This window comes from Nelumbo nucifera, chromosome 5 (assembly GCF_055504915.1).
Source record: "Nelumbo nucifera cultivar China Antique chromosome 5, China Antique-T2T, whole genome shotgun sequence".
In the NCBI taxonomy this organism is placed as follows: domain Eukaryota; kingdom Viridiplantae; phylum Streptophyta; class Magnoliopsida; order Proteales; family Nelumbonaceae; genus Nelumbo; species Nelumbo nucifera.
In genome coordinates this window covers 12,414,666-12,558,844 of record NC_142653.1, presented here as the reverse complement: position 1 = coordinate 12,558,844, position 144,179 = coordinate 12,414,666, and the positions used below count along the sequence as shown (strand labels likewise).

General features: G+C 37.6%; 4 protein-coding genes across 16 annotated transcripts in view; 1 reads left to right on the top strand and 3 right to left on the bottom strand.

Moving 5' to 3' along the window:
• Positions 1-5,054: 5,054 nt before the first annotated feature.
• AR781 (DUF1645-domain containing protein) lies at positions 5,055-6,436 on the bottom strand. The gene has a single exon (XM_010270427.3). It carries the CDS (start codon positions 6,357-6,359, stop codon positions 5,274-5,276), a length of 1,086 nt encoding a protein of 361 aa, XP_010268729.1. The 5' UTR covers positions 6,360-6,436; the 3' UTR covers positions 5,055-5,273.
• Positions 6,437-30,021: 23,585 nt separating this feature from the next.
• On the top strand, positions 30,022-109,976 carry LOC104605601 (uncharacterized). 2 transcript variants are annotated; one of them, XM_010270438.3, is made up of 24 exons: positions 30,022-30,411; positions 31,916-32,025; positions 36,987-37,152; positions 37,249-37,349; positions 37,461-37,533; positions 41,465-41,600; positions 50,372-50,532; positions 80,353-80,477; positions 80,563-80,662; positions 92,672-92,768; positions 96,805-96,856; positions 98,843-98,944; positions 99,035-99,181; positions 99,343-99,505; positions 99,615-99,845; positions 99,931-100,085; positions 101,287-101,415; positions 101,533-101,650; positions 101,850-102,045; positions 102,274-102,385; positions 102,475-102,629; positions 105,421-106,882; positions 108,291-108,485; positions 109,045-109,976. In XM_010270438.3, the coding sequence occupies exons 1-24, from the start codon at positions 30,279-30,281 to the stop codon at positions 109,513-109,515; spliced, it is 4,890 nt and encodes a 1,629-aa protein (XP_010268740.1). In that variant the 5' UTR covers positions 30,022-30,278; the 3' UTR covers positions 109,516-109,976. The 2 variants fall into 2 exon arrangements, with proteins under 2 accessions (XP_010268740.1, XP_010268736.1); XM_010270434.3 differs by having other exon boundaries at positions 101,287-101,429; positions 101,538-101,650.
• Positions 109,977-115,671: 5,695 nt separating this feature from the next.
• On the bottom strand, positions 115,672-121,647 carry LOC104605611 (uncharacterized). 11 transcript variants are annotated; one of them, XM_088887964.1, is made up of 12 exons: positions 121,246-121,644; positions 121,010-121,096; positions 120,344-120,448; positions 120,111-120,227; positions 119,306-119,845; positions 118,846-119,216; positions 118,650-118,749; positions 118,420-118,479; positions 117,240-117,323; positions 116,948-117,064; positions 116,537-116,820; positions 115,672-116,191 (listed from the first exon to the last, which is right to left on the bottom strand). In XM_088887964.1, exons 2-12 carry the CDS (start codon positions 121,067-121,069, stop codon positions 116,131-116,133), a joined length of 1,899 nt encoding a protein of 632 aa, XP_088744090.1. In that variant the 5' UTR covers positions 121,070-121,096; positions 121,246-121,644; the 3' UTR covers positions 115,672-116,130. The 11 variants fall into 11 exon arrangements, with proteins under 11 accessions (XP_088744090.1, XP_088744088.1, XP_010268776.1 ...); XM_088887962.1 differs by having other exon boundaries at positions 115,950-116,184; positions 120,344-120,427; XM_010270474.3 differs by having other exon boundaries at positions 115,951-116,184.
• Positions 121,648-141,220: 19,573 nt separating this feature from the next.
• The window catches only part of LOC104605638 (uncharacterized), a 12,251-nt gene continuing 9,292 nt past the window's right edge, over positions 141,221-144,179 (bottom strand). For both annotated transcript variants that reach the window (XM_010270491.3, XM_010270485.3), the window contains exon 3: positions 141,221-143,419. In XM_010270491.3, coding sequence (XP_010268793.1) covers positions 141,272-143,419 — 2,148 coding nt within the window. In that variant the 3' untranslated portion in view covers positions 141,221-141,271. The remainder of the gene's footprint in view (positions 143,420-144,179) is intronic.

Genomic DNA, 144,179 nt, shown 5'->3' with positions numbered 1-144,179 from the left:
ATTTCAGAGTGGCCTTTTATGTTATTTAATTATATATAAAAAAAAAAACTTTCTTAAAGTGCCTTGAAAAAGGCATACCATTTACAAGAACATATGATATGATAAGCTCAAAATGGTGCATATCATATTGAAATTTTAAACCTTGCTCCACACTAGTTATAAAAAGCATGGGACTTGATTCAACCTCTCTATGCGCTACATCCTACATAACTAATGTATTCAGCTAATCTGATTTTTCCTGCTAGGTCCAAGTCTAGCTAAGTTTGCCCTGGCTTAGGTTTTGTGCATCATTTAATTTAAAGTTTTTAAATAATTAAATTTTTACTATTAGTTGTCATATCCCTAAGTTTGGCTTGGCCTGTCTCAGGCCTGGGTCTGGGCTTGATTTGTAAGCCTTATTATTATCTGCTGAGCCTGGCCTAGGCCCAGGCCCAGACCATGATCATCCCTACTCATTAGGGCTGCATTGCAATACTAGCAATGTTTTAAAAACCAACCCAGAACTAGAACCGCTTTGGCCACCGATGTTTGGGTCAACAGTTTGACGTCTGATTGAAACAAACAGCCCGTTCCAAAATTAAAAAAAAAAATAATTAAAAAATAATTAAAATAAAAATGCTTAAAAACTGCTGTCTGAGTTGATGGTTTAACTGCCCGGGTCATTGAGTTGCTGACCAAGTCAATGGTTTTTAAGCTAAGAAACAGGTTAAGGGTGAAATGGAACCAGTTGCCTGGATGGTTCTTGAGCCAAATGGTCCAACCGCCTAGGTCAACAGAAACACTCGTTGCAAGTTAATAACATTTATGGGCTCCAACAGTATAAATTTTTCATCTGGAAAAAACGAATAGAAAGTGTATTCTACCTTTCTCTTGCCTTCATTCTCTTTCCATGTAAGCTGAGAATCACATCATTTTCCTCTAGAACAGACAATAGTAAAAGATAAAACCTGAAACAAAAGTGAACTAGAATTTGCATTTCAGCCCATTTTGAACTCTTGCATTTGCCTATTCACACTGGAAATAGGAGTCAGAAGAATCTTGATTTGTTCCTCATAGAGCATGTCTCGCACCAACTTCATAGCACATCACAGTCCTGCATTGGAACAGAGCGTGCCCCACACAAACCTTTTAGATGTGATGTGAGGTTGGTGTGAAGTGCGCTGTGAGGAGCAAATCTGATTTTCAGTCAGAAGTTGTAAGCGAGATGATGTCACCTTTTGACTTATTAACTTGTATGACCACATGGCAAAACACAGCTATTGTCGTTCAAGCATCATTTTTTAAATACGTTTACCTGTAAAATTTGGGTGCAATTAGAAACTCCAATGGATAGAAATTTGAATGACATGTAACAGGAAGGATACATTCTGGTAAAAATAGAGGGCACCGATATCTGGGGATCGTCATTGAGGAATAAAAGTTGTGATTTGCCACGTGGCTACTATTTTAGCCACGATAGACCACGCATGATTAATTAGATGGCATTATTTTTCTTGTTAATAACCTAACCGCAAACACGTTGTTTCCACGTCCCAAGACTCGGCTGAGTCGTTTTGACTCGACTCGATGAACAAAATGAACTTAGCACGTGCTGTTTTATATACAATATAAAATATCAGCCATCCATTAAGTTGTTTGACTAGTCAGAGAAACCGGCAAGACCATGAAGAAGTCAAAAGAATAGCATGTGGCTGTTAGCTTGTCTTCTCCTTCTTCTTCAGACTTTTTATTTTATTTATTAGAATTAGAATTTTGGATAGAAGACACAGGTGGAGGAGACACTGGTGGGGCATCCCACCTTTTTCATCATTTGCTTTCTTGCATGCCGTCAACCCTATGTGCGTGCATTCACACACACACATAGACACTACTGACCGGTGACCACACCAACACCAATCAGTACATGCTTTGCTAAACACTGAACAGCTGGAATAGATGAGAACCATCGCAACTGCCGGTACCGATGGGATATATTCATAAATAAAAGTAAAAAAGTAAAAACTATTCCGATCTGAATCACATCTAGTTTCAAGCCTTAACTTTGAAGTAATCAAGAAATAAATTAGACGTGCAGAGCAGACTACACCATTGCCTCTCCTGGCTCTGTTTGTTTGTAGTGTAAATTTCGTTTGCATTCGTTCAAGTGTATAGAAATGCAAATAAGGTGAGTGTATATTATGGTTTACTTTTTTGCTTCAGATTTGATTTTCTCTTGTTTAATTGAAACTTGAAAGAATTGAGGTTGGAATTTAAATGATGTGATATCCACCCACCTTATATGAATGAGAATGAAGGTAGAGTGAAGTAGGAAATAAGATGATTTCCCCGTTTTAAATTTTCTATCAATTTTTGGGATGCATGGTAGTGCAAATGACCCAAAAAAAAAACAAGTTTTGTATTAACAGATCATAGTTATAAACAAATGGATGCAAAACTGGATCAGGCAAAAAAAAATTTATCTGATTCAGATTTGAACTGCAAACAAATAGCCTTGATTTTGTTTAATTCCTCAAATAGGGGAGCAAAAAAACTTTTCATGATATGTGGAGTTGAAATCCCTCTTCCCTCGTGAATAAAGACGATCTGGATCTGTTACAGGGTTGTTAGACAAACAATCAGCATGATCTGGTCATCTGGATTTTCACAATTCACGACCACATACATATAAATGTAATATAATATGCAAAGCATGCAACAACAATAACGTAGAGTCTTAAAATAATCACAAATCATCAAGTCGTAAGATGAGAAAATGCCCATGCATTCAACCGTGGAACGGGTGGCATGGAGTTATCCACCATTGAAAGGAGCATTCTCTCCTTTTTTAAATGGAGCTAGCAAAAGTGAGCATGAAAATAATCTAGTGGTGCTGCCTTTTTTTCTTTTTCCTGAAGAGGTTGGGTTAAAAAAGGCAATCTTTGATTGAGAGGGTGAGACTCGTTCAATGTTGGTTTGCAATTCAAGCAACTAATGCATTTGTCTGTATGGCCGCCTGGACTAATTGTGTACACGTCTAACCAGATAAATTAAAAACAATACCTTGAACAATTGTTTATGCATTCCGCTAGTTGAGAAAAACATTTGTACAAATATTTTTACATGGTAGGGTTTGGAAGATGAAGCTAAAGCAAGTATCGACATCATTATATATTTACAATGAGCTGTTTTGTATCTATTCAACAACCCATGTATGCCCCGCCAACATTGTGCAGCCTTGTATTGTCATGAGTTACATCTGATGACATCGACAATACGCTTCTTTTTAATGTTAATTGACCCTATTACCGTTCTTCTTTTTCTTTTTACTGTTTTCCATTTTTCCTTGTTTTATTACTTTTCTTTTATCCACATTCACATCAATCCAGCAACTTATTCATTGGCTCTTTTGTGTTAGAGAGAGAGAGAGAGTTTTCCTATGTGGAACTCTCCAACAAAATATTCAAAAGGCTACATACATACACTGATACACATCATATTTGCTCAGAATTAGCAAGTCTCCAAAACAAATGTATAACTGAAATAACCCTTTCTCCATTTATGTTTCTTATTTCTTAAACCCTTTCTAGCTAGCTGCATGTGTTTGTTCCAATTTCCAAAGAATCACTTTTGAAAAATAAATCTTGAGCTAAATATTATACAATCAATTAATCCCCAAATAATTTTTGAGCTAGTCCCACCAAAAGAATTATCATTAGCTCAGATGATTTTCATACATCACAATTAAAAATTGACTTTTAGAATTATAAAATTCATCATAGTTAATTCTCACAACAAACATGGACTTAAGATCAAACCCACCTTGTATTGGCCCAAACCCCTCATTTCTACTACCGACTACCATTGGTCGATGACACCCATCATCCTTATCTATTCATTTGCTTGCTTCCTGCAGTTTATTTGTTTATTTATACAGATGTTAGAAAATCGATTCTAAGTCTATATATTGACATGCAACCACTTTATTTAGTAGAGATTTATTGTTGGGTAACTAATCAACTTGCAAGTCTACTCGTCAATTTGACAATTATTTGATTGATTACAAGCCTACAACTCGTTGATATTCTTGAATCAACTCAGGAAGATTAAAGAGACGTGATCAGGTCCGTCATCGGCCAAGTCAAGCATGGAGGTGTACCCTTTTTTAACGTCAAACAGATTTAGACAGAAGAACTGGTGTGGTGCTGGATTGACACTCCTATATTAACGAGAAATGAATAATCTCCGACTGCAAATTAAAACATGGATGCATGAAAGATTATTGTACTCTTGCCAGAACCAGTTCTTTTCTTTTGAGCCAATTTAAACCAGTTCATAGACTATGCGCGTAACACCAAAAGCCTGAATTTTTTTTTTTTCCTTACATTCCCTGTAACGCTATATATTTTGTATTAATCAAACATGGAGAAATTAAATGAACAGTGAAAAGAAAAAGGAAACTCTCTCTAGACATCAACCATGCAATGTAATACGTAGGTATGAAAAGTATGACCGAGAGATGTATATATATGATCACTACCATCACCATCAGCCCATCACCCATGTATGTATGCACTATGCAAATGCAACAAACTCCCTTTTTAGAGTGAAGGGGGAAACAAAAAGAAAAAGGAAAAGATTGTTCAATTCAGTTCAATGATGATGATGTTGCACCACACCCCTCCCTCAAAAAGAAGAAAATAATGGATGATTACAGGATCTCATGTGGGTCTCCTCTGAGTTCGACATTACTTGTCTTTCCAAAAAGTTATTCCTACAACCACTCTCTATTACTATTATCCCCTCTTCTCCTTTTTGGCTCTTTTACAGTCCACAACAATAAAGGCAACACCTTTAATTATATTATGATTTATCATGAAGGTCGACATCCATCTTCATTGATCAGTTTGCCTGCTTTGAGTTTGAATCCATGCAACTCGAATACAATAATAAATGTTAGAGCGTTGAGAGTTATTGAGACCCACCAACGTAACCCATGGATTCTAATCTCACGCTTTCAAATTAAAACCAGCCAGCCTTATTGACCACTTTGGAACGTTTGATTCAACGTTTCAAAGTTAATAAAGATTAAAGAAATTAATAGTGTATCACTTGAGTCTTCTGTGTCTGCCTTTTACAATTCAATTCAAAGCAATAGAACCTTTACACCAAAACAAACAGATGTAATAAAGGGAAATTTTTTACTAGAAGAGTTAATCCCCTGCAGATTTTACTTAATCATGCATGCATAGAAATGAAAGAACCAAAGGGTTTTTGGTCGATTCATGATCAACCCATCAACGTGTAAGGGAACCAAAGCCCCTGGCAAGCCCATGGACGGTCGGATTGAAGCCCAAGCAACCCAAAAGACCCTGTTTATACGGCAAGAAGGTCTTCTTCTTCAACTCCTCAGATACCGCCCTGTTCACCGTGTAATGAAACTCGTGAGCTGAAACTCGTCCTCTTCTCCTCGAACCGGAGCTGTCGGTTGACCGGAAGCTCGAGTTCTTTACGTCGTCCTGCTTCTTGGATAAAACCGCGAATTTTCTGAAAGGATCCTTGTCCGTCGCTCGACCTTCTGAAGCGCTTCGAAACAACAGAAAATCTTTCAGCCTCCATTTCTTGCTCCCCTTCAAAGACGACGACGATGTAGAAGAGGATTTTGAATTTGATGAAGCGGGTTTGGTACTTTGCTGTTGTTCTTTTTCTTCCCATGGGAACGCAGAAACTCTGAAAGGCGACAGCGATCGGGTACCTCTGCGGCCGGAATTCGAACCAGAGAATCTTTCTCTCCCTCGATCGCGTTCCGATCCTTTACGCGCTTGCTCAATTGCAGCTGCGAACGGGTCGAAGTCTTTCTTGTGGCGCGGGGACAACGCTTCACGGATTATCCTTTTCCCCTTCGAGACAGGTGATCTTGGGGACCTCGGCGACGAAACAGCGCTCTTCCGAGTAGAAAATTCGTCAACTCCGCTAGGAACCTGCTGTAGCCGAGGAGGAAGTTTTAAAGGTTTAATGACGCCTCCGTCGAAGAGTTCATCGGCGGTGAGCGAAGCTGTCTCTAACTGACCACTGAAATCAAAGGCGAAGTCGTCATCGTCGTTCTGGGTGTCGCTAGATTTCGATTTTTCAGGTTTCTGTTCCCAGTCAAATGGGATGATCGAAGAAGAGCCACCCCTGCCGCCGGTGCCGCTGGTGCCGCTGGTGATGGAAAAATCGTTGAAGCCACGATAGATTGCAGCGGCCCTAGTAGGACTAGTGGGAGCGCTGAAAAACTCACCAAAACGTTTGGGGCTGGAAGGAGCACTGACGTAGGGGGAAGAGCAGGCGCTGTCGAAGTTGAAATCCATGCCGCTGGGTGGTGCCGGTATCACCACCTCCATTATCGAGTATGGGAGTTTGGGATTCTGTCCTTATGGCTCGCTCAATTGAGAAGCTGAACTTCGGAGTTTTTATAAGAGAGAGGGAAAGGGAGAGGAAAGAGGGGAGAAGGAGAGATGATTGACCAACAAACGAAAGAAGCCGCCTTTTTTATTTCGTTATTATGACGTCCAGAGCGTCAGCGTCGTCGCCTCTCTCTCTTCGTTTTGGTTTTTTAAAAGTTAAAACTAAAAATCTATATATAAAAGTTTCTTATTTTTCTGAAATTAAATGTTTTGATCGCGACATTTAAAAGTGGGTAAGTGAAGCGGCAAATATACCCTCCCGGGTTAAATGCTCGCTAGATTTGGGATCTGACAACCTTCTTTTTTTTTTTTTTTTTTTAACCCCAGAATACTCTTCTCACTCTTATTGCTTCTATGAATAGGCCGGACAGGAAAGGGGTAATTTTGTCTTTCACTAATAAAGTGCCGGCCAACATTTAAAAGCTTCAAGGATACGAATGTTTATTACTTTTGAAACAATTACAAATGCATGTTTCACCATGCATGCATCTGGAACAGTTAAGATATTTTTTTTTGGGTAAGGCAGTCAAAGATCGCTCCCTAGGAAAACATTCCAAATTGAAGGTCTAAGATGCATCTGTATTCCTAACACGTTACAGAAAAGAAAAATGCAAATTGCCACGAAGCCCATATTTATAAAGCCCGTGCCCGTGTTTTAGAATGAAGCCCACCATGAGGTCATTAGCTTACAAAATTGTGATTTTGCTGTATTTATTTGAATGGATAAGGTATGATACCGGAAGAGATTTGGACTCAGGACTCCCTACTCCCTACTCAAAAGTTAAAACTCTAGGGAAACCTCAGATACAAAAATTCAAATCCACGTGTTCTATTTAAGAAGATTTTAGCCACATTCTCCACGCGTCAGCAAAGGGATAGGTAATAAAAAATAACCCTACTTGGTGAGACCAAGAAATTTATGTAAAAAAACCACCCAATATTAATCGAATTACCAGGCTTATCATTTGCAGGAGTCCGGATCTCCTGCCCACATTTATTGCAGTCATACATGAAGAACATCTCATTCTCTACATAGTATTATGCAGGGGGAGATATTCCCAATTCACGGTGAGAAGTATTTGTGTACATTATGCTACATTAGAGAAGATTTTGAATATATATTATTTGTATTTGTAATCTTTCGATATAGAACTTTAGGCCTAGTCTGAAATGAGTATCTAGAGTAAAAAAACTTGAACTTTATATTATTTTTAGGGTCATTTATTAGAACACTCCCTATAATTTTACAATTTATTTAAATTTATCTTATAATTTGTATTTTACTAAAACACCTCTTATAATTTGCAACTTATTTGCTTAATCAATCTTTCATTAAGAGCTATTTATTTTGCCATGTGAAAATAGTAACACGGTCACCTAAACTAAGTGGAAAATGTTTGAATGGCATGGACCCATGGTTGTTTATTCCAAAAGTATCCCTAACACTTCTTTTGTATATAAAACAAAATTGACCAAATAGAGAAAAATATAGTGGTCGTCTATGTTTTATTAGGGGCAAAAATGGCATTTTTTTTTAGCTTGTTTTGATTAAATTTATTTGAGTGGATGTTAGTGTTAACACTGTCATTTTCAACTTTCATCTAATGGAAAGTCGATTAAGTAAATTGATTACAAATTATAGGGATGTTTTAGAAAAACACAAATTATAAGGTAGGGTTTAGTAAATTCATGAAACTTTAGGGGGTGTTTTAGTAAATGACCCTATTTTTTATGCATTTATGCTATATATATTTGTATTTGTACTCTTCTCATATTGAGCCTCATATAAATCAAATTTTATATTAAATAACAATCTACATTATATTCATAAGACAGAATTGACATTACCTTCCTTATAAAACACTCTTATATGAGCATGCCACTTAGGCTGGAAGGATTGTTTCATAAAATGGTTGTAAAGCCAACAATGTTGTAAGGAATAAGGTATACTATTATAAAAAGTACGAATGAGGGTGTGGAACTTCCACATTTGTCATTTAGTCCATCTCTAATTATGAAGGTTGAAAACATAATTTCAATTAATGCTTTTCAACTCATTTAATCATCTCTCGTTTACTATTGCATTTAAGGTATTAACTCCCATGCTCTCTTATTAAATCCCATATTTAAGTTAGTTTTCACTAATAAATGCTACTAATTAGATTTATGTCCAATACTTTTAACAATATAAACCTATATATTTTAAAACTTAATAAAAAAATAAAATCATTTTTTATCCAAGTGATGACTAAGAAATTCAACTATTTGAATCAAATTAGCCAATCCATGAAGTCATAGTTAAATAATAAAATGTTTAAATATAAAATAAATATAGAAAATTACAAAAATATAAAAAAATAGACACATTTATGATATTTTTTATTAATCAAATTAAAAAAAGAAGTGTAATAAACAATAATTATTTTTAGTGATGATGAAAATGAAATACAATCTAAAATTAATCAAGAATTAAATTATTTTCCTATTTAGTGGAGATCAATATTTAAACTTTTGGGTCAAATATGTCAACCTTTAATGTCATAATTAAATAATAAAAATTAATAAAATATAAAAAACACAAAAATAAAAAATAAAAAATACATAAATTTTAAAATAAAAAAATTTGGGCACATGTATAATATCATATATTTATCTTATTAAATGAAAAAATAAGTGTACATAACAATATTACTTTTACATACATAGAAATAAAAAATATATATATAGAAAAAATGAATACATCTATAACTCCATATTTACACTATTATTAAAAATATGAATAAGATTGTGGAACTTTCTTTTGACCAAAATACCCATTTTTTGAATTTAATCCTATCTAATTATGAGATTTAAAATGTAGCTTAAACTATAACTTTCACATCATTCAATTCCTTCTCTTTAAATATACATTATTTTGATAAGTGAACAAATATATATATATATATATATATATATATATATATATATATATATATATATATATATATATATATATATATATATATTATAAGAAGATCAAACATTACAAAAAAAAAGAGTTTAGCCAAGTAGGTAGACCTATCAATGATACCCAAAACTTTGAAGCCTAATATGAGGTGCTTACGTAATCAGATTCAAATTCTGCAATCTACATCCAATTAATAGTGAAAAACAAATATATAAAAAATAAAAAAAATACATGAATTTTGGCTCAAGTCGGGCTTTCACTCTGCATTAACAAATTTTTTTAAGGCCTGAGCCCGAGCCCGAGCTCAAAGTATATAACTCATGCCACTGCTAAAGCGGCTGAATAGAGAGAGAGAGAGAGAGAGAGAGAGAGAGATTATAAAGAAAAAAATTAAAAAATATGTATATATTAAATTATTAATATATATATATATATTATAATAAATATTATATATTTTATATTATATAAATGAATTGGGGCAGGCCAGGCTTTTTTAAAAAATCCCAAGCCAACCCGAGACATAATCGGGCGTGGTGTTTTGGGCCCAAAGTCAGGCCTGCGGGCCTAATTACATGTCCAAGCCCTCAAGCTACCCGGCCCATTGATAAGTCGTGTGTGTATTTTAAAAACTAAAATGGATAGGAACATTAATGAACTTACCCAAAATAACTTAAGAATGACTTTTATCTCATTGGGGAAAGCAGAGTAAATGGTTTTATCACAACGTAAGAAGAGAAATCATCTGTTACGGTCAAAAGGTCTAAAGAGCTAAATGCAAACCCAAAAGATCGTTAACATGCTTTTACCAAAAGATAATGAGAAATGACTTAAGGGCCCAAAACCCAACAATGGATTTGGCCCTTGACAAAGCATAATTAATGATGGACAGGTCTAATGTAGATTTTTGAATTTCACTGTAATTTATAAATATTCAAAATGTAAAACCCCCTACTTTATATGCTAATGCCCATCCATAAATTGGTATCAATTCTGAGTTGGCATCCATCTCATTGTATTTTATGCCTAAAAAGTTCTGACCCTTGATTAAACCATCATTCTCCCATAGGATGTATTTTGATGTAAATGTCGTGGAAAGTAAAATTTCCATTATAAAGGGTCAAAAAATATACTCAATATCTCAGCCTAAAAATTTTCCTTCTGTCTTTTTTTTTTTTTCTACTTCTTATTACATAACGAAACAAAAGAGATTTTATCTTAGTATGTTTTGCAATCATAAGATTTTCACAAGCACACCGCCCCTTCCTCACACAATTAATGAACTTTTTGAAGGGGACACGCCTTCACCACGGATGTTTATTGTCTGAAAGAAAAAAAAAAATAAAGAAAGAAAGAAAAAAAAACAGTGATGGTTGATATCACCTGAATTCCTTGTCTAAGAAACAGCCATTAAATAGTAGTACATATAATAGCCACACATGCATTATTGATAACTCTTTATTCAGTACTTGGGCGGTGCTATAGTGAAATCTTGAAGCTGTCAAGCGTGAGAAGTAGGTCGTCCGGATCCAATATAGATACCACTTCATCTTTCTAATTATATAAAACTCATACTTGCCTTGGCCTCACGTCCAAACCACCATCATTTTTCTATTTATTTTTCATTCCACTATATCTTTCACTTCTTTTGCACATGCTCTCCACAGACTCCACTATATCCTTACTTTTCTTAGACGTGTAAATACAGGCATCACTCAAATTCTTAAATTAAAGAAAATGCCAAAGGAATGGTGCGTACCTAAGGTATTTAATTAGTGGGGTTAATTGATGTCACTTTAGGCTTTGTTGGTTTACATTGTAATTTTCTTTGTAGTAGTACAAAGAAAAGAAAATTGTAAATTTTGATGGACTTTTGTGTTAAATTTTACTTTGTTTTATTTTGCCTCCACTACAAATAAACAAAATAAAATAAAGCAAAACCTACACCAAAATTATACTAAAACTTGGATTCAACTCATTTGCATTTCTATATTTTTGCTTCAGTGTGAACAAAAGTTCACTGTAAAACAAATGAGGCCTTAATTAATAATAATCATATATTTCATCATTATAAAAAAAAAAATGGATTGGAATATTCGTTTTGAAGTATACACGTAGGAGATAATAGATCGAGTTTATAGAAGCAGATTCCATATTGCAAACGTGATTGGGGGCCCATAGAGTTCTATTTCCTTAGAAAATTAAATCCTTTTTAACATGGAGGTCACTTGGCCTTGCTTGCCACTTGAGAAGTGAGCAAGAGATGAATGAGTGCTTTGATAAGTATGGTTTTCAATGGCCCATGGTTAATCCAACGGACCAAACTGATCCTACCTTATTAAATAGGGTCACGAGGTCTATATTTTTCGAGTCCCCATCATGACGAAATTATTGTGGAATTAAAATTGTCTCTTTTGAAAATTTGAGGTCTATATTTTGGAGCACAGAAAAGTTGGAGGCTCTTTTGAAATTTTGTCTCTTTTATTCAATTAAAATTTCTAATAAAACAACCTAATTAAATGCATTTACTTAGAAATGTGTCTGTGTCATCCAGATTAATAACTTACCATCAAAAGAATGATGACATAAAAGGCCTTTCAATTGTAAGGTGCCATTTTATTAATAATAAGGTGGCCATTTTAGAGTTCAGTCTATCTCAGGATTCATTTATTAATTCCCCAAATATATTTATCTCCACCCGTTATTAATATCATCTCCTCGAATTGAAAAATCTCCCCAACTGCGTGATTGCATTATCAATTCTAGGCTAAAATTATCCTTAATTGATCCATATCAGGTGTGCCTGCACGCATGAATAGTTCTAACTACAGTTGAGATCGATTAAATCATTAAAAAATGGGATTTCTTCAATTTGATGTAAAACTGGAAAGACGGAAATATGAGATCATCATGCAGTGTTGGCTCCAGGTATCTTGGGGTCTTTGGAGGGACGATGGACTGGACGTGAAGCCAACATTGGGCATCTTTTCAGAGACCCCCTTTTGATTTGATATGAGCTCCAGCTTTGTAAGCATCAAACGAACTTTTTGTTATGGGTAGATACATTGAATGAAAGTAATTCGGCATGGAGACAAAGCCAGGACCTATCAAAGAAGGCTTCATTATGAACGCACTTTTGATATGTAGCTTTTTCCACTGCATACCCAAACACCAACACTGTATTAAATGATTTTAACATTTAAACAAAGAAAATTCTTATAATACCTTTCTCTAATACATCTCTATCTATTTATCTATTTACTTATATATATATATATATATATATAACAAGATACTCCACGTCATCTTTATTTTCTTTTTTCCATTATTCCAACCCTACATTCTTCTTCACTCTTTTTCTCCACCACTTTCAATTTTCCATTTCAGTACCCTTTTTCTTCATTCCTCTCCCTCTCTCTCTCTCTTTATTTTCCCTCTTTCTTTTTCTTCTCGCCATCCCTTATTTCCTCCAACGATGTTACCACTGCTACAACTCCAACGACATATCCCATTGTCCACAGTCATGCCCTCCACTATTGACCATAGGATTAGATCGGCCCCTGTTCTTCATACCGATTCTTCTTTTCCTATAAATTGAGCTCTTATAATAATAATTATTTTTTTCTTTTGCTTTTGAATGATTCCAGAACCGAGGTACCCTACCTCCTTCCTCTTTGAAACAACCGAAGCTTCAAATCAGAAGGAACCTCTACTCTGAAACGACCAAAGCTTCAAATCAGCACCATTAGTCTCCTAATCAAGTTGAGAAAAGCAGATACTGAATGAGAGCAGACTGTCTGATTTTCTGTTCTCGCTGGCCACTGGACACAAAAGTTTACCAAATGAATGTTGTTGCCGCTAGCCGCCTGTTATCCGGTCTTGTTAGAGGATTTTCGTGGGTTTCTTTTTTTTTTTTTTCTTTGTTGTCTTTTAGTGCCTAGTTTAACCAATGGAACGACCATTAATAGGGGATAACTCAATTTCCTGTTAGTTTGCCTGTTAAGACATTACTAGTGTCGTGCTCAACATGTATTGATGGGTTCCTGTAAATCCATGGGATTGAGATCGACTTCTATGAGGGCAAATTTATGCCCACACCATTCTAACAGTCTTTTACAACCTTATATTGGGAATATCTCCCCATAAAATAAAGTACATAAGTACAGTCATATTCTCAATGCAAGGCAATAAAAGCTACCCAAATGAGCTTTTCCCTAACTAAAGCAGAACTACATGGGATCGGTGTTTCCTATATATTCATGGCATCTTCCATTATTGTTAAATAATCCCTTAGTTATAAAAATTATTAAAATTTTTTGGAAAATATTCTACCAAAAATTATGAAATTATTATTTCATAAAGAATCCATTATTTAATAAATATTAAATAATTTAATAATCCACCAAAATTATTAAACAATCCATTATTAAATAATTTTTGGTTATTAATAAATGTTTAAAAATTCAACGTTTAGCATAATTTACATTAATCATTATTGATGAGGGCGGATTTGGCCCTCCAGTGACATTATGACACCTAACACCTCAGAACAACTAGGTGACACCCGGGACCACTTTGGCAACAACTTGCCTTTGCTAAGTTGATGGTGTCCCACCAGGCGTAACCTGGCCCAGCACGAGCTGACAACCTGGCGGCCTGGCCCAGACACCGACCTAGTGGCCTGACACAGGCGCCAACCTGACAACCCCGAGGAGCTCACCACCGTACCCCGCATTTTACGGGATTGTGACTTGTAACGGCTATATTAGCTCACCCACTCCTCGAGTCAGGCGGAAATGGGCAACCTTACCGGTTGGTGGCTTTATCCCCACCTAACACGAAAGTAGGTCCCATCACAGTGGGAATCCAAGAACTGCTCCACCCGAACCACGAGGACTCCAATATATAAAGACCTCACCCCCTAGGGGCGAAAAAAGGATGGGTAACCTCTGCTCTCTAGCTCTCTCATTCTCTAATATCATTCTCAATTCTCCACTAAGTGCTAACTTAGGCATCAAAGTGACATCGTCGGGTTAGCCACCAAAGGTCCTCTGACATTTGGTTCCTTGCAGGCCTCTAAAAGAGCACAAAGCTCATCAAGGTAGCTCACCACCAGGCAGTTCGCCACCAAGTAGCTCACCACCAAGCAATTCGCCACCAGGGAGCTCCACTTCAGCCTCTGAGTCACAGGCCACTTGGGAGCAAACGAGATGACGAGGTACTCAGCCAAAAAATTGACACATCACGAAAAAATGATACGTGACCAGAAACCATTACATCAATTATAATTTAATAAATTTTTACAATAATAATTTATTGATAAAAAGATCTTACTAATTATATCAAATCAATAATTTTTGTTAACAATTATCAAATAATTTAGGGAAACTCTTTAATTAATAATCCATAATTATCAATAGCAATTTCAATGATTTTTTGGAAATTATCATAAAATATTGTAAAATATTGTTAGTTAATTAGTTATTGAAAATCGTTAGAATTATAGAGATGGAAATTTACCCTGTAAAATTGGGGCCCTACCTTGCCCCACCCCCGAACAGGGCAAGTTTTCTCAAATCTTAAACGGGGACGGGGCAGAGATAGGGTGGGGACAGGGAAAATATTTTTGCCCTAAATTAAGGATGGGGTTTGCATATAATTCCACAAACTCAATGGTAAATTAGTAAAATATCCATAAATTTAATATTGATTTGTAAAATATCTCTAATTTTTCCTCATATTCTTATAATTCTAAGATCTCATAGTTTCATTTATAAAATACCCCCAAATTGTTATAATCCAATTCCAAAAATACCCCCAAATTCCCAAAATATTTTAGATTTTTTTAGGTGATTGTCTTAGTGTGGGGAAAATTTGGGGATTCCCATTCCTTTACGGGGAATGGGTGCCTCACCCTGAACTCGCCCTGCCACTTAGATTAGGGTAGGAATGGAATAAAGTGTCTTGACTTACGGAGGCGAGGGACAAAAAGGGGTGCCCCATCCTGTGCATCATATGGGCCCCTGCTAATTAATATATACATTTCTACATTTTTCTAATATGAATGACCAATTCATGATTTGATTATGTTTATGATAAGCAATCACTCCTATCCTACATTTAACAAAATAGGGCAGAACCGTAGGAATATCCATGGATTCACGCAACTAGTGCAATGGATTGGACTTAGGGTTTTAAAGAAATACTAGCGGGGACCTGTGTGTTATGGTCCCGCGCGTAGGATCTCGTCACGGTCGGTCCACGGTGAGAAAGCCCTGCCTTCCCTTGCGCACTCCGTAGCGTGCAGACCCTATTGCGGAACTGAATGGGTGATTTGTCCAAGAGACCACCCGAACTCTCCTAATGGGTGATTTGTCCAAGAGACCACCCAAACTCTCCTCACTCTTTTCTTGACTGGAAAACTGAATGCTTTATTTCAATTCGTGGTTCCTTAAATAGGAGATTACAAAAGGAAATTCCTTATTGGATTCAGCCAGACTAGGGTAATCCAACTTAAACTAAAACTCCTAATTATCTACTTCTAATGGTAACACAACTCTTACTTAAGAAGATAAAATAAGACAAGGATAAGATAGGGATAAGGTAAGCTGGCGGTGAGTTGGCTTGATGTGTCCAGATAAGGGTGGGCCCACCCCTATGAGCTGTCGTGTGGGCCCCGCTCTGCTGCTGCTGCCGGGTGCGTGCGCGCGTCTCATGGTTCCGCCACCGCGCGGTGCGTGCACGCGGCTCATGGTGTCACTGTCGTGCGGTGCCGGGCATGTGCGCGGTACATGCTGCCGTGCTGTGCACTGCCGGGCGGTGCATGTTGCGTGCTGCTAGGCGGTGCCTACTACACGTTGTCGAGCGGTGTATGCTGCTATGCGCGCTGTCGGGCGGTGCCTGCTGCTGTGCGGCCAGCTATGCGTGCTACTGCCTATGACTGCGCCGCAGTGCTCTGCCGGTTGGTGTGACCATAACACTGTGTGGTGCACGGGATTTGTTAAGTGAAACTAAACAATAGAAACACATAATATTATACAATTATCTTATATTTTTCAAATTTTTATTTATATTTTGGGTTCAACTATGATATGGGAATTATATGATATCTGAATTTTTTTTACGAATCAATTGGTATCATAAATGTTGTAGCCAATCATGTGTTATTTATCAAAATTCATGGGTGGATTTTGATTGGTCAAAACTCTTCCGATACCATATCTTTCTCGCATCATAGATTTTCTCTTATATTTTATATACTACTTTTAATAATTTTTTACAATACAAAAACAACAATAATTAATTTCAGCTAGGGTTGTTCATCAAAATAATGAAACCCACCAACCCAACCAACTCGGGTCGGTTCTAATATTTTTTATCGGCTTTGCTTAAACAATTTCCAAACCCGACTAGGTTGGATAAGTTTCACTTTGACTATTTGTATATCAACCAAAATCAAATAGCCCGACCATAGATATATTAATATTTTTTTTAATGCAGGAAAGTGGAAAAGTTCCCATATTTCTTAGTCTAAAATGTTTTATATCATAAATTTAATTTTTAAATTTATCAGATTAGATAATAGGATCTGATAAAAAATTGGATCAAATTCAGATCACCCAGCCCCTATATGATTCGATAAGATTTGATATGATATATATGTTATTTATTTATATAAATATATATAACACATACACATGTTACTTTTTTATTCATTTATAAATATATTAATTATATTGCATTTTTGTAAATTTGTTATATTATTTATTTTTTTATAAAACATGTATATATATGATGAAAATAGTTGAAAAGATAACTTGTAATTTTTTTCTTTACTTAAATTTTTATATTTTATTTTCATTTTAATAATTTATTGTTTTTTTAAATCAAATCAGATCAGATCCAAAAATCTAACTTCCTCATCATATTCAAATTTAGGATCCATGTGTATCATATCCAGGATCTGCAATTAACAATATTGGATCGAATTCGGATATATACCCTGATTCAATTCTGATCTGATCTATTTGCATCCCTAGTTTTAGGTGACTAACTCCCCAACCTAACCAAATCAATTTGGTTGGTCAAATAGCCTAAACTGAACCACACCAACCCGTGAACACTCCTAATTTTAGCTAAATTATAGTCTAATATCTAATAAATAAAAATAGTTTAATATCCAATAATTATTAAAAATTTACAGCAAAAATACACAATTATTGAAAATATATTGGTAATAAAATACAAGAATACAATAAATACTAAAAAAAATATTAATTTAGTTAATAAATAATGTAATCTCAAACAATAGCTTAATCTCTTAAAAATGTTAATCAATAAGTTATAACAAAAATACAATAAATAAAGTAACTCATTAAGTACAATAAATTAAACTTAAAAAGTTAAATAATAGTAGTTTAATCTCTACTAATTATTGAAAATTTTCTGTTAAATAACATAACAAAAATATATTTATACATAACTATTGAAAATATATATTTATGTCAAAAATATATATAATTACTTGAAATACAACAAATATTGATTTTAGTATATATAAATATATAATGAATATAGATTAAGATTTTAAAATTACTATTAACAAACTTTAATTTTTAGAAAGTTATTTTCTAGAATTATTAATTGATATAAGTGAAATTGGTTATTTACAATATTATTTAGTTAATTAAATAATATCATTATTTAAATTTTAAATATTAACTATTTAATGAATTTAATAATCCACAACCAAACCAAACCAACTCATGAATCCACATAATTTCAACTAAATTAATAGTCCCATCTCTGATAAATAACAATAGTTTAATATCCAATAATTATTGAAAATTGATAGAAAAAATAAAAAATTATTGAAAATATATTGGTAATGAAAAAATACCATAATTACAATAATAAAAAAATACAATAAGTACTAAAAATATATTAAATTAGTCAATAAATAGTATAATCTCAAATACTATTTTAATCTCTAATAAATGTTAATTAATGAGTTATAACAAAAATACAATAAATTAAATTTAAAAATTTCAATAATAGTAGTTTAATCTCCAATAATTATTGAAAGTTTTATGTTAAATAAAAAAACAAAATAAATATATACATAATCTATGAAAATACATTTATCACAAAAAACAATAAATAATTTTTGAAATACAATAAATATTAATTTTAGTATATATAATTATATAATAAACACAGATTAATAGTTTAAAATTATTATTAATAAATATTAGTTTTTTTAAAGTTATTTTCTTGAATTATTACTTGTTATAAGTGAAATTAGTTACTGACAATATTATGTAAAAATATTAAATTATTTTTAATTTCAATATTATGTTATAATTATTTTTTTTACTTTTTAGAATTTTTTTAATTTTTTACATAATTTATTTATTTTAAGTTTTTAACTAATTAAAATCTAGTTATGTTAAATATTCTGTTATTTAAATACTTAAGTAATATGTAAAATATTTAAATTTTAAAATATTAATTATTTATGGAATTTAACTACCCATAACGAAATTATTAATTTCAATATTATGTTATAATTATTTTTCTACTTTGAAGAAAGTTTTTTTTTTTAATTTATTACATAATTTCGTTATTTCAACTATTTAAAATCTAGTTATGATAAATATTTAGTTATTTAAATATTTAAATAATCTATAAAATTTTTAAAATTTTTTGTTATTTGAATTTTATTTATTTAAAGCTATTACATATTGTTAAATATTTGAAAAACATTTAAATTGAATTTTCGGAAAAAATAATTTAAATTGTTAGTACATAATTTCGTGATATATTTTGTAAAAATATAAAATTATTTTTTGTGTTTTTAATAAATATTTTAAAGTTATTATATAATTTTGTTAGGATGCAAGTTGGGTTAACCCAATCCAAGCCCAGCCCTACTCAATCAAAACTTTTGCATAAATTTGGCTCATGTTTTTGAACTTCATGCTAGGCTGGGCCAAAAAGCTTAGGCCTAACTAAACTCAAAGTAGGCTTAGGTTGAGGCTTTGGTACCGATCTGATGCAATCTAAGCCTACCCAACATTTTATGTTATACATATCTATATATTATCAATCTATTTTACATGGAAGTTGAGCTATAAAGATCAATATGCTCAAGCCCAAGCCTAGCCCAAGTAGGGATGGCAATGGAGTGGGTTCAAGAAGGGTTTTGTAAATTCTAGACTCTACCTACCTCCCTAAAGCTCCCAAAACCATACCCACCCCAAAACCCATATTGGGTTGGATTTTGAGAATCTAAATCCTCCTCAACCCCACATTCAAGGGTAGGGGTGAATTGGGTTTAGAACCCCCATTTAGTATACAAATAAACAACAAAGTTTCCAAATATTTGATTAAGACATAAAAAACAAATAAACTACCAATTATCCTTCACATCAAAATCAAAATATTATTAAATTCAACACCTAGTATACAAAAGTTTATATGCTTTCCAACAATATGTGGGTTGGGGATAGGAGGGTCGGGTTTAGCCTAGTACCATACCCTACTCGTAACGTACGGGTTGTAGAATCCCAAACCCCGTCTTGCCTCAAAACCTATCCTTCAAGCAAAAACCCTCCCCGTTGGGGTGGGTACCCGTCAGGTAGGGTAGAAATTGCTATCCATAAGCTTGAGATGTTGAGCTAAGTTTGAGTTGGGGCTAGGTTGGTAAGCTTGAGCTTAACCTTGAGTTAGGCCAAGCCTAAGCTCGAGGTTTGAGACTTAGGATTGGGTTGACCCTCAATCCGACCCAACCCACCCAACTTGCCCCCCAAAAAGGAGGAAAGTGACAATCCTAATTGTATTAGTTTATATTTTTTATTACATTGTTTTGACTTTTACAAAATTTTTATTTAGTATTAGTTTTTTTTTTTTTAAATGAATTAAAGGATTTTAAATTAATAATAGTTGTATGTAAAACTAATAATTTTATTACTTTTTACTAAAACTTTCTTACTTTTTGTTTTATTAATAATACTGTATTAATTAGTTTTAACTAATTAACTTAATTCAATTAAGCTAATGAAGTAAATTAGTTAAGGTTCTCTTTGATCCTAGCATGACCTACCTAAAAAAACAGTAGATCATGAACACACACACAAACAAAAAAAAAAAAAACTGACCTTCTAATGGCACCAAGAAAAATTAACCCCAGGAACTCCTAAATCTTATGTAAAAAACCTTTTAAAAGAATAAAATGAAACATGTCCTAACTTGTGCTCCAAAGAACATAAGAATAAGATGACAGAATGCAAGAACAAAATGCATATGTAGCATCAGCTATGGCATGTCTTCCCTCCATTGGATTCTGTTAATCAACTGGTGAAAGAGAGCAGGAAAGAGAAAGAGAATGAAAGAGTACAGCAGAGTGAAAAGATGTAATGGGAACCGGAGTATGGAATTGGAGATTAGATAGAGCTGTAAGTCAATTGTAGAAAGCTTTCCTACTGCATTGAATAGAAGATAAATAGAGAGAATAGACTATAGAGTTTCAAATGTGGAAAGATTTCCTAATATTGGGATAGAGAGGAGAGTGTCTCAAAGGTGGGAAGACTTCCTACTATATAGGGATTGGTTTCCTATTATATTGGGTTTGATTCCTAAAATCATGATATATATTATACGTCTAATTACTTGGGGCCAAAGAGAAGATTGTTAATTAATTAAATAAATTAAATAAATAACACTAATTAATTAATTACTATTAATTAAATAAATACTGTAATGAATAAATATGGTATTTATTTTAAATTTCCAGTAATTATTCTATAATGGTTTCAAATTAAATATTTTAAATTTTAATAATTTTTTTTATTATTTATTTAAAAATAAAATTTAAGTAATTATTTTAAATTTTAGAAATTTTTAGTGATTTTCAGATTTTTTTTGTAAATTTTTAGCAATTTTCAGAAAATATATTCAACATTCTCTATTAATAAATATGGTATTTATTTTAAAATTTATTAAAAGTTTAAAACTACTGAAAATATTAGTGAATGGAAAACATAATTACTTTCAACATAGTAAAAATTTTAATTAAATAAATTTAATTTTTAATTAAATAGTTTATTGTAATTATGGTAAACAAACCTAGCTTAAGAAGTTTGTTTGGGACTAAAGTAATTAAACAAAATGGGTCGGATTTGAGACGGATAGAGAAAAGATCCGACCCATTTGAATAATATCTATTTCTCACTTTGCATCTACAGGCTACAGTGTTCGCTCAAATGGGCAATCACAGATTCACAGTAGATGCGTCCCAACTAACACAGGTATGCTAAATGTAATAGCATACCTATATAGTAGCAAAATGCCAAAACTGGTGCAACGAGCACAACTCTTCTTCCACTGCTATTGTGATTACCCAACCAAATCAACTAAAGGTAACAATAACGGTGGAGGTATGTTGGAGAAGAACTAAATGATTTACAATAGCGGTGAAATGTAACAATAACTGAATGATTAACAAACTGATTCACTTATGGGGGAGGTTTTAACTGGTAGAGGTATGTTGGCAGTGATTTCCAACTAAACTTCATGAGAATCAAAGGGCGATTAAACTTCAAGAGGAGAAGACGGTGGTTTAGAAACACGATGGGGTGGAGCCCCTGTTTCGCTGCCTAGAAGAGAAAAGACGATTCCCCTGTTTTGGCAATAAGGTTTGCTTATCTGTAGAGCACAATGGGATGGACTTTATAGTGCCACTGGTATAGGTTTTAATCCAATTATGGTTGAACTGCAATAGGAGAAGACTATAGGTTAGAAACACAATGGGATGGAGCCCATGTTTCCTGGCTTAGAAGGAGAAAAACGAAGAAACAACTCTTGCCTTACCTGCAGGATGGGTTCTCTTGATTGAATAGTTGGCTGAACTGGAGAAAAGAGAAGATGTCGGTGTTTCACTTGGAAGAGAAAGATTGTGAGATGCATTAGGAGTTCCATTTTGGGTTGAATGAAAATCACAATTTAGAATCGTGATTGATTCTAACTCTATTAACTCAGGAAGCCTTAATTAATATTTTCTATTATTGATTTGCCACATGGCCTAGTGAAGATTTGTGAGTGGATTAGAAAACTAAGAGGCGTATTGGCCCTGTTTTCCTACCCTATTATGTCTCCTCTCACGATTTGGAGTTAGGAAATGTGAAGTTGTGGGTCAAGCATGATGATGTGGCTTGGTGAGAGAGGGAAAAGAAACTGATGACATGGCTTCATGAGAAAACTCAACCCATGACATGGCTTCATTCTACTTCATAAACTAAATTCCATCGGATTAGTTATTTTTAATTCTCATGCGGATACTTTAACCAAACCATCTATCCAACGCCACCATTGACCAGTGCATCTAGTAGAAAGAATAATGAACCCAAACTTCAAATCTAACACGATTAAATACATTAAAATATAAGCGAAAAAAATTTCAGCTTGTGGTTGTGTATAAAAATAAATTAGGAATTGATCTTCTCTTCTAGATACACGATCCCGTGCCAGAGCCGCAAAGCGTAGTTATTGCCCAACGACCTGCGCTCCTTCATTTGAAGAACAAAAACTCGGGTCCACGGGCCACGGCCCAGCATTCAAGGACCGAAATTAGACCCAGTCAGACTCAGGTGTCACCCTTGAAGACTCAACGGCTTAAGTTCTCAAATATTTGGATTTTGGATGATACTAACGCAAAAGTCTAGAGTTCTAGGTGGGACTCAATACTTGCCACCTGTCCTTTCTTAGACATCAAATCATGGTGATCTTGTGATCCCCTGCCATCAGTCAGAGATGGATTTGCTCCTCAGAGAGCGCATTTCACACTAAAAATACGATACTTAAGACTTGAGAGGGAAACCTCATAATCAGAAAGACGATGTCACAAGGCAACTATTGAATGCTAATTTGAACTTTGAACCAGAAAGGGCGGGGCTGAGGTGGGCTAACACTTAACAGGATTAACAACAGTAACTGTCAAGGTATTTATTTCAATCTAGTCCGTCTTTGTAGTCTCTATCCCAATTCCCCCCTTGGTCGACTGGTAGTGGTCAATCAAAAAGCAAAACTGGTTTGCTCAATTGCTCTGCCCGAACCTGACCACCATTCTAGATTTTAATGCGACCCGCTTCCCCCATACCCCAGGCCCCAGCTACGTCCCTGGTCACACTCAATTGCTTCTTATCTCCTCCTATGAATAAATATGTTATTATTGTTGGTTTTCTATATATTATTAGGGAATTTTCATATTGGCAAGTTCTAAATCTGGTTGACTTTGTATATTATAATTATACAGGTTGAAGTAAATATATCTGAGATTTCTAAAAGCCATCGGGCTGGACATTTTAAGTCTTGTCTAGACTTTTATGACAAATATACACTTTTTTAATGAAAAACAAAAGCTCTATTTTTTTTTTATGCATACCAGGATGCTGCCGTGGCAAAATGAAATTAATGCAAAAATTTGTTTAGTCACTTTCTAAGGTGGAGACGTGGAGTAAGTCCAAAAGCTATTAGTGCTCGACCCAAGAGTTAAAAATATGAAAGCGATACATCCACTAAAAGGGCATATTGTATCATTTAATTGGCAGTCGATACATGGTATATCAGTTTGTATGGTTTGATGCATAATCTTAAATTATCCTATTTAAAGTTAGAGAGACAACTCCTAAAAAAAGAAGCCTATTTGAAATTTTGAACTCCCAACTCCCTCTATTTTTTGTGTAGGGAGAGGGAGGGTGTGGGTGCACCGTACACATGAGGTACATTGGTCTTATCACGGAATGCCTATAGTTTGGTGGATTTGATCTCATGATCCATATATTTGCTTTTGCTTCTTCAAATATTTGAATGTAATGCTGTTATTTGATATCTGAACGGTGTAACGTCTTAACAGTGCCAATTTTACAGTTTTACCTATTTGAACAGTTAAAGACATTTTTAATATATTGTTTTTATAAATAATGAAAATTTTATATAGATTAATTTGAATTAAATCTGGATATTAAATGCCATCAATAAATTCAACTAAATATTATCAAGACATATGCATTATTAATAAAATCAACTATAAATGACTTTGATATTGTGTTCCATGAATATAATGAATTGAAAATTAACTTTTATTACAGCCAATGATCTTTATGTTGTTTTTGGCTGAAATGCAAATAATTTTGCACTGATGCAAAACTATGGCAGTGCAAATGGTTGATTGTAAATTCTAATCTATTTTTGTTTTGAATTTTAGTTTATTTTGTTCGATTGTAGTAAAAATCAAGTAAACTAAGACATAGAATAGAATAAAGTAAAATCCAAAACAAAATTAAACAGAAATTTGCATTTTCTTCATTTGCATTCTCATGCATTTGTACTAGTGCAAATAAATTCACACTGTAATCAAACACAGCCTTAATAAAATACAACATTTTAAACCAACTTTACTAAGGCATACAAATGAATTTATGCACATATAAGCATTTAAGTTTAAATATAATCGGAATATCAGATTGGGTTTTATTAGATCGGATGGAGTGGATCCATATTCCATCCAACAATAAATGGGTTGAATTTCTGCTAACCCTTAACCACACCAAGTTCGAATTTGGATAAAACGGGTATTGTTTGCTTTAAGATGATATTAGTTTTAACCTTTATTAGGCCACCTTTTATAAGCTTTCTCTTATTAGTACTATATCAACCATAAAATTAAAAAGAAAAAGTAACTAATTGAGCATTAAAATTACATTTTAAATATTCATGATATTTATAAAAATTAAAGAGAATATAACTAATTAACCATTAAATTAGTATTTTAAGTAGTAATTATATCTTGGTTTCCTTTAAGTATACAATCATATTTCAAATATTCTATCATTCTCTAATGTTCTCAATCCACGTATCACATACTATTTATGCATTGTTTGTTATGTATTAATACCTTGGTTATAGAAATCTGAGTTAGGCCATATTTGGGAGTGCTTAAAAATAAGTGCTTATTTGGGTCATTAAGTATTTATTAGTATTTGGAAAATAAATCCGAAATAAAATAAGCACTTAAAAAGGTTGGGTGCCAAATATAAATAAGTATTTATTCGAATAACACTTATTTTTAACATAAACACTCCTAAACATGGCTTTATACATGTATGTCCTCATCTATAATATTATAAAGTGGGTACTTGACTTTGTTTTGGTGTAGGTAATATAAAGTTAAATTCAATTATATAATATTAATTTATATCTTTACCCTTACTTACACAAATACATAACACATGCCCTTATACTAGTCATTTTAACATGTTTATCTGTGTATTTAAGACATATTATATGCTCTTTTGGAGGTATTTGGTTTTCTAATCAATTTTATTTTCTAGGGGATTTTTTAGGACATTTTCGGAGCCTGGGTGCCCATAAAGGTCTTGAATTTTCTGTTCAAAACAACTGACATGGAATTCTCATTTGTTTGGAGTCTTTGGACTCTACGATTCTGAATGCTTTGCAATCAAATGCTCCCCTGTCTTGGCAATGCCTTCATCTTCTTTTTGCAACCCGAAATCTTCTTCAACGAGATCAGCCCAAAGTTAATACCTTAATTCACCGGTCAGCTCAAGCAACTAAAACTTTTGAACAGAATCTGGTCTGGTTTGTTGGAATGCAAACTTGCTTACCAGATATAATAGACTATGCATATGCTGATTTCTACTAATTTGACACAAATGCATTGTGACTACTCCAGGAGAGCCCATAGTCCCAACCCAACATTTTAAGGGGACTTCACATATAAAGTCATTCCTATGCCTCAATGAAACTCAAGACTTGCTGAATAGTGATGTGGGTGCAACAACCATATGGGTAGAGGTGGATATTGGCATTCAAGAAAATTAGCAAAGGTTCTCCATGGTGAGAGAGTGTGACAAACATGTGGATATGGGGCCTAATATGGATAGACTAATAGAAACCTTTGCACTATATACTTGAATTTTCTAGACTTTCACTTTGGGATGGGCCTGGAACTATTTCAGGTTGTGCTTTGGATGAAGTCTTGGCTGTCTGGAGTAACAGTATGGGCTGTTTTTATTTCTGGGAGCTTGTATTATCAATCTTCAAAAGAGGCCCAGGCCTGCAATCCTTATCAATGATGTCAGTGAGGCCGGTGACATTACAAGGGGGCAAAGGAACAAAGCAGTCTGCAACCGAACTAGCTTTGGCAATACTGTTGGCTGCTGAGTTGACTACACGGCCACAAAGTAGAAGGTTGCTTCTGAAAAGGTCTGAGACAAAGAAATGATGCCCTGAATAATGGGAAAGTGGTGGGCAAGGTCCTTTGAAAGCCCAAGGTCCTTTGGCACAGCCAGGCCCAATCTGATCGCTTCAAAAGATGAGGACAGACACAGCGTAGACGGAGGGAGCTGTATTGATGATGATAGCCAGGCCGAATTTGCATGGGCGCTCCACACAGAACGTGCCCCACAGCCCATCTCAGACGTGTACTGGAAACATCTCCCCATGACGAATATAAGAGATGTTCTCGACGCACACTGATATGTGCATGTAGAGTACCTGTAGGGTGCGCTCTGTGGGGCACCAATCTGAACTCAGTAAAGCCAGTTATTTTGGAAGAGGGGTCAAACACTCCAATTAGCTATTGACGTTTAAATTAAAGGATTAGTGATTGTAATTACTCTACCCCACACCCACGCCAACACCCATGCTAACGTGTCATGTACAAGAAGCTTTAAAACAGCACAATAAAAATGAGTCTGGATTTTCTGCCCGCAAGAACTCTGCCCATATCTACCCATATAATCATCCTCCTACATAGTATTATGCATGGAAAGATGTTCCCAATGTACAGCGATAATTTGTTGTGGGTAGACATGGGCAGAGTTCTAATGGATAGGAGATCTGGAATCAATAAAAACAGCCAACCCTTTCTTGATTTATCAAGTATTGTAATTTTTAGATAAATTACATATTATCATCATATATTTTGAGGTTAGTGGTACTTAGCCTTCAAAACTTTCATTAGCAACAAAGACACCTCTGGCATGAATATGAAAGTTAAGGGGGTTTTTGTTGCAGATGAAAATTGGGGGGTCAACCTGACCCAACACAAAGGGATATCCATATATATAAAGGGATTGTACTAGAATATCTGCTATGCTTATATAGGAGTCGTTTTTCGTTACTGATAAGAAAGAAATAATTGTTTTAGACAAGAAACCAAGTTCGATTCGACCTGTTTGCAGTCCTACAGGTTTCATAAAGGTAAGTTGCGTAAAAATAAAACAAGTGTATATATATATATCCTATATACATAAATGAAGTAATTTAACTTCGCCGGTTGTTTATATATATATATATATATATATATATATATATATATATATAAATAATTAAATGCTGTTATTAGCAAAACGCTCTAACCAGCTGAACTAATGAGCCAACCAAATGGTTAAATGCTGAACACTTAGAACGTGGGATTCATATACGAGACCAGATCTGCTCCTCAGAGAGGGCGCCTCACATGCATATACTACCATGCATCAGGAACATCTCCTGTATTTTTAAATTATTATTCACTGGAAATATTCCCAATGCACGGTGGATGTGCATGTGAGGCACCCAGTCTCCTCATATAGTGGTGGCATTAAGTCTTGCGCTTAGGACCCATTTAGAAGGGCTACAGTTTTGATTTAGCTGCTTCCATTAAATCATTTGAATAATTAGCTTTACAGAAATTCAATTTCTTGTATGCCACCAGGGGTGATCATGGGTCAGGCCTCAACTTAGGTCAATTGTCGATCCACCCTTATTCTATCAAATAAAACTATTATTTGGTTAAATTTAATTATATTTGCATATATAAAAATTTTAGGTTTTTTTACTGTTCAGTCCACCCCAGAAATCCTAGTTCCATCGTACAGTTGGGATAGGTGTCAGCTCGGAATTTATGCTAATTCACGGGCGGATATGGGTGTTATAGGTGGAGCTGTTTATAATTTTGAATTGTTGTAGGTCTGCAGTTCAAATCAAAATTCTGAAGTGGAGTACATCTAAAAATCCCCAAATTTCATTGTATCTATTGTAAACATCACTGTTGTCGTCATCAAATGCCTTGTCCCAATTACATGGAGTCGGTTATATGAATTTTATTTCGCCACTCTATTCCATTAAAACCATATCAACTATTAAATTTTAGAGCTTAAAATCATTTCTTACTACTTCTACCCATGTCCTTTTGGGTCTATTTCTTCTATATCATTCCTTATAACAAATAGCTTCTTATAATTAGAGTTATTGGTAGTATTTTACACATATGAACAAATCATTATAGCCTTTTCTTCCCCTCATTTTATCTCTTGATCTCCAATCCTAAGGCTTAGTTGGGAAGGAGTATGAATACAAATTTGTAGAGTGCAAATCCTTATATTTTATATTATTTTGTATGTATCTGTATTGTACATATTTGTATTTGTACTATTTCCAAATTAAGCATAAGTGTATATTGATTTATACTCATTTTTGTTACTAGATTTACATGTCATATACTCTATTTTGGTCTTATTTATTTTAAAACCTCTTGTTTGTAGAGCATTTGTTGATAAGCTTATATTTGTGTTTAGGCCCAATTTTGCTTTTTAGTAAGTCATTTGCTTGGGTAAATGCAATTGTCCTTGTAAGTCTAAAATGGACCATTAATTATTTGTTAGTTTCATTAATTAAAATAAGGGAAATTCCTTATTAACACCCTGTACTTTGGGTCTAATGCCGCTTTGGTTCCCGAACTTTAAAATGCGACAATTCATTACCTGAACTTTCAAAACGTGACAATCCAGTACCTGTTGTTAATTAGCTGTTAATCAGCCATTAAAGTGACATTTTAAAAATACACAAAATGCCCTTTGAGTGTCATTTAGTTTTTTTTATCAACCATCTAAATATTGACAAAAACATAAAAATCCCAAATCCTTACTTCTTTCATTCAAGAAAGTTGGGGTTACATTTGAGTGGGCATTATGGTAACCCTGACTTTATTGAATAGAATAAGCAAGGATTTGAGACTATTAATTTGTATGGTCAATATTCGCATAGTTGATAACAAAAATTAGATGACACTTGAAGGGCATTTGTATCTCTTTAAAATGTCATTTAACGACTAATTAACAACTAGTTAATGACAGATAATAAATTGTCACATTTTAAAAATTCGTATACTGAATTATTACATTTTAAAGTTCGAAAACCAAAGTAACATTAGATCCAAATTATATGATACTAATGGGGAGTTTTCCCTTAAAACAATATCATCCTTAACAAAATGCAACATAAAACTTTTTTCCGAATATGTTTAATTAATTTTATTACTAATATGTAATAAATAGTATTTTGATCCTTTTGAGTTTAATTTATTAACGCTATTTGATACTTGATTGCAATCCGATAATCCGATATAAATGTGACGAATATGTTCCGATTCCAATTTGGATATAAAAATAGTTGGATTTGCCTAATATCTGATTCAATTCGATCCGTCTGGGCCCGGGTCATGTGTGGACACAGAACCAGAACATAGGCTCCAGGCCGGATATTTGCGGGCCGGGTTAGAAATGATCACCCCTTTGATCTTTCTACTTCCTTACCGCCCAGGCCCAGCGTCTCTCTCTTTAGGGATCTGGTCGGACACGCTTTGTTCTGAGGTCACCCGTATTTCACTCAGATCTGATGTTCTACTTGAGCTAAAGCCTCAAACAGTTCAGCCCCTGCGCTGGACGCAAGAAACGCGAGAATTTTCTGCAAATGATGACAATTACGTCGGATCTCGTCTGTTTCGATCCGTATTAAGTTGAGGTTTAGCGGAAAGATCTCTTCGGTTGAGATAAACTGAGGAGAAAACGATGGAGTGGACAACGGTCCAACATTTGGATCTTCGCCACGTTGATCGAGGCGTCAAACCCTTGCAGCCTCATGCAGCAGCATTTCATCCAAATCAGGCGCTTGTAGCTGTCGCCATCGGAAACTATATAATTGGTAAACCGCTCTTTCTGTTTCCCCTGCATTTTCTCTTATTTTGTTTTGAATGACGGTTCCAGAATTGGATCCTTGATTTAGTTATCTGTTTGATTTGTATCTTAAAACCGTAGTGTCGAGGCTAAATTGTTTATTGTCATTTGGTGAGATGGTGATTGAAACGTCGAACTTCAATTTGTGAGGACGAACTTCATATTTTAATCTCCAAACCACTGATGGAATTTGGTTATCATTTTTTTTTTTGCGGGAATTATTATATCTTCCAGAACCGTGATTGCTACTGCTTCTTTTTATCAGTGGCGGCTGCCCTGGTGGCAGTGTTAGGGCAACTAAAGCGCAGGGGGTTCCTAACAAGTTAGGCTCTAATTTTGAAAAGAGTCAAGGAAAATACTTGATATATAAGGATCTGTAAATCTAAATTTCGAAAGAAAGAAAGTGTTTTAAAACACCTGTTAGCTCAATTGGTTAGAACACGAAGGTTGTAGCACTGTACGTTCAAAATTCTGTGCAGGCTAAACATCATGGGTACACCTTACAATATATTAATTTATTTATTTATATAAACTTCAAGGTTAATTCATCTAAAAATGATATGCATGTAAAGTACACCCCCAAAAATGAGCCTTTTCTTCGAGTCTAGGTGTGCCTTATAAACATGCGAGAAGTTTAGGATTGTAGGTTGCCCTAATGGCTAGAATTCATTACAAAAAATGGCGTTTGATTTAATTGAGCAGAGGGGGAGATCTAAAGAAAAAAAAAAAGAATACAGGTTTTAGAGAGCTATCTAAAATTGAAGAAAGAAGAACATAGTAGGGGTTTTCTCTCTCTCTTTTTTGTATCTCAGTTGAGAAGAGAGGGAGATTTAAAGAAAATAATGAATAGAGGTTTTAGAGAGCTATCTAAAATTGAAGAAAGAAGAATGTAGTAGGATTTTTTTTCTCTCTTTTTTCTATCAGTTAGGGCAGTAAATGTATACCATATCTATGACCCAGAATCAGATAGGATGTATTTTTCTTTTTTTGTGTTTCATTTTTTAATGTCTAAAATAGTTGTTAATCAGCAATGCTGTGGTTATTAGCCTTACCGTAGAGTTTGCCTTCTGTCTTCAGGCATACACCTTGTATGTGCAAGTAGGGCTGTAATGGGTTGGATCCAGATCCGATTCAGCTACATCCACATCCGATCTGAGTCTGATATTTTGCATTTTGGGTTGGGTTCAGATTTAATCTGACTCCTCTCTATTGGTTCACTGGGGTTAGTCAACAGAGTGAACTGGATTAACATTCAGTCGATATTTTCTCCGTGTAGTTATGTCACCATTTTCTAACGAGCCATGGATTTGTCACAAGATGCTGCATATAGGCGTTACCCGTCTAGAAGTCTTTTTTCTAATTACCGAAAACATCTAGTTTTGCTCATATAGTTATTGGTTCATTTCTTGCTTTTTGTCCATTTTATGGTATCTTATTTGCTATCTAATGTAGCCTGATCTTTGCATATTCAGAATTTGATGCGCTTACTGGTTGCAAGATCTCTTCAATTGACATTGGTGCTCCCGTTGTACGCATGTTATATAGCCCTACCAGTGGACATGTTGTAATTGCTATTCTTGAGGTTGGTCTTCTATACCTTCTTGTGTTCCTTAAAGAACTTAATAGAGCAGAAAAGTTCTCATTTGAAAACTTTGGTGTGCGTACTTATTTGATCAAATGTTTTGGTTGAAATATCAAACATTTGACTAATAATAGCTAGTTTTTGTTACAACTTAAACATGTGACAGCTACATTTTTTTTTTCTTGCTTGTTTCTCTGGATCTTTTAATTGAAACCAATAGACTAATTGGTGTTTGACTTTGAAGTTTGATCTTAGTTGAAATTACTATGATATACAATTGTTTGTTGTTTGAATCTCATGAGAAGTTCAGAATTCAGATGTTTGCCATTTGACAGTGTCTTATGGAAGATTCCTGGGACTATTTTTTTTGGGGTCTCATGTAGGAGATATGCTCAAGTAAGGGTGCAACTTGGGTTCGGTTGGGTTGGGAAGTTCTTAATTTTTTAATGGGCACTGTAGAGTTGTAGGGCAATAATGTCTTTATTTATGTTGCTGTTAGCATACTATTTGTTAGCTGTTAGCATGCTACTTGTGTCAGAAAGTTAGTTATTTCAGTTTTTTTTCTTTAGTTGCTGATAAGTTATGTTAGTAAGGGCAATATTGTAAGTTAGCTATTTTTTAAATCTTTAATATAAGTAGCTGAGTGGGGCGGCAATGTGTAAGTCAACCCACACTCTTTTCTGAATTCTTTTCTCTTTGACTTCTTTCTTCTTTCTTCTTCTCTTTTTCTCTCTCTTCTTCCTCTTCTATTCTCTGTTTTCCTTGTTGAATTCTCATCTAAAGTAGGACTGGTCACAGTCTCTACTAGACAAGTTGGTATCAGAGCCAACCTAGGGTTTCTCATGTGAGTCTAATCTGGCCGACTGCATGAGAACTTCCTAGGGTTGGAAGTTTTAACAAGATTTGTCAATCGGTTGGTTTTTGGAGACCATTGGTGGAGTGCAACAGCTTTTCAAGAGATTATAGAGCCTTGGAAAGAGTCCAGTGATAAGGAAGAATCAGAATGAGGATTGGAAGTGGCACCAGTCTTTTCTGGGTAAGTTTCAGTTCTTTTTTGAGATTGACACCAATCAGAGACTGATCAGAGTGATCTGGAAGGAGTGGGCTTTTTTTTTCTGATTTCTCCTGACCTTTTTTAGGGTTTTCCCAAACCCACAATCAGTCCTCTGTTTTTAAACCCTATTAATCTGACTGTTATCAGTTTCGGGGTAACAGTTTTTCTCCAGATTGGTTGGTAATGATTTTTTGAGGATTACTAGGTCTGTTTCTGAAATTTTGGGTGTTTGCTAGACCTATTTTCAGCATTCCAAGTTGGCTGTTAGCAGTTTTAGGGTGTTAATTACCTTTGTTTCAGCATAAAAAAACAGTTCTTTGTGATAAATTCTTGGTAGAGATGGTAGGAACTGAGTTAAAAAAAGCTCAAGGGGAAGGTGTTTTGGGGGCTGGAAACATGACTGAAAATTCATTTATCAACAAAAAAACATGACTGAAAATACCCTTCAGATTACCACAGTGAAATTTGATGGATCAAATTACTTGGAGTGGGCCCAATCATCTATGGTGGCTATTGGAGGTAGAGGGACATTAGGCTATATGATGGGAGATGTAAAGAAACCAGCCAAGGAAGACCCATTATATGCCCAATGGGTTCGGGAGAACTATTTGGTCATGACTTGGCTGTGCAATTCCATGCAGCCTCATATCAGCCGAAATTACTTGTGGGCCAAAACTGCCAAGGAAATTTGGGACATCATGAGAGAAACATATTCTCAGCCACTTAATGTTGCTAGGGCCTATGAACCGAAATGTGAAGTTAATAATCTTAAGCAGGGAAAGAAACCAGTCTCAGTTTACTTCTCTACTTTGAAGTCATTGTGGCATGAAATTGATCACCTAAAGACAATTGAGTGGAAAAGTCAGAAGGATGCATAGGCATACAGAAAACAGGTTTGAAACCAATAGAGTTTTTGAATTCCTAGCTGGTCTGAATCCAGAATATGACATTGTGAGAACAACTTCTCACCATGGAGAATGTGACCTTGTCTTAGGCCTATTCCTTAGTGCACAGTGAAGAAAGTAGGAGAAAGGTTATGCTACAGTATCAGCCCATGGAATCAGCCCTAGAAACAGTGAAACCGAAGTTTGGGGGTGACAAGGAAAGGGATATGTTGGAAGAAAGAGGACAAGAGGGAGTTAGTTTGTGATCATTGCAAGAAACCAGCATACCAAGGACACATGTTGGAAGCTGTATCATCATTTAATTCCAGCAAAGCTCAGAAATAAAAAGGGGAATGCTTATCTGCATTGCTTTATTTGGCTTGCATATGCCTGATTACAAGGTACTGATTAATCATGTGGTACACCATTCAAAAGGTAGTTGCAGGGAACAAAAAGAAAAAAAAATTGAAGGAAAAACAGAAGCTGCTTATTACATATTACAAGATTATGTCAAGTCATTCCGGTCACATTTATTTTCATGGTGTTTGGTTCGGTGGCCGTTTATTTGAAAAACGGTGCCAGCTCATTGCCATGTAGGCATTTATTGCAAAATGCTATTTGGTGAGAATAAACGTTTTCTTGGTTTGTGTGAGAGTCAGCCGTTGGGGGAAACACCATTTTTAATGTTTCCCCAACATCCATCCATTTATTTACTGTTCAGCTTATGTGGCACCTAATGGTGCCTAGTTGTCAATCAACACCTAATAAACTTTTATCAACCATTTTCTCATTTTTTTAAGATAAATACAGTACAAAACCTTTATTAAATAAATGTCCACAGTACTAAACAGAGCCCTTGTTTTCTACTGCCCCTCCAAGGGTGTTGTTTTTCATTGGGAATTGGCCTGCAAAAAGATTAAATTCCTACGGTGTATTCCATACAAGAAGGTTTCAATACAAGTAGTTATCTCCAATCACATGACTTTGTGTGTTTTAACAGGTGGAGAGCCCATATCCTGTCTACCCCTCTTAAGACCCCGAATAGCTGGGACCATTATTGGGTAATGGCCCTTTTTTAGATGGGGAGTCCATTGACCATCTTTATCTCCAATTTTTGTATTCTCAGCACCTATGGAAATTTTCCTTGATTTAATCGACTTAAATTAATCCTCAAGATGATGAAGTTGTTATATAAGACCAACTTCTAAGAAAAGCGACGCCAAACTTGTTGAGGTAGAGTGTTAATGGCATGTAAAAAGGGCAATCATGTCTTCATCAAGTAGTTACTGGAGGGTACTATGGTCATTTCATTTATTTTTAAGTTGTTTTCCATGCTATGTTACCCAGATACAGTATCAGATATGAAATTTACACTAGAAATTCTAGTATCTGGCACAGTACATACGACACCCTTGTACAGGTATCTAGGTATCATAGATTCCATGTAACCATACAGATAGTGGGAGTTGAGTGGGATTGAATGAATTTTATTCCCACATTCTCATCTATATTCTATATTCTTTAATGAAATTTGAAGTTATTGATAAAATAAAACTCATCTATATTCCTTCTACTTCTCTTTCTCTTCCATTTTCTCTTCTTTTCTATCCTTATTATTTGCTGCGGGTCAGATCCCTCAAGTACATGATATCAGAGCAACACATCTGTTCTAACTGGTCCTACTCTATCTTTCTGCATGCTCTGTCAAGGCTTGGTTGGATTGGATTCTATAGGGGTCGATAAAGTTAAGGTCTGGTTCTGATCAAACCCTATATCCAGTTGTTTTCTGTTTTTTTTTCTTGTGATTGTGGTGTACTGCTGCCATGGCGTAGGCCCTATAGTTGAATGCATTCAATGGGGATTTGATTTGTGTGGTGAGAAGACTGTATGGGCAGATTCTTTAGTCTACAACAAAGAGATAAGGGTATTGAAAAGTATTTCTCAGAGTTGAAGGCATTATGTGAAGAATTGAATATGTACCAGTACCAGCCCATTTTATCTGATGTGAGGATAATGACAAAGGAGCATGGTGATTTTTATCTGGAAAAATTCCTATTTGGTCTGCTGATAAAAAAAGAAAAAAAATCCTATTTGGTCTCAAGGTTGAATGTGAACTTGTTAGAGCAAATATTTTGGGAAGTCTAGAGCTGCCTTACCTTCCAGATGTCTTCTCCAGACTTCAGAGAGCTTCTTTGTCTGGACCTGGTAATACCATTATGCATTCTGTTCATCATTTTCAGTGATAAAAGGAGATGGATGCTGGTTGTGGGGTTGTTCATGGAGGCAAAGGAAATTTCTGTGGTGGACATAGTGGTGAAATGTCTAGAGGACGTAGTTGTGGGAGGAATGCTCAATATTACACATTGTGGGAGAGAGGTCAAACAATTAGTTGTTGTGATTTACATGTTTGAATATGTTCTTATTTGTGGCAAGGAAGGGCACACTTGGAGCTTTGTTGTATTACCCAATGGCAAATCAGGTGGTGGATTTGCTAAATCATGCTATCTATTGTTCCTCTTAATAAAAGTTTCTGTTATCGATAAAAAAAATCATGCTATCTATTGGGCGATAATGCTGTTGGTCTGATATCCCAATAACAATCTGCTTAAGCAAAACCATACTTTTCTCTTGTTCTATATGGGCCTTTAGGTGTCTATCATCATCATCATCCATGCCTTATCCCAACTATATGGGGTTGGCTACATGTATCCTATTTCACCAATTCGTTCTATGCATGCACCCAAACCATCTTAGTCTACTTTCTCTGATTTGATCACCTATTGGAGCTACTCCTAGGTTCCTATTGGATAACTTCATTCCTAACCCTATCCTTTCTAGTTTTCCCACTCATCCATCTTAGCCTTCGTATTTCTGCCACATTCATTTTCTGGACATGTTGTTTCTTGACTTCCCAACATTCTCTGCTATAGATGTAGAATTGAATTGAGTATGTATATATTATTTGAACTTGTGATTGTTTGTTTTTGTCTGTTACTACTTACTAAATTCTCTTTATGTTATAGGATTGTACAATCAGATCTTGTGACTTCGACACTGAGCAAACTTGTGTGTTACATTCACCTGAAAAGAGGATGGAACAAATTTCTTCTGACACGGAGGTCCATCTTGCATTGACACCTCTCCAACCAGTTGTATTTTTTGGTTTCCACAAACGGATGAGTGTAACAGGTTCTTATCTGGTTATTTCATTAGTTTCCATTTTTTTTGTGATTGATTACCCCTAGTGGTCGCTTCTAAATCTTGAACTGGTTGGACTGCATGAAGTTGTTGGAACTGTTGAAGGTGGAAGGGTACCAACAAAAATAAAGACAGATCTGAAAAAGCCTGTTGTCAATCTTGCTTGTCATCCTCGCTTACCTGTCCTGGTAAAAACACATTATTTTCATCCACTGAGAATTGAATGAGGACATCTATTGTTTAAAATGTTTTATCTTTTCCTGAGGGAGGCTCAATAAGATTTTTTTTGTCGGTTTCAGTATGTAGCATATGCTGAGGGTTTGATTCGAGCTTACAACATTCATACTTATGCTGTTCTTCATACACTACAACGTAAGATGGGGCCAATAAATTTCTGTAGATTAATTTATTGTCATTTTTGATTGGTAATGGATCATATTTTTTTGAAAAGGTGTATGATTTGTATTATAGGAGGAAGTGGATCCCTCGAATCAAAAGCTTTATAAAACAGCAGGGATAATCACTTAAACGTGGCCACTATATATAATCATTTATGTAAAAGTGGATATCTATTATATCACAAATTCCATCACCAATGAACTTCTGCCAATGATTACAAAAGCTCTGATAAGCGAACCCTACAAAGTCCTTATAGGATTTAGCCCAAAAAGTTATCAACTGTTCCATATTACCAATGAGCACTTCTCTAGGGGATTTTTTCCCTTTACAGATTCTGCTATTCGATTCCTGCCATATCACCCAACAGATGGCATAAGGGATCAACTTCCGTAAAATGACTCACCTTCTACTGAAGTCACTGGAGGGCCATGGTGTGATGAGTGTACTAATATCTTTTGGTAGTGCACAATGTTTGCCAAAAATCTGTAGAAAATGTACCCAACTACTGTAGCTGATACTACAGTGAATCAGTGCGTGTGAAACTGATTCTTCTTCCTGTCCTCAGAGATTGCATAGGTTGTCCACCGCCATTCCTTTTGACAGCAAGTGGTTAGTGGTAAGAATTCCATCCATAATCACAGTCCATGGAAAGAACACCACTTTAGGTGGTACCTTAGTTTTCCATATCCAGCACCATGCTACTTTTTTTTTTTTTGATAAATGAGTGATATTTTATTCAAAGGAAACACTGTGATGTTACAATACAGACTGCCCGAGGAGAGGCACGGGCTGGTACCTCTCCTCAACAACAACAGTGTACTACATCAGACTCAGAAGTGAAAGTTTACAGAGCTGCCCAGAATAAATGTTCCCTTGATACCCCTTGCTTAGCTAACCCATCCGCTATGGTATTAGCTGTTCTACCCACCCATTGAGAATTAACAGTCATGTTCCTTGAAAACCAATTAACTTTCCTCATAATGTCCCTGTAGCACCAAATAACTGAATCTGGATTTTTTAACCAATCCACAACAACTTTGGAGTCTCCTTCAATAAGCAAATTCTGAACTCCCAACTGATCTGCAATCTGAATACCTTGTACCGCCGCTAGAAGCTCAGCTCTAATAGAGTCTCCTATACCCATGGAGCCTGAGAATAAAGCTAAGATATTGCTGTCTTTATCTCTCAGCACCCCTCCTATCTCTGAAGGACCTGGATTTCCTTGGCTGCTACCAGCACCATGCTACTTTCATGCCTCTTGGCTCTATTAATTTGTTAAAGAACAGAAAATTCCCCTGACTGTTCTGCATTCCACCATAATTGATTTTCAGAAATTGGATGAAGATGAAACCTGTTAACTGTTTATCTATAAAAAAAACTGTTAACTGTTTCCAGCAACGATATCGGTTCTTGAATCTTCCAGTCCTGCAAGTTTCTTCTCAGTTTTGGGGTCCAAACTACTTGATCAGTGTGAATCTGATGGCAATCGTTATTAGGCTGTTTTCATGCATTGCCATGCTAAACATCTACTTGTGAGATTCACTCAAAGTCAAAGGTTCTTAATCACAGAATACATCCTTCCAGAATAGTATTCATTCTCCATTGTCAGATTTAAACTTGAAAAATCTTAAAAATTCATCCTTGACACTGATACAGCAACATCCCTACACACCTCCAATGGAGGAAAGGAGGAAATAAAAATCTCACGACCCAAATTTTGTACCAGATCCTGCAGCATACCCAGGAAGGGCAGACCTTCAATAGAACTTGACCTGATTAGATCCTTCCACTAGGGGCCATTGCTTGATGAAACGATAAAATATTGGGCTGAGTTGGTGGGCAAGCATGAAAATTTGTGATCTAGTCTGAGTGGCCACTTTGTGCAAAAATGCAGGAGGTTAGGTCCATATCCAGTCCACTCCTCCTGAAATCCTGGATAGCTGGGACAAACATTGGGTAATGCCCTTTTTAGCTCCTTCCTATGATTCCTCCTATGATGCCACATGTCTGTATACCCGAATTGGACACAGTATATAATTGATATGACAGTAAAGCACACATCATCATCAAAGCCTTGTCCAATCTATATAGGGTCGGCTACACGAATCCTGTTTCACCAGTCTGTTCTGTTTAGTACCATATCCATTGTTAAATTGTGGGCACTAAAATCATTTGTTATTGCTTCCATCCAAGTCCTTTTTGGTTTGCTCCTATCTATTCTAGCCCCTTCAACTTGTAACAAATCACTCTTTCTAGCAGATGCTGCAGATGATCTTCTATGCACGTGGCCAAACCCTCTCAATCTACTTACCTCATATTATCACCTATTGGAGCTACTCCTAGGTTCCTTCATATTAGTGCTATAATCGAGTTGAGTTGAGTTGAGTATTGGGCTACTTGAGCTTGACTCAAAAACTCAAAGCTTGAAACTTGACTTGAGCTTGACCGAGTTTCAAGTTTCCCTACTCGAACTCCACTTGAGTTGATTATGAATAAAATAAATTAATAATATTTGAAATGAAATATATTATGAAACTTGATTATAAATTTGTTTATTTGCATTATAAATATATTAATATAAAAGATTAATATTTATTTATATTATAAATGAAAATATATTAAAGATCATTAATAAAAAAAAATATATTAAAAAACAATATTTTATTATAAGCTTGATTAGGCTTGTAAGCCACTCGAGCTAGGTATGCGAAGCTCTGACTCAACTCGAACTTGATTTTCTTCAAGTCATGTTTGAGTGTTTAGTGAGTTGAGCTTGACAAGCTCATAAGTACCTTGGCTCACATACACCCCTACTTCATATGATTTTATTTCTAACCTCATTCTTCCTTACCACTCATCTATCTAAGCATTTGCACATGCATGTTTCTGCCACACTCTTTTTTTTGGATCAATTTTCCACACTCATTTTTTGGACATGCTTTTTCTTAACTGCCCAACACTACATAGCTGGCCTTACATCTTGCTCTAATTTTATGGGCAACATCCTCCTCAATCTCTCATTTGTTATGAATTATTGAGTCAAGGTAAAGGAAGAGGTTTTATTGAGTTATACCTTGGTCTACAATCCTAAGTTTACCCTGGTTTGCACTCCTATTACTATTAAACTCACATTGCATTTCCTTTTCTTTTTTTGATCAGTAAAAAGAATAAGCTTTCATTGATTGAGAAAACAGAATCACATTGCATTTCCATTTTAGTGCTACTTATTTTAAAACCTCTTATTTCTAATGCAGATATGATAGCATAATACAAAGTTAGGTTTGATGCAGATATGACAATATAGCACCGACACTTCTAAATATGTAAAATGGTATCGTCATCATGATCATCATCATCATCTAAGCCTTGTTCCAACCATATGGGGTTGTCTACATGAATCCTGTTTAAATATGTAAAATTGTATGTTTTGACAAATAATATTAAAGTGGTGCGTATTCTCATGCTCTAACCATGCAATCACCACTTGAAAACATCTTTCAACATCTATACTAGAGTGGCTTAACAAAAAGCTCAAATGTTGCTGGGAATTACATACAGGTGGAAGCCATGATCAGCCAATGGTTTGGCTGATACACTTGCAAGACAAGGACGGGTAAGGAGCAACTATATTGGGGAATGATAAAGGAAAGGAAGGGTGGGGAGCAGGTGCTGGCCAATGATAGGAGAGCATTGGCTTGTCTTACTTGTACAGTGTTTTTTTATATCATAATTAACAAATTTGACTCTTAATATAAAAAGAGAAGTGATAGAAGATTGGATTGAATGAAGTCTCCATTTCCTACTGATTCTGAATAGACCATTATTTTGTTATTGTTTAAAGGTTGGCCAGTTTTATGTAGTTTTTTCTAATACAAGATATTCATTTTTATTTCCTTTAATGCAGTTGATAATACAATTAAGCTTATTGGTGCTGGTGCTTTTGCTTTTCATCCAACCTTGGAGTGGATATTTGTTGGTGATAGACGGGGTACACTTCTGGCATGGGATGTATCGACTGAGAGGCCAAGCATGATTGGAATGTGAGTCGCCTATGATTAGCTTAAATGACTGTATTTTCTACTTCTTTTTGAGGCTGATATGAGTAAAGAAAAAAAATTATCTTCAGTTGTCCTTGTTATCATTCTTTGCTTGTTAGATATAGTACTCTTGTGTGTGCAAAGGTGGTGCCGTGGCTTCTCTTGAGGTGCCACTGTATAACCCTTGCAAACATTTTGGGAGGCCACTATTAGAATGGTGGCCCACCTCCTACTACCCCCAACTTTTACAAAGGTGCTTCAAAGTTCTATGAAGGGCCATATCCCCATTGGCTCCACTGGCTCTGCTTGTCTGTGCGTGTCTGTACTCTGTGGATGCGTCATCAGTTTTGGTCTAGAGGGAATGTGGAAGCTTCTAGGGAAAAAAACTGTCATATGTCAAACAAAAGTTCATTCAGAGCAAAGCTTCAAAAATGGTATGAAAATTGTTAGTGCTGTCTAATCATGCTGAGTTGGCATATGGAATGCCCTAGATTGGTCCAACAAATGGTTAAAACAAATTTCTGAACATGTGACTTACGTTGACCATTGGGAACCATAGTGTCATCTAGAGGCTGTATGGCCCTAGAAGTCTAGAACAAGGAGATATTACTTTGAGATAATGTACCTTTTGTCTACTTCTGATTCCTCAAGTCCAACAAGATGTGTCGTGACCAGGATTTTAAGATTGTGTGCTTGGGTTAGATGGCTGGTGCTGTTCACAGTCAGCCAGTATTCTGGTGCAGTTTCAGCAAGAAAACCAAGAAAAAATAAAGAGAAAACCAGAAGAAAGAAGAGAGGAAGGGAAGATAAGAGAAAAATGAGAAGAAAAAGGGAGCCAATCTAATCTGTTTCTGTTGCCCAGATTTATTATTTTATATGTATCTATCATAAAAGAGCTACACTGATATCTGCGCCCCTGCTGCTCAAACCACTACTTAACAAACAATAACAGCAGCTGAAAAAGGCCTAGAAAGACTAATAACAAGTAAATACAAAAAATAGTAATTAATATGGCAGGGACCACACTAATTTACTGAATTGTTGCTCCACACTCCCCCTCAAGTTGGGAATGGATATTGGTCATTCTCAACTTGCATAAATCTGTCTTGTAATTGCTTTGGTGAAGAGATCAGCAAGTTGCATATTGAAAGCAACATAAGGAAGGCAAATTTCTTGGGGTGCAACTCTTTCTCTAATAAAGCGTCGATCCACCTCAATATATTTGGTTCTATCGTGCTGTATTGGATTATGAGCAATATTAATAGTGGCCTGGTTATTACAATACAACATTAGTGGCCTTTTATATTCAACCTCTAACTCCTCAAGTAGTGATCTTAGTCATAACACTTCAGCCACCCTATTAGCTATAGATCTGTACTCTGCTTCAGCACTGGAGTGAGCAACAACATTTTGTTTCTTACTTCTCCAAGAAATAAGATTGCCCCCAACAAGGCACAGTACCCTGAGGTAGATCTCCTATCATCCACACATCCAACCCAATTTGCATAAGTGTACGCTTCTATCTTCATATGACCATTATTCTTGAAGAGTATACCTCTTCCTGGACACCTCTTTACTTCTCCAAGAAACAAGATTGCATATATTGATTGACAACACTAACAACATAACAAGTATTTGGGTGCGTTAGGTAGAGGTAGAGAAACTTTCTAACCAGCTGTTGAGGCATTGGTACATGGCTTTATCTTCAAGTGGTTCACCTCCTTCTACATTTATCTTATGGTTTGGCTCAATTGGTGTGTCTGCTAGTTTAACTCCCAATTTTCTAGTTTCTTCTAGAGATCAAGGGCATATTTCCTTTGGGATATGAAGATACCATGCTTTTTTTTTTGATCAATAACTCAGGAAATCAATTTCATTAGAATTAGAAAATTAGTACAACTAGAAGTTGTGAAGGAAACAAAGAGGACACCAGATGTCCAAACCCCAAAAAATTACATATATGCCCAAAACATTGATTGTTTAGGCTCCTTAGCCTTCTCAAGCCCAAAAGCAACAACTAAGAATTCTGTGGAAGCCACATCACTATACCTAGCTGGACCCGAGAATAGGGCACAAGTATTGCTTTCATCATCCCTGATAGCTCCTCCAATACCTACAAGGACTGGATTGCCCACATTGCTCCCATCAAAGTTCAATTCGAACCAACCACGGGTTGGAGACCCGATCACTGATACAACTTGTCTTCTAGAAGATGAATAAGCCCCCAAGCTTTGAAAAAGTCATCAATCTGAAAATCTGAGAACAAGCTCAAGGTCTTAAACCCAATGAGTCACTTGAAGGGTTATGGCCTTCAATTAGTGCTTCCTAGTTCTTTCCTTTTCCCTCGGAAATTCTAGAGTTTCTTTCCTCCTAGACTGTCCATACAATTGCTGCCCTCGTACATTTCCACATCAATCTACCTCTTTTAGTAGTGCACCTGCAAACAGAGGGGGAAAACAACCTTTCCAAGCTAACAGGAGAAAGCCACCTACAACGAAAAAGTGAGGCAAACCACTCCCATATAAAGCCAACAAAAGGACAGGAGATTAAAGGGTGAAAAACAGTCTCACCATTAACCTTGCACAAGCTGCACCAGTTGGGGGACAAGCTCCAGTTTGGCCTTTTTCTTTGAAGCCTATTACAAGTATTAATACAACCATGAAACCACCTCCCAACAGAAGGCACTCACTCTAGGGGGAATGGGAGGACACCAAATTTCCTTCACAGGGAAAGATGGGGAAGGGGAGGGAGAAGAAGCAACAAGGGAGTTGAAAAAGGATTTGCAAGTGAATCCCTCGGTCGAGTTAAGGTTCTAAACCCTACTGTCCACACTCCATCCCCAAGAACCACAAAGTTCAACAAGGAGAGTAGACCAAAAGCAAGGGGAACTTCAGACTCTCTTAGATTCCTAAAAAAACCCAAGTTTCAGTTTAGATCAGAAGGAGATGGAGGGGAACAAAAGAAGTCAGCCACCGGCTTGCCTTTAAAGATGGAAATATCATCAAGAGAAGACTTCCAATAAAGGGGTTTCCCCAACCCAGACATCCTCCCAAAACCTAATATTTTGACCCGAGACCAAGTCATACCTGATGTGATTGAGGAAGGCAAGAAGATAATTATGGATGGCTTTCCATGGAGAAGCCAAGGAAGCTCTATGAAGACAATCAGCATCCTGTCCGTTGTTTGACAGCCCATGAATGCTTGCTATCACTTTGTGCCAAAGTCTATCACTCTCCCTCGGAAGCCTCTAGAGCCATTTGCTCAATAAGTCCCAATTTTCTAATCTAATATTCCCAACCCCCAACCCCCAACCCTCTGCCTTTGACTTTGACACCTTTTCCTACCTAATTAAGTGATCTTTCTTTCCTTCCCCGGGTTCCCACAAAAAATCCCTCATGATCTTTTCCAACTTTCTTACAATAACCCGTGGTATCCTAAAGCCAACATAAAATAGATAGGAAGGTTCGCTAAAGTAGACTTGATCAGAGTTATCCTCCCTGCTAACGATATATAATTCCTCTTCCAGCTAGCAAGCTTCTTTTCAAATCTTTCCACCAATGGGTTCCAAAAACTAAGATTTGGGGATTGTCACCAAGAGGGAGCCCTAAGTACTTGATTGGTCAATTGCCTTTCTTACAGCCTAAAAAACTTTCCATCTCCCCCAACAAATCTTCATACACATTAACTGCAGCTAAAACACTTTTATTCCAATTAATCCTTAGATTGGAGACCCTCTCAAAGAGATTCACTACCAGCTTCAAGTTTACAACTCCAGTTCTGTTGTCCCCCTCACAGAAGGCTAGAATATCATCTGCAAATTGTAGGCGAGTTACCTGAATCCTACCCCTTCCAATTGATCAGCCCTTAAAGAGCTGCATGTTATTAGCTCTTATGATCAACTTGCTAATCACCTCGACTACCAGGGTGAAAAGGAAGGGAGACAATGGATCACCTTGTCTGAGGCCTCTACATCCTTTAAAGAAATCCACTACTGACCCATTGACAAATTGAATAATGAGTAGACTGCAAACACCTTTTGATCTATTTGCACCAAAGCTCTCCAAACTCACAGCTTCTCATGATCTTGATTAAAGACTCCCAGTCCTCGAGATCATAAGCTTTTTCCACATCTAATTTCACTGCCACTCCTTTCTTCCTTATTCTTTTATGGGCCTTAACACACTCATTGGCAATTAGGATCTGATCTGCGATTTTGCCTATCTTGAACAAAAGCCCCTTGAAACTGAAAAATGAGTGAGGGAAGAACCTTCTTGACTCTAAGGGACAAAACCTTAGCAATTATCTTATATATGCTCGTGACCAGGTTGATTGGACGAAAATCCTTGGGATGGGCAACACCAACTTTCTTGGGAACCAAAGCCATAAAAGTTGAGTTCATTACCGGGCTAATGTTGCCCCTCCTATGGAATTCCTTGAAAACTATGATAAAATCATCTTTGATTATCTCCCAACAATCTTGGTAGAAAGCCATTGTAAAGCCATCGGGCCCTGGAGCTTTAGATCTGTCCATTGAAAAAATTGCTTCCTTGATTTCTTCCTCTTCAAACATTTTCTCTAGGATCTCTACTTGACCATTCCTTAGAATCTCCCAATCAAGACCTTCAATTGACTAACTCTCATTAAGTGGTCTACGAAAGATTGACCTAACATGATTTGCAAAGGTCCCGACTATCTCAGTGTGATCAGTAATCTTAGTCTCCCCCAAGATTAAGGAAGCAATTAGGCTTTTCCTCCTGCCATTTTTATGGCATGAAAAAATCTCGTATTATCATCACCTTCTGTGATCCATTTCTCCTTGGACTTCTGTTTCCAACAAATTTCCCCTCTGAGAAGAGTAACGTCTAGTTCCTTCTTCATAGACCACCGCAAATCTCTATCACTATCTGATAGGGGCCCCTCAATCTCCTTTTTATCATTCCCCTCAATTTGAGAAAACAAACTAGCTTTCTTTTCCTCTAGTCTCCCAAAGGTCAATTTGTTCCACTCTTTTATTCTTTCTTTGAGCAGCTGCAAATTTTTAAGAACTTTTGGCCTTCCCAAATAGGTGGCTGAATTGGAATATCCTACCACTCCTTAACTTTGGCTTTGAACTCTGGATGGGTAATTCACATTTTTTCAACCTAAAGGGGGATGAGCCTCCACCAAATCTCTTCTGAAACAAGCAAACCGGCCAATGATCTGAGGTAACTCTAGGCAATGTTCTTCCCTACAAATTTGTCCATGCTTAGCTTTGGCCACTTCAATTCCTAGAAAATATCTCAAATCCCCATATCATTTACCTTAAACTCCTTACTAAGTAACTTCTTGAGAGAATTAATCTCATTATTGTTACTGCCTGTCAACACAATATCATCAACATAGGAGAGTTAAATCTGAACCTGTTCTCTTGAAAAAGAGAGTGTGATCAGATTGGGCTTGTACGTAGCCAAATTTCTCCAAGGTATGTCTAAACCTATAAAACCATGCCCTTGGAGACTGTTTCAAACCATACAAGGTCTAAACCTATAGAAGCCTAGGGGCAACTCTATATATACTTCTTCTTGTAGATTACCATTTAGGAAAGCATTTTTAACATCCATCTAGAACAACGACCATGAAAAGTTTGCAGCAAGAGACAACAACACTTTGATTGTATTCATTTTGGAAACTAGTGCAAAGGTTTCTACATAATCCATAAGTCTGTGTGTATCCCTTAGCAACCATTCGGGCTTTGTATCTTTTAATTTGAGCTATCTACATTGTACTTCATTGTAAATATCCACCTGCGCCCAATCGGTTTCTTCCCTCTTGGTTGATCTACTAGCTCCCAAGTATCATTTTTGATCAGTGCATCCATCTCAACTTTCATTGCTTCCTGCCACTCAATTATTGTTAGGTCTTCCTGTACAGTTTTGGGAATGGGTACAACAACAATGGACACCAAAAAGGATTTATATGATGGTGAGAGATAGTCATAAGAAAGAAACTGAGAGATGGAATGGGTAGCAGATGAGGTGCAACAAGACTAGAAGTGGCCTGAATCTGGCGGTGGTAGGCATATCATCTGCAGTTGCTGTGGGTATAGAGGGTGAAATACCTGAATCTGGTGCTGTAGAGGAGACTAGAAGTGGCCTGGACTACTCATTACTGGAACCAACCTGCCTCCACCATCATTTGTGAAACACTCTCAACTCCCTACACTTTTGACAACCCCCCCTCACTACACTCCCCTTCATTGACAGGAAAAGGCTATGGAACTTCCTGAGCAAAAACACCCTGCTCACCTCTCTCCCCCTGAGATGAAATACTGGAGTAATAAGTGACATCGTCAAAGAAGGCTCCAACTTCACACTCTAATTGAGTTAAGGCAGCTCTGACTACAGCTAATGCATCTAAGGATGTGGATTTTGTAGTAGAGGAAGATGCACAATCAGTAGTAACTGCTGCATTGGCATTCCCCTTCTTATTCTTGAATCTTGCTGGAATAAGACGAGGATACAACTTCCAACAAGTGTCTTTAGTGTGCTTTGGCTTCCTACAAAAATCGCACATCATCTCCCTCTTGTCTTCCGGCTTCCCTTTTCATTACCCTCTCCTCACCAACAGGCTTTGATTTCACTGCTGCCAAGTCTTATTCCATGGGTGGGATCTCTTACATGACTTTCCTTCTACTCTCTTCATTGTATATTAGTGAATAGGCCTGAGACAAAGTGGCACTGTCCCTAGTGAGTAATTGTTGCCTTACAATATCATAATCTGAATTCAGTCTAGCAAGAAATTCAAACACCCTGTTTGTTTCAACCAACTTCCTATATGTTGTTGCATCCTTTTGGCTTTCCCATTTAATTGTCTCCAAGTGATCAATCTCATGCCTCAGAGATTTCAAGGTAGATAAGTAAACCGACACAGATTTCTCCCCCTGTTTAAGGTTATTCACTTCACTTTTCAGCTCATATGTCCTAGCAACATTCAAGGGTTGTGAGTATGCTTCCTTCATATTCTCCTAGATTTCCTTAGCAATCTTCACCCATAAGTAATTTTTACTAATGTGTGGCTGCATAGACTTGCGCAACAAAGTCATAACTAGATAGTTTCCTAAACCCATTTAATATAAGTTGGGTCTTCCTTTGCTGGTTGATTACTGTCTCCAGTTACATATCCAAGCTTCCCCCTTCCCCCAACAGCCATCATAGCCGATTGGGCCCATTCCAGGTAATTTGTGCCATCAAATTTAACAGTAGTAATTTGAAAGGTGTTATCTGACATGCTCATTGATCCTTCTCCAAAGGATTTCGGTTCCTTGCCAACTGTCGCCATACTAATCACTCCACCAAGATCTCACAGATACTTAAGAAGGTGACTGAAACAGAGCTTGTGCGGCAATCCAGTACAAACTACAGGTCTGAAATATTCCCTTAATAGTCCAGTAGAAAAACCAAAAACAGTAGAAGTAATTGGGATAAGCCAAAGCCCTAGAACTGACCTGTTCTCAGTAGAAAACCTAGACCAGCCTAGAGAAAGCAAAAAAAGACTCAGCTGCTCCTTCCAGAAGAGCCCAATCATTTCCTACAAGCTGTCAATCTCAGAAAAGAACTATTTCTACTCAGAAACCACCGAGTGCCAGTACCAATTGGAGGTTTAGCCCCTAAACCTTAATCTGATCCATACCTATAAAAAAACCATTAATCTGATCCAAAGACCTCTGACTCTTCCTGGTTATTGGTGATCTCCAAGATTGCAGATCTTGAGCAGCAAAAAATTCTCCAACAAGCCTCCAAGAATCAGGCAAAACAGACTGAAATATCCATCCCTAGTATATCCTCATGTAGCCTGCTGGAACAAGCCTACATGGGAACCCTAGCAGGCCCTAAACCTTGCTCTGATACCAAGATGGCTGGTGCTGTTCACAGTTGGCCAGTATTCTGGTAAAGTTTCAGCAAGAAAACCAAGAAAAAATAAAGAGAAAACCAGAAGAAAGAAGAGAGGAAGAGAAGAGAAGATAAGAAGAGTGAGAAGAGAAAGGGAGCAGATAATCTGTTTCTGCCACCCAGATTTCTTATTTATATGTTTCTATCATAAAAGAACTACAATGACATCAATGCCACTGCCACCCAAATCACTACTTAACAGACAATAACAGAAGCTAAAAGGGGCCCAGAAAAACTAATAACAAGGCCCAATGCAGACTAATAACAAGTAAATAAAAAAATAGTAACTGATATGGCAGGGACCACACTAATTTATTGAACTGTTTCTCCACAGAAATTTTAAATGCTGTTGATTTTGAACTTTTAATTATATTGGGAAATGCTTGAGATGCTTTAGTAGTGGATTTTGTCTGGAGCTGGATTGTTGTCTGAGAAATGGTCTCTGTAGGAACCTCTCCCTCCCTTTTAATACAAATACCATTTATGTAAAAACGGAGATTTGATCAACCTTGAGGCTTCCATATATCATGTGCCCTTGGAGTTTGTGGTATTTTGTGTAACTGTATGCTTATTATATGTGATGAATATGGGGTATAAATATGGCCATTATGATGGTCTAGGTGAGTGTATGAAGTAATCCTGTTTGGAGGAATTATTGGTTTTGGTTTCTTAAAGGGTTCAGAGCGTATGTGTACTCTTTTCCAAGTTCTTAATCTTCTGAAATTTACATTATGGCCAAGGGACAATCTTCTAATCCCTTCTTTAATCATTTTATGTGTTTCCTTTGCTTTGTTACGCTTTTCTCTGTTTGTGTTCTTTTAGTTGACATTTTTACTGTATATTCAGTACACAGGTGGGCTCCCAGCCAATCACCTCAGTTGCATGGCTTCCTATGCTCCAGTTGCTTGTCACTCTTTCCAAGGATGGAGCTCTTCAAGTGTGGAAAACACGAGTTATAGTTAATCCAAATAGGCCTCCTATGCAAGCAAATTTTTTTGAGCCTGCTGGTTAGCTTCTTCTTCCTGCCAAATATAGTCAGCCTCTTTTGTTTTTATTCTTCAGAAGGAAATGATGATTTTGACATGGTGGTTGTGCTGATTGTTTTCTGACTGTTAGTGGCTTTATTTTTTTTACTTGCTTCTTGTTATTAGTAGATTTGATCTGGCCTTATTTGTATTCTAGGCTCGTTTTCCGTCTTGTGCTTTCTTTCATTTTTTGTATATTGATTTCTTCTTTTCATGTTTGTTCTGTCTTTTCCCTTTTTTGGTGTTTTTCAATTTTGATTTGATGATGTCCTAGTTATGGTCAGCAACATGTTTGGTCCAAGATGCTGAATCTCACTTAGATCAGTTGTTTTGATGGAATGTAGATTAATGCTATCCAACCTTTTTGATGCCCTCAGAGGCATTTACATACTCTCAGTTCAGATGTGAGTGATCCTAGGTTAGAATGATATAAGCGTTTCTTTTTTCCATCCTGGTGTCATGGTCAACTGTTTCCCAAAGTCTTGTCACGTGTGGGTTGTGCTAACTCTCTTTCTAGCCCGAGCCCTGATGAAGCCTCCTTTTTGGCACTTCCCTAAAGCCCTTCAAGTGTACAAGTGAAAGAGAAAGCAATCAGGTTAGAGAGAAGCTAAAACCACAATGTGCTACAGCTATCAAATCCAACAAAACGAAGCCTATCATCAGAATACAAGTCCAATATGAACCAGAAAGCAGGAGCAAAAACCAATTGATGGGCAGACACAAGGTAAAATCCTCCCATTATCTTGATGCTTCCCCTCAAATATCATTTTAATGCAGAAAAAGGGATGCAAAGGGGAAGGACAATGTGGAGAGGACTAAGGGTTGTAGTATGTTGGACTCTTTGGGAAGAAAGAAACTCCAGGATTTTCTCAGAAGCTCAGAGGAGTAGCAGATCTGAGGGCTATCATACATATTAGGGCGGTACAGTGGCTGAAATCTTTGGAGCTTTTCACAGATTACACTGTGGATGGCATGTTGAGGAAGTGGGGAGAAATTACAATTTGCACACAGACCAAATCAGTAATGAGTGTGGCTTGGACCCCTCCACCTGGTGGATTCCTGAAATTAAACTTTGATGGGTGTAGTAGGGGAAATCCGGGACAGTCGGGGATTGAGGTGTTTTTAGGGATGAAAATGGGGTCATTTCTGCCATGTTCTCAGGCCCAATTGGAGTGGGTGGCTCTCTTAGAGCTGAGATCTTTGCAGTTATGGAAGGAGTCCAGAAAGCTAAGGAGTTGAACATCAGGAAACTCATAATTGAAGGGGATTCAGAGGTGGTGATAGGGTGACTGATTAAAGATCACAATGGCTTATGGAAGTACAATAATGAGAGGAGGAAATTCAAGTGGCTGGTGCGGGAGATGGAAGTTAAGACATGTTGGGTTAAAAGATCGGCTAATTCCCTAGCTGACGGTTTAGCTAAACAAGGGGCAGAAAGGGATTCACTGTTTTGGGTTAAGCTGTAACTTTAGTGTTTTTTTCTTTCTTTTTTTCCTTTTCTTGAGGTTCTTTGCTGCTCTTGGAAGATAAGTGTGTTTGTCTTCCTCTTGTAAATCTTCTATTGATGATTTAATGAAAGTGTTATTGATCAAAAAAAAAAAAAAAAACACAACCATTGCCTTCTTGCTCCCTGATGCCAAGGCATTTGGTGGGCTGAAAGTTTACAGCCACAAGAAGGAAAGAAACTCAAACCATACCAAAGTCCAAACTCATAACCAAGACCAAACCCGTAATTTGACCCATACCTATATCCAACCCCATGTTTTTTATCCGTTCCCAATTATGGATCCATATCCCACATTCCTATTTCTAGCCCATATTACTCAAAATCCAAGTCCATGGCCAGCCAAACCATTAATTTGGAGCATGGACTGGGAATTAGTGCAAGTTTAATGAACCTTGGTGTTGAAGTTTCTTGGAATTAAAGGCAGCATAGTCAACAGTCATCTTGAAGATTGGGAATAAAGAAAGCATATGGAAGATCAACAATCATCTTGAAGTCTTGGTCACCAAGAAATGCATGAGGAGTTAAAGTTGCAGATTTTTTTAGTAGAATTAATTAGAGGATAGCAATTAGGATGTAATGCTAGTTTCCTTCCCTAGTAAGGAAGCTTGCCACTATAAAGGGATGTACTAAATACTAGTCTGTTTCAGTAGTGAATGAATTTAGTATTATCTTGAGCATTTTGTGCCTTTGTGGCGTGATTACATCATTTTCTTAGAGTTGTGACTCTAACTGATTGGTGTGACTCCAATCTGGAATTAGAGTTCTAAGGTGAGACTCCAAAGGCTCTAAGTCAAGGCTGTGTGATTCAGCCCACTACTCTCTCTCAGCATCCTTTCACACATAGTTTTCAAGGTGCCATGGTGACGCTAGGTAACAAGGGGGGCACCTTGTCGCCTAGTTGTCTAGGCGATGAATTTTTTAAGTAAAAATCATATATCTTAGGGTATTCCCTAGATTCCATAGCAACTAGCAACCATATTTCCTTAATAATTATCCATATTTTTCATAAGAAAAGTATAAATTTCATGTTAAAATATAGAAAATCAACATATTCATGAGAAGAAAAAGAAGAAAAGAAAATTAAAAAAATATGGGGCTGAACCTCTATTTTTGTTATATTAAAAAGAAACTAGTATATAAACACACAAAATAAAAGGACTGTGGGGTAACCCAGTACCCCCAAGGGTAGAAGCTTTTGCATGACTGGTGGTGCATGACAGTATTCTAACTTCTGACCACCTGAAATCCAGAGGTTTACAGCTAGCAAACTGCTGTTATATGTGCAACCAGGAGGAACAAACAGTCTTTCATCTGTTCTTCTCATAGTGTGGCAAACTTCATTTGGAAGTTTTTCTCCTTCCTGTTCAGAGTGAATGCCTTTCATCCTTCGGTTCCAGCAGAGATATTCTCCAAATGGCCAAAAATCAGAGGAAGCAGGAAAGTTAAAATCTTGTGGAGCTGTATTCCTTTCGCAGCATGCTGGTCCATCTGGAAAGAGAGAAACAGAAGGGTTTTTGAGGGCAAGTCAAAAAGTATTGAATACCTGGTATCAGGAGTGGGCAATTTGATTGCAACTTGGGCTCTTAGTCTTCCAGATTTTGATCAAGTGAATAAGACTGATCTGTTAGAGAATTTCTGGAGCACTCTTGATTTGCATCCTTGTAACAGTGATTCCTTTTCAGTTTGATATCTGATACGTATTTGGTTTGTCAACTTGACAACCATCATTTTGAGATGTACTGCCTTTTTTCAGTATAATGAAACTTCCTTTTTATCCTTAACACACACACACACACAAAATGAACATTTTAGTTTAAAAATAAAAAGAAACTAGTATATAAACACACAAAATGAATATTTTAGTTTAATAATATGTATTTTATAGTTATAGTCTCAAAAATTAAGAATATAAAAGTATTTTACAACACCATGTACAAATCTGCTTGGTGATTAGGCAAGGCAACCCTCTAAGGGCACCTTGCCACCTAGGCATCACCTAGACAACATGGTTTCACATATCCACCATTCTCAAGTTGCATAGTTGGGTTTTGAGCCATTCTGCATTGTGCCTGGAGCAAGCCATAAAATGAAAATCTCATAAAGACTATTAGCCATTAGGCTAGGTCATCTAAACAGCTTACAGAAATAGGACCACGGGAAATCTTCCACTTTATACTTAATAAATGGATGAAAAGCATCCTCTTCAGACTTGTGGTACAAGAGTATAGGCTAGCCAATCAGAGAACTTATGATTTCAGGAAATTAATAGTAATAATACTATTGATGTAGGATTGCTTGCTTTGATACCAGCTGATTTAGGATGCAAATGAGCAAGGGATGAGTTTAGGAGGGTTAGAAAGTGATTCTTGGACTAAAGACAGGTATTGGTTAGGTTAGAAAAGGTCTTGCGGCTTCATTGTAAGAATTATAGGTTTGTCCCAAAATTGTGAAAACTTTCAATCGGAAAGTGGATCTAGGGTTAGAATTTTTCATTGAAAATTTGTGTTGATTTGTCCTAGATAAATGAAAGTAGCAACCAAGTTTGGCGTGGTTCATAGTACATGTTGCACAATAGGGCGGAAGTTCTTGGATGTGGAGAAAACTCAAAAAATCATGGAATCTAGCATTCTAGGTGGAATTTTGGGATGATATTTCGAGGGATGAAAGGGTGTAAGTATATATGGGGGGCATCCAAATATTGGATGGATCAGAAGTTGTTTGACACAAATAGATGAAAATGCTAGAAAGGGAAACATTTTAGTTTTTGATGAAAATAAAGGAAAACTCACCTAAATCTATTCCAGTACTCTGAGGATATTTAATTCTTTTTTGATAAATGAGTTAAATTTTATTAAGTTTGAAAGTATAAGCATTACAAGTGTCCCTTAGAGAGGCATGCACTGCTACCTCTCTGTAAATAAAACAGAAAAAATTACAAGTGAGCCCAAAACAAAGACTGTCTATTCACCCCTTGCTTAGCAAAAGCATCCGCTAACCCATTAGCTGATCTCCTCACCCATTGAATTCTCAAGATCATATTCTTAGTGATCCATAAGAATTTTTTTCTCACCCCTGTAGCACCATATTACAGATTCTGGATCCTTTAACCAACCCACCACCAATTTTGAATCTTCTTCAATCACCAAATTGGTTATATTCACATTAGCAATTTGTGCTCCTTGTAGGGCTGCAGACAATTCTTCTTTGATAGAGTCCCCAATCCTCACTGGGCCAGAAAACAAGGCTATCAGTTTGCCTTCCAAGTCTCTCACAACCCCTCCTATACCAGTAGGTCCCTGGATTCCCTCTACTACTCCCATCAAAATTCAATTTCACATAGTCTTCAGGTGGAGGTAGCCATACGGCATTTATTCTTTCCTTCTTGAAGAACTTCTGGCAACTACTCCCCAATTTCTCCATATATATATTTTGATCAATAACAATAGCTTTATTAAGAAACAAAGCCAAGATGGGAACAGGGAGAGATAAGCTCTCTTAGCTCTCTAATAAAAGGTACAGACAAACCTAAAGACAAGGAAATTAGCAACTACAATTGAGCCCAAAACATTGCATCCCTATTCACCCCTTGCTTTTTTTTTTTTGAAGAATAAAAGGAAAATTTATAAAAGAAAAGAAAAACTACAGCAGAAAAACTACAACAGGCCTAAGAAATCACCTTACAAGCAAATGAAAAAACCAACAAACTCCAAATAAAGATCACCCTACACAATCCCCATTAAAACAAGAGCAACCACCCAACTCTAACCAAAAGCAAAACCTTTCTAGCTGCCCTCATTAATCTTCATCTGTAAGCTCATCCTCTTGATTTGAAAATTCCTCGTCCCAGTCCTTGCTCCCTTTCAATTGCACTTTTTTTATTCATTTTCTCTTCCTTTTTTTTTTTTTTTTTCTTTCAAATTCTTCAAAATCCCTCCTAGCAAATTCCTCCCCACCCCAGAAGAACAAACCCAAGCTTTTCCCAATTGTGACCTCCCTATCAACTAATTTTTGGCTTGTCACCTTGCCTGAATCTTCATTAGCGACTTCATTCTCCTGTATTAACGTGTCACACCAGTTTCAGATTCGGCATCAATCACCTTATTTACCTGTTGTTCCTTCAATGAAAGGAGGGTCTGTGATTGAGCTTGCGCTGATATCCCCCTGTGTTCAGTGCCCATTGCCCCATTATCGCTCACCCTTTTCCTTCTGTAAACCCCATTTATATTTTTTTGTAGGTCCTACCCCTGCCAGGCCGAGTTTTAGTCTAGAAAAAGTCTGTCACATGAACTATATTGTGGGTTCTCATAATACACAATTTCTTGTCGACTATCCCACAATTCTGATCCTCCTCTTCTATTTTGTTCCCTCGACCCAGATCTACACCCAACCTTCCAATCTCCACCTCCTCGTAAAGCAGGCCATCTTTGTTCTGACTTTCAGCCTTTCCACCAGAAGAGTCATTATCAACTAAGCCTTCCTCTCCTCCGACCTTACCTCCATCGTTGCCTTCATTTTCTGGCTTGGCACTGATACTAACATTCTTTTTCCAAACCGTCGTCTCCCCTTTTTCCAGTTTCTCCAATTTAGCAAACTCTTGCTCTTCCGAGCTCAGAACAGCTGGACAACCCAAATCACGCCTATCCTCTGAAATTATCATATTCATTGTCCTGGAATCAGAGGGAACATAACTTTTGTCGAATCCCTTCTTGACCTGAGGGTAACTTCCGGCATCGCCAGACACTGGCGAATGAGAACAGTCAATGAAAAGTCTCTTTTGTACCTTCAACGAACCTTTTCTTGCCGAATTCGTCTAACCTGGCAATCACCCAGATCCACCTCTCTTCCTTTCTTTTTCTAATCTCAGCCAAGATATTCCTTCTTATCACTCCCTTTCTTTTCAATTTTGATTTTTTGGGCCTTAGAAACTTCCTCTTGTCTTCTTTTCTATCCCTGGACTGAGTTTCTTTCCTGCCATTTTGCACATCATTCTCCGCATCTTGAGTGCCAGGTGAAGACTCCAGGCCAGATTTCTTGTTTTCCAAAGCCGCACGATGATTTGCATCACCAATCTTATCATCATCCTTGGGTTGTTGTGGAGATGGTTCTGCAATTGCTAACTCCGACACACTGGAGATCCTACCTTGAGTTGAAGAAGGGGAGTTAACTCCCCTTTGCGAGCCATCGAATACCTCTCCATACAAGTCACGTGACTTGTAACTTGTCCCAGAGAAGAGACTGGAACACCCTCAAAATATTGACCCGGTTCAGGTCCTCTCTGGTTTAGAAAGCCTTGTGGACCCAAAAATTAGCTGATGTGGCTCTGCCCTTAATAATCTCCGCAAAAGATTTTTCGCCTACCCTTTGATCTCTGAATTCCAATGAATTTGAACCAGAATCATTCTTATCCAGAGACTTACCGACTGACCCTCGTGGAGTCTCTTCATCTTCGTCCAACACCTGGGTAATAGCCAATGACTTTTGGTAAAATCTCTCTTTTCCACATGTAACCCAGCCATCGAAGATGTCAACATCTTCCTTAGAAACTTTCCTCCAACGAGACGTTTCAGCTTCAAACAGTACCCAAACTTTGAGCCAAAAGCCATTAATGAGCAGCTCTAAGCATCTGAGGACTTCTACAGGTTTCAGACCCTCGACTCTTACTTTTGTGGCATGAAGGTCTTGGGGATTGAGCGCCGTCAACACTCCACCCATGGCTTGGATCCACTTAACCAGAGTATCTTCATTCCAGTAGTTGAAGGGAAGCCCTACTAACTGAAGCTTGAGAAGACTTTCTGAGATTTGATTCTGATTACAGGATGCAAACCAGTTCTTTACCCTTACCCTTCCATCTGGAGTTTCCATAGTCTCAGCGCTTGGAATCACTACTTCACCAGCTCCGAATAACATGGCCTTTGAGTCATTGAAGGGTCTACAGTTTACAGTACCTTTTATATTTTTTTGATAAATATAAATAAAAGTTGGGGTGCAACACACAGTACCTTTTATATTTGTTGAAATAATTTAGTTATTTGTGTTAGGGCCTGTTTGGCTAGTTAAAACGTTTTTTATTTCTGTTATTGTACTCACTTACAGCAGGGGCACAAGGGTCTTTTCCCTTCTTATTTCTGTCGCCCTATATAATATAATAAAAGCTGGCGCCGTCAGTACTGTTCCTTTCTTCCTTCTCCTTTCTCTCTTCTTTCCTTCTCTTCTCTACTTCCTCATATTTCAATCGGATTTATTGTCAAGATGGTATCAGAGCAAGGCTGTTGAATCTGGGCGACCAAGTTTTTTTTCTTCAAGTTGCTGAATCTGGGTGGAACAAAGGACTGAATCTGGGCTGATCAAATCAGATCTGCAACTGGTAACCCTAAAGTTTTCTTCTTTTATTTCTTTCCTTGGTCGTGTACCAAGTGGAGAACAAATGAATCCAAACCACTGAATGTCCGCAGACTTTTGTGAGGGTTATATCTTTTATTTGTTGGATCGTGTGATCCTGTAAATGTCGGTAGAGTTTTGTGAGGGTTATATCTTTTATTTGTTGGGTTGTGTGATCCTGTACCTATGAAAAGGTGACTGTATGTCGTAGATGACCTGTTTTCTCTGCTCGTTAGTCTGATTTCATGTGTGTCAGGATCTCTCTTATTGATTAATGCTGGGGTGGAACTTACACGTTATTGATTAATGCTGTGGTGAAAATCAGTCTCGTCATAGTTTTTCTTTGGAAGTTGGTGCTGTTTGTTTTTGTGCTTAGTTTAAGTCCAGAATAGAATTGTTGTGTGTGGAGCTTTTGTCGATATAAGGAGGGATCCTAAGTTGAGAGTTTAGATAAAAAAAACTTGTGCTTACCATGTCGTCTGAGAATTCTGCTACTTCAGAGATTCCAGGGAGCCACAATGGAGTGAGTGGGGGAATGGATATGAGTTTCCCCATCCCTTTGATGGTTTGAACTACCTTGAGTGGTCTAGGGGAATAAAACTCTACGTCACTGCTAGGGGGAAAATAGGATACATCAATGGGAGAGTGAAGGAACCGAAGCACGGAAGTGCTGAATATGATAGGTGGAACCAAGAGAATAGTATGGTGATGTCATGGCTCTTGGTTTCCATGCTGCCACAGGTAAGGAAGACTTTTATGTGGGCTGAAACTGCTTGTGAGATATGGGAACAAGCAAAGTCCACCTATTCAGAGCAGAGACACTATGCCAAGATATATCAACTGCAAGCTGAATCCTCTACTTGCAAGAAGGGGGAGAGGAGTTTCTCGATGTACTATTCTGATTTGACATCGATATGGAAAGAACTTGATCACTACTAGAATGTGAATTGAAAGTGTGATGAAGATGCAAAGGCGTATAAGTCACTTGTATCTCAGCAATGGGTCTTTGCCTTCCTCCTAGGGCTGAATCCTTCATATGAGCCCATCAGGGTGCAGATCTTGGGTAGTAAAGACTTGCCATCAGTTCAAGAGGTGTATGCCTTAGTGCAGTCAGAAGAGAGTAGAAGTGTGATGAATTGTGTAGAGGGGGAGTCAGTTGCCCTAGCTATCCGGGGAAATTCAGATAAATGTCGGAGGTGCTTTTAAGAAAGGTGATTATCAGAAGAGAACAAATGATAAGAGTAAACTTTGGTGCACTCACTGCCAGAAGACACGGCACACGAGAGATACATGTTGGGATCTCCATGGAAAACCTAAATGGGCACAGGATTTGGGTAAGAAGTCAACACCTGATCAGGGCAAGAAACCAAGCCAGCAGAATCAGAAAAAGTATAACTCAGCTAATATGGCGTCGACAGAGACTAGTCCATTGGTAACTCAGGAGAGGCATCCCAGTTCTGACCCTAAGGAAGAAATTATCAACTCTTTTCGTAACCATTTGGAATTGTATGGTAGGACTTTCCGCTAGATGGATTCTGGTCCTACTCCCTCTACCTCTTTCGCGTCTACATCAGGTAACGCTGCCACTGCCTTCCATGTGTCATCTCATAGCACTGATTCTCCTTGGGTTATTGACTCTGGAGCCTCAAATCACATGACCGGTAAGTCAAATTTATTTCAGACATATAACCTTCTCTTTGGGAGAGATAAGGTGAGACTAGCTGATGGTTCTTTCTCTACCATAGCTGGCCAAGGTACCATACCTCTCCCACTCGGCCTTTCCCTTTCTAATGTACTGCATGTTCCAAAATTACCTATAAATTTGCTGTCCATTAGTAGTATAACTCCTTGAACTATTCAGTCACTTTTTTCCGTCTTCATGTGTGTTTCAGGATTTGGCCTCGGGGAAGACAATTGGTACAGGAAGCATGGTGGATGGTCTCTACGTGTTGGAGAATAAAGCTAGTCTTGTGGCTATAGAGTCCATGAGTTTGTCTAGTGAGAGTCAAGCCTATTTATGGCATAGTCGTCTAAGTCATCTTTCTTTTGAGTCATTAAAAGTTATGTTTCCAAAGTTGTTTGAGTCATTGTCAGTGAGTCAGTTATAGTGTCAGACATGTCAATTGAGTAAACATTGTAGAAGTTCTTTACCTTTGAGAAATAAAAGATCTGAATTTTCATTTCATATTGTTTATTCTGATATTTGGGGCCCTGTTACTCTACCCATTGAGGCTGGATATAAGTACTTCATTACCTTGATTGATGATTACTCTAGATACACTTGGGTTTACCCTATGCGATCTCGAGATGAAGTGCCAAAAATTGTGAAAGACTTTCAATGCATGGTGTTCACTCAGTTCCAAACTGAAATCCATATCTTCCAGTCGGACAATGCGAAGGAATACTTCCATAGTGATCTCACGGAGTTTTTTGCTTCGAGTGGGTCACTTCAGCGAAGCTCTTGTGCTAGGACACTTCAACAAAATGGTGTTGCTGGACGAAAGAACCATCACCTTCTCGAAGTAGCTCGTGGCTTATTAATTCATATGAATGTGCCAAAACGTTTTTGGATGGATGTAGTTTTGTGTGATACACACATCATCAACCATATGCCATCTCGGTTACTAGAGTATAAGGCCCCACATCAGCTTCTGTTTCCTATAGCTCTGTTGTCCACCATTCCGATGTGTGTTTTTGGGTGTCGTTGCTTTGTCCATAACTTGTCCCCTACTCGAGGTAAGCTTGATCCTCGGGCTATTCCTTGTGTTTTCCTTGGTTACCCGTTATCTCAAAAGGGGTATCGCTGCTATGATCCTACCTCTCGCAAGTACTATGTCTCCATTGATGTATCATTCTTTGAGAATCAACCTTTCTTCTCGGTTTCTCCTTAGGGGGAGAGTAGGGTTGAGGAGAAACAAGCGGCTCAAACTCAACTACCTCCTTTACCTGATCCTCCTCCGTTCCGGGTTTTTCATCGTCGCCATAAAAGCCAACAGAGTTCAAGAGCCGTGGAACCTAACACTATGCAACCAACATCATCGGATTCACTAGAGGCAGATTCGTCTCATCAGCCAGGTACACTTACTCCTATTGATATGCCTGTTCCTCTCAATGTTGATTCACCTGTCATCAATGATCTTGATATTCCTATTGCTAAGAGAAAGGGTGTTAGATCTTGTACCACTAATCATCTCTCTAATTTTGTGTCCTATGATCACATTTCACCTTCATTCCGTGCATTCCTCTCTTTTGTGGATAGTGCTCCCGTTCCTAAGAATGTGGCAGAAACTTTATCTAAACTTGAACGGACAGATGCAATGCAGGAAGAAATTGATGCATTACACAAAAATGGCACTTGGGAATTGGTGGACCTTTTTGAAGGGAAGGAACCAATGGGTTGCAAGTGGGTGTTCACAGTGAAACACAAGGCTGATGGAACTGTTGAAAGGTACAAGGCTAGACTGGTAGCAAGAGGTTTTACACAGGTATATGGAGTGGTATTGCTTATGCAGTGGGTGTCCTTAGTCAGTTCATGCACAAGCCTAGGACAACTCACTTTGAAGCTGCAGAGAGGATCCTTAGATACCTCAAGAAGTTTCCCAGAGCTGGTTTGTTGTTCCAGAAACATAGTCACTTAAGGGTGGAAGTATATGCTGATGCTGATTGGGCAGGAGCAGTCGATGACGAAAGTCTACCAGTGGGTATCGTGCCTTTGTAGGAGGAAACCTGGTTACATGGAGAAGTAAAAAACAAAGTGTGGTGGCTAGATCTAGTGCTGAAGCAGAATATAGAGCGATGTCTCATGGGGTTGCTGAAATCATGTGGATAAGAAATCTATTAGGTGAACTGGGTTTTTGCAGTGAGCAATCCTATGTCACTCTACTTTGACAATAAAGCTGCCATCAATATTGCTGCTAATCCAGTCCTGCATGATAGGACAAAACATATTGAAGTGGACAAGCATTTTATTAGAGAGAAACTTGTAAATGGAGAAGTGTGTACTCCATATGTCAGCTCAGAAGAACAACTTGCAGATATCTTCACCAAAGGTTTTCATCATGTGCGGCACAATGATTTGTGTGACAAGTTGGGCATGATTGACATCTATGCTCCAACTTGAGGGGGAGTGTTGAAATAATTTAGTTATTCGTGTTAGGGCCTGTTTGGCTAGTTAAAGCATTTTTTATTTCTGATATTTCTATTATTGTACTCACTTACAACAGGGGTACAAGGGTCTTTTCCCTTCTTATTTCTGCCGCCCTATATAATATAATAAAAGCTGGCGCCGCCAGTACTGTTCTATTGCTCCAAACTTTTTCTTCTTCCTTTTTTCCTTCTCCTTTCTCTCTTCTTTCCTTCTCTTCTCTACTTCCTCATATTTCAATCGGATTTATTGTCAAGAATATTGAATCTCTTCACAACCGCCCCTACGATATTCTCCCAGTCTTGGACTCTTTTTGCTGAAATCAAAATCAAATTCTTCTCCCAATCTCCTTCCACTACATCTAACAACAATCTTCAGCTTCTAGTGTCACTGCATACTATTGCTTGAGGTCCTTTGAATCTTTGTTCTTCATCCTTTGATTTATCTTTATAGCTTTGCTTATCACGAAATTCTAAACCATCGCAGAGAATTGATTGCCTTCTATCTACATTCAACAGGCACTCTTGCAAGGCCTCTGTAAACATTCTCCATCCTGCTCTCTCTACCCTCTGGAACACACAACATATGTTTTCTGTTATCACCAGCACTTTCCATAATCGCCACAAACCAACCTTTCATGTTTCTTCTCAACTCTACTTCATAGCTCTTCTTAGTTGCAGTTACTTCGCTCTTCCGTCCCATTTTTTTAACGGAGAAAATTGTCCCATCCATGAAACCCTTCAGCCATACAAGCACTTCCTCAATCCTGAAAATGGTGGCTCTTTTTCTTTCTCTAATCATTAGCCTTTCTTTACCCTCGTATCTGCCTTTTTTGAAGCAGAAACTTTTGGCCTCAATCTTCACTTCCCTTCTCCAAATCACCATTTTTTCTCTTCAAATGCCTAAAATCTATTGCTGGGTGTACCTTTTACGGGGCATACAATGCCTGCTTTCATTTCTACAGCTCTATGAAGAACTATTCCTTTGATGGTATTACGAGAAATTGGAAGGTAGTTGCAGATTCTTCTTCCCCAAAGGCATTGGTTCATGAGGCAATTAGATGCTGACCCCATGCAATCTAGCATCCTCCATACCTGGTACCAGCCACACCATCTCTGGCTAGCCTCTCAACTAATAAGCTGGTAGACCTCTATTCACCCCTTGCTTTCCATCATGGGATTGGCATCAGGAGAAATTTGAGAAAACAGGTCCAAAGATTTGATCCAATGAATCACCCTACACATCCCACAATCCTTTATCTCTTCCTTCTTTCCTTAGAGAAAATTCTTGCATTCCTCTCTTCCCAAATTGTTCAAGACAAGGCTGCTCTAACACACCTCCACATTATCCTCCCTCTCTTTTTTGGCCAAGTAAACGTAAGGATCAAATAGTAGATTAGCCTCTGCTGGTAAAGACCACCTGCACCCAAACAAGGAAAAGAACCAATTCTAGATATCTGCAACAAAGGAGCAGGAAATCAGTAAGCGAGAGCAACTCTTGTTATTAGATTTGCATAAAACATACCAGTTTGGAGAGGGGCATAAATTGGGTCTCCTCTTTTGCAGTGATTTAAAAGGCACGCCTCAAGCACGCTTAGGCGCACAGGCGAGGCACATTTTAGGGTATGCACCTTGCCCAGGTCCTAGGCGTAGTCCTTTCAAAAGGCGCATGCCTAGTGCGCCTAGGCGTGTGCTTGATGCGCCTTGTGCCTTAGCCTAGGCGTGTGCCTTTTCAAAATTTTGTGCTCTTTTGCTTTTTTTAAACCTAGTGGCTGGGCCGGGGGATCCGCTCTGGTTCGCTCACTTTGCTCGCTCACCAAAGCTCCGAGAACCCCCTTGTTTGCTAATGTTGTTCATTCATTCATTCATTCCAATAAAATATCTTCTTAAAAGGCAATTAAAGATATAAAATCATTATTTTTATGTGAGAAATAAGAATTTAAGACCCTAACATGGACCTGTTCGGGCTTGCCTCAAGGGGCGTGGTACAAAGGTGACTCATAGAATCAAGAATGCAATGCGTTTTACATCACATTAGCTACTTGAGGCAATTCAATTGAGGAAAAAAAGAGATTGTGGGTTTTACATGCTTGAAAATGCTTTATATGCTTGCTTTTATTTTTAAATTTTCATTTGAATATGCTTTACATGTTATGTTTATGTATTTTAATTTTAGATAATAGGTTTTTTAAAACATTTATTTTAAAATTTAATTTATATTTTTTATTAACATTATGTTTAATATTTTTTTTGATTTTTTTGGCATTTTTTGAATTTTCTAACATTTTTTTTTGTTTTTTTAGTTTTTTTTTTTTGTAAATTTGCGCCTTTCTTTTAAAAGTCGTACACCTCTCCCTATGCTTAGGCGCAAATTGGCCCTTGTGAACGGGGGGAACAATGAATTTTGAAATACATTCATTTTTGTACAAAGAGATTGAGTATAAGGATGAGAAGAGATCCTTTAGAGGGTATGAACCAACCCAGACATCCCTTAACCCTCTACGAACAATTCTCTGAGGATATTTAATCAACATCTTTTTATAAGAAACTATAGTTGTTGATGGCTGTAATGGCTTTTCGAAAGGTAAAGAAAGAAAATAGAATTACTCTAGGGCATTGGAATCACTTGCCACAAGTAGAATGATCTCTAAGAACTGAAATAAGCTTCATTCATTCATCATCATATCCACATTTTTGCACTTTATACATTTATATTATATAGATGCTATAGGGATGGCCAGTCCTAAAACTAGGAAAATTAAAGAACTGCCATTATCATAAGAAAAGTAAAATAACTCCTAAACTACTTAACCATTGACTGAAATTTTAAATACAAATATGCTATGGATAAAGAAAACAAACTTCTAGGCTGGACCCTAGATAACGTATAAAATGATCAAAGTATTCAAAATGTTTATAGTTTTGGCTTCTTTTCTCCTGCATCAACTATTGAGTTACAGCTACTACAAAAATTCTCCACCCTTAGAGGAACCAGATTGCCCCATACTCCTTTGTTATGAAATGTTCATTTTATTAAGCCCCAAATTTTACTCTTGGGGGAAAGGATACCCACTTTTTATTTTATTATTTTGGGAACAAAGCACCTGAGGGGGCATAGGAGCATTACCCCTCTAGAAAATCTATACAAGGAGGTCATCACTTGTTCACTTAATAGTTTAAGTACAAGATAAATCTGAGTGACACTCTCTAATCCATGATAAAAACTGGCCTTTTACAATAACTAGTTGAGGGCACATATGAGAGAAGAGATAATATAGTGGAGAGGAAAATAAATGACCAAGTATTGGTGGTCTGGACATGAGGCCAAAGCAAGTATCACCAAGCCTGTCTTTGCATAGAATGGTCTTTATTTCTAGCTGAAGTGTGTCGATTGCATCATATGTGGGAGATGGATAAGGAGGTTAATTATTTTCAGAAGGAGACTGTATGCCATTCTGTTAGTGATCTTAGTTCATTAGTTGTGGAAGTTGGGAGCAATGAACGGTATGGGGACAAAAGAGTTGAGACATCAATGGATCTTGAAAAGCCTTGTGGTGATTAGACCTGTTCATGGGCCGGGTGGCCCGACGGCCTGGCCTCTGGACGGGCTTGAACAGGCTTTTTGGCCCGCGGGCTTAACCTCGGGCCAAAAAGCCCGGCCCGCACAAAATTTGAGCCGGGCTCGGGCTTTGCCAAAATAGCCCGGCCCAAGCCTGACCCGGCCTGACCTATAGTTAAACCTAAGTAAAAACCCTATGTGATGTCCATTTGAATAAATTTTTTGATTTAAGAAGGTTGTTGATTCACTTGTAGGCCCATTGTTCATTTAAATAGGAGAAAAAAACATCTGAATTAAAATAGATAATGTTCATTTGAATAGGGAAAAATTCAAATTTCTTTGATTAGGTCGGACTTCGGGCTCGGGCTCGGGCTCGGGCTCGGGCTTCGGGCTTTTTATCAGGGCCGGGCTCAGGCCCAAGTTGTAGGCCTGTTGGTCGGGCCGGGCTCGGGCTCGGGCCTAACATTTTTCTGTTAATAAAGAGTAAAAGCCTGACCCGGCCCATGAACAGGTCTAGTGGTGATGTGGAGAAGGTGGATAATGTATCATCTTCCCATGTGTTTATTGGAAAGCTGGGGGTGGATATTGGGAGGAAAAAAGATGCCAGTATGAAGAAATAAAAAAAAAGGTGTTGATTCTTTGATAAACTTGAAAAAAACCCAAAGGATCAAATATTGGTCAATTAGTTCTTGTTACAAAACTCTTTCATTGTAAAGGAATGGCTCTTTGAAGTTGGTCCTTGTAGTAAGTACAAGAGGTATTACAAGAGGAAGGGTTGAAGGATAAAACTAAACTCAGAGCAGTAACAACAACAGTTTTGGCTTGGGTTCTTTGAAGAAAAGGTGGAGAAGAAGAATTCAGGATCATTTTCAGATGCTCAAGAAGAAGATGTAATATTAAATGAGGAGGAGGTTCAGGAAGCTGAGGAAGAGAATGAAGGAGAGGAGGTGGTTATTCATCAAGTGAGAAAAATAGAAAGAAATATGGATTTGGAGAAGATAGTGGAAACTGAAGTCCAAGCAAGATATTGGGGTTATCTTTTATAGGAGGGGAAGAACTTGTGAGAAAAACTTTATGGGAATTGGATAGGAAATATGTGTTGAGTGTGGAGAGCTAAAAAGGGGATATCTGAGTGGTGAAGGTTGGATTTGATATGGAGGTTTGGGGGGAGTTTTCTGGGTTCTGAAGCTTTTGGGGTCTTCCTTCTCTCTTCAAGAAACTACTTTTCTTTTATATTTTTTAATTCAACATATTTCTACTTGGTATCAGAGCATCAACTAGGGTTTCTTGAAGCATTCTCATGCAGCCCTAGATCAGCCGATTGCATGAAGTAGTAAAGGGCCGATTGATCTGCTATAGATTGCCCAGTTCTTGGAGTTTTTGGTGGGATCTAATCATCAGGAAGGTGATCTACTGTTCGACATCAAAATCAGGAAGAACTGGAGTACGGGGAAGAGTCCTAGAAAAGTTGGACTCTTTGTTTTTGATCTGATCTTGGGTGCCCAGGTATTGTTAGTCTTCTTTTGATTTTCTGAAGAGGGCGGTTTGGTTTCTAGAATTTTCTAGGCCTCCCGGAGTGATTGATTCACTTTTCTCTCTGTTGGGAGGCGTGGGCAGGAGAGAGATTTCCCTCTAGCTAGGGTTTTCTTCTTCCGGAAGGGTTGGTTTCTGTGTGTGTGATATTAAATTATTTTTTGAAGGTCTCCAATCTATTTTTTCCTTACTGTTGAACTATTTGAAGTAAGATGGAGAGTTGGAATACCGAGATGAATCTATCGGTACTGTGGGACTGGGTGTTGGAGGTAGTAGTGATATTTTTGGGTCTGGGATCATTACTACAGTAAAACTTGATGGTACAAATTATTTGGAGTGGGCACAATCAGCTAAGATGGCTATTGTTGCCCGTGGAAATTTAGGGGGCTAATTTAGGAAGATGGAGGGCGAAGAGGTTTCAGAGCAGTAGGAAGATTGAGGTCTGAAGTGTCGATCGAAGCTAAGACGTTCAAATTTGAAGAGGAAAGGACCAAAGGCAAGGTTGTACTGAAAATCAGAGAGAATAACAAGGCGACAGTGTTGGTGTCAAAGGAGGTTATAGCATGGATGAAGGTTTTGTAGATGGGGCTATCAACTCTGGTAAGGTGAAAGGTTGGAAAAACTCCATGTCAGTTCCAGGCAAGAGATATGTAACAGAACTGAATAGAAACAAGAAGGGGTGGTTCGTCTCTGTGGTGGAGTTTTTTGGAACAAATGGGAAACAAATGCTTTGTGTGCCGGAAGGGAGATTGCAGAAAGGGTGGATGGCTTTTGTGCAGGTGCTGCAGTCTTACCTTGTAGCTTCGGAAGAGAAGGGAGTGGATGGAGGGAAGGCAACTGGGCAAAAGCTTGAAGACCAGAGTCAAAAAACTCAGGAGGCAGCATCGATTGGTACCTCTGGGAGTGTAGAAGTGCAAGGCCATTTGAGTCCTGAAATGGTGGTTGCTTACTCTCCTATTCATCGAAGAATATTGGTAGGAGTGGGGAAGGAGGAACGGAAGAAAAGAATGGTGTTAGTGGCTGATAAAGGGGTGACAGATTGGAAGAAGGTTCTGAGTACAGTTGCAGGAGGGATAGGTGCTGGGAATGAGCAATGCTGTTCCCTTTTGCGGAGGCGAAAGCCGTGCTTGATGTAGGCAACTAGGAACTAAGCTTCAAAGCAGTTGTGGTGGATGGAGGTCTGATACAGGTTCAGAACTGGAGCCCAATCTGCAATGAAGTCGAAGTTCAAGATGGGTGTGTTTGGCTGAAGCTAATAGGCCTTCCATTTCACCTATGGCGGGACCCTGTTCTTGAGTATATAGTGCAGAGCCTGGGAGGTGTTTTAGTGAAGGCTGATAGATGTAACTTGAGTGCAGTGGAGTTATAGGTTGCTGGTGTTAGACACGAGAACTTGCCGAGGTTCATTGATATCTGTTCGGATGAAGCCTGGTACAAGGTGTGGGTGGCTTCAGAAGTCGAACGGTTGTGGTGGGAAGGAGGTCCTAAGGTTGAAGATGATGAGATGGCAGGGTGGTGGACACGTGGAGGGAAGAGGGAGGGTGGTGAAAAGGTGGAGCAGATGAAGGTTAAATCTGGGGTTACTGTGTCGGCTGGGGAAAACCAAACGATAGGCAACCTATTTAAGGAAATTAATTCAAATGGGTTTGAATTAAACAAAATTAGGGCGGGCTCTTCATCTTATGCTGATGTGACAAAGAAGCAGATTGCTTCTGGGAGCAGAATGTCTTGGTCCGAGCCGGTAAAGGTGGTGGGTGGGTTGGGCGGGTTGAAGTTTAAACTGGGACAATTTTGGAAGGAGCCACGTGACAACTTAAAAAGTCACGTGGGTGGGTTGGAAAGTGAACCGGGTCACTCATTTAAGGGCCCACGTGACATCTTAAGTGGTCACGTGGGCGGGTCGGGCGGGCCTAATACCGAACACAGGTCTTTTTCGAATGATCCACGTGATAACTTAAGTTGTCACGTGAGTCGGGGTAAGAAGACACAACATAGACCATTACTAGACAGTGAAGTTGGTCTATCTTTGTCCCAAATGGCGAGAATGGATGGGGAACGTTCGCAGCAGCGGAAGTTGGAGAAGGGGAACTTTCAGTGGGTCCCCCGCTGGAACTGTGAGGAGGTTAGCTCCCTGCGACGCTGATGGTACCAGCGTGGGTAGTGTAAACGACGAAGGTGGCTATGCCGGAGGTGACATGGATGGGTGGAATATTGCAAGCTTATTTTGGGGTGAAGGTTGTAACCAGACTAATTCATCTCCAAGACTCCAGAGTGTGCAAGGTACAATAGAAGGGGCAAATCGGTAGAACCTGAAGCAGAGCAGGAACACACCTCCTAGGGGTGATTCAGGGGTAGAGAGGAGAGATCACCAGAGTGACCAAAGGACAGAAGTTCTTTCCAACCAACTCAGGGTGACAGGCATTTACCAACCTCTGGAACAAGAGAGGGAGGCCGGGAACAGTCCTTTTCCAACCTTTCTATCAATCCCATGTAACAAAGTGAATTCGTTTTGTGCTACTAATGTGTCTCCTGTGTCTTTGGTTCCAGATTTCGTCCCGACGCCATGTACTGTAGCCCATGAATATGCAACCAAGCTAGATGGTGGGTTGTCCGAGGTAGTGGAGAAGGAAGTGAAGGACTGTGGGGAGGAGTGGGAAGGGAGGTAAGGAACGAAAAAGTGTGGGAAATCATTGAAAGAGTGTTTAGTGAAGTTGAAGGAATTCTGACTTGGAGGAGGGGCGGGGAGGAAGGAAGAGGGGAGGGGTCAGCGGAGAGGAAGGAAAGGAAGGAGGGTAGAGTGGGGAGAGAACATGGCTTGAGGCTGGTAACAGGAGAAGGGGGATGGTTGGAGAGGAGAGAATAGGGATGGGACCATAGGTGAGGAGGGAAGGGTGGGGGGCAGAGTTGAAGGGGAAAGTGCAGGAAGGATAGGGGTGGAGGATTCGGTGAAAGAGGACATGATAGCAGAATTTGTGGGGAAGATGGGGTGTAGGCTGGAAGATCTGAATGTGCTGAAAGAAGGTCTACAGAAGAGGAAGGAGATAAAAACAAAGAAGAGGAAGCTGAGTGAAGTAGAGAGACTGAAAAGAGATGTAGAAGGGGATAAGAAGTTTGGGGCAACAGGAGATAGAAGAAAAGGGGGAAAGTAGTGGGTAGGTAGAGAGGGAGTTAAGAAAGAAGTGGAAATGAAGATACTTAGTTGGAACGTGAGGGGAATAGGGAGTGCAAGAAAAAGAGCAACAATAAAAGAGGTGATAAGGAGGTATGACCCAGATATTGTTATGTTACAGGAGTCCAAGAGAATGGAGTTTAATGATAGTTGGGCGAGGAGTGTATGGAAAGCCAGGGGGATTAGCTGGGTGGTTGCTCCTTTATGGGGTGGTTCGGGGGGGATTGCAACAATGTGGAAGAGGGATGCGGTTGAAGGCCTAGAGGAGTTGATTGGGAAGTATTCGATTTCCATGAAGTTTAAGCAACAAGAGGATGGTTATGTATGGGTGCTCACAAATGTATATGGACCAAATGACTACAGAGAGAGAAAAGAGTTGTGGGAGGAATTGACTGATGTTAGAGGACTGTGGGATGGGCCATGGTGTGTGGGTGGGGACTTTAATGTGATTAGATACTCGGAGGAAACCGATAAGATTAATCAGAGGGTGACAAAAAGCATGCGAAAGTTTAACAAGTTTGTAGATGCCTTTGAGCTTAAAGAGATTTCTTTAGCCCACAAAACATTTACATGGTCAAATCTCCAATCTAGCCTCATCTGCTCTAAGTTGGATAGATTCCTGTTCTCTTTGGATTGGGAAGAACATTGGGGAAATTTGGCTTCGAGAGCTCTCCCAAGGGTGACCTCAGACCATTGGCCCATAGTGATTTGTAAGGAGGAAAGAAGGAGTGGAGGACCCGCCCCTTTTAGATTTGAAAACATGTGGTTGCTCCACCCTGGGTTTACCAATAAAGTAAGGGAGTGGTGGTATGACTGTAACGCAATGGTGGATTGGGAGGGGATAAGATTCCATAAGAAACTACAATTTGTGAAAGAAAGGTCAAGGAGTGGAATCTTTTGGAGTTTGGGAGGTTAGAAGAAAGAAAGAAAGCGTTGATGGACCAACTTGAAAACATTGACTCTAAAGAAGAAAGGGTAGAATTTGGAGAGGAAGATAAGGAACTCAGGAGAGGCTTGAGAAGATAGTTAGAGGTTTGCCTGCATAAGGAGGAAATAAGCTGGAGGCAAAAATCTCGGTGTAAATGGTTGTAGGAGGGAGATAGAAACACTAGGTATTTTCACTCTTTGGCGGATGGAAGGAGAAGGAGGAACTTTATCTCCAAATTGGTAGTAGGCGGAGTTGAGTTAACACAACAAGAGGAGATAGCCGGGGCTTGTGTGGAGCACTTTAAATCCATTCTAGGAAGGCCGGTAAGTAGAAGGGTGTGGGTAGAAGGTTTTGATTGGCTAGATGTAGGGGTGGAGAACAGGAGAAGGTTGGAAAGAAGATTTGATTTGGAAGAGATTAAGGAGGCTGTGTTTTGTATGGATAGAACAAAGCTCCAGGGCCGGATGGGTTTACAATGGCTTTTTATCAAGACTGTTGGGATATATTGAAAGATGATCTTTTGCTGGTGTTTGAGGACTTTTTCAGGAGAGGAATTATCAATCCGGGTGTGAACTCTACATTTATAGCTCTGATTCCAAAAAAGAAAGATGCCTCCCACCCGAAGGACTTTAGGCCAATTAGCTTGGTTAATAGCTTGTACAAGATCATTGCTAAGGTGTTGTCATTGAGATTGAAGGAGGTTTTGCCAAACATCATCGCACAAAATCAAGGAGCTTTTGTGAGTGGAAGACAAATCACTGATCAAATCTTAATTGCTAATGAGAGTGTGGAGAACTTTAAGAAGGCTAAAAAGAACGGAGTGATCTGTAAGTTGGACTTGGAAAAGGCTTATGACTTGGTGGACTGGGAATTCTTGAGGAAAGTTTTGATCAAATTTGGGCTTGGTGGTAGATGGTGCAATTGGATCATGGGCTGTGTCCGGAATTGTCATTATTCAGTGCTAGTGAATGGGACAGTGGTAGAGTTCTTTCCAGCCAGTAGGGGTATAAGACAAGGAGACCCTCTCTCACCTTTCTTGTTCATACTAATTGCGGAGGTCCTGAGGAAATTGATTCACAGAGCAGACTCGAGGGGTCTCATTAGAGGTTGGAGAGTCGGGAGGACCGAAACCCCCCTCACTCACTTACAATTTGCTGATGACATGATTCTATTTTGTGAAGGTGGCAATGTGAGCTTTATCAGGAACTTGAAGTTGGTGATACAACTGTTTGAGCAAATGTCTAACTTGAAGGTGAACTTTGGGAAAAGTTGTGTAGCAGGGGTGAATATGGAGGAGGGAGAGATCAGGGAGAGTGCAGAAGTGTTGGGGTGTGAAGTGTCAGGGTGGCCATTGAATTACTTAGGGTTGCCATTAGGTGACAACCCTACGAGGGAGAGCTTTTGGAACCCGATGGTGGAAAGGTTTGAAAAAAGATTGGTCTCTTGGAAAAAGAATTACCTCTCTCTTGGCGGAAGAGTTACACTGATTAAGGCCATGCTTGCTAATTTACCCATTTACTTCCTGTCTGTGTTCAAAATCCCAGTGAAGGTATCTAACAGGTTGGAGAAGTTGATGAGAGATTTCTTGTGGGAGCCGGGTGAGGAGAAGAGGGATCATAGAGTCAGCTGGGAGGTAGTGTCCAGGAGTAAAATTTGTGGTGGTTTGGGGCTCGGGACTGTTAGGAGAAGGAATATGGCTCTTCTAGGGAAGTGGTTGTGGAGGTTCCCCTTGGAGAAGGAGAAACTATGGGCTAGAATAGTGGCAAGTATACATGGGCTGGAGCACAATGGTTGGGATGCTGGAATCAAAGCTAGGACCACAAGCTTTTCTCCCTGGAAAGCCATTCACGATCTGCTTCCAGTATTCTCCCCCAATATCAGGTATGATCTGAATTCCGGTAACTCCATAAAATTCTAGGAACAAACTTGGGTGGGGAACTCTAAAGGATCAGTTTCCTTCTTTGTATGCTCTATCTGATCTAAAAAATGAGCCAGTTTCATCCTTCATTACCCCATCGTCTTCCAATTCAGGGCTTGGGTGGAATTTGGGTCTCAGAAGGGCCTTGAGGGATTCAGACTTTGCTAATATTTCGAGCCTTCTTGAGCTTCTTGATAATGTTGTCTTAGACCCCACAACGGTGGACTCTAGAATTTGGACCCCTACCCCCACTGGCTTCTTTTCTTGTGCTTCCTTTTTCAAAGTCCTATGTCAGTCCACCAGTCCTGTAACCCCCCCCCTTTCCCTGTTGATGAGGTTTGGTGCAGAACAATCCCTCCTAGGGTTGGTAGTTTTTGTTGGGAAGCCTATTTGGAAAGATTCAACACTGGTGATCTACTCCAAAATAAGCGACCCAATACTTGCTTGTCACCCCATTGGTGTGTTCTATGTAAAGCGGATGGGGAGACTGGTTTTCACCTACTGGTGTTTTGCCATTTTGCGAGGTCAATTTGGGAATGGGCTTTTTCCCTCTTTGGGTGTAGATGGAACCCTCCATCAGATCTGTAGGGCCTTTTTTCCCCTTCTGTCTTCAGGTGGCGTAGGAAAAGGGGAAGGACTATGTGGAGAGGTTTGAGGGCTGCAGTATGTTGGACAATATGGGAAGAAAGAAACTTCAGGATATTCTCAGCGGTTGAGAGAGGGGTGGAAGAACTAAAGGCTATCATTCATTTCAGGGCTGTACAGTGGCTGAAATCTTTGGAACTATTCACAGGTTACACAGTGGATGGCATGTTGAGGAAGTGGGGTGAAATAGCAAAGTGCACACAGACCAAGTCAGTAATGAGTGTGTCTTGGACACCTCCACCTGCTGGGTTCATGAAATTAAATTTTGATGGGAGTAGTAGGGGGAACCCTGGACAATCAGGGATTGGGGGTGTCTTTAGGGATGAGAATGGGGTCAATTTTGCCTTGTTCTCAAGCCCAATTGGAGTGGGTGACTCCCTTAGAGCTGAGATCTTTGCAGTTATGGAAGGAGTCCAGAAAGCCAAGGACATGAACATCATAAAACTCTTAATTCAAGGGGATTCGGAGGTGGTGATAGGGTGGTTGAATGCAGACATCAATGGTTTATGGAGGTACAGTAATTAGAGGAGGAAATTTGAGTGGCTGGTGTGGGAGATGGAAGTTAAAATGTGTTGGGTCAAAAGATCAGCCAATTCTCTAGCTGATGGTTTAGCTAAACAAGGGGCAGAAAGGGATTCGATGTTTTGGGCTAAGTTGTAATTTTTTGTCTCCACCTATTCTTTTGTTTTCTTGATTGTACTTGGAAGATAAGTGTGTTTGTCTTCCTTATGTAACCTCTTTGGTGAATTAATGAAATTGTTATTGATCAAAAAAAAAAAAAATTAGGGTATCTCACTGGGGAGGAGAAGAAACCTGATACAGACTCTTCCCGATGGGTGCAGGAGAATTACATGCTGTGTAATTCTATGTTATCTCATATTGCAAAAAATTTCCTATGGGCTAATAATGCTAAGGAGATTTGGGATGGAGTGACTGAAACCTACCCTTAGAAGCAAAATGAAGCCAGAGCCTATCAGTTAAGAAATCAGGTGATAAGTATGAAACTAGGAGAAAAACCTCTTGCTGTGTATTTCTCCATGTTGAAAACCCTATGACAGGAAATAGATTACTTAGAAACTGTGGTATGGGAAAGTGTAAATGATGCAACAACTTATCATAGACTGGTAGAGAGGAATAGGGTTTTTGAGTTCTTGGCAGGGCTTAACCCTGAATTTGACATTGCTAGCAACATATTCTTTCTAGGGAGGGTGTGACACTCTCTCAGGCCTATGCCTTTGTCTTTGGAGAGGAGAGTAGGAGAAATGTAATGCTGAGACAGCCTGGGATTGACCAGTCGGCTATGGTTGGTACATTAAAACCTAAGCCGAATGGAGACAAGGGGAGTAGTGAGACTAGAAGGACAGATAAGGACTTAGTGTGTGATTATTGCAAGAAGCCTAAGCATACCAGGGACACTTGTTGGAAGCTTCATCCAAATCTTATGCCTGCTCGGATAAGAAACAAGGAATCTTATGGTGTGTGCTTCAGTTCCTGTGCAGTTCTTATAGCCGTGCATTTGATTAACCGTGTTCCTTCATGGACTTTGGGGGTTTAAGGTGCCATTTAGCCTTCTTTTTCCAGATGGAGAGATATTTCATATACCTCTGAGGGTTTTTGGTTGTGCTTCTTTTGTTCACATTCTTGGCCCTCATCACAAGAAATTGGATCCTAAGGCCAAGAAATGTGTTTTTCTTGGGTATGCTCAGAACCAAAAGGGGTATTGCTGTTATGACCCAGTGTCAAGGAGCAGATTTGTCACTATGGATGTTACCTTCTTTGAATCCACATTCTTCTTCTCGAGTGGTTCTCTTCAGGGGGAGAGTTTTGGGGAGGAGAACTCACAATCTGTTCATCTTCCTGTTTCTGTGGTGCCTCCATTAGTTCAACCAGCACCTGTACCTCTAGTTTCATTACCTGAGCCACTACGGGCAACCTCATAGAAATATCAGCGCCGACAGATGATGGTTGACTCGACACATCCTCAACCCACACCACTCTCTATCAGTCCTTCTGAAATTCCAAATTCGGCAGATACAGTTCCAGGTATTCCTCTTGAGCCTGAGCCTGTTATGTTTTCTGATGATAATGTTTCTGTCCCTAACACCATTGTTGCAGCTGATCCCACTGACCTTGATCTTCCCATTGCACTTCGTAAGGGGAAGAGAAAGTGTATAGCCCACTGCATTTCACACCATCTTTCCTACAGTGCCTTATCACCCTCCTATCGTGCTTTTCTTTCTTCCTTGGATTCTGTGTCTATACCCAAGAATGTTACTAAGGCTCTCTCCAAACCTGAGTGGAAAACAACCATGCAAGATGAGATGGATGCTTTGGTCAAAAACCAAACTTGGGAAATAGTTGATCTCCCCCCAGACAAGGAGACAGTTGGATGTAGATGGGTATTCACAGTGAAGTATAAGGCCGACGACAAGATAGAGAGGTATAAGGCAAGGTTGGTAGCAAAAGGGTATGCTTAGACCTATGGTGTTGGCTATTTGGAAACCTTTGCACCAGTAGCTAAGATGAGTTCAGTTCGTATCCTTTTATCTCTAGTAGCCACCTATTCATGGCCCTTGTTCTAGCTTGATGTAAAAAATGCTTTCCTCAATGGTGATTTACAGGAGGAGGTATATATGGACATTCTAGCAGGCTTTTATGAAAATGTTGGTAAAGGAAAGGTGTGCAGACTCAGAAAATCTTTGTATGGACTGAAACAGTCACCTAGGGCTTGGTTTGACAGGTTCAGAGAGGCACTCATCCGTTTTGGATACACACAGACACAGTCTGGTCACACCTCTTTGTGAGGAGGAGAGATGCTCTGGTGTCAATTCTGATTGTGTATGTGGATGATATAGTGGTGACAGGAAATGATCTAGAGGAGATTGATGATCTCAAAAAATCTTTGCAGCAAGAATTTGAGATCAAAGATCTCGGTGAGCTCAAATACTTCTTAGGGATTGGAGTTGCAAGATCCAAGCATGGGATTTTCATTTCACAGAGAAAGTATGTACTTGACCTACTGTGGGAGACTGGGAAGCTGGGGACCAAACCAACAAACACTCCTATTGATCCAAATCACAAAATTAATGGTGTGGATGGTGAGTTGGTAAAGGATGTGGGGGGATATCAAAGAATGGTGGGCCGACTGCTGTATTTGTGTATGACACGACCAGATATTTCTTATGATGTCAGTCTTGTGAGTCAGTACATGCATGCACCTCGGGTTCAATACTGGGAAGCTATTGAGAGAATACTTGCATATCTAAAAAAGCACCGTGGCAGAGGCATTTTTTTCTCAAATCATGAGAATCTGAAGGTAGAATCCTATACAGATGCAGACTGGGCAGGATTCTTAGATGACAGGAGGTCTACATTATGAGTGTGTACCTTTGTAGGTGGAAACTTGATCTCCTGGAAGAGTAAGAAGCAAGAGATTGTGGCAAGGTCAAGTGCATAGGCTGAGTATAGATCCTTGGCTCATGGATCTCTTTTGAGTGATTGGGGTGAAAGCAGAGGAACCTATGATGTTATACTGTGACAATCAGGCTGCAATCAATATTGCCCACAATCCAATTCAGCATGATAGGACAAAACACATTGAAGTTGATAGACACTTTATAAGGGAAAGGGTAACAACCGGAGAAGTTTGTTTGCCTTTTGTCTCTTCAGAGTTGTAGCTAGACGATGTTCTCACTAAAGGGGTGGCAAAGAACAAGCTTGAACATGATCTACGCAAGTTGGGAATGTGTGACATTTACTCCCAACTTTAGGGGGAGTGTTGAAGATTAATTAGTTTTATGATGTTTTTCTGAGTAGATGTTTTATGTTAGTTGTTAGATGGGGGGTGGGGACCACAGTAGTTATGTGAGTTCAAATTTTACTATGTTTTTGAGTGTTATATATGCTGTTTTATGTTTTGCCTCCCTATAAGGGCATAGTTGTCTTTGTACTGTTCTATTATTTTAGTATAAATAATAAGTGAAGGGGGCGGCTAGATCACAACTCTCTTTTCTTTCCAACTTCTCTTCTCCTTCTCTCTTCCTTCTCTCTTCAAGAAACTACTTTTCTTTTATATTTTTTAATTCAGCAGATTTCTACTCTTTATATGATAAGTTCAAGATGGAAAGTGGAAAAGAAAATTAACAAAGATGGAGCTGTTTTATTTATGTAAGAAAGAGTGAATAGAAATAAAAAAGAGAAAAAGAAACCATTTTGTACTTCTATTTTTTCTTTTTCTCAAAACCCTTAAATGTTTTAAATTTCAATAGTAAAATTTCAAAACAATGCTTAAATGGTATGCATATGGTATATAATAGAATATATTAACACATACTAGTAAGACATAGAAATATGGATGATATTATAATAAAGCTCTTGCCTTGTCATTTTTGTCGCCTAGGTGGGCACCTTGTTGCTATAAGTTAAGGTGTTTAGGCGAGGCACCCAGCCAAGGGTGCCTAGTCGCCTAAGCGACACCTTGACAACTATGGTCACCTTGTTGTACTTTCTTTTTCTTTAATAGAATTTTTTCTTTTTATTTATTACCAAAAAAAAAGACTCCTGATATCCTACTATACTATTTTTTTGCAAGATGCTCTGCCACACAGTTACCCACGTATCCTCCTCTTAAATTATGGTTCCTTTCAGAATCTGTTCCACCTGATTCCTAGTAATTGCTTTATTGAATGACTTCACTCTGTTTCCTGTCAAAAAAACATTCTTTCCACTATTCGTTTACTTTGACGTCTGACATCTGAAAGTGCAATAATTACATTAAGAGGTTATTGGTATTGATGAACTTTTCTTTCCTCTGAACTCTGAATGCAGAGAATTTTGTTCCGAATTCTGAAGATTGTCAAATATCCATTTTAACCTCATATATGAGAATTTTTGTTTGAACTTTGGAGGTATCATTGGAAAACAAAAAGTTGTAAGATTCCTCTTTAAGAGATAAGAGGAAATGAACACCCATTTTCCTCTTAAAGTTGTAAGATTCCTCTTAAGAGATAAGAGTTAAGAGGAAATTAACAGGCCCTAAGTTATTGATTAGGCAAGATTTTGCATCTTCCAACATTCTAAGTAAATTCATGCACTCATCTAGTTCTCTGTCCAGTAAATATCTTCAGAAAACTTGGCTCCATACAATCTGGTCTCCTCTAATTTCAAAGCACTCATTCACCATGATGTCCTTACTACTGAATCTGTAGAGTATTTGATAGTGCTCACAAAGTTTGCCAATCCCACACCAGTCATACTCCCAATAGTATTGGACCACTGGGGAAAAGAATTAAATTCTATATTATTTTGAAGATGACTGAATTAATATTCATAAAGGTGTAAGCATGTAAAAATATGCCCCATATACATGACAAACCTTTAGGAAGAGGTTCTCTGTTTATAGTGAGAGCTTTGTGCCTAGTTAGATTTTTATCATGGGCTGAGGATGTTCTTTGTACTAAATTTATACATCACTTTATATCCTTTCATGTACACCTTTTTTTTATACAGACATGTACAATTTGGTTACCTTCAACATGAAACATAAAATGAAATCAACTTCATTCTGCACTGTAGTTTTTGATTAGTTGATTGCCGATGCATTTTCATTTGTTACACCTTATTTTTGCTCATTTAGGTGTTAGCACAAGCATCCTTAATGGTTCTTTATCATTTACATGCTTTTTGTGAAGGCTTTCCATGCATATCTTTTTTTTTTCTGTTACATTCAACTGTTTAATGTGTTGATGACATGCGTCTTATAATTGTAACCAATACCAATATTTTAATTTTGGATGGGCTCAAGGATATGATGAGGATCAATATATTTTTCTTTATTTGTACATTTGCTTTGTTAGGACACTGATGCTTGTAAATTGGATGTAGTGTACAGGCTTTATTACCTTTTCTCTTGTTAATAAGTTACTTAATCGCCTATTGGTGCATGCTTCCATATTTGTGCTAATTCCTGAGGGGCATTATATAAACATTTGAGTGATAGATATCTTTTTTTATTGTTCCACAGGAATTGAATCAATTGATGTCACACGAATACTGTCTCAGCAGGGTGGGGAGGCAGTTTATCCCTTGCCACGAATCAAATCTTTAGTAGTTCACTCAAAACTAAATTTAGCAGCATTGCTGTTTTCAGTTAAGTTTGCAGTTATATGCATTATTTGTTCAGATATGATTAGACAATGATTTCTAAAGAATAATAATGGTTGTATTTTAACAGAATGTGACAGGTGGAGACCACTTGAAAAATAGGGCTGCTTACACTAGGGAAGGAAGGAAACAGCTCTTTGCTGTTCTGCAAAGTGCAAGGGGATCATCAGGTGACTGTTCATTGACATCTAGATGAATTTAGATATTGTTTGTACAGCGACTTGTAAAAGTAACATGTATTTTTTGGACCAGGGGCTATTTTTTTATATATTGGTGTGGTGTTATGTATAAAAATCCTACCTTGTACTGTTACATGCTTGTTCAATGTCTATGCATTTATTTTTTACATGTTGTGTTATGTATAAAAATCCTACCTTTGCTATTTTGGTTAATTTGGGAAAGTGTATTGAAAAAAAGTGTTGAGTTGGGCCTAGTTGTTTTTTATTCTTATTTTAAGTTATTTAGTTAGGAAGTTGTTGGGCTTTAGGCCCATTAGTTTATGTTTTTAAGTTGTGACTGTTCAGCTACATTAGTGGCTGCCCTACTAAGGGCATCCTTGTAATATCTCATCCTTTAAGTTAAGTATAAATATAATGAGGGGTTGGCGGCTAGGGTTAATTCAAGAATCCTGGTTGATTTCCTACTCTTTTCTCCCTCTCTTTTTTTTCTCTACTACTGAAATCTTTATCTTCCTCCCTTTTCCTTTCACAAGAAATTCAACTAAATCTACAATCAGTGATTTCTACAAAAAGGAAAGAAAAAGATAGAGCTAGGATTGTTTTCCAGAGAGCCTATTGTCACTGTTTTCATTCTGGACATAAGGCCTGTCTAGGAAAAGAAAAATGGTCTGGAATTGCATTCCAGCTGCAGTGATCTGGAACATTTGGAAGTGAAGGAACTCCTGGATTTTCCAAAAACAGTTCTGCAATGAAGAGGAATTACTATCAAGAATAGTAGGAACCATAATATTCTGGAGTCTGTCTCATAAGGAATATTATGGAACATCACATTCCTTGGTTTTAGATTCAGAAAACTTGTATACAGGTCAATACAGATAGGATCAGAGGAATACCTGTGCATTTCATTATACTCAATCTTTTATACATGTTTTTGTTAATAGTCAATGAACATACTTTACCTTTTTCAAAAAAAAAAAAGAGATAGGACTAGGATTTGGGGTTAGATCTTGTGAGTGTTTGTCCAAACAAGCACATACCATTCTATGTGCAATAGGATTGTTATAACTCTTGATGGCCTAACCATAGCCATCCAACACTGAATTTGCTATTTGTACATTGTTGTGGCATGTTCCCCTGTAATAGCTGTGCCTGTTCACTCATTGTTTGGTCATTAGAGTCTACCAAACTATTGGCTGATCTTTGCATCCAATTAACTGTTGCATCCAACTTTCCACTCAGGTACTTAATTTCCTTAATGATATGTCAGTATTGCTAAGAGGCATTGTAACCATTCCTCAACCAGCCTACTATGACCTTAGAATCTCCTTTAACCACTAGATTTCTGAAATCAAATAGTTTGCTCAACCTCAACCTTTGCAATATAGCTAGTGGTTTGGCTCTTGTGGAATCCTCAACACCAATTAGAAGATATCTATTATCATTTCATAGCTATTCTAAAAGATTCCTATACCTGAATTGTCCATATTTCCCATGCTGCAACCATAAAAAATTTAGTTTATCTGATTGGGAGCTAGGAGTTGCCAATCCACGGGGATAGGGGTGAGCATTCGGTTTATTCGGTCCGAACTAAAAAAATTTAAACCGAACCGAAACTGAATTATAGAAAAACCAAAATAAACAAAATTAAAATTTTTTATTATTTCGGTTAAAACCAAATTTTAATAATAGATACTTTATTATATATATTATAACACATGTTATATATTATGAAATCAAATTTTATTATCTCATATATTAATATATAATATTAATATATTATATATTATATGTTACATATTATATAATATATACTACATATAATAATAGAAAGTTCGGTTAACCAAATTTCTAATTCTAAAAACCGAAACCGAATTAACCGAACTGATTTAACCAAAAACCGAAAAGACCGAACCGAAAAAACTGAAACTGAAATTTTCGGTTTTAACCAAATAGTGCTCACCCCTACACGGGGAAGATGTTCTTCTTGATGAGGAAAATGCCACATGTTGCTATGCTTTAGTAAATGTTATCTGTATAAATGGGGGCGAAGATACATAGAGTTTTGATACAATGCATCACTCTTGCGAAGACGAGTTCAATTAGAGCCTCTTTAGCTTGTGACTTTTCATTGAAAATTCTTGCATTTCTTTCTTCATATACTGATCGCAAAATTGCTAAGCTAGTGCATCCTCACATTATCTTCCCTTGTTTTTTGGGCAAGGTGAAAAACAAAGTGGATGAAGAGCTGCTGATCCTTGTAATCTGGGGCAAATTTGTATTCTGATGCATTCTGGGCTACAGAGTAGCTAAAACACTTGTAATCTGTTTTCAGTTTAACAAATGAAGTTACTTTGCTGATTAAAAAAAGCAGATGAAGAGGCTTTTCATACCTCCTGAAGGGGGTCCACCTACAACCAAAGAGAGAAGGGAACTAATCCCAAATACTATAGACAAAGAGCAAGAGATTAGTAGATGGAAGGTGGATTAGACACTTGTGGGGTGACAAACACCATTTGGGTCTTTTTCTTTGAGAGGTCTTGCAAGTTTGATTGGGTGGTATAGCTCTCAACAGAATACCCTTATTTTTTGTATGACTGTCTTGTTCCAAATAGATTACCAGGAAGGTTTGCAAAGGTAAGAGATGGATTTGAAGAAAGATGTAAAAGAAAACAATCTTGAGGTGTTGAAGATCCAAATGTTGGTATGAGGTTTGGAGTTATAAAGGAACACACTTTCCATGGAATTGAGCAACTCCACAGCTTGAGAGGTTTCAAAATCCCTTAAGACTCACCCGAGTTCCAGAAAATCCCCAAATTAGGATGAGAAGTGAAAAGAGAGGCAGGTTCATGTTAATATGTAGAAATGGAGTAGATAAGAGGGAAAAAAAATCTTTCAAAGGTTTTTCTCCCGACTCTCCCTACCAAATATCTTCCCAAAACTTAGTTTTCTTTCCTAGATAACTGTCATACTGGACTTGTTGCAAAGAGAGTGGGCAAAGATGTTAAATGGCTTTCCAAAGAGAGGTCAAAATTGCTCTAGTAGCCACCTCTATATTCCATCTGTTAGAATCTAAGCTATTACATTATGTCAAAGCCTTTTGGTATCCAGGGAGAATCTCCAATGCCACTTAATAATGCAGAATTTCCTCTCAAACAATCTTCCTGGCCCAAGCCCACTCTCCTTTTTGCTTTTACTGACTATGGCCCAACTCCCTCCCCTGGCTTGCACAAAAAAATCTCATAATCTCTCTCTCTCTCTCTCTCTCTCTCTCTCTCTCCCTCCCTCCCTCTTTGTTGGGATAAGTAGACTTAGATGAAAACTAGGGTATAGACCATGGCTATTTTCTGGTTTTGTCAGGCAAAGGATTTTCTTAATCATCAGTCTCTAGGTAATAAGTGATAAAAATTCCTAATTTTAACCAGATGAAAGCTTTGCATAATATGTGTGTTGCAATGGATTATTAAACAAGAAGAAACCCCTGCATGAAGGCATAGGTCTTTGGCCTGCTTTTTGTCAAGACATGCTTTCACCAGTTTGGGGCGAAGGTCTTCAAGACGATTCTCTCAACCCCCAATGACACAATTGATCCTATATCCAAACAAATTCCTTCTGGTTATTTTCAGTAAATGTTTTATGACCTCATAAGGTTGGATGCTCAATACTACAAGGAAAGGCTGTGGGAGGCATTGGGGAAAAACCTTCCTATGAATAAGCAGTATGTGGCTTTTCCTGGGGAGGTAGGTGATGTATGGGTGCTTGGGTTTGTAGGTGAATTCTTTTGGCATGTAAATTCAAAGGTTATGTGATGATGCTATCTGCCTATCTCTTCTGGTCCTGTGGGTTGCTTGTTTTGGGTTCTTTGGGGGTGGTGTTCTGGTTATTCTCTAGACTGCTTGCTTTGTTTTTCTCCACCTCATCCAGCATGTATATCTCTTGTATATACTTATCCACTTTCTGCATCCTGACTAGGGTAGCAAGACAACTAAAGAAATTTACGTGGGACTTTCTATGGGAACTAGGAGAGGTAAAAAAGGGATCATTTAGTTAAATAGGAATAGGTTTTTAAGCCAAAAGAGAAAGGGCCCCTAGGTTTAGAAAACATTGTTCTTAGGTACACTGCTTTGTTAGGAAAATGGTTGTAGAGATTTCCCTTTGAAAGAGATAGGCTGTGGCACAAGGTAATTGAAATCATTCATGGTCTAGACTCTAGAGGGTAATGGCTGGGATGCTAAAATTGCTCCCAACTCATCCTCAACTTCTTGGAAAGAAATTCATGAGGTATACCCTCTGTTTCTTAATTTTATCTGTTACGATGTGGGAAGGGGGTGATAAAATCCGATTCTGGAAGGACCTTTGGATAGGGAAGTACCATTAAGAGATCAATTCTCTAAGCTTTATGCCCTTTCCAACCTTAAGGGTGAAGTTGTGTCAACAATGGGTACACCCTCTCATTCTGGTTTTAATTGGGACTTTGACCTACTTGACATTCTGGAGGCAGTTTTTTTGGACCCAAACCTTGATGATTCTAGAATCTGGACAATCTCCCCAGATGGACTGTTTTACTCTCTCCTCCCTCAAGCATCTGCCCTTACCTAGTTCTCAAGGGGTGGACTTTCCGGTGAAAGAAATTTTGGACTTTTGGAGTAATCCAATCCCACAAAAAATTCAAGCTTTCTATTGGGAAATCTTCCTTGGAAAAGTTAATACTTGTTATTTGCTGCAGAGAAGAAGGGCCTTTTCTTGCCTTACTCCTCATACGTGCTTCTCATGTAGGGATAGTGGAGTTACCCTCTCCCATCTATTAATCTCCTATTCCTTTATACTTCGTAATTGGGAGTACTTTTGTGCTCTTTTTGGCTGTAGGTGGGAGCCCCCTCAAGAGGTGGTGGACATCTTCAACCCAAATTTTTTGAAGCAACCAAAGAAAAGAGGGAGAGTAATGTGGAGAGCTACTCAGACAGCAATTACTTGGGTGGTATGGGAACAGAGGAACAACAGAATCTTTAGTGATAAGTGTAGGACTTTGAAGGAGGTAATAGGAAATATAAAAGTAGGGTGAAGACTTTGGATTGCTTTCAGAATTTCTCAGTCACTAACATTCTAAGTGCTTGGAGTGAGGTAGCACAACCCTCTAGGGGAAAACAAAGAATATGGATGGAGTGGAAACCCCAGAAGGAAGCAAAGTAAAATTGAACTTTGATAGGAGCTCATTGGGGAACCTGGATTTGGCAGGAATAGGTGGTGCAATAAGAAATTTGGAGGGTAGAATTTTGGCTTTGTATTCAGGACCAATTGGTACTGCAAAGTGCAAACTCTACGAAGGCTTCATTGTTGGCACTGTTTCAAGGTCTATGGTTGGCAAAGCAATTTGACTTTAGACAGGTGGTGGTGGAAGGAGACTCAAAAGTAATTATCTCATGGGAAAGTAGTAATAGAAATATCCCTTGGACTCTCAAACACGTCTTCAGGGTAAAGTGGGTAAGAAGTGCAAATGGGTTAGCTGACTCCCTTGCTAAACAAGGGGCTACAAGACAACAATTGTTTTGGGCTACTTTGTAAATTGGCTTTTGATATTTGAGATGACATTTTTTCATTAAGTTGTACTTTTCTCACTTAAGCTACTTTAATAAAGTAAATTTTCTGTTGATAAAAAAAAGGATTCTACAAGATTGATCATGGCAATATACATTGCATGAATAAAAGAGACTAACTTCTAAACCCAACCAACTCACCACTTAAAAAAAACCAAAAGACTCACATGTACATCAGGGCCCACTTTAATGGGAAATCTAAACAGGTATGGATATTCAAACCCCAAACATGGCCAACATCTAGAGATACCTACCCAGCCTTCCCCAACGAATCTCTGCTGCATTTAGAGGAACCATTACCAAAAGCAACTAAAATCTCATTCTTGAAAGGAAAGAGGAACCAACTCCTACAAAAGTACCCACTTCCAGCAAAGCATGAAGGAAACAAGAATGAATTGGCACCAAGTGATTTGAGTATTTGGGAAGATGGTGGAGGTGGATATTCCCTCTTTCACACATCCTCCTTAATTTCCTAGCAATAACTCTAGCTAAAACAATTTCTTTGTCAATCAACATTTTTCTCTTAGCTGTCCAGTCATTACTTATCACCTTCATCCTTCTTCCTTTATGGAGAATCATAATTGTTGAAATCTTGGGTGCTATATATATAATTATATGCCACAGTACCATACATTGTATAAATGTTCTGGGATTTTTTTTTTTTTTACAACTTTGCTTTCTTTTTTGCTCTTATGGGCTAACTAAAACATTAGTTTGTACATTTTTCAAAATTATCGTCAATATCTTATTCATCTGCCATTCTATAATTATTTGTGTCACTTGTCTAGTAAGACTGCAATCAGTCCTAGTTGTAATGTAAAATAAACAAGAAAGAAAGTTGAGAGTAAGAGAAGAAAAAGAGATGGAGAAGACGAAGAGAAGAAAATAAAAAAGAGTGTGGGTCATGACTAGGATTATCGCCCCACTCAGCTATTTATATTAATAGTTTAAACAGGGTAAAAAACCAGAATTACCCCTATTGCTTACATAAGCTAAAATAATAGAAACAGAAAATAACTACCAACTACCGCTAAGTAACATAAATAGACAAACAATAGTGGGGACCACATTATTGTTCTACATCTCTACACTCCTCAAGTTGGGAATAGATATTAGTCATTCGACTCATTCCCAACTTGCACAAGTCTGCCTCCAACTTTGTCTTTGAAACTGCCTTAGTGAAGAGATCTGCAAGTTGCATGTTGGAGGTGATATATGGAAAACACACTTATTGGGAAGCAACTCTCTCTGTGATAAAGTGTCGATCCACTTCAATGTGCTTAGTTCTGTCATGTTGTACCGGATTATGGGCAATGTTAATAGCAGCCTGACTATCACAATACAACATCAGGGGCTTCTCATAAGCAATACCCAACTCCTCAAATAGGGATTTCAACCATAACACTTCAGCCACACCATTCGCCATAGACCTATATTCAGATTCAGCACTAGAGCGAGCAACAACATTTTGTTTCTTACTTCTCCAAGAAACAAGATTTCCTCCTACAAAAGCATAACACCTAGAGGTAGACCTCCTATCATCAACACATCCAGCCCAGTCAGCATTTGTGCAAACTTCTATTTTCATGTGACCATTTTCTTTGAAGAGTAAGTATACCTTTGCCTAGACATCTCTTGAAATGCGCTATTATCCTCTCAACTACAAGTAGGTGAGTGGTTCTAGGGGAATGCATATACTGGCTAACAACACTGACTGCATTAGAGATGTCTGGTCATGTGAGACAGATAGAGAAGTTTTCCAACCAATTGTTGAAACATAACTTTATCTTCAAGGGGCTCTCCACCTTCTGCACTGATCTTGTGATTTTGTTCAATAGGTGTGTCAGTAGTCTTAACACCTAGCTTCCTAGTTTCTTCCAAAAGATCAAGAACATACTTCCTTTGGGAAGCAAAAATCCCATGTTTAGACCGTGCTACTCAATACCCAGGAAATAACGTAGCTCTCCTAAGTCTTTGACATCAAATTCTTGATGAAGGAGTTGCTTAAGAGAGTCAATCTCACAGGTATCACTCCCTGTCACCACAATATCATCCACATATACAGTAAGTAGGGTTAAGGAGGAATCCACTTTCTTAATAAAAAGGGTGTGATCTGATTGGTCTTGCACACAACCAAGTTTTTCAAGAGCTTGTCTAAATCTATCAAACCAGGCTCTAGAAGACTGTTCCAGTCCATATAAGGCCTTATTAAGCCGGCAAACCTTCTTTCCTGCTTATGTAATACCAAACCAAGTATGTACACCTCTTCTTGCAAGTTGCCATTGAGGAAGGCATTTTTAACATCCATCTGAAATAATGGCCATGAGAAATTGGCTGCAAGAGATAGTAAAACTCTAATAGTGTTCATCTTTGTTACTGGTGCAAAAGTCTCCAAGTAGTCTATGCCATATGTCTATGTAAACCCCTTTGCAACTAATCTGGCCTTATATCTTTCAATGGAACCATCAGCATTATTCTTCATTGTAAACACCCATCTACACCCAATCGGTTTCTTCCCCTTAGGCTGATCAACTAACTCCCATGTATTGTTCTTCAGAAGAGCATCCATTTCTACCTTCATTACATCCTTCCACTCAGGTACTGACAAGGCTTCCTGCACTGTTCTGGGAATGGGAATAGCAGCAATGGATGCCAAGAAAGACTTGTAGGATGGAGACAAATGATCATAAGACAGAAACTGGGAAATGCAATGAGTTGTAGATGAGGTACAATGGCGTTTCCCTTTACGGACTGCAATGGGAAGGTCAAGATCATCTAATGGAGGAGAAGGCTCAACGTGGAAGATAAAGGAACTGTGGTACCTGAATCTGATCCATAGAGGGAATTGGAGTTGGACTGGATTGTTGATGACCGAAATCAACATGCCTCCACCGCCTGTGACATACCCTCAAATCCTGGCACCTTTGGCAACCCTCTTCACTACACTCCTCTCTAGTGATTGGGACAGGTAATGGAATTTCTGATGAATGAGTCCCCACCTCGCTACTCTCCCCCTAAGAAGAAACCCTAGGACAATAGGGTACATCCTCAAAGAAAGTGACATCCATAGAAACAAATCGTTTCCCAGAAGTAGGTTCATAGTAGCAATATCCCTTTTGAGTTTGTGCATACCCAAGGAAAATGCATTTTGAGGCTTAAGGATCAAATTTGGAATGATGAGGTCCAAGAATTTGAACGAAGCAAGTACATCCAAAGGTCTTAAGGGGAATAGTAAACAATTCTTTATCAAGATATAATAGGGTGAATGGAACTTTCATGTCTAGAACCCGTGAAGGAACTCGGTTGATGAGATAGACAACTGTATCTCCCTAGAAATGTATAGGTACATTGGATTTAAGCATAATGCTTCTAGCCACCTCCAATATATGCCTATTCTTCCTCTTAGCAACCCCATTTTGCTGAGGTGTATGGAGACAAGTGGTCTGGTGGATAATTCCATAGTCAAGGAAATATGAAGCCAATGGTTTTGCAAAATATTCTTAGCATTATCAGATCTGAAAATTTTGATTTTGAGCCCAAACTGGGTTGAAACCATCTGATGGAAGATCTGGGTTAAGGTAGGAACCTCATCTCGAGAACGCATAAGGTAAACCCATGAAAAACAAGTATAGTCATCAACAAAGAATAAATGACAAGAAATATCTGCATCCCCCCATGGTAGTGATGTGATATGATCCCCAAACATCAGTATGCACAATTTCAAAAGGAATACTACTTTTATTACTTAAAGGATAGGTTGTTCTACAATGCTTTGCAAGCTCACAACTTTCACATTTCAAATTAGACATCTGGACTGACTCAAACAAACTGGGAAACAAACTCTTCAAAGACCTAAAGGATAAATGACCTAACTGATTATGCCAAAGCATAACCTGACTCACAGACTGAGAAACAAAGGACCTCCCAACTTCACTATCTTCCCCATGTGAGCTCCCTCCAAGCAGGTAGATTCCATTCATCACACGACCTATCCCAATCACCTTCCTTGTCTCCAGATCCTGAAAAACACATCGATCAGGAAAAAAGGTCACTGAACAATTTTGGTTTTTAGTGATGCTACTAACTGAAAGCAAGTTAGTACTAAGTTTAGGAACATATAAAACTAAGAACAAAGAGATGGTATTAGACAATTTAATGTCTCCCTTGCCAGAAATGGGAACAAGGGAGCCATCAGCAATAGACACTTTATCTCTGCCAGAGGATAAGCAATAAGTAGTAAACAGTGAGAACAAGCTAGTCATATGGTTGGATGCACCTGAATCTATCACCCAACAAGGTTCAGTGTTATCTGGGGCTGAGGCATGATATGCTGAAGCCTATGTACCTGAATGAGCAAATGCTGAAGTGGGAGTAGCAGATGTTATAACTTGTGGCTGAGATAAGGATGCTGAATTGCCAACTTCACTCTCCAACTGAGTTAGAGCAGCCTAGACAACAGCTAAGGTGTCTAGGGATGTGGCTCTTGTGCTAGATGAGGGTGCACCATTAGTAGTAACAGCCACATTGGCATTTCCCCCTTTTGTTTCTGAGCTTTGCTGGAACTAAATGTGGATGTAACTTCCAACAGGTGTCTTTAGTATGCTTTGGTTTCTTGAAGTGTTCACACACTAGCTCCCTCTTATCTTCCTTCTGCATATCCCTCTCCTTGTCACCCCCAAACTTTGATTTTACTGCTACTGAGGCTGATTCCAATGGCTGATGCTACAACATAACCTTTCTCCTACTTTCTTCACTGTGCACTAAAGAGTATTCTTGTGACAATGTCACACTTTCTCTGGTGAGGAGTTGTTGTCTCACTATATCATATTTAGAATTCAGACAAGCTAGGAATCAAAAACCCTATTGGTTTCAACTTGTTTTCTGTAAGTTTGTGTATCCCTCTGACTTTCCCACTCAATTGTCTCTAGGTGATCAATTTCATGCCACAAGGATTTCAAAGTGAAGAAGTAAACTGAGACTGGTTTCTCTCCTTGCTTAAGGTTGTTTACTTCACATTTCAGCTCATAGGCCCTAGCAGCATTAAGTGGTTGGGAGTAGGTTTCTTTCATGATGTCCCAAATCTCCTTAGCAGTTTTTCGCCCACAAGTAATTTCGGCTAATGTGAGGCTGCATGGAGTTGCACAGCCAAGTCATAATCAAATAGTTCTGAACCCATCCGGCATAGGTTGGGTCCTCCTTGGTTGGTTCCTTCACATCCCCCAACAGATAGCTCAGTTTTCCTCTACCCCAATAGCCATCATAGCTGACTGAGCCCATTCCAAGTAATTTGATCCGTCAAATTTGACAGTGGTAATCTGAAATGTGTTCTCAGTCATATTACCAGAACCACCAGCCCCCAAAACACTTTCCCCTTGATTTTTAAACTCCATTTCTGCCATCTCTATCAAGAGATTGATAAAAAAGAAACCCTTTTAGTGCTGAAACAGGTGTAATTGCACCCAGAACTTGCTAACAGCCGACCTAGAAGGATGAAATAGGTTCAGCAAATCACCTAGAAATATTGGAACAGGTCTAATAGTCTCCCAGAAACCAATATTACTCAGTCTGAAATACTGTAACAGGTCTAACTATTACCCAGGAATTGACGACAGTCATAAATTTAGGGTTTAAAACTGAGAACTGGACGTAGGTCAAGAGAAAACCCTAAAAAATCAGGAGAAAAAAAAAAGAAAACTCCCAGCCACACCTTCTAGATTATTCAAAACAGACTTTGGTTGAAGTTGATCTCAAAAACAAACACAAACTCACTCGGAAAAGCCTGGCCGCCACCTCCAAACCACAGTCTGAACATAATCTTGAACTTTCTTCCTTTTCTCTGATTCTTCCTGATCACTGGACACCCTCCAAGGCTCTACGATCCCTTGGGCATCTGCTGCACTCTGCCAGCAATCTCCAAGAATCAGCTGATTGGCTTATCTCTGCTAAAACTTCCAACCCTAGGAAGTTCTCATGTAGTCGGCCTGATTAGACTCACATGAGAAGCCCTAGGTTGGCTCTGATACCAACTTGTCTAGTAAGACTGCAATCAGTCCTAGTTGTAATGTAAAATAAAAAGAAAGAAAGTTGAGAAGAAGAGAAGATGAAGATAAGACGAAGAGAAGAAAGTCAAAAAGAGTTTGGGTCATGGCTAAGCTTGTCGCCCCACTCAGCTATTTATATTAATAGTTTAAACAGGGTAAAAAACCAGAATTACCCCTACTGCTTACATAAGCTAAGAAATAATAGAAACAGAAAATAACTACCAACTACCACTAAGTAACATAAATATACAAACAGTAGTGGGGACCACATTATTGTTCTACATCTCTACAGTGTCAATATGCTTTTGATTCTAGCATGTCATTTAATTCTTTGTTGAAATAAGCTAATTGCTGTATTTGCTTTGCAGCCTCTGTTTTGAAGGAAAAACTTTCATCTTTAGGTTCATCTGGAATTTTAGCTGATCATCAGCTTCAAATGCAATTGCAGGAGCATCACTTAAAGGGGTAAGTTGGGAATGATCTTTTGAATTACTAGTAGTGAATTTCTTGTACTAATGCAAATGTCTGTGATATGAACAAGTGCAAAGACACAAGGCTGCATGGAAAGATAACCAAGGTTGCTTAATGACCTATCATGTTCCTTATACATGGTTTACCAAAAATGCCCTCAACTTGCTATGGGCATTTCCCTATAAAGTTTAATTCTTGAAACCCTTCCTCTTGAAAGACTATCATCTATACACTTGGATGATTTAGGATCCTAATAGAAAAATGGATTCACTGTTGATGCTAGAGATCTTGCCACTCCTATCTGGTAGCATAGTCTCTATGGCCCATTGAAGAAAATGTATTAGATAGAGGAAGAGGGTTAAAGCAGTATGCAAAAGAAAACAAGGATCTTGTATTTCATGCAAACATGCAATTTATAAAAATCCTCTCAATTGATCTCACTGAAGTGACTAAACTCCTTATGAATGTGAGAACTAAAAGTAAGATAATCTTTATACATATAAATACTATGGGGTGGATTGATCTCCTAAAATCCTTGGAATTTTTTTTCCTACATACCATTCAAATACCCTTATAAGTGACGGATGGAAGAAATATCTGGAATGGATATGTTCTGTTTGAGAGGAGAGAGGATTGCTGTGGAACTATATGCAAAAAAGAATTCTAGAGCTTGAGAAATTTGTGGATATTGGTTGGATTGTATATGCCTTTTTTTGGAGAAGTAAAATATACTTTTTAAAGGAAGGGAGGGAGAGATTTCCAAAAAGCTGTACAAAAGCCAAAAGGGGCAGATGATCTCAAGTATAAGATAGTGTATATCTAACAATGTTTTAAAAACTGGCCCGGAGGCCAAACCGTTTTTGCCTCCAGGTTGCGAGTCACTGGTTTGACCGGCTGGGTTGAATGGTTCAGACCGTGCCATGTCAGCGTATATGTATTAAGTATATATATTTTTATATACATATTATATATATATATATGTGTGTGTGTGTGTGTGTGTGTGTATATGTATATATATGTGTATAAATATATATTTTAGCAATAAATAATGTATAAATATGTTTTAGATATGTTATATGTATAATTCTATATTTAGTATATGTTTTTTAATTCAGTTTTTTATTTTTTATTTATCAAAAATATTAAAAATTACAATTTGTGGCAAAAAAAGGGTTTTTTTTTTCGTGAAAAATAGCGGGGCAAGGCGCCATGCCTTGGGACGCATAAATCTCAAAAAGTTATCCAAAATAATAAAAAAATCACCCCAATTGGACATTGGAGTGCAAAGTTATGGCCTCCAAAAGTTTGCATGTATTCAGTGTGCAACCCATGGCCCGGTCACTGGGTCGAATGGGTCAATGGTCGAACTGTCTGGGTTGAAACGTTCCTGAACAAGTCAACAGTTTTTTACCATCTGACAGGTCTTGACTGAACTGGACCTAGAATCCTAGCCGGGTGACAGTTCGAACGACCGGGCCAACGGTGGGTTGAAAACATTAATATCTAACTTGCAGTAATTACAAAATCGTCATCTACAATAATCTGATTCCAGTGGTTTGAGAAATGAGAGAAACTAAAGCTTAGGAATTCCTTGTGAGCCTTTGACAAAAAAAAATCATTTGTCTCTTCAGTAGCCCGATCAATCTTGCCTTTGACATGGATACATTTTTGAAAATCCTGCTTTTTTTTCCTGCCATGTCTCCCAACCAAACGCTAGAGGAATCATTCTCCAAAGAATAGAACCTCTCTTACTAAGTCCTTTGAAAAGCCAAGCAGACAGTAATGTGCTGAGGTCTCTAGTGACAAGGCCAAAGCACCCTGAACAATCGGAAGAGGTGGGTCCACATGCTATATATGAACTCACAGTGGATTAGCAAATGCTGGACTGATTCTTCAGCTTTATTGCACAGTCAGAAAAAGGTTTGGACTGCTACTCCTTTCTGTATCAGATGGTCAGAAGTGAGAATTCTGTCTAGGACTGCTGTTTACATGAAGAAAATCACTTTTGGTGGAAGTTCAGATCTCTTGAAATCCATCTTCAGGCCACTTTTGACTCATTCTGCCCCTCAGCTGATTGAAAGAAGACTTAACAGAGAATCGGCCCAAACTATCACCTATTACCGGGCTTGAATTTAATAAGTTTGGAGAACTCCTGATAAGTTCTCAATACGCCCTTCCAGATGCTAGACCCATAGGCCTGTTGGGGGACTGGGAGAACAAGTCCAGCTCAGTACCACCATAATTGGCTTTGATTAACTTCACATCATATCTTTTTAAGGCTATCTGTCCATACCCACTTCCCCAATAAGGCTATGTTTAAGGTTTTGAGAGGTTGGATACCGATGCCTCCATTATCTTTGGGTGTGCAATTCTGACTCTATGCCACGAGATGGAACTTCTTTATGTCACATGTATCTTCCCACAGAAAGTCTCTTCTATTTTTGCAATTGGTTTATCATCGAGGCTGGGGCAGTAAATAAAGAGAAATAGTAGATTGGCAAGTTTGATAAAGCACTTTGAATTAGAATTAACTTCCCTCCATTTGAAAGGTAATCTCTTTTCCAACTTGCTAATTTATTTTGGAAACATTTAATGAGTGGATTCCAAATCCCCTTGAATTTTGTAGTTTGCCCCCTAAAGGAAGTCCAAGGAATTTGGGAGGAAGAGAGCAAACTTTGCAGTTTGCACCCCAAAGTTTCAGCTAGATCATTTATATGGGGCATCTCACCAATTGGGATCAGTTACTCTTTCTGTAGTATTTAGCACTGAGTAATATTCTGAGTTTGTTAATTTTAAAATGATTCATTCTTTATTTCTTATTTCAATGAATCATCATCTTATGTTGAGGTTCATAAGAAAATTTGCCTCTTTCTTTTTTGAGAAGAGGTAAAGTATTGATTCATTAAAAAAGAAAAAAGGAAACCCATGTACAACCAGAAGCTATACAATGGGGAATACAACATAAACATTAGGCCACTATCCCATTTGTCATTACAACAAGGTTTTCAAAAAGAAAGAGAGAACTAAGGGGGACATTGTTTCTTGATAGATGTGCAGATGACCAGGATAGCAGTTTCCCAACTATTTTTTGCCACACTTCCTCTTCTTGACAGCCTTTACTTCGAAAAATTTGCCTCTTTCTTTTCTGATAAATTGTTATTTGCTCATTTCAATGATCAGCCACTTCTTTTATTTTTCAAGTTCTCTCTCTCTCTCTCTCTCTCTTGTCTTGCAAAGAGAATCTAAGAATATATGGATAAAAGGAATAGTTTCAATGTATAGTAGTTGTGTAAATATTTTAGCTTATCAGGGGCATTTATTAATACTCAAAATATATTACCCATGATCAACAATTGGGAGCAAAATCAGCCTTGCTGATTTTTCCATGCAATCCGGTCTTGCCCTCTATATGTGATAGATATTCCAACAAGAAAAGGATAAAGGCCTTTTCAGCCAAGGGAAATCACTTGATGCATCCTTCCCCTTCAATTATGGGTGACGTGGTTGGAGAGTTCATTGATTTTTGATAACAAGCTCTATTTTGAAGAGGAAATCCTAGAGAATGTAGTAGCCATATCGTGCTCCTGGTTTTTGTTTCACACCAGTTACAGTGACATTCATCAAAACCTGTTCTTTCCTTTATGACCAGAAGTATTTTCTTTTGTGTCTTTTTGAGGTTTTTAATGTCCTCTGTACATCTGTCAATATACATAAGTCATGCTGTCCATTTGGCTGCTTTGTTGTAGTGTCCAGTATAAATAGTTTACAAAATTCGACTCCATACTTTGAAAGTTTGAATTGTGTTCAGATGTAATTCTATACCCTGAAAGTTCACATTATGTCATGATTCTTATGATTCAGTTATTAAACGTGTGACATTTTGTTTCTTGTTGTTTGTGTGGCATTGTTTACAATAACATGTTTTTCTTATGATCTTCTATTCGGATGACATTTGTTTTTTGTTTCAACCATTTTTTATTGGAGATTCTTATTATTTTACCATGGTGATAATGTATTCTCCTTATGACAGCCAAAGTCAGCTTACTATATCAGATATTGCACGGAAGGCATTTCTCCACAGTGTATGTTCCTCTTGTTCGAAATGCTATTCTTCTGAACTGAAATATGGATATCAAAGTGAAGCTTATATGTAGTAATGCTGTAACAGCATAAGCATGGTTGTAGAATCTCCTAGTCAAGCTCTGGCACAGACCTGGCCAGACATGTGGAGAGTTGCTTGTTGGTTATGGTTACATCGGTTGACTAGTTGATTCACTAGTCAGTTGAATGCCATTCCAATTGCATGATTGCATCACTAATTGGTCAAGTAGGATTACTGTTCAACCAATAGTTGTTTAAAGCTTTTTTTTTTATTTGTGTTTGTCTCTAATTATTTAAAACAATATATGTTATGATTTTATTTTGCTTTAAGTATTTGTGATTGGACATGATTGATTGATGGCATATAAAACAACATAGAATAAAAGATGAAAGTGGAGCAAATACAAAGGCTTAAATCCCTATCCTAGTCTATCCAGCCTAACTTTACAATGTTTGCAAAAGAAAGACCATAAACTAAATGGTCAATATCATTCTTTTAGTGCATATTTCTAGTCTGTATTATTTTATTTATGGGATAGCATCACTATCTTAAATTTAGAAGAAATCTTTTTTTTTTCCTTTTATTTTTGGTAATCAGTCAGCACCTATGCATCGACTAGTCAGTTTTCATTCTCTAACATACATTGTTTCCTTGCAATGCCCCAATTGGTGAGAAGATGAAGGAAAGTTGATTGAGATGGTTTAATCATGTGCTAAATGACCAATGAGTGCACCAGTGAAGTGCCTTGGTGCAAATAAAATTCTCTAAAGAAAAGGAGAAAGTCAAAGAAAGTGTGGCTGAAGTGGTAAGAAATGATTTAAGGACTTCCAATTTAACTGAAAAAATGGCTCTCGACAGAGCAAAATGGTGGGACAGGGTTTGTGTAACTGACCAGAAATAGTTGGGATTTAGGTTGCATTAAGGCCTTGTTCGTTTACAATTTTGTAACTTACCCAGGTAAATGTTTCCTGGGTAACATTTACCCGGGTAAGTTCACTTACCCATGTTCTTTTGATTCCTAGGTAAGTAATATAATTACCTTCTTACCCATAAAAAGATAATGTCAAAATGGGCAAATGTAAGTGAGGCTCTCTTTACCCATTGACCAACTCCCCCCCACCCCACCCCATTTACCGGTAAACAAACAGGGCCTAAAGGCCAAAAGTCATTATCCTATGGTAGTCCTGGTTATATGGGATCTTGGTAGGAGTAAACTGGATACTGATCTACTCTTTGACATTTGTTTGGCGCTAAAGTGGCTTCTGTCAGACTTCAACCCATATTCCCAGACTTCAACCCATATCATCCCTTCAAATAGTCCTCTGTTCTGTTGTTTCCAAATTTCCTAACAAATTGCAAAAGTAATTGCTCACCAATGAATTGGGATCCACAGCTGGGATGACAGATGAACTAGCAAAGCAAGGTGTTTCAAGGGGTCATTTGTATTGGGGCCAAGTTTAATAGGGATTGTTCTTTACTTGGAGGTTAGCTGAGGCTAGCCTCCTGCTTTGATGTACTTACATTTTACTCCTAATTAATAAAATTCAGTGGTGTTACTCATCAGAAGAAAAAGGCTCACAAATGAATCCTTGCTTAGTCATCAACTAATGTTTTTGGCCAAGCTTCAATTATATCATTAGCAGTGCTCAGGTTGAGCTGCACCACAAAAGAAAATAAAAATTTTAATTGTTGTATCACGTTGTAATAGCTGAGTTATTACTTATTACAATCCAACAAGAGCTAGAAACTTACAATTCTGTTCTATGCTAAATTTGATTCATGAAATCTATGTGGCTCAAGTGCTATGTAACTTAATGTGATGTGATACTTCTAAATACTCCCTATTATTTTTTTAGAACCCATAGACCATAACTTAATTTTTACTGCTCATTAATTTTGTTTAAGTTCAGTGTTCTTCTCAGTTTGATAGCTATTGACCCATTTAGTACATGTGTTCTCTTTATAGCATTTCATGGAAGGTCATGCCAATATTGCTCCAATATCTCGGCTGCCTCTCATATCTATTTCAGATGCTAGCTATCTTCTGAAGGACATGCCTGTTTGCCAGGTATTCTGGAGGATTACAAATCTTGGTTCTGATACATCTGTTCTTTTGTCCTAATTTTCTCTAAAATGGTGTTACTAATTGCACTTGCAGCCATTCCATTTGGAGCTGAATTTCTTCAATAAAGAGAATCGAGTTCTTCATTATCCCGTGAGGGTATTTTATGTGGATGGCGTTAACCTTATGGCATATAATCTTTCTACTGGATCAGATAATATGTACAAGAAGCTTTATTCCTCGGTACTGGAAAGAAGTGCTATTTTTCTTGCCAATTATATTTGATGTAGTAATAAAAATAAATGACAATGAGATATTTTTCTTGGTGAAAGTGGTATACTATTAGAATCCGTGAGTGGATTACTTGTATATCTTAGTAGGATGATGTATTTTCTGTTTTTCAGATTCCTGGACATGTAGAATACCATCCAAAAAAACTGCTATATAGTACAAAGCAGCATTTATTTCTTGTTGTTTTCAAGTTCAGTGGTGCTACAAGTGAGGTTGTTCTTTATTGGGAAAAAACTGATTTTCAGTTGGCTAACAGCAAAGGAAGCACAATAAAAGGTCTGTTTTTTTTTTTCAAATTTTATACTCTCTCTCTATGAGTGTCTGTGGCTGTGCATATTTGTGTTTTCACTAAGTACCCTTAACTCTTGTTGTTTGTGTTCTATAGGTCAAGATGCAGCATTCATTGGCCCTAATGAGAATCAGTTCGTGATTCTTGATGATGATAAGACCGATCTGGCTCTGTACATTCTTCCAGGGACAACTTCACAAGAAAGTGTTGAAAATAATGGAACACACGAACCAGACTCATCTTCTGATACAACTGTTGGTTCAATTCGTGGTCCATTGCAGTTCACTTTTGAAACTGAAGTTGATCACATCTTTTCTACACCACTAGGTAGTGTAAGAAAAAGTTTCTCCATGTTTTATAGCTTTGCAGTTGATATTCAATGCATATTGATGATTGTTTTCCTTTATTGTAGAATCAACTGTCATGTATGCCTGTGATAGCAGCCATATTGGGTTAGCAAAGTTGATTCAAGAATACCGCCTTTCAACTGATGGTGGCCAACATATATCAACAAAAACTGAAGGGAAAAAGTCAATCAAATTGAAAGCAAATGAGATTGCACTCCAGGTAAATGGTTCTGCTCTAATTTCAAGTATTCACTGGGTTTATTTTTGAAGGTGTAAGATTGACCAGTACAAATTGAAGGGGGGGTTGAAGCCTTTGTAAAGGAAAGGGTATCTGCTCTTGGATGGTTTTGCTCCTCAGAGCTGATAAAGTCATGCATTTGTCAGTGTACAACGCACTTATTTCAAAGTGTAGCATTTATTAGGATAATAACGCCATCATAATCTCTAAGGAGAGGTGATGCAAAATAAAAAGGTTTATTTTTCTCTTCTCATTGCTGTAGTTCCAGAGCCCAACCTTGTCTTCCTTTAACCATCCCACTACTATCTCAGAATCCCCTTCTATGACCAGCTTATTTATATTCAGGTCCTTAACTCTCATTAAACTGCTGCTCTTAAACACAACATAATTTTTCCCCTTTAGTTGGGAGAAAGTGAGAGTAAAATAGATTTGTAATTTTCAGTCACCAGTGTTTCTTTAGTACCCAATAAAGTGACCCAAATCCTAGAGATGTAGGGAGAGAAAAATAAATATTGTATTAGGCTCACCTCAAACCTGCATAAGAAACAAATATGGAGTGAAAAGAACCAAGTTGATATTCAGCTTTAGTCAAGATTCAAAATATCAATACACCCGATACGCCGGTAGAGGCGTATCGGTGGTTTTTTTAGTTTTTTTTTCAAATCCGGTTCAGAGGGGCCGGTTTAAGGTCTGTCCCCCCCCTGAACTGGTCAAAACTCCGATACACCCTCTGTAGGGGCGTATTGGGAAGCTTCCGATACAATATGTATCAGCCGATGCGGGCCAATACGTATCGATACTTTGAACCTTGTCTTTAGTGCATGTGACATGTTAATTTTGTGGGTGGATCATCTCCCAACAAAAAGCCCTAATTTTAGTAGTAGACAATGCTAGATTGCCTTGACTGGAAATACCAAGAGGGATGAGGTACTAGTATCAAGAGTTTAAAAGGTATGAGAGAAGAGGAGCAGGAGAAGCAGCTATTGGACTCAAAGGGCCACATTATTCCATCTCAAAGGAAAAAGAGGAAGATGTTCCATGGTTTGAACCTAGGTTGTACAAAGCAATTTGTCTCTTATTGTAGCTTGTAGTTAATATTCCTAATATTGCATTAAAAATTGCATGGAAGAATATCAGAGCTTTTCTGATTAATACTATTGTACTTTTAAATTGGGTTTTACAGGTCCACTGGCAAGAAACCCTTAGAGGCCAGGTTGTGGGAATACTGACTAGCCACAGGGTGCTAATTGCTTCTGCAGATCTTGATATATTGGCAAGCAGTTCTATGAAGTTTGATAGTGGACTTCCTTCAATATCCTTAAAAAAGTGAAACTTTTTTTCTGAAGAGTTTTTTTCTTTTCTATTTAATCACTTTTTGTCCACATGAAAAGGTTTCATGTCATTGTCTAAATGCTTAACTTATGTCTACTTTAGATCCCTTTTATGGGTTGGGCCTGCACTTGTTTTTTCAACTGCAACTGCAATTAGTGTTCTTGGATGGGATGGCAAAGTCAGGACCATTCTCTCAATTAGTATGCCTTATTCAGGTGATTTTTTTTCCTCGTCTTCCCTTCCCTTCTTTTCCCTTTTCCAATGGTTGCTCAGATCCTTCACAATTTTTTGTGGTTTCACAGTATCCCAGTAGTGTTTGGGAAGATATATATGCCATAAATTGTGATGCTCAAATTTGTCTTTTTTCAAAATATTTTTTTGAGTCATGAGGATGAACTGGTTCTATGGATGCAGTTTTGGTTGGTGCTTTGAATGATCGATTATTGCTTGCAAATCCAACGGACATTAATCCTAAACAAAAGAAAGGGATTGAGATAAGGAGCTGTCTTGTTGGCCTTCTTGAACCTCTTCTTATTGGTTTTGCTACAATGCAGAAACATTTTGAACAGAAGCTTGACTTATCAGAAATTCTTTACCAAATAACATCAAGGTTTTCTCCTGTTCCTACTTAAATAGGCAATGTATTTACATTCATAAAAAAAAGATAATGTATCTATCTTTCCATTTGTAACAGTTCTTCTGAACTTTCACAATTTTGAGTTGCTGCATTAAGTTTAGATTTCTGTCTCTAGTTCATTCTGTTTTGGATGAATTCATGCTTTACAGTTGGGATATTTCTGCATGTGAATTCTTACATTTGTTCATTGTGTAAATGTAGATTTGATAGCTTGCGCATTTCTCCAAGGTCTCTTGATATTCTTGCTAGTGGTTCTCCTGTCTGTGGAGATCTTGCTGTATCACTGTCCCAAGCAGGTCCACAGTTTACTCAGGTGAGTTACTGTTATCAGTTGTTCTATTCATTCTTGCATTCCTATTTCTCCTAACTCACCGTCTTTCCTGAATGTTACTTCAATTGTAGGTGTTGCGGTGCATCTATGCAATCAAAGCCCTCCGTTTCTCTACAGCTTTGTCAGTTTTAAAAGATGAGTTCTTGCGTTCAAGAGATTATCCACAATGTCCTCCTACTTCTCATTTGTTTCACCGGTTTCGACAATTGGGATATGCTTGTATCAAGTAAGTGTGAAAAACCAAATTTAAAAGGAAAAATATTTTTTTTTTTGAGAATGTACGACAAACCTGATGATGAAATTAGATCAATTCTCTTTTGTACTGCTTATATGAAGCTGATGTTGATATTACAAACCTGATGATGGAATTAGATCAAAACTCTTTTGTTCACTGCTTAGAATTCGTCTCAGATTTGAACATTTACCTAATTATGAAGTTAGATCAAATGCCTTGTCTTCCCCTCATACAAGTCCTTATTCTTACACCTCTTTGTATTGAGTTATGTTGATTACCAATTATTTGGACTTGCACGCTTTCTTGCAGATCGGTTAAATCTGGCATGTATTTGGATCTGTGATGCACCATTATTAGGGGTGCAAGTTGGAAACCTGACTTGAGGAATTTACACAGCATCAAGCTCAGACCCTTGGGCTGGGCCCATCCAAATTTTAACAAATGCTCAACCTGAGCCCACCCAAGTTGCAGCCCTAACCATTAATGAGTGGGGTGCAATGAAATTTTGATCAAGGTTCTCCACGTTCATACACAGTAAACTTATGGATCCTCCTTAGGGAATTATATCAAGTTAAACTTTATAGATGTTTCTTAGGTAACCAACCTTGGGCCTTAAGGGATCAGGTAGGTATTTAAATCTAACAATTGTGTGATTTTCCAGTTTTACTTGAGATTGTCGAGTTCAGGGGATTCAGCAAGAGCCCAACAAATTTATATCAGTTTAGATTTATTTGATCATGTAACAACACCAGCAAGTTTAAAGGAAAATAGAAAAGAGAAAAGTACAACAAAGAAGAGGCAAAGAATTACAAGAAACTATTTTTTTTATCGATAACAGAAAATTTTATTATGATATAAATAGATTATACAGCAGAGATACAAGCCATTAATATACAAGAGATATCCAATGAGTATGCAGCAGTGTTTTAAAAACCAACCCAGAGACCAAACCGTTTTTGCCCCTGGTTGACCATCCAAGTCGGACAGGTCAGACCGTGCCACGTCATCCATATGGAAATTCAAATATATATATATATGTGTGTGTGTGTGTGTGAACATGTATTGTATTAATAAATAACATATAATTATGTTTTACATGTAATATATGAAATATTTTATATTTAATTTATGTTTTTAAATTCAGTTTTAAATTTTTTATTTGTAAAAAATATTAAAAATTGCAATTTGAGGCCGAAAAAGGGTTTTTTTTTGGAAAAAATAACGGGGCAAAGTTATGGCCTCTTGAACTTTGCATACATAGTTAGTATGCAACCCGCAACCTGGTCATCAGGTCAAATGGGTCAATAGTCCAACCGCCCAGTCAGACGGGTTTTGACCAAGTCAACGGTTTTTTTTACCTTCTCCGGGTTTTACTCAAACTAGACCTAGAATCTTGACTGGGTGACAATACGAGCGGTTCAACCGGCCACGTCAAACAGTGGGTTGAAAACACTAGCGCACAGACCCTACTGCGTACTGCCTCTCCTTAAACAAGCTATTATTTACAATTGAGCCCAAAAAACATTAGCCAGACCATTAGCAGGCCTTTGTATCCACTGAATTCATAGTTGGATACTTCTTGAAAACCATTTGAATTGTTTCATTAGATTCCTATAAATCCAAAATACCTTTTCCTCCTACTTAAGGAAAGCAAAAGAAGGGTCAAAATAGGGGTGGAGAGAACTGAATAATATTGTAGCATTGTTGCACTACTGGAATAGAAAATTGATGTACTTGATTGATTATTCTTTAGTGTTGGGCCTTTATGGAATGTTGGGGTTGAATCATAGTACCTTGTTTTTCTTTTCTTTTCTTTTACTTTTGTTTTTTCTTCAGAAGTGCTTGTTTTTGACCCACTATCAGAAGTTTCTCTTGTTATTGAAAATGGAAAATAACTATTGGGTCAACTTTTTCCTCTTGAGCACCTAGTATTTCTCATAGAAATCATAGTTTTCAAGGCGCCAAGGCGAGGCTGGGCGTCAGGGGGGCTCCTTGTCGCCTAGTCACCTAGGCGGGCGCCTAGGCGATGGATTTTTTTATGTAGAAAACATAGATCCTAGACCATAGCCATATTTCCTTAATAATTATTCATAGTTTTCATAAGAAAAGTATAGAGTTCATGTTAAAGTATAGAAAATCAACATATTCATGAGAAGAAAAAAAAAAGAAGGAAAAGAAAATTCAAAAAATATAGGGGCTGAACCCTTATTTTTGTTATAGGAAAAGAAGAAAAGAAAAAGTAGTAGTAGTAGTAGTAGTAGTAACACACAAAATGATTATTATAGTTTAATAATGCCTATTTTATAATTATAATGTCAAATTAGTAGTAGTAGTAGTAGTAGTAACACACAAAATGAATATTTTAGTTTAATAGTGCCTATTTTATAATTATAATGTCAAAAAATAAAGAATAAAAAAGTATTTTACAATACATAGTACAGTTCCTTTTTAATCTTTGGCACTAAATGTGCATGTATGATATATAATATACACATTTTTGCCCTAGAAATTTATTTCTCTGACATATTTCAGATGTGAGCAATGTAATACTCAATATTGTTGAAGTGGATGCTGTGACCCCAAAATTTTACATTCTTGCAATAGCAACATCAAGGTAAATGCTATTTGGTATGTGAACCTGTATGTAAACATTACTATGCTTCTAGAAGTGCAGTCAGTTGAACTTGTAAATTATCTCTGGGTGGTAAGGAACAGTTGCAAATTCTTTTTTTTCTTTATGATCAGTGCCTTTTTAATTATAGTTCACTCAATGGAATTGCAGGTATGGTCAGTTTGACAGTGCAAAAGAAACTTTTGAGGTTATTGCAGATTATGAAAGCATGCTTGATCTATTTATATGCCATCTTAATCCCAGTGCCATGCGGCGTCTTGCTCAAAAATTGGAAGATGCTGATGCTGACTCAGAATTGAGGCGCTATTTTGAAAGGATTTTACGGGTCCGTTCAACTGGATGGACACTGGGTATTTTTGCCAATTTTGCTGCTGAAAGTATGGTTCCTAAAGGGCCAGAATGGGGTGGTGGAAACTGGGAAATCAAGACTCCCATTACCATGAAGGATATACCTCAGTGGGAGTTGGCAGGAGAAGTAATGCCATACATGAAGACAAACGATGGTACCATTCCATCTATCATCCCAGAACATATTGGTGTCTATCTGGGTGTAATTAGAGGAAGGGGCAATGTGATAGAAGTAAGGGAAGATAGTTTGGTTAATGGATTCCGAGCACCTGCAGCTAAACCTGTATCCAGTAAGCTCAATGGTATGGCTGATGGAGATGCTAAGTTGGGTTCCTTGGCTGGTTTGGAAACCCTTAACAAGCAATTGGCAGGCAACACTGCTGCAGATGAGCAAGCAAAAGCTGAAGAAGAATTTAAGAAATCACTATATGGTGCTGCTGCTGATGGTAGCAGCAGTGATGAGGAGGGAGTATCAAAGGCCAGAAGGATCCGCATACAGATACGAGACAAGCCAATTGCATCTACTCCAGTGGATGTCAATAAGATCAAAGAAGCCACCAAGCAGTTGAAACTTGGTGAAGGGTTGGGTCCACCCATTAGTAGGACCAAATCTTCAGATCTTGCAATGGTTTTGACCCAACCAGGTCCTGCAACCACTGCAACTGTGACACCTCCTGTTTCTTCTCCTGCTGATCTATTTGGAACTGATTCGTTGGTACAACCTGCAAAAGTGGGACAAGTAACCCCAACAGTTATGGGTGTGGGAGTTACTGCTGGACCTATCCCTGAGGACTTTTTCCATAATACAATATCATCCCTTCAGGTTGCAGCCTCTTTACCTCCTCCTGGGGCATATACGACAAGGTCGGATCAAAATTCTCAAGGGCTTGACATGAACAAGGTACCCAACCAAGTTAATGCAGCTGCTGATATAGGCCTTGCAGATCGAGGAGTGCCCCCCCAGGCAACTCAACAGCCTGCTATCCCACTTGAGTCCATTGGCCTGCCAGATGGTGGTGTGCCACCACGGGCAACTCAACAGCCTGTTATCCCACTTGAGTCCATTGCGCTGCCAGATGGTGGTGTGCCACCACAGTCCATGGGCCAGGCTGGTCTCCCTCCACAATCCCAGGCTCCAGCTGTGCAGACTCCAATCTCTTCACAGGCGCTTGATCTGAGTGTTCTTGGTGTACCGGGATCTGTCATTGCCGGAAAACCTCCTGCCTGCCCCACTTCTCCTCCTGCTGTTGTGCGCCCTGGACAAGTAAGTTATTTTATTTATTTTTTGATCGGAACCCTGGAGAAGTAAGTTATACTAGAGAAAAAGATGAAATCAACAACTAAAGAGAAAGTAGAGAGAGGGAAATCTTAAATATTTCACATCCACAATAAACTAGTGTTAGGCCACACTTTTTTGCTATGGAAACTTTCTTACAGTTAAAATCATCTTGAAACAAGTGACAATGGGATAATTGTTGTTAACTGTAACCAATAATGAATAAGATACTCTCATTGTATCCTTTCTAGAGGCTTAACCAAGTGCATTGCTAGGTCTCCCTCTTATAATTTTTCTAAAATTAATTTTCTTTAATTCCATAAAGGAGATATTTAATAGTTTTTTACTAGACCCATGCTTTTCCTAAGGTTAGACTTCAAAAGTGAAACATATATCTACATAAAGTCCATGAATGTTTCTTGTTTTCATAATTGTTTGAATTGGTATCACATAATTGTTTGAATTGGTATCACAATGTCACAGGAATGTTTCTTGTTTTCATACATAAAGTCCATGAAAGAAAGTTTCTCTTTTCTATGGGAATATAAATTATGTTGAACTTTAAAATGCTTTTTTAAGAAAAGTAGGAAAATTTATGGAATATCTGAGCGGATATATAATATGTTTAAGAATGGTATTGGAATATCTTCCTGAACATCTATGTGAATATTGTTTAAATTTCAAATTCCTTGTAAATACTATGAGATATTTTGTTTTAATCCAGTAATCATTTAAAATGGATTTTACTTTCAAATCAAAATTTATCTACCATACTTAAAACTTCAGACAGAAAATTACAGGAAACATCACAAACCTATCTTGGTACACATGCTATAGCTTTCTTTTTAAAATATAAAATAATATCAAAACCATATATTTGCATAATTGATAATAACCTTTTTTGTCTTTGAAGGGCTTTTTCATAGTTTGATATATGAAAATATTTTAAACTCGTTTAGCATTTTCTATGATTTGCTAGGGCGAGGTTTAGAATTCCAATTTAGTTCAAGTAGAAGAGAGAAGAATATCCCATGTTTCCAGAAGACTTAATGTGTTGCTGATGAAACAAAAACATAGTTTGCCTTTGACATTTTCAACCTTAACAGTTTCTAAACACACTTGATTGATTCTCCCCCTCTTTGGAAATACTCCTATAATAGACATTTTGCTGAGTGAGCACCATCAAGGTTTAGCTTGATATCATTCATCATGAGAAACAACACAAACAAGTTTTGCCAGGTAGCAATAACCTAGAGTAATAAGGGAAGTAACGCATAGGGTGTTGAACCTATCTGAGCCCATCTTGGACAACTGGAACCATCTTGTTATTGGGCTGAAACTCTTCTGTTATCTGTTCTGTTTTGTTGGTTTCAATCTTGCTTGTTTTCTTTCACAGGTTCCTCGTGGGGCTGCTGCTTCAGTATGCTTTAAAACTGGACTTGCACACCTTGAGCAGAATCAACTTCCAGATGCACTTTCTTGTTTTGATGAAGCTTTTCTTGCACTGGCCAAGGACCAGTCTCGTGGAGCTGACATTAAAGCTCAAGCCACCATCTGTGCTCAATACAAGATTGCAGTTGCTCTACTTCAGGTATTGTCATGAAAGCCCAGGTTGTGGGGAGGAATAAAAAGAAAAAGTGCACTAAATGACCTGATGATGCTACTTAAAGGCATTTGTAACTTGTCTAAAGGGAACCCCAGTGCATGAGGCTCCCACCAATGCGGGGTCTGAGGAGGGACAGGTGTATGCAGCCTTATATACAGAGGCTGTTTCCAAGATCTGAACCCTGGTCACCCAGGCTGCAATGGACTCTTTTGTAAAATTACATTGAAAAATCCAGGAGAAAAGTAGACCAGATGGGTTGGTCATCTAGTTAATCTGTTTTCTAGGCTTAGTAGGACTCAGTTTGTATTTAAATAAAGTCTAGATCCATATTCTTCTTTATTTGTGCCACGCACAAAGCCTGGGTAGTAATCAAATAGAAATCAGACAAGAGTAGCCGATTTTTAGAGATTCCTGCCACATTATCTTGTATTGGTTGACATCCACAGATCGCTACTTAGGAGATCATGTCCGATGCCTTAAACTTGATATTTGTCATGCATAATTTATTATGATAAGAAAGCTAACCACCTGTTCTCCATCGTAGGAAATTGGACGGCTGCAGAAGGTACAAGGACCTAGTGCAATTAGTGCAAAAGATGAAATGGCAAGACTCTCCCGCCACCTGGCTTCCTTACCACTTCAAACAAAGCATCGAATAAACTGCATAAGGACTGCCATAAAACGGAACATGGAAGTGCAGAACTATGCTTATGCAAAGCAGATGCTCGATCTCCTCCTGTCAAAAGCACCACCTAGTAAGCAAGATGAGTTGAGGAGCTTGATTGACATGTGCATTCAGAGGGGATTGTCCAACAAGTCCATTGATCCATTAGAAGATCCTTCCCAATTCTGTGCTGCCACGCTCAGCCGCCTGCCAACCATTGGACATGATGTTTGTGATCTCTGTGGGGCTAAATTTTCTGCCCTTTCAACTCCTGGCTGCATCATTTGTGGTATGGGGAGCATTAAAAGATCGGACGCTCTGACAGGGCCTGTTCCTTCACCTTTTGGTTGATATCAAACTTTAAACTATACCATTTAGGACCAAATTCCCCATTGGTCGACAGTTATTTGAGCCAAAAAGAATTTTCAAGCACGAAGCCACCATACGAATCGAATTAATCTTTTGGGGATCCCGAATAGTTACAATTTGTTCTTTTTTTTTTTCCTTGCATTTTATTTTTCTGGCGTGGGGGACGTGGTTGAGAGACTTTGGCTTATTAGTTCTGTAATATATCGCGTTTTTGAGTTATGGTTTTATTTTTGTTTATCCTTTTTCTCTTGTATATTTTAATATTTTAATTGCTTAACTAGGCCTTCCGAAACACTAAAGAACGGGTATGTCATTTGCTGCCTTGTTTGTAAGTTGTAAGTTGTAACCTATGCACGAGTGGAAAAAATGGTCTTCCATAGGTGCAATAAAATGGTTTTACATCCTGTGAGATCGGCGATTGCCATTCCATTTTCTCCAACAAATTAAGAGGCTGTTTGGTACTGAGGTCATTTATTTAATAAATTTATCTTGAAAAACCAAAAAAAATGGTTGATAAACGTTTTTTTGATGTTACAGCTAGGTGTCATTAAGCTCCACATGAGCTGAACTTAAATAAACACCTTAGTGCAAGGTTCAAAGTATCAATATGTATCGGCCCATATCAGCCAATATGTATCATATCGGGAGACTGGTTCGGGGGGTGGACGGACCTTACATTGGCCCCTCTGAACCGGATTTGAAAAAAAAAACTACCGATACGCTAGGCGTATTGGGCGTATTGATATTTTAAACCTTAGTGTTGGAGGAAACTTCAAAATTGGAGTGGCCATTTCCATTCCGATTCCAACTGTAGTGGAATCAAAATCTCATTTACATTCCTGTTGGAATGGCATTCTCCCATTTGAGGGAATGACCATTCCTTGCCCCTCCCTTGGGAATGAAATCCCATTCCTATCGATTCCAACTCCTGTTTGAATCAGGACCGGATTCAGTAGGTATAACATAGGAAGCATGTTGAAAGTTGTCATTAATCTTTTCCAATGATAGGTTGGGGGTATTTTAACGGATAGGTGTCAATTGAAAGTGCTAATTTAATGTGCTTACAATGTCATGCCTATTTGATCTAGACTCGTCTGAACTAAACAAACAGACTATGGCAATAGACCATTCCGATTATGATTCTGATTCCAATTTTGATATATTGGCTGTTTCTATAAAATGCAGTAGGCTGCATAGATGGCAAGGGATGATTCTGGGCTTGCCTCATAAATCGGAGATTCTTAGATGAACACATGGGACCATATTTTAGGTGGAGTCTGGACCCTTCTGCCATGCATAAGATTCCTAGACCGTTTAGGGGTTCTCGAAAAGCTCTTGCATGCAGCTTACCCTGCATATATGCAATAGAAAGTTGAGTGGTTAATGCACATGATTTTGAGGATCCAGTGCGTGTCATGCTGAGGCCATTCCCCACGCAAGAGCAAGGACACCACGAGCAGCAGAAAACAATAATGATAGTAACAGCAACATTCAATATTCATGTCAGCAGGCATCAGTATAAAAGCCATCAAACAAATACTTTTCCCTCCACCACTCTCACTCTGTTATCTCTACACCGGAGAGCACTTTGTTCGTTGCTTCAGCAAAGCTTCTGCCTCTGCCGGTAGTGCGTCAGAAAGACCACTCACCTTTCTTTACCCCACATTTTCTTGAGCATGGGACAAAGTCAGATTCTAAAATGTTTATCATTTGCTTGAATTTGTATAGGGGTTCGAGGGGGCCTTTGCAAAGCTGTCTTCCTTTTCATACCAATAATTCATTTTAGTTTGGCCTTGTCGGACTCGTACTTTTCGTTTCAAATATTTCATATTAAGCCACACCCTTGGCTACTTCTCTTTCTCACTAGTATTAGTACTTTTGCCGTTGTAAAGAAAGTATGTCCCGTTTGAATTTCATTTGTTTTCAAGTCTTAGAATAGAGGATGAGTTTGATGCAGTAAAGCTTCTCTCAAATGGGAATGGGTCCAAATATGGACCTCGAAGAAACACTCCATGTACCTGTAGCATGGGTTGAGTAAATTCATGACAGCTGCATCCACTTTTTATGTCACCCGGCAAGACCACATGCATACATACATACATGCCACATATGCACATATATAGACGTGTATGAATGCATTTTCCTAATCCTTGAGATATTATGACAATTATTTGAGGCCAGTTAAAAGAATCCACCCCACTGGACTTTGTCTAGAGCCCTTTTTCGTGTTAAAACTTAAAAGCATTAGGTTTCGGATCTTTTCTCTCTCTCTCTTTGAAGAAGAAGAAGAAAGTTTTCTTAGAATAAGGATTGGTATCTTGTGTCACTATCTCTATTCGTATTCTTTTAGGGCTTCCTTTGAAAGCCTTTAATGGATTCAGATCATTCTAGCTGGTGTCATTTGTTTGTCTTTCTTACGCATGAGTCATGACCAAAACCATCCTTGGCTTTGATTTGTTTGTTCAATTTGATTTCTAATCTTAGAGGGATCTAAAATGGTGTTTGTACTTTATCCAGTCAGCCTAATTTATAACCAACATTCTACTTATTCTCTCATTCCTTGTGAACAATAAACCGAAATCTGAAATATATGGGTCATTATAATCTCTCTCAATCTTGATTAATTTTTGTTGGTTTGAGTCAATTTTGGACAAGGGTAGTATTCAAATCAATTAGATAGATTCAAATCCAATTTATTTACATATTTGGATATTTGGTTCAAAACTTCAAATACAATTTGATTAAAAATTCAATAAATCTGTACAAGACTAGCATAGATCTACAAAACTAAACATGGAACAAGAAGCTATATATCATAAGGAAAATGTATGCTGTTTGAAAGACATTATACTGAAAGAGCTTTGACTAATCAACTCCCCCTCACCCTCTGAATTTTTGATAAATACCACCTAATTGGTTATCACTTTTATGATATCCGTTATAAGTTTTTTCCAATATCATGTCTTTCTATTACATAATCAAACCCCATATCATAAATAGACAAAAATAGGTTTAACTAAATCTCATATCTTGGTATAAAATTGCAAAGTAATTTGTAAAAAGGGTCAACAATTAATGCATGCATGCCATAAACACACAAATACATATATACATATTATATAATCGTATTAGTCCAAGGTTGATTTGATAAACACATCTAACTTGATTGAATCGAATCTGAATTCTAATTGAACTAAATCTGGTATATTTACAGTGCTGGTTATCATCTCATCTAGGGATGCCAATGGGGTGAGTTCAGGGAGGGCTTTGTAAATTCTAGGCCCTACCCGCATCCCTATCTCCCAACCCATATCTACCCTAAAACCTGTAGTGGGTTGGATTTTGAAAATCCAAACCCTCCCGTACATTAAAGTGCAAAACTCTCCCTAACCCTACCTGCATTCTATGGTAGGGGCAGATTGGGTTTAGAACCTACATCTAATTTCTTATTATTTCTTGTCATATATAAGCAATAAATAAGTAAAATAGCACAAATAAACAACAAAAAATTCAACTATTTGATTGAGACATAAAAAATACATACACTATCAATTATCCTTCACATAAAATTCAAAATATTATTAAATTCAACACATAGTACATAAACTTTATATGCTTTCCAACAATATGCAGGTCGGGGAGGGTTGGGTTTAGGATAATACACTACCCTACTTATACCCATACAGATTGTAGAATCCCAAAATCTGTCCCCACCCCAAAACCCATCTTTCAATCAAAAAAAGCCTACCTTGTTGGGGAGGGTAGGGGTGAGTACCCATTAGTAGGGTAGAAATTACCATCCCTAAATTCTCATCACATATTGAACTGTTCTCCCCATGTTTTCACTGACTTGACATTGAATGCTTGAAGCACAAAGAAAGAATTGCTTCATTTTAACCTTCTAAATTAAAAAGTAAATTATTAAAGCTGCATTTGGTTGCAGTGCAAATCTTGACTATAGCAAAATTTGTATTCAGTTCAGTTTTGCTTTTATTTGTTTGTAATTATGATTTGCATTCCTACCTAATACAAAATTTGTCTTGTTGTCTCTTTTGCATTCAATGCTAGTGGAAATTTTGCACCCCAAAACCTGATACAAAATTTGCACCACCTACCTCCCACACTCAATTCTTTCTCATATAAATTATAAAATGGAGACCATATCATCTTGCATCCTACCTTATTCCTAAACAGATAACCCTCTTCCTATCTCCATTCTCTTTCATTTAAAGTGAAGGTCACTTCATTTTACTTTCTATTTTCCTTCTCACAAACAGACAAGACAAAATTAAATATGAAGCAAAAGTAAATCAGAATTTATACTCAGGCTTTTTGCACACTACCATACATTTACACTAGTGCAAATGAAATTTGTACTGCATCCGAACGCAGCCTTGAGCAAACCTTGCCACAAAGTAAAGGTGAGAAGGAAAACTTGAAAATAAATTCAGAATAAAGTAAAATGGAATAAAATAAAATAAAAATTAGAAATGATAAAACTGTATCTAATGTTCATAAATGAGGGTATTTTGGTAAAATAACATCTGTCTCTTCTATTAACAAACCTCTTGTAGTACCATGATCAATGGAGATGTATATAATTAAGTAAACTCAAAGGATGGTAGAACCGTATAAGTATTTGCCTGTAGAATTATCTTGGAGAGCGATTTTCAGAATCAAGTATCGTAATGGAATCCAGATTTCATTTTCATCAATTTGGTCCTCGATTCCTTGCAACACTTTCAACCATGCCTTACGAATATCTTTCATGAATGAAAAACATACTACGTACAGAAATGTTACCAATGCAGAACTGCAAGTATTGTAAGTAGGGGTGGCAATGAGCCTAGCTTTTTACGAGCTGTTCGAGCTCGGCTTGTGAAAAGCTCGGTTCGACTCGGTTTCAGTCGAGTTTAAGCTCGAGCTCGAGCCCAATTTAGTGGTTCGATTATTAAACGAGCCAAGCTCGAGCTTATTAGAGCTCAGCTCGGCTCAGTTTCAGCCGAGCTTGAGCTCAAGCTCGAATCCAATTCAGTGGCTCGATTATTAAACGAGCCGAGCTCGAGCCTTTTAGAGCTCGGCTCATGAGGCTTGCGAGCCGACTCGAATATATATAAAATAAAAATATTATAATTCTTAATTTTTAAATATAAAATAAAATTTTTTATATATAATTTTTATTTTTATAAAATATAAAACGAGACGAGCTCAAGCTCGAGCTCGAACCAAACTCGAGCTTGATACTATTCGACTCAACTCGACTTGAATCCACCCCTAATTGTAAGGACCCTTGGAGAGCTTTTTTTTGTGTGTATGTGAAGACAAATTCCCATCTCAACGGGAAGATGGATCATGTGCAGATTGGCGCCAAATTGTTGTCTTTTTCTAATCAAAGATATCCTAAACTTGTGTTCAGATCTTCGCATCTCTTTTTGGTTTTGTCAACAGAATGGCAAACTTGGCAGCTCATACTGCTGCTCGTGGGGGGTTTATTAATGGACTCGGGTGCTGTTTATTGCAGTCCCCCCAAGAATGGCCATCAGAGTGTCCTTTTCTTTTGCAGCAGATAGGACTGTGGTTGAATGTTGATGGCTGTCTGTATGTGCCTGGTGTCCTGTTGTTAGTTTGTGTCTGTTGTTGTTGATTGTGTATTGTTCACGCAATTAGGCTTTGAACTTTGATTGTAGGGGCTCCTCTTGTCTTGTAAGTAATTATTTCATGGGTTCATTTAGAGAGACATTGGCTTAAAAATGAAGGCACCTTTTTTATCCCACAACTGAAGATCCCTCCTAGTCTAAGGGGTCATCTGATGATGACTAAAGAGGCTGAACTGAATGTCTTAATACCTTGTTCATTAGTGAACAAGTCATTAAGCAGCTAAGCTAATTCAGCTGTCATCATCAAACGGCCCTATGATCACATAAACCTTGCCAATACGTACCGAGATTCTTTTATTTCTCATACTTACAAGAAATCATATCCCATGCTTCCTCTAAGACGGCATTAATCATTTCAGAATTTCAGAATTTCTTTTTTCTTTTTCACTCACTCCCCCCCGTCAACACTCCTCTGAAATTCTCAAGTCTCAAAAACAAACTTACTTCACAATTTTTGTCGGCACAAATTAAATATATTAAAGGGAAATGCTATGCAAGATATTACTGTTCTTCCAGTACTGTCATTTTGATTTACACAGAAACCAAGTGGGCGATGAGTGTCTACTGTTAGTCATTGTCATCCTAGTCGGTGGCATTCTTGTTTTTTCTTGGCCGTGAGCCAGAGGCCCAGAGCATGAGCATCCATTGTCAAACGTTCAGGATTTCCAACAAAGACTCTTGTTGTGGGCCCCCTTTTAATGCCATTTTTACAAACGTCCATCACTCAAAAACAACTAGAACCTGGAACCTGAGATCATGTTCAATGTGCAATCTGATGAAATCAATGCAAACCCAGTGTATATAGAAGTCTAATAAGCAACCTTCATCAACCCCACCCAATAGTCAGGAAAGAAATTGTACTGTATTGACAGACAATATTTTGGTTTCAGGATCTGGAAACATTAATATGTGATTTTTTCTTATCAGCTTCCTCTTTCCATCATTTAAAGGCGCATCTTCCAGTAGTCCATTGTAGGACCTCAGCCACCATTTTCTGTTTTCTTCAATCAATCAATCAATCAATCCTGTTAACATAACTAACAGCATAGGTATTTGAAAAGGACATAAGCAATGCACAGAAGGAAATAATGAAATTGCCTTTTTCATGTAAAGCTCTTCCTAGAAACAGATACAATAAAGGAATCGCCACACCCAAAACCCCTCGTGGAAGAAAAAAGGAAAAACATTTCTGTGACAATTACATACAAATGGATAAAATTATATTTACTTTTATTCTATGCTTGCTATGACTGACTGTGTACAGACCCTTCATCCCAAAGCCCTTTGAATGTTTAAGACTGAAGATTACATTAGGATGACAGAGCAACTATCTGTGTAAAAGGTACCTGAAACTGAATTCATATGGAATTACTTGTACCACCTGAGAAAGAGGCTCCATTCTCCCTCTTTCAAGGCACTTCATTGCTTCCTTCCTGAGTTCATTGGGCAGCTGCAGGCAAATCCAATCCAGTAATGACTCCAAGTCCTTTGCAAAGTCAAGAAGATACCAGTCTAACAGCTTAGGGATTGCCAACTTGTTTGATGTTGATATACCAACTGCTGCCTGTAGGTAGTCCCTCTTAGCTGCTTCCAGCTGATTCTCAACCTGCGATGCTGTATATACCCTCACCTTCATTTGACAACATTTATTTCTGAGTTAGTAATAACACAGGCATCATTTTAATCGAAAACAAAAATTCTTCAGTGAAGCATTTCAAATCATGGCAAGGAGAATAATCTAACTTGGATGAACTTACTGCAGGGGATGACCAGCTTCCACAAGAAAGTGCAAATGTAACCAAGGGTTCAGACCACTCCAATCCAAAGATGCTGCGCGCTGTCATCTCATCATTTTTTGGACCTTTTGCATAGGTCTGATTAGAACTCACAAGAAAAAAGGGTACTTTATCAGCACTAGGAATTCCATATTCTGGGAAAATCCAAGAGGAAAAAAAAAGGTAGAAAGAAATTATCACTTATCCCCTTGCTTACCAACCCTACCCACACACCTATAGAACAGACAGAATTTGTTAAATGAACAGCACTTACATATTTTGAGTGATAAGGTAGCCTTAGGATGAAATGCTCAATTGTCATTGCATTCAACAAGTGGCCACCTACATTTATTGTTGCCTGGTAGATACAAAAAGGACAATGCATCACTTGATGCCTTTACTGAGATTTACATCACAAAGGAACAATTTGAGCAAATTGAATAAGGAGAAATCTATATCAAGTTGTGTATACTTCACCCATCCATGGATGAGGAAACCATATGATTTATCCAAGTGATAACAGTTGGCTTTTCTCTTTATTTGTCATTTTATTGTTACTTATGATTTATCTATTTTGAATAGCCAACAGTTCAAATACTTTAAATAACCAAATGAAAGGGAAGTAAACAACTAGAAACTTCTAGGCACTCATATCTTTGTATTCCACTAGAGTGTGAATGAAAATATATGACTAGAGGTCCTGATAATAATTCAAAGGTTGGATAATTATGACCATTCTACTAGGAATCTAGGATGAGTGTTTTAGTAGGCCTCCTATGAAGAAATCATGGAGACCACATCCATGCATGCATGCCACATATAACATGTATAGTTACTTTGGAGCTGTGCATCCGGAGTTTTATGTGATAGGCGAATACCACTTAGATTAAAAGGAAAAATTTATAAAACAGTTGTGATACAAATGTGTATGCTGAGATGGATGAGTGGAAAAACTAGAAAGAATAGGATCAGAAATGAAGTCATTCGAAGTAATCTAGGAGTAGCTCCAATAGGTGATAAAATGAGAGAAAATAAACTGAAAAAGGACATTGGTATAAGACCAACAGCACCCATAAGAAGTGATGTGTTGCGAGTTGAAGGGGGTAGAAGGGCTAGGGCTAGACCTAAAAGGACCATGGGTACAAGTACTAAGAAATCATTTAAGCACCAATAACCTAACAATGTATATTGCATTAAACAGAACAGAATGGTGAAACAAGATTCGTGTAGCCAACCCCACATAGCTGGGATAAGGATTTGATGATGATGATGCATACATCCATTAACTTAAACAACGTAAAACATACAAGAATTTCACATTGTGATCAAAATTCAATTTAACCCAGTAATAAGAGAACTTGGATAAAAACAAGTAAAAGATAGAAGATTTCTGATGTATCGTATGTGTAACGAAACAATATTTCATGACAAAAAGAATGCTCAATAGCCGTTACCTTCCGCATCATTGCAACGATCATTTGGGGGCTCTCCGGTATCCCATCCTCTAGGAACGCCTGGACCAATATAAGAGTAAATAGCCTTTTCTCATTTCACTTAATACAGTTTAAAGTAAAGTACGCGTTGCAGAACAATACAACATGCAGAAAAGAACATGAAAAAGTATATATATTAATTGGCTTCATATGAGGAAACTATTCTGATTAATGGTCATTGTCATTCATACATTCATCATGCATGAATTATAGATGTTGATCCAGAATGCAAGCTTCTGCTGATGAGTAAGAACATCTAGGTTGACAGATGCAAGCTTCCCAAGAAGCAGCCTGAAAATTAAAAAAAAAAAATTTCACAAGTATGACTAGCTGCATTTTATGGCATAACTGAAATAAACCAATCGAATTTTAATTCCAATAGCTTACTTCAGTCTCCGGATCAGAAACAAAGAGTTTGTTCTTCGATTTGGATCAATTGAACTAGCTTCGATTACAAACAGGTGTTTGTATGGACCAATATCCCTCTTTCCAAATTCTGAACAAATACCATAAGGATCTCTGAACTCTGGTTCTTCATAGGTTTCATTAGATGTTAATCCTGACAAGGAAGACAACATATCGGGTTCCGTTCCCCTGTTCTTCATCCTGCTCATCCTTAGGAAAATGCTTGACAGGCACTTCAAAATATCTTCAGAGATTTTGTTAGGACCGTTACTCTCTCCTTCTGGTGCTGTTTCTTCAGGAACAACTGATGCGCTTTGTTCTTCTGTGTCTTGTTCTATGGCTCCACATTCTAGCTGGATATTTAGAAACTCATGCTCAAATTTACTGTGGCACTAGAAGGCATCTGGGAAGTGTTTCTGCACTGGAAATGGCAAATACATACCTGTAGCTTCAGAGGATCCAAACGCTTCTCTACTGATCTATTCTCAATGGGGGGCCTCTTCACTGGGGTTCTGATTTTTGTGTCTCTATCTTTTGGGGATTGCTTGTTGTTCTTTGACGAATTAGTGCAGGACTGATTCTCTTTTCCCCGCGCATCTTCTGAAAAAGCCGATGAAGGATGAGCTTTCTTCGAGGGCTGTTTCCCATTTGAGGGCCGAATAGAACAATGCGCTGTTCGATCGGAAATAGGCTCAGAGGCCAACTGGGTCGAAGCCGAAGAATTGCCTGGAATAGAAGGTAGAATCCTTGCGATGGATGTCGCCAAATTGGTATCAGCTTGTGATGAAGCCTTGACTTGTTCTATTTTCGGGTTTCTGCATGAGTATGGCTCGTATAAATCTTTCGGACTCTCTGTGTTCCTCTTCGAGGATGAGATGTAGACAGCTTCCTGATAGAGACCTTGTCTGAAATTCACAACCTGTTCTTCAAGCCGAACAACCTCCTCTTCTAAAACAGCTACTTCTGCAAGAAGCTCCAATGTCTGAAAGAAAAAACGAAGAATGTACCTTGAGACTCGTGTGAATAAGAACATGATGTTTGGTTGTTTTAGGATTGATTTAAAGTGTTTCCAGCACAATTTGAGTTTTATCTTGTTTCGTTGTCCCAATTAATGTCATTCGTCCTTCCTCATTCAGTTCTGTGATAATCATCATTTCTTATTCTAATAGTTTCCTTTCTGGTGTAAAATTGAGGGGAAAGACCAAAGGATAAAAGGAAAAGACAGAATTTAATGAATGAGTACTAACATATGGAGGGAGATAAGGAGGAAGACGAGGTAGAGCTCCTAAAGGTCTTGTGAAAGCCCTCTCCAAGGCTCTGTGAACATTCTCTTCATGTCTGAGCTTCTTTTTTAGCTTATCGACCTGCAAATTTTAAATTAAAACAGAGCGATAAGAAAAGCAATGGAAGAAAAATAATAATAACAAAGGACGAAGTGAAATCCAAATAGTCTTGGTTTCAAGAGAAAGAATATATATACATCTTGTAGTAATGCCATCTTCCTTTCTCTGCTTGAGCGGCGTCGATTTACTGTTGGTTTCTCGGAATCCATTAATCTGCTTGCCTGCAATTCCATCTTCTCCTTCTTCAGAAAGGAAAATCCAGAAAAAAAGAAACCACTAATCACTCTCTCGATCACTCCAGAAAAAAAGAAGCTAGAAATTGTAAAAAGAAAAACCGAGAGCTATTCTGATTTCGGTTATGGGTGCCTACTTTATTGAGCTGGAAGGAGAGCTTACAAATATGCAAGAACAAGAAAAAGGAAAAGAAAAAAAAAATTCAGCTTTTACTTTTTATAGAAAATAGATAAGAGAAATCACAGGCATATCTCATCGATAAAGACAGAGACGATGGCTAAGAAAGGAAGCCAAATTTTCAATAATTATAACAACCAATCCGAGGCTCTCTTCAGAGATGCATACTTTGCCATACTTTCTCTGAGCTTTAACCTTCTGAGACCTCTCCATTAAAACGAAACTATATTTTCAAGCAAAGCCGGAAACCCATATCGGAATTTCACCAGAGCTGGCAACTCAATCGAGTCATAGAAGAGCTATCACAGTGTGGAGCTTCTCCAGTATAAAGGCAACCATTTATTTCAATGAATAACAGAAACCCAGTTCGGATTTTCATCAAAGGTGCCTACTTTTTCATGCTTCATTGGAGCTTTCATGGTCTGCAACGTCGTCCGGACTCTGGTATTCATCTTTTCTTTCTGGAAAACGAGATAGCACTGGAAGCCATCCAGAAAAGAAGAAGGAGAAATTAAAGCAATAATAACGACCACAATTGTTGAGGAAAAAGAGATTATAGAGGTGGTGGTGCTGAGATAACGGGAAAAGAAATAAAAATGAAGGCCGGCGTTAAAGAGAGATCAGAGACCTTGAGAAAATTTTCATTCCTTTTCAGAGCGGGAAACTTGAATGCAACACCCTAACACTAATCCCTGCGTTCCTCGATGGGCGTGAAATAAAACAACAAAACCCACGGTAGAAGACGACGAGATTTCGAGCTGAACGGTCATCGAATAAAGCGAAACCGAAGAAGAACAAGAAGGTTTTGAGGTTAAAATTACAAGTCTAGAAAATTTTGGATAACTCGAAGATGCGAACGAGAGAGAGAGAGAGAGAGTTCAGTATTCACTGTTTCTTCATCTCCTTCGTAAATCGTAAACCGTAAGCGTTTAAAAAAGCGTTTTCAGAGAGAGAGAGAGAGAGAGAGAGAGAGAGAGAGGAGGGAGGTGGTGTGACACCGTGACAGATGTTATTCGAGAAATCAAAATGCAAGGAAAATAAAATAAAAGAAAAGAAGGAAGTAATTATAAAAAGCATGCGCATCTTGGCGCACTTTAGTTTATCGGTCGACCCCCCTAAGGCCCCAAATCCGGGCCGGCGGGGCTCCCATCATGAATTAACATGCGCTTCTCTCTTTTTAAATATATATATATATATATAATATAATATAATTTAATTATTTGTATATTTTTCTTTTCTTTTGCTAATGAAATAACGAAAAATACCCCGAACAATGCAGGAAATATGGAGAGGATGCAACTTGAAGAAAGAGGTTTCTGGTTCTGGAGAAGGCAAGACCCAGTTTGGGAAAGGAAAGGGAGCATTATGAGCTGGAACTTGGCAATTGATCGTGTTGTCCCAACTGCTTACTCGGCTCTGGGCCGAGTTGTGGTTTGGACCCAACCCAGTAAATGTAATTGGGAAAAATGGCAAATCGTCATCAACTACTCTTTTCACATATAAATTAAAAAAAAAAAAAAAAAGGCTGTCCCAGTCACATGGTTTCCAACTAAGCTTTTTTTAATGGAGAAGCACTGGAGAGAGATGTTGATACGTTGGCCGAGGAGGGTGTTTTTGTCAATTCATGTAGGCACGTGGGGTTTCGCATCAACAACTGGAGCGTATGTGTATGTCGTCTCTTCCTTCTTGTTTGGGCTTACGGAGTCGCCGAGTCGGCCAGTCGGAGCTCCGGTGGACGGTGGACCCAAAACAAATAGAATAAATAAAAGAATTCTTTTCAGTTTTCACTCTTTCTCTGCAACTCTCCTCGAGGTCGAGGAGGATTAGTTGGGAGATTCCGGCCTCGTTCTATTGGCCGGTTCAGCACGAACCAACCATGAAGAGGACCGAAGGCAGGATTGGATTTTTTATCATTTACAGAACAGAAGTGGGACTGCAGATGAGGGGATGGGAAAAGAAAAGATGATGATATGCTCATTGTTGGTGTCAATACTTAATAGCAGGCGGCAGGCGCAGCGAGTAGTGAGTACTGTAGCCTGTAGGTGGTGGACCAATGTATGATTTTAATTCGTGAAATCAAATCGTCTGATCCACTCGATGTAAATGCCAACCCACTTCCCAACGTGGCCCACTACCTGTGGGCCCATATCCAATGTCCAGACGGTTGTATTTTGATTTTGTGTCCACCTCAAAGCAAACAAGCTATGAATATATAAATGATAATTTCATGTAATCAAGGGCGTTGCGTAAGCGTGAAGGAGGAAAAGGTGTGTCCCAGCCGTAGATGCATAGATTAGATTAAATAAGCATAATAGAGATGATATGATATAGATTGATTGACGCTTGTGAATATGGGCCACTGCCTGTGCTGTGAAGTCAATGCCTCCTAGTCCTAGGTCCTAATCAGCGCTCACCCATCAGGTGTACAGATTCTGAAACGAAAAACTGTAAAATTAAAGCAAAAAAGAGAAGACTGAAGAAGAGCCAGTGGCGACTGGCGAGGAAAGCAAGGTAATCTTCCATAGGCCAATACCGTTGGATCAGAACCTTTCTACGTCGGAAATTGATAGGGTACACTGCAGCAGGCACGGTCGTCGACGTACAGAGCTGCTAAGAGTCCCACCATTAATAGATACGCTGTGGCCCACCTGGATTATTGTGTGGTCCACGTGCACCGATTTCTTTACTCCGTTTCCGCTTGATTTATGAAAATGCTAATAATCCCCAATCTCATCATCTGCTCATGGATTACGATCACGATTTACGACTCACCTTCACCTACCGAATGGTCAAGATCGATTCCAGAGTTTGTGTAGCTTCACTTGGCGATAAAAGTAAAAAGTTAAAACAAAACAACAAAAAGTCATTGTTATATGATGAAATGAATTCTAGCCATGTGATATGCTACGGTCTTTAATCCTTTTACTTACAAGTGGGACCCATTGAATGGTGGTGGTGGTCCTTGATCCTTTCTCTATCTAAAGCCTCCTCCACATTACAACCAACCCTAATCTCTGAGAGAGAGTGAGAGAGAGAGAGTCTCTGTGTTTATTTGTCACACGCAGGCCGAGCGGCTGAGAGCCTGAAACTTGAGAGAGAGGGGCTTTACAAAAAGAGAATGGAAAGTTGAATTACAGGAGTAGTGAAAAACAAAGAAGAAGGACGAGAAATGGATGAAGCAATGAAGGAGAATGGTGAGAGAGGGATGGTCCCACCATTCATTCAACTTTTTCTTCTTTTCTAATTTGTTTTATCTTTAACTTTATATTCAGTTCAGATGCTTCAGATGATTCAGATCATATGAACATCTAGAGAGAGATGATGATGGAGGGATGGATGAGATGAGAATGTGAGATGAATGAGTAGTGAATGAAGAGGAATGGACACGGTTCAGGCCCAGACATTAACACATCGCTTTCTGCGCATTAGACTCCACGTGACTGTGACACCGCCACTCCACAAACACAACACATCCTTGCACGTTGTCGTTTATTGCTTAAGAACTGATTATTAGCATCTTAAAAATTGCTTTGCTTTTAACATAATCCACTTAAATTATTATCTGCTCTTTTTTAAGTTATAATGACAAGATAGTCTCTCACTCTCTCTCTGTCATTGCACGGTTTCACGGAAAAGCATTACTTTGCTTAGGGAGAGAACTCAGCGAGGATAGAATTAATTACGCTCTTATGTGATAGAACCACATCAACATTCAACTACCCTATTAATGATGTGATTATCATTTTTCTTTTTTAATTTAATGCCTAAATACAAATTATAATATATCCATTCTGTTCCATCAGAGCAGAGGATTCAGAGAAAATAAGTAATAAATTTCATAAGCAGCGTTTAATTGATTGAATAGATTATTCCATAATTAAACTAAGATTTCATCTCCAAATTGTTTCCGTCCTCTTCTTTCCAAAATGTGGGACATCCGACAGTGCAGTGGGAGGAGGGATTGATTATGAGGTGTTTGGCTCGCCAACCTGTTCACACCCTTTGACTAACCTCTAACTTTTTTTAAGGTTTTTTTTTTTTCGGGGAGAGGGGAATATTATGGCCCTACAACTAACAAAAAGAAAAATAAAAACAATAATACAAACAATACCAATTCCTCAAGCAACATATTCTAAGGCTGCATTGGTACAAAATGGAGGATAGAATTTCTTTTTTTTTTTCTTTTTCGTTTCTAAATATTTCAGCCATGTATATGTCTTTGTAACATTCCCATCCCCCGATTTCCTCAACCCAACAGGGTTGGGGATGGGGATTGTTTTGGTGGGGCGGGGACGAGGACGAAGATTAATAAAAATTCCCGATTTCTCCACCCTGATCCCGATTATATATATATATATATATTAAATGTTATTTATATTAAATATATATTTTTTATATATATCAAAATATATTTAAAACTTATTTATTTTTCAAAAAAATACTATTATCTAAAAAAAGTCAAGGATTTGGATCCCACGGAAAATCCATCTTCATCGGGAATTAGAGATGAAGGACAAATTTTATCCCCGGCGAGGGTCAAAAAACGGGATAGAATTAATTTCAGAATCAAAAGCGCAGGGATGAAGAATATAATCCCCACCCCAAACTAACCCTATTGCCATTCTTACTTTGTAAGGCTTAAAAGGTTAATTGGGTTGGGTTGGGACAATGTAATCCCACCTTTTTAAATGCGTCCTTACAGGATTGAAAAATCAGAAATTGTGTACCGCTGCCGGCTGCCGCCTGCCGCAGGCCCATTGCCCATCCACTAAACTGGAGTCTGGAGCCTGGTGGTTACATGGATGCATTTGATGAGAGTGAATGGTGGTGAGAAATTAAGGAAAATGGGAAGCATGAATGAATGGACGTAGACGTAGTGGGAGTGTCCTTCCCTCCTTCCCTTCGCCAGAGACGAAGAATAGATTTGTTACTTGTTTATGTTGAGAAGAGAGCGAGTCGGAGACATAGACGATACCAATCATGTGATGGGGTTGACTTGCAGAGATGGATAATTTGGTTGAGATCTTTAGATGAAGACACAACACACACTGTTTTAACGGGTCCCATTCCCCCCATTTTAATCCAGCCCCGTGCTTCTTAGTCCTTACAAACACTATATGTAGAAGCGTGAAGAAGGGTCACGATTTTGGACGTTTTCGCTTCATAACTCTCTCTCCACTCTCTACTAATTATTCAGATTCATTATAATATTGAAAACAATTATCTCTTTGATTCTTTCGGACTTAGACCCATCCAACAATATAATGTCATTGCAACGACAAGTTTTGGACCATTTATTCCAACCTAATCTAATCATTAACACTTAAGAGGGTGTTTGTGAAAATGTTCGAACGAAAAAAAGGTGTTTCAACTTTCAACAAACACGTTTTACCTCTGTTTTTTACACTTTCAACAATTTTGTCAAAATCTTTCTATTTATGATATTATTCACGATTTGAATCATGAATCTCAAGAGTTTTGATTCGAATTTTATGTCTGAATTCTGAGCATTTTTTTTGTCTGAATTCGATTTGGTTTGGGTTTATCTTTGCATTTTTTTGTCTACTATTATTGATTGTACTCTCATAGATTATATTTGAGATTCTGAGCATTTTTAATGAAATTAGCTATTGCCTTAAAAAAGTGGTAAATTTTATTGTTTTAAGTACATAAAAAATAGGGTAAACTAACTTTTCCTATATATATTTAATTTTTTGATAATTTGTAAAAAAAAAAATGGAACAATTTTACCATTTACAATACAATTCGATTCGATTCTATTTTTTACAATTTAAAATAAGATTACGATTTTCAAAACATTGCATCTCAAACACATCCCCCCCCCCCCCCTCCCCGCCCAAATTCCAATCAATCGGATCTGATGGTTCTTTGGGCCTCAGGCTCATGGAACTGAATAAGCCTTTTCTTTCTCATTGCTTAATTTGGCTGATTTGATCTCCCTCTCGGGGCAATAAACTTGTATAAAATTAGAAATTAAAATTTTTCATGCAATATGAGTTAATTAATTAACAAACTCAAATTGCATACCTGTCTTGACTCTTGAGATTCCAGGATTTGATGGAGCGGGTAAAGTTTGATATTCCATTTAATTCTTATCAAGTCAGGTTGGAGCAGCTTCAAGTTCAAGGTCGCTTCGGGTTTGACAAACCCATATCCAACCCGTTGACAGCTTCACCCCAACAGGCGACCACATACAGGATACGGCAACAGTGTCTGAAACCAAGGAAAAAAGAACAAGAACCTAAAATCTCCAGTCGACGTACGCAATACAAACTGTTTTTTATTTGATTTCGTAATCGGATGGCATTGTATTTGAATGTGTGTAGAGAATAGTTTAATATCAATTAGATTATAGGACTCGGACAGCTAAATGGGGAACTGGGGATCACCATATCTATATTCTATCTTCACTGTACCCTGTGATTCATGAATTAAAAAAGAGTGAATTGTGAATGAATACATTAAAATGACAATCTTTCTATTTGTCTGAGGGCCCGTTTGTTTTCTCTTAATTTTAATCTTTAAATTTAAGACTGCGTTTGGTTTGAAAGAAAAAATAAGAAAATGAATGAAAAGGTAAAAAAATCTATACAAGATTTGTAAAGGTTTATTTACATTTTTCTTTATTTTCTTGTTTTTTCCTTTAAACCAAACACAGCATAAAAGAAGAATGGTCGTTGGTTTTCTCTTATCTCTTACAACTTTTTGTTTTTCAATGATATTTCAAAAAAAAACAAACAAAAGTTCTCATATATGAAACCAAAATAGATATTTGATAATTTTCGGAATTCAGAACAACATTTTCTACATTCAAAAGTTTAAAGGAAAAAAAATTCACCCACTACCAAAACTAATCTATCATGTCTCCCCTAATAAGAGAAAAACTGTAGATTTAAGAAATATCTAAGAATTAGGTCTATATAAAACCTAAAGCCAGACTCATAGGAGCCAAAGCCAAACACAGGAGGCACTCCTCCACAATCATGAAGCCAGGTGTTTGTTATGTTCCCTATCATCCTATCTCCGTATAATCCTTTACCATCTCAACCATCAATTATGTTTATTCTTTTTTTGACCCTTTTAAAAGAAACCAATTATACATTGCGTTGGCCATAATTTACTTGGCGTGGTATGAAATATGAATACAAGGCAGGAGAAGGGGGAGGAATGCCTCGTGCCTGCCGCCTGTTTGAACAATGACCTCATCCAGATCATGAAATTGTCTTCTTCTTATATATGTTTTTTCTCCTTGGACAGGTAGCTCACCAGGGTCCCTCCACATGACGGATTGAAAGGATTCCTAAATGGGAGCTGGGCTATGCTTTCGTCACTTGCCACCGTCCCGATTTTCTGCCGCCGGTCGATCTGCATAAAATCTGTTTCATGCAAAATACCAAGTGAACAACGCAAGAGGATAGATGGATGACAAACACCAAACAGAGAAATGGTCCAGATGCCAGCTCGCTTATGATAAATTGTTAATGGGTACTAACCGTGTACTCCTCTGGATTCCTTCAAGTTCAATGACCTCACTAGTCTCCTTGCTAAATAAGTCATATTTTTTGTGTTGTCATTGTACAATATTTGTTGACTCTCCCAATACAAACAAATCAATATACTATTTTAGGAGGGTTTGGAGGGGAAGAATATCGTATTTGGTACAAATTTTTTAGATAGGGCCACTGCAACAAGTGCTCTTATGGGTTGATCTTTACCATCAATTTGATTGTAAAAGGCGACGAGCAGGGCTATTGTCCGGGCCCGAGATGGGTCAGGCTTTGGACTTATGTCATTATACATTTTATATTTAATATATAAAATATCGTGTGTCATTTTTTATGATATAGATGTTTTATATATATAAATATATATATATATATAGAATATATTATGTATATATCATCGTGTCAGGTGGAACTAGAAATGATCACCCCTTATGAGGCCCATCATCTGTGGTTGGTGCATCTCTACTATTATTGCAATACAACAGCAAATTAATCAAATTTGGTTTTGGTTTTTTTTTTTTATGAATGCCCCCTAACAGTTATATAACAGCTAGTTTGGGGGATATTTCGGGTAAAGTGATAAATAACTTTATAATGACTAAAATACCCCTCTCAAAAACTAAAAATAACTAGTTTTTAGGGCATTTTAGGCAATTGAATTATTTTCAATTTTTATAAATAGCCTTATCCTCCACCATTCTCATCGCACCAATTCAACAATTCTTTTAATCTCTTCTCTAGTTTTCATACTCTCTCAAGTTTCAATTTCTCATACATTCTTTGATTCTCCAATTCTCAACTTTATTGAGGTTTCAACAAGAAAAAAAACTTGCTCAACAGTTCAAGTATCTCAAGTTAGCAATTTGGGAGGCTTGGACTCTTAGAGTTGAAAGGCTTTAACCATTGCAATCAAGTTGGGATTCCAAACTGACAATCCGGGTAAGAGCAATTAGATTAATTTTTATTTTTTTAGAATTTAAAAAATGGTTGACTCCCCCCAAAACCAATTCCCCAACATGTTCAATGTCGACAATATTCAGTCACATCATGGTAGTATTAGCACTGATATGGATGCTATTGGTATTGATGGAACTTCTACCCTTAGTACTGATACTAGGGGAAAGAAAAAGAAGGGCACTAAGTTGATTAACCCGGTTTGGAAAATATTTAAAATAGAGGAAATTCAGGGGAAAAGGAAAAAGAACTATTTGCCAAAAATGTAGGAAAGACTTTAGCTATTATAGCAAGGGTGGTACTGACCATTTGGGCATACATTTGCTCACCCATAAGAAAGAATAAGAAGAAGAAGGGAGAGAAACAACACAAACACAAATTGGGTGGGGGGTTTTTGGTACTTTTAAATATTCTCAAGAAAAAATAAGGCAAGAATTAGCAAAATACATTATACATGCTAAACAACCATTTTTGTTAGTTGAAGATACTAAACTTGAAAAATGGTTACGTAATTCTATAAATTCATAATTTAAAATTTTTTTAGGAATAAGGTTCAAAATATCGATACAGGTCGGCATGTATCAGTATTGTTTTTATGTGTTTTCTTTATTATTTTTTTCGAAACTAGTTCAAAGGAGCCGGTCTACCCTCTAAACCACTTGCTGACCCGAAACACCCCCTGTAGGGGCATATTGGAAAGGTTTTGATGCGATACATATCGGCTGATACAGGTCGATACCTGACAAAATTTTGATCCTTGTCTAGAAATACTATTAGATTAGATGCTTTAAAATTTTTTTATTCATATAAACAAAATTTAATTTATATGTTATCAAATCTTAATTCTAAAGTTGCAATTAATTATGATATTTGGACTTCTAAATTTAACATAAATTATATTTGTGTTACCAAACATTTTATTAATGAAAATTGACTTTTAAATAAAAAAAATTTAAGTTTTACTAGGTTTGAATGGTCACATACTGGCCCAGCTATTGCTGCAAGTATTTTAAATACTTTACATGCTTATTGAATTAACAATAAATTATTTTCTATTAGTTTTGATAATGGTAGCAATAATGATTCATCAATAAATATTTTAAAATCTCAATTAAAACAATGTTTAAATGGTAAATTATTTCATATCAGATGTGCATGTCACATCTTAAATTTATGTATTCATGATGCTTTAAATATTATTTCTACTCATATTTCTAAAATTATAAATTGTATTATATATTAAAAGTTCTAGAGCAAGAAAACAAGAATTTAAATATTTATGTCAAAATTATGGTTTAAAATGTAAACATTTTATATTAGATGTTAAACATAGATGGAATTCTACCTATGCTATGTTAGAAATCTGTATTTCTCACAAACAAATTCTTAGTAATTTTTATAATGCAAAAATGCCTACTGATATTATATTTGAGGAAGACTAGGAAATGACAATTTGTATAAGAGATTTTTTAAAACATTTTTATGATGCAACTAATGAATTAATGGGTATTTATTATCCAATTAGTTGTAATTTAGCTTATCAATTAATGATGATTAGTGATTGTTTTGCAAAATATATAAAGAATCCACAATTTAAAAGTATTGTTGAAATAATGAAAAATAAATTTTAAAAAATATTGGGAGAACATTTCTCCTCTTTATTGCTTAGCTACAATATTAAATCCTATGAATAGGAAAGATGGTTTAGATATTTTACTTGAAACATATTGTGAAAATATGAATATTGAAATTTGAAATAAAAAAGAAGAAATTAATAGTTTATTATTTGAAATGTATAATTTATATGAATTTGAAGTAATAGGGAATAATAAAAATTCTATAACTTGTATAGTTGCATCTTCCATTTCTGAACTTGAGTCCAACAGTGTAAGAGAAAAACTTTTTTATTTAATAAGTAAGAGGCAGGAATCCACTACCTTGACAACAAGTTCATTTATTGAACTTAATCTTTATTTACAAGCAAATTTTTCTACTTTAGAGTGATTCTTCCTTCATCTTGAAGGGAACAATTAATTTTGATATTTTAGCTTGATGGAGTGAACATGCAAAAAATTATCTAGTTCTTGTCGCCATGACACGTGATCTACTAACCCCTCTCGTGTCAAATTCCATCGGAGTCTTGTTGTAGTGCATGTATTAGGGTGTTGAATGACAAAAGAAGTTGTATGAATGATGAAATTCTAGAGATGTGCATTTGCTTTAAAGATTGGTTGGAAGGTGAAAATAGATTACAAGACAAAGGAGGGCATGACATTATACCTAATATTTCACCTGAAGCAGATGATCAAAGTCGAGAACAATAAGAGAAACTGATGAAGTCAATATTTTTTGTATATTTAATAGGTGTATATCATTTTTCAAATTATTGTAAATTTTGTTTTAATTTTATTTAATTTATTTGATATTTTTTAATAATGTGATTTTTTATTTTCAATTTGTAACTATATTGTATTTTTTATATTTTATTAATTTATTCTATTTTTCCAATTTTCATATTTCATTCATCCAACCATTGTATGCTTTGTATCATTCAAATTTAAATGAAATAAAATTCCTATTTTTCTTTCAATTTGTTATTTACATTGAGTCTTTGTCTCTTTGACTTCTTATTTGGTTAAGTCTTTTTTCATTTATTTGTTAGATTTCTTATTTTTTCAAATAGTTCCCAAAGGAAAGTTAAATATTTTAGTTTTACTTAGCAAAGAAATCAAAAATCAAAAATGTCCAAAAAAAAACTAGTCTGACCCAATTTGACCCACGCCCAAGGCCCAGCGTGTGGCACAGGCCTACACGGGCTTGGGTAAGGTTAATTATGGACTAACCTTTGTATGGATCAGATTAGAATTATTTGAATTCATACAACAAATGGATACAGTTTGTGGCCTTAGTGGACCAAGGAATTAGCTAATAAGAAGCAATAGGAAAATCTATAATAATAAATCGATCAGCACTTTCATCTCTTTTTAATCACAAAACACAAAGATTTATGGGTATCTATTCAAACTGAAAGAAACTTTTAGCAAATATATAACTCACATAAAAAGCAAATTGAAGGCAATAAAAGATGAAAAAATAAAAAAAAACAAGTTGAGAAATAAATCCACAACGTCTCATTTTGGACCAATAGGGAAGCCAATCTAAACAATTTGATCAGATAGATAAGAACAATTTGATTAGATAGATAAGACCCTTTGGTTTGGCCATATATTTAGTCCTTGGTGCACAATCAACATCAACTTTCTATAAATGCCACGCTTGTCTTAGGCTTATCTACCCAAACCCCAACACCCCCCCCCCCAAAAAAAAAAAAAAAAAAATCTCTTTTCCATATGGATCGATCATATCGGATAAGCTGGATCATACAAGAGGATTCAAATAAGCACCAACCAAAGTACAATGAATCAACAATACCATATTAGGGTATTTCATGCATAGATTCCTTCCTTTGCCTTGAATGACTGAGTAGAGACGGTCACTTCGCAGTCTGAATCTATTTCTCACAAAGCATCATTCATAACAACGCATCCCACCGCACATCGGGAATATCTCTTATACTTTTTATTATTATTCATCAAAAAATATTTTCAATACACGATGAAATGGAACTATAAGATCGATGTGAGGTGCGTTCTGTAAATAACATATCCTGATTCCTCTTTGCATCCCTCCGGAGGCACATACCTACATATCCTAATCCTAGGTGATTAGATCAGTGGGACTAAAATATACACCCTACTCGGTTACCACTCTTTAATCCCATATTCCCATATAATGTGTAATATATAATAAAAAAAGAATTGAATTGAAGTAGAGATATATCGCATTGGAGTGAGTGCCACAACCAGTCAACCACCTGAACAAAGGTTTAAAAAACTGAAGTGGTAAGGTTTGGAATTTATTCTGCTCCTTCCATTGATGAATATATAATCAACACTGTATTTAGTACTTGAATTCTTTTCCCAAGTTGATGATCATCTTAATTATCCATTTGTCAGTGAAGTGGCAAAGTGCTGCGTCCTTCATTAATTGATTAGAAAAACGGAGCTCATTGGCATCTAAGGGGCTGTTTGTCAATAAATGAGTATTTTTTTTAATAAAAATAATTGTTATATCAGCAAAAAAAAATACAAGGATATTTTGTTAAATGACTCCTCTAACATTTAAAAGTGGAACATGGAAGGATGTAGCATTATTAAAATTGTAAAAAAAGAAATAAATTAATAGCTCTATTTCTTAAAAGCTCCACCATTTAAGATCAATTGAGCCAAATATTAAGCTATTAACTAACATAAGATTGAATGTTGAATGGTCCAGGACAATTGGAGGAGGACTGAAACATGTAGCCAACCCAAAGTTCATCCACAGTTCAGAAATTGGATGAGTCATTTCTAAATTATGGAAATTAGAGAAGAACCCACCCTAATGGACCTGATCAAGAAACCTTATATAACTATAGGCCATGTTTGGTTTGATAAAAAATATATATCAAACCAAACACAGCCATAATAAAAGCAGAGTCCTACATGAATTGTAAAATCGGTAAAATAGCCGAGTTTAATTAATTGAGCCAAATAAATAAATAAAGATTGGAAGCATTAGTCCAACTCTACCCCTTTCGTCCATCTCAAGAAAAGGTCCCCCATTTCCTAAACAAGCGGATTCCACCACTGAGCCAATCTACAAACAGTAAGCCCATAGCTTTTGCTTGAATATCAAATTATGCATTAAAAGCTTTTGGAAAATTAATGTCAGCCTCAGGCAGACTGCAGAGACGTTTGCGGCAACGTCCATGCGCATTATGCTATGCCAGTGGAAACCTGCAAACCCAGGCAGAGAGGATGCCCGGTTTCCACGCTTTTTCACAGTTTAACACCCCAATTCATTTCATTGCTTCAACAGTTGAGAAAAATCAAAAAATGTTTCTCTGCCACTCTTTCTTCAATTTCTTCCTCCCTTTCCACCTTCAACGATGACGTTAATTCGATTACTGAGGAAAGCAAAATGCCATTTATGTGATGCATGCAGCATGAATGGCCCCTGATTGAATGAAACAAAATGTGGATATTGCAACGGCCAGGCAGCCTTGTAAAATGGAGAGAGCTTTTAATAGTTGAATCGTCCAGAGACCTTTCCTAAAGGCTAAAGCTGTGTTTACCGGTCTGTTCAACAGATTTCCTTCCATTGAAAACCTTATTGCTTTGTAGATGAATTTAAAACTTGGGTGGATTGCTATACCCTTGAATATTTTGTTATTTAATTATTTTATCCAGTAAAAGACCCAAAAAAAAAAAAGTTTTGTCAGTTCAGCAACTTTAACCATTATCAAATGGTCGCTAAGTAGTTCCTCTCTCTCTCTCCCTCTCTCTTCATGAAAATTTTCGGGGTACAAACATTTTGTGAGGTGAGAAGTGTGTAAAATGAATTCACTTTTGTAGATGAATTCTATATTCAACAAAAAATGGGCAAAACTTTAAAAGTAGGGCATATGGCTGATGGATTAAAAATTTGACCAATGCAGTAAATTCTCTATCTGATGGGACTCATGGGTGTATTATATTTGCTTTTCCTCGGCTTGGGCATTAAGGGAAACAACAGAATCATTTAGTGGGTCAAGAGCTCCATTAGAAAGTAGAAAGCCACCAAAATGGGGGAGTAGGTTCAACATTCATCCTTGGGTTGCCTGGTTTTAGATTGAAATAGGGATTTTTGGCATGCTCGATGCTCGGATTCCGTCCTGCAAATGTCCCACGTACAAGAACATGAATGGAAAGGGGCCATGTACACACATTTTATTAAAGAGAAACATTTCAATAGCTTTTCCTGCTTTTTCGGTCTGACCACCAAACCGATCAATGAAATGGAGTCATGCCCTATAAAATGATTGTACCCCCCATTAACCAGCTTCTCTAGCTACTTTATATGTTTTTCCCTCTCCTCTTTTTTACTTTTGTTTCCACAGTTAGTTTTCCTTGGATATACAAGTAGAGTTTTTCTTAGCGAGCTGCTATATATCCTAATTCGTGCCCACCAGGAAAAAAAGAAGCTCAGTAAACTACTTGCAGAAGAAATGGTAAAAAGTAATATAGAAAAGAAAAAAAAAACTTGGATAATGTGCTGTGTGACAAGGGTTTTCAATCAAACTCAAGCATATAATAACAAAAAACAATTAAAACAGATATAATTAGCTTTGAGAGATAAAGAGAGAGAGGTATTTGTGTTGGTGCAGCATATTATCAGGGCTTGTCTTGTGAGATAACAGTTAACAATGTTGAAAAAATCAAGGAAAGCCCAATATATAATACACACAAGGTCCAAAACTAACATTCTTTAATGTGCTGGAGGTGGTCCTATGTTTTGGGGTGGGGGCCTTCAATGACTTCTATTCTTATTTTATGTGGGCGTGAGTCCAAAATAGAAAGAAGTTGGAACCAGGAAAAAGGGCAAAAGCAGCCACATGCAAAAAGGCCTGAGAGAGTACTGGGACTGAGTGGTGAAAATCAAAAGTGAATTTTGTATTGGAACTTGGAATTGTATATTGCAACCTAAACTCTTAGATCATTTTCTTCTTACCATAGTAATTAGTGAACCACTATGGGATGTCCTATCCTTGTGGATCCTAGGGAGCAGCTAGCTCAGAACTTCATCAGTTGATCCTTGTGGAAACCAAAAGGAGATCTCCTCCTAGATTCCTTCTTTATTCCTGAGGCCTGAGCTATGAAATTATGATGATGTTCTCTCACTTAAAAACAAAGCAAGCCCAACATAAATGAATCTACATCATCCTGAAAATTGCTAATTCACCAATTTGAGAATTACAATGCATTCCAACCGATCAATTTCTCTGGTAATTTGTGACCGGAAAGCTACTTTTATTGAGAGGAGGACTATAAGGTACCTTACATTAGCATTGAAAGGAATATATACCCAATTGAATTTGAAGCCCTCTATGTGATTCGAAATTTTGGTGGACGGTGGTCCATGTCTCAAGCCCAAATCCAGTCCTTTGAAATATTGGGCCGAAATTTTACTATAAAGACCATTATGGATTTACAGCATGAAGGTGACCCTGTTTGTCATCACCCTAATGCTGGCTAGGCCCTCGTGAGCCCTATACTGCAACATGGAGAGAGAGAGAGAGAGAGAGAGTCCAAACTCCAAACCATTCATTGGCCCCATTAATATCTTTTTATCATCAACCAAGTTTGCCTTGGACACACTCACTATACGTGTAGCTAAAGCTAGTAGCTTGGTGCATGCTCAGGGCCGTGGGCCGAGATGATCATTGTTGAAGAACACGTCGGGTCCCTGGGCCAGACCCGAATGAACAGTTGTCAACCTTATAACTGTACATGTGGTCCAACAAAACAAGAAATGGTTGGTCGAATATATTACTACCATAGTACTACCAGTCATGCCAGAACTGAAACAGCTTAGAATGATGGATGGAATGGAACCTCATCACGGATCATGTAGCTACGTACTTCTACGATTAATATAAGCGTTGTCTACATCAAATGTTTCTGCATTTCTTGTAATAGGAAGCCCTTTGATTAGGCGGCATAGCCAATTAAAAAGCTGGATTTATGGTCCTAATTAGCTACATTAATGCTGTATCTGAGGCAAAGACTAAAGAGATGAGACAGAGAGAGACGAGGTAGGAGAGATCTAAGCTCTGCTAGTTAGAGACGAGGTTTGATGTAAACACATAAAAGAGACGACAACCCAGACAAAATAATTGCAAATCCGATTTGGTTTTGCATTGATGGCTTAGTCTGAGGTGACCACGTGTGTTCCAGTTTTTGTTTTGCCAGCTCTGAATTTCTGATGCCCAGAAGATGGTCCCAAACCCTCCCTATAGCTCAGTGGCGTTTCCCCCTCACAACTCACAGCCCCTACTCTATCGTCAACATCACTGAACTGGATGCCAAGTCTTTGCTCTACGACCTCTACCTTCCCTTCATTTATTTCATTCGTTCCAATCTTCTTTCATCGGCCTCACCTAATGAATATCTTCATGCAACGCCTTTCATCTCCAACGCCTGCACCATGTCTGAGGTGGAACTGTAGAATGCTGTTTGTACATGTGCACGTAAGGCATTTCTTTTCACTCAAAAAGATGTCACAACCCAGAGAGATGCAATACTTCCTTTATTATATTTAGGCCATATCTTCGAAAATGCTTATTTTAAAAATAAATGTTTGAAAACAATAATTTATTAAAATAAGCACTTATTTGTATTTGATACCCAACTTTTTCAAGTAAATTGCGTTTATTTATTTCACTCTTCACCCTACATGAAACTGGCTTTCATTTAAACAATAACTGAAAAATTATTAATTAATTAAAATGACTCATGCCCACTGCCGCTTTACTTGGTAAAAGGTGTCAACTGAATTCCTGACGGGCAAAAGGGGTTTAAATGGGTATCTCAAAACAACAATTGGAATCTCAGGCTCCCTCCTAGAGATCGGCTTGCGCAATGAGTTTGTTTGAGATTTTGGGATTATCATTTTGAAAGAGACTGTTTCATAAGGTAGGCAGTAGAAAAAGATCCCTACCCCCCCCCCCCCCCCCCCCCCCCCAAAAAAAAAAAAACAAAAAAAACAAAAAAAAAAAGCATGAAAGAAAATATTTTATAGGGAAACAAGCTTCTGCCATAAGTTATATTGCATCGGGCCTATAGGCCGCTGCACCTATTCAAATTGTAACAAATGCTCAATTCAACCCTCACCAAGTTGCACTTTTAGATTAGGGGTCCAGTGGACCAGGTTTGGGTTGGACTCTATCCAAATCGAAACCAACTTGAATGGATTGGATGGTCCAGTAATACATTGCTCCAGACTTAATGGTCCAAAGTATTTATTAGATTGGATTGGACCTGATCATTGATTTATATTGAACTAGGCCAGGTTGAACCCATATCCAGTCCATTGCCAGAGGATAAGAATAGGGTAGGGGTATCAGTGGACCAGGTTTGGATTGGACACAATCCGAAGTAAAATCAATTTGAACAGGCTGGATGGTCAAATAAGACATTGAATTGAACCAGTCCAGTCCAAAATATTTATTGGATTGAATTGGACCTGGTCCATCTGTAATGAACCTATATTGGACCTAATCGGATTGGGCCAGTATCCAGTCCATTGACATCCCTAGTTTAGATGACAAGTTAGCACCTTCAGAAGCGTAAGGAGTGTAAAAAATTATTGTTTGATCTATATTACCAAAGTCTTCTCTCGATTGAATACAGCTCAAGAAGATCTGATTGTTGGTCCAAAATCCTGTTTACGTTTTAAAAAGGTGTATAAAAAAGGGGAGGTAAAGGCTTGAATACAGATCAAAATCCGAATGTTGGTGCAATATCCTTAAAGTTTTAAAAAGGTTTATAGAAGAAGGGGAGGTAAAGGCTTGAATACAGCTCAAGAAGATCTGATTGTTGGTCGTTCGTTAAAATAGTTTTGTTTGAGATGACTTACAGAACCCAGAGAACTCGAGAAGGTGCAGGATGTGGATCTCATGGGATTATAATTGTGCATTTGTGATGGGCAAAATAAGGGATTATCGCATTCAAAAACCGAATTACTATCACAACAGTATCTTCATAGGATAAAGTCATAAAACTATACGTGTCTTAACACCATCAAAACCCAGTCTTCATTCCCTGCCGATGAGTGAATAATCCTTTGGCGATGGTTGGGAAAAAACACCTGCGTTTGTTTTTATAAGGCTGCGTTTGGTTGCAGTGCAATTTTATTTGCACTAGCACAAATGCATGAGTGCAACTCAAATGAAAAAGAATGAAAATTTTGGTTTAATTTTGTTTTGGGTTATGCTTTATTTTGCTTCAGTTATTTTACTTCATTTTTAGTACAATCAAACAAAATAAGGTTAAATTTAAAACAAAAATATATTTGAATTTACACCCAAACCATTTGCATTGCCATAGTTTTGCAACTATTTGCACTGCAACCAAACACAGCCTAAGGGATGAGGGAAAAAAAAAATCATTTCAGAGATTGAAGAAAGAGAACATTCCAAAAGACTAATGCAAATGTATTTGAGTTCCAAATAGAGGTTGTGATGAGAATTTAAGCGTGAAGTTTCCTTGCGGATCGCGGTTTGATGAAATTGGGTGTCTTTTACGGTTTTACCAGAGGCCGAGGTTAAGAGAAAGAAGTAATATAACGGGGGTGTATGTAATCATGTACCAAATGAATGATTTATCGCCGTTGAAAATTCCTTGCAATCTCTGCGTTTTGTTTATCCCCGAGACAAAATCAGGAGACTATTGAATCAAGTAGATCAATTTGCAGCGCGAGGGATGGAAAAGAATATACGTTAGCCCGTACGTATATTGTTCTTTGCAAAGAATCCTACCACTGCCATCGCTTTTCAAAACTGGTCTGGGGAGCAGTAAAGCACAATAACTGACAAGGCCTCTTCCTAGCACCAATTTCTATTTTTCCAGACGCTGCACATGCTTTTTCTATTGTAAATCGTGACTTTTATAAAGTATAACCTGACGATCAATCAGACGTTGATTCAAGAGCAAAGCACCATCTCCTGTTCAACAACTGATTTCCAAATAACCTTTTGGTTCCAGCCAACACGTGTGCGCACGAGAGAGAGAGAGATGTCCAATCCGAATAATTGGTTAGATTAGGGTTGGGGGAGAGTTAAAGTACTAAAGGTAGGATTCACTTGGTTACGAAGGATCTGAGAGATTAAACTCAAGAATCGTAAATTTATTCCACAACTGTGAAAACTTTTGGTAGGATGTGGAGTACATCTTGGACAAAAAGACACTTCATTTTGTAAAGAACACAAATTTGGAAAATAGGTTTCAATGTATGGTTCTACGATGAAGTTTAACATGATATAAGAGCTAATGGATGTGGTTTCACACCGAAGGACAAAAATGACTACAAAAGAATATTTTCATTTATTAATGTACATTAAAGAAAGGCATTGAATAGAAGGGAATGGCGAAAAAGAATTCTTATAGCCGACCCAACATAACAAGGCTTAGATGATGACGATAAAAGGAAAACATGGATCAATTTCAATCCTTTAGTGATGTAGAATGACTCTTACAATGCTTTTTTTGGCAAGAACAGACATTAATTCATTGAAGAGATACAAATATTACAATTTCTCCCGAATTGTGTTAAGAGTGCAAAGACGAGTTCTTAACCAATTCGGGGGGTCATTCTTTTCGATGAATTTGTGAGTTGTTGATGACTATAATTGCTGGCTACTAGAATTTGTGGGTTTTGAATTTTAACTCAACCAAATTTCGACTAGATATATCAAAATAATAAACTTATGGTGCACATATAACATGTGAAATTATTAAAATGCCCCTACCATATTGAAGTGCAGAAGTAAATAGAAAATTAGAAAATATTGATCAGAACTTGTCTACTCCCAATATTATGATACCTAGATACTTCTATGTATCAGATACAATATGCACCAAATGAAGCATCAGACATTGCATGGACACTACCAGATATACTCGGTAGAAGCATTAAACACTTTAAAAAAATATAAAACAGAAAGTTCTAACAAAATCATACACAAAAATGTGTGTATATTACAAATGTAATTAAATTTAGGGAGAGAAGTTTTGAGAAATCATACACAAATGAGATATTTTAACAAAACTATCCATATATATATGTATGTATGTTTTGATAAGTAAAAACTATTCTTATGTTTCAAGCCTAGGGTGCAGGCGTGGTAAGGACTGGCCCATGATCACCCCTATTCCATACCTGTATCCCTGTTCAAGTCGTTATCCATATCTGGGTATATCATAACTAGGAATAAAAAATTGTCAAAAGCGGGGCAATGACTTTAGCAGCAACTAGGTTGTAAATGGTGAGAAAATATTTTTCCAATTTCCAACATATACAAGAAGAAAATAAGTGTTATAATACTTTGAAGTGAACTGGTTAAAAAAATGGATCGGGGTGAAGCAAGTTGACACATTCATTTTTTGCCATCAAACATGAAAAACTTTGTGGTGCTGGTGGTGTGTGTATGCGTGCTCTTTTTTTCCCTTTTGTGTGTGTGTCTTCTATGAACATGGATATAAATTAGAAATAGGAGGACAAATTTAAAAACTAATAATTACTAAACATTTATAATTAACCCTTTAGGTGATGGCAACTTGCAGCACAATTAGATAATTTAGGAGAAAGAGATTCTGATCTTGTTTGAGATTTCCTCGCAAGGATCTGTGGGCCCCTAACAAAAAAGCTATCAGAGCTGCCATCAGAAGCACTGGAGATCATTGTTGAAACATCCTTTGTCCTACCCATCAGATGAAATCCAGAAAAATGGTTCCCCCATATGTCATATCTGAACTCATCCACAGATCCAGTCTTCTCTAATTTTGCCGTCTTCTCCTTCATAGGTTTGGATCCTGGAGCACGAGCATCAGGGGAAATTGCAGAGGTTGAAGCCAAAAATGAAGGATTGCTTGTGGCATAAGGTGCACGCCGTCCTGAACTTGGAAAAGTGGCAGATGGCAATAGCACGGGTTTGCTTGTCACTTTTCTTAGCACAGATGATTGCTCAGGGCCAGAAAGTAAACAATTTCTGCTTCCAGACTTAGAAGAAACCTCAGGCTCCAACAACCTATCATCTCTAGCAATTTCAGGGATTTGTCCCTTCTCATGGCTCTGATCTGCCAATCTTGCAAATGAACTCTTATTCTCAATTGCATTGTCTGTGTCAGGAGATAGAGGCCATACTCTTTTCGGTGTGAAGGATGTGACAGGAGACAGGGGTGAAGAAGGTGTAGAATTCCCACTCTGACTGCTTGAAACCTCAAGAGCTCCCGTTAATCCTGCACCTACACCAGCTGGTTTTTTCTTCCTTCGTCGTCTTCCCTTTTCTTTCTCAATCCTAACTGTGAGATTACCAGTTTGTGGTGATTCCACCAAACTAGAGCTCTCAACAAATGCTGCAGATTTCGACACTGAAGATGATGAAAACAAGAGTGCTTCTTTTTGAGGTTCTGACACATTGATAGTCCTTTCTTGGTTACCCTGCTTCAGTTTTGTATGTGAAGCAATTAGTCCCTGTTCTGCACTTGGACAATCAGAGTATCTACCAATAAACGCCATATCTGTGGTTTCATCTTCCCTAACTGACCTGATCATATTGTCCCCATTACTACACATAGAAGATATATTGTTTCTTTGATTATGATGACTGCGAGAAGGTTTTCCAGCCCTGCCAATAGTAATGATGGAAGTTTTTTCACTCTTAAGCAAGTAGCAATCAACAGCAACCAAAGACATTGGTTGAGGAAAGATGCAGCAGAAGATAAGAAACAATAAAGAAGCTGCAACAAAGAGCACAGAGAATTTTATCAGCAGCATATGTAACAATGACCTCCTACAGAGATTGAAGACATCCACTGGAAGACTTGCTTTCATGGGGATCACAAATATACCAGTGGCTAAGGCCAGCTCAAGATCTCTGTGAACCACTGCAGCAGTAAAGTCTGTTTCAAATGAGATCAGAAGCCTTGTTGACTCCCCTGGTTCAAGAGCAAAACCTTTACAAGTATGTACCATAAACCCATCCAACTGACAATCTGTTCCTGAAACTTCAATTCTTTTTACTACTAGTGGCAGATCCCCTATGTTTTTGGCAAATAACTCTTTCACCAATGGCTGAGAACAGATGGAACTAGTGTCATCCTTGTGAAATAAAGACTGCGGAGATATATTGAGAGGAATTGGCATGTTTAGGTTGAACTCAAGGCTCTGAACAGGCTTAGACCCCTCAATCAGGACCAACGAAACTGATCCTCCAAATCCCCGTAGAGGCAACCACTCTACACCTGAAAGATTGTTCCTTATCAGTGCTGAACTTCTCCAGAGACATCGATGTGAAGGGTAAAAGACAATTGGCCCAAAAAGAGCCGTGCCATTAGGATGGACATAGGCCTCCGTTACTGCAGTCTCTGTTATTGAGAACCCATACTTTGTTGGTGCAGTAGAGCTGTTCAGAACCAAACTAAATGAGAATGAGGGTTGTAAGAACATATCAGAAGTCTTGCATTGATCAATGACAGTCACAGAGTTCAGAATAAGCTGCATTACTACAGGTTCTTTACTTGGATTTTTGACAGTGATCCATTTCGAACAGTGAGTCCCAACCTGAACCATTGGGAAGAGAATCTCATGATCATCAAGCACAGACATGCCATTTTTTGTACCCTGAGACCTCCAATTTTTTAACACCAACTCATCTACTTCTGCAATCTTTAATGCATTGAACTGCAAGTTGACAGGAGAACCCAAAATTGTGATTGACAATACAGAAATAACAATTAACAACATAAATATAGAAAATGTCACTTAAGAAGACATAAAAGTATACTTTCTTTTTAAGAAGACAAAAAAAGATGGAAGTAAATAAGGTCATGCTACCATAGTAAATCTTTAGTTATGATAAACAAGGCACTAAAACCAAAACCAAGATCTTGAATTTTGTAGTTTACGAGGGGAAAGAAGGAAACAGTTTACACTCTGCAATTCAATTCTAGTGGACTTAGAAGCCTACGATTTGAAAGAATTGCAAACTAGTATTTTTGGTGAAGCATGAAAAAGGTGTGTCTGGGAAGAGAAAAGCCTAAGAGCATGTATGCACTTCCTTTTTTGTTCAAGTTGCTTGCAGATTTATATTCAGTTCATGCCCCACTCAATTCTGCATTTGTTTTAATTAAAAAGTCAGAATGTCAGTCAATCAATCCCATGGGTCATGCCCAAAGATGCCATTACATTACACATATACCTTTATCAATATGATCCAAAGCTTATCTATTCCCTTTTTCTACTTGTTAGTGGTGTTAGTGAAGGGGTATTTCGGTCTTTGTACTTGTTGAGAATGTTGATGTGTACTGTTATGTTAGTTCGAGTGCCTCTTACTTAAAAAAGGGCACTTAAGTCTTTTCCAATAAGTTAATAATATAATAACAGGTCTGGCCGAATCTAGGGATGACTTTTTCTCTAATTCGAACCAGCCTTTCTCTCTTTC

Bases quoted from the DNA above. Each gene is read 5' to 3' on its own strand.
- AR781 (XM_010270427.3), bottom strand. From the start codon at position 6,359: ATGGAGGTGGTGATACCGGCACCACCCAGCGGCATGGATTTCAACTTC.
- LOC104605601 (XM_010270434.3), top strand. From the start codon at position 30,279: ATGGAGTGGACAACGGTCCAACATTTGGATCTTCGCCACGTTGATCGA. The intron at 99,182-99,342 runs GTACTGGAAAGA...TCTGTTTTTCAG, and splicing joins ACAAGAAGCTTTATTCCTCG to ATTCCTGGACATGTAGAATA. The intron at 100,086-101,286 runs GTAAATGGTTCT...TGGGTTTTACAG, and splicing joins CAAATGAGATTGCACTCCAG to GTCCACTGGCAAGAAACCCT.
- LOC104605611 (XM_010270474.3), bottom strand. From the start codon at position 121,069: ATGAATACCAGAGTCCGGACGACGTTGCAGACCATGAAAGCTCCAATG. The intron at 118,750-118,845 runs GTAAGCTATTGG...TTTAATTTTCAG, and splicing joins TTTCTGATCCGGAGACTGAA to GCTGCTTCTTGGGAAGCTTG. The intron at 117,065-117,239 runs GTAAGTGCTGTT...AGTTCTAATCAG, and splicing joins TACCTTATCACTCAAAATAT to ACCTATGCAAAAGGTCCAAA.